Source organism: Daucus carota, chromosome 7 (assembly GCF_001625215.2).
Source record: "Daucus carota subsp. sativus chromosome 7, DH1 v3.0, whole genome shotgun sequence".
NCBI classification, from domain to species: Eukaryota; Viridiplantae; Streptophyta; class Magnoliopsida; order Apiales; family Apiaceae; genus Daucus; species Daucus carota.
Window position 1 is genome coordinate 12,881,914 of NC_030387.2, and position 131,108 is coordinate 13,013,021.

Here is a 131,108-nt window from a genome sequence, read left to right on the forward strand (position 1 = left end):
ATGGCTTCCTGCCTTTCGGGAGCGAAATTCCTCTTCTTTTGCTTAATCGGTTTCCTATCAGGATTCACATTCAACTTATGAGTCATGAATAAGGGATCAATACCCGGCATGTCAGCCGCTGTCCAAGCAAAAACATCATGATTGTTCCTCAAGAATTTTACTAATTCATGCTTCAAATCTTCCTGGAGTAACGCTCCAACATAGGTGATCTTTTCGGGTTCCTTAGTATATAATGGGATTGGAACCAAGTCTTCGGCGGGCTTGCCTCTTCTTTCTTCCTCTTCTCGGACATCGAGATCCTCTATGGGTAGTACTTGCCCCCCAGTTCCTCCGGATCTCAATGCTCCGATGTAACAACTTCGGGCCATTTGCTGATCTCCCAACTCCTCTCCAACTCCGTTCCTGGTTGGGAATTTAATCTTCATGTGGTAGGTGGACGGTATTGCCTTAAAAGCATGTATCCCCGTCCTCCCAAGGATGGCATTATAGGTCGACGAGGCTTTAACAACCAGGAAATTTATCATGCACGTGGCTTGTTTAGGTTCGGTACCCATAGTCACAGGGAGTTGGATCATGCCTTCAATCTTGGTTTCCACATTGTTGAAGCCATATATAGGCATATCCGAGGGTGTTAGTTGAGTATCGGAGTATCCCATCTTTTCATAGGCATCATAGAACAAGATATCCACCGAGGCTCCATTATCGATGAGCACTCTCTTTACGGACGAGTTTCCAATCACTGGTGTAATTACTAAGGGGTCATCATGAGGAAACTTTACCTTCTCGAGGTCGACGTTATCGAATGCCATTGCATAGTCAATTTTTGCCCGCTTCGGGGGTTCTCCAACTATACTCATCACTTCCCTCGCATAAGCTTTCCTTGAATTACTTGAGGTTCCAGCAGCTGTGGGCCCTCCAGAGATCACGTTAATCACAGGCCCTCGAGGCTGGGTTCTTTTATCATCATTGTCTCTTCCACGGCCGTCATTGTCCCGATAATTTTTATCTCCATCCTTGGTGAATTTGGACAACTTGCCTCTTCGGATCAAGAATTCAATTTCATCTTTCAGCTGTCGACAATCATCGGTTTTATGCCCCGTGTCTTTGTGGAATCGACAATACAAATCCTTGTTTCGTTTCTCGGGGTCGGTCCTTATGGGCTTCGGCCATCGGACACTCTCATCTTTTTCGATCTCCATTAGGATTTGACTTCTTGGGGCATTGAGCCTAGCATATTCAGTGAACCTTGGCCCTACCTTCTTTTTAGCAGGCGACTTCTCATCATCATCCTTTTTAGCATATTTATTCTCAGCGTTATACTCGGCATCATTCCCACGTTTCTTAAAGTTGGTGCTCGGCCCTTGGTTGCTGTGGGATTTCCTTAGGCTTTCCTCTGCCTTAATATACTTCCCGGCTCTCTCTTGTAAGTCATTCATATTATCAGGGGCTCTTTTGGCTAGAGACCGGCGAAAATTGTCATCGGTGGTACCTTGCTGGAGCGCAATCATGGCTACCTTCTGATCTAGGTCGGGGACCTTCAAGGCTTCTTTGGTAAAACGATTCATATACTCCCGGAGTGATTCGTTCTTACCTTGATGCAAATTCATTAGAGAGGCAGAGCTCTTAGCATGTGTTTTGCTTCCAACAAATTGCCCTATGAAAGCCCTACTCAAATCGGCAAAACAAGAGATAGAATTAGGGGGAAGGCGACTATACCAATGCTGGGCCATCCCGCTCAAGGTTTGAGGAAAAGCACGGCACTTGATTGCTTCAGTGACGGGTTGGAGTAATAGAGCGTTCATGAAGGTCCGAACATGATTAGCGGGATCACCCGTGCCATCGTAAGCTTTAATGGTTGGGAGCTTGAATTTTCGGGAGATTCTTGCACCCATGATTTCTTGCGTAAAAGGGGGACCGGGGTTATCGGGATCGCCTGCCGGTAACAAGTGAATCTGATTCATGACAGCCTGACGGGGGTTTTCATCCCTTGGTTCCGGAGGTGGTAACCTTGCCTGGTCCCTCTTTAATCGTGCAATTTCCTCCTCATAAGCACGGATTCGATCCTCATAGGCTTGGTTCGTCGCCCCTCGGGGCTCATTATTCTCCTGCCTATGGCGACGTCGACGGTGTCGAGTATGATCGGTATCTCTTCTCCTTCGAGGGGGGGTATCATGCTCTTGCTCCGATTCGGAAGAGTCGTAATCACTTACGTGCACATAGTCGTCGCCCGTGCCTCCACGAGTGGTTGTCGTGATAGTTGAGTAATGCGTGTCGGCGTCGGTAATGGTTGCAATTACTCGAGTTATAGGGGGCAGCGAGCCAAAAGTCAGGGGAGCGGTGGTTTGAGCAATGGTCGTACCGAGCGGGAGGGATGTAGTTACAGGGGTTGATTCAGTCGAGACTCCGGTGGTGGTTCGACTGCGTGGAACATGGATTTCAGAACGTGGTCCGGTTGGGTTCGTCATGGTTGTTGTTTCGTTTCCCACAGACGGCGCCAAATGTTATGGAATAGAAACTGAGGGGTGAGCGATTCGTGCTTTGGACTGGTCTCGGTGCGAGATGCCTACGTATCTTCTGCTAGGAGAAGAATCAAGTCCAAAAACGTAGTTCTAGTTATGAGGGGTAGAGCCCTTTATATAGGCGCTTCGGAGTCAGAAGTCGGATGGAAGTACGATTCCGTGTATCAGACTTCTTATCGAAGTATGCCTCGAGGCAAGAGATAAGATAGAACTCTTATCCTCTCGTTGCTGATATTTATCCGAACTCCGGGATGCTTATCTGTTAGAATCAGATCTATTATAGAACCTGTATTTGTAACTGGACCTACAATTGGGCCTCCATTAATTAATTACGAAATTAATATTCAAGAGCCTCAGGCCCTATTTGACTGGGCTTTAGCATTCCTGGGCTTTTAATATCCAATAATAATTAAATGTTATTTCTGACCCATATCACTAGCTCTTCTAAAAATTGGATTTGATGGGAAGAGTGGTTTCACTAGTTTTTTTTTGATAGCCTATATATGTTTGATGGAGCCACAAGTCTTAATCTTAAAAATTGTTATTAAAACAGCTCTTCATGACCAATCATTAGCATTATTATAATCTTGCAAAGCATCATGGGTTTGATAAAAAGGTTGAAAGTCAATTTCGATGTAGGCTGATACTTTAGCATACTGACCAACTCCTTTTGTAGTTCTTGATGGCACAATTTAACATTATGTACTCTGTAGTTTAGTTGAAGGATTTGACTTGTAATGGGTGAACATGCTTGTAATAGACAGATACCATTCATCGTGTAGTCAAGTAGCTGCATTCACTTTCTCCAAGTTTAAGTAGAATATTATGCATCAAGAAAACGCTAGTAAATATGAATCTGATATATGTTTATCCAAATGCACGATTAGAAACCAAAGATAACATTTTGATCTATTATGAGTAGAAGTCATAGAATGATGTATTGGAATACATAGGTTATAAATTCATCAGTTTAGCTAATATACTGGTCTCTCGGAATTGGAATTTGTTCTCACTTCACCTATTTGATACTAAGATGATGTCTAATAATACTTCAGTTTTCTAAAAATTATACTACTAATTTTCTCATACAATTTTTAGTTTGCCATAACATATCTTCTGTAGGCAGTATCTTGTTAGGATCATAGTGCCAAATGATTTGATATATATTAAAGAAATGTACATATTTCTTCCCTCTAAGATATGTAGCAAGTTGTTTGTAAATTTAGAAAAATAAATTTAATTTATAATGTTTAATCTCTTGCATATCCTTGTAGTGAAAAATTAGATAAACATTTTCTAACAATACTTGGCTCACAAAATTTAGGTAGCGGGGGCAATGTCTTGGATGATGATCTTGCGGGAAGACTGGAAATATATGTTTACGAGCTCCCAAGCAAATATGACAAAAAGATTTTACAGAAGCAAAGATCTTGTGGTAAATTTATTGATAGCAAAAACAACCGTCGAAGAATGAGATTGTTTACCAGGAGGGAGAGATAGAGAAAATGTATTGTATATAAAATTATCTTATCAAATCTTCGCTAATATTTATTAATGTAATTTCACTTTTCTCAATGGTTATGGTGAACCCCAGATCCAACATTTTGGGATTTGGATCACACAACAATGATGGAACAAATTTGAAGCTTGAAAAATACTTTTGGTTGTTTTTTATGTTGTGTCTCTTTTCCATTATATTCACAGTCAATTAGAAGTATTGTAAACTACAGGTCTGCGTATTGATTTTGTAAGTTTTTAAGTAGTGTAGTTTATCGGCATGTAAGAATTATTCAATCTTTCTCTTGTATAAAACACCTTGTTTGTTATGTTGCAAATTCGATATGTTTTTTTACTGCAAATACCCATTTGATCTACTTCTAACACGAGACTGGCCCTTTTAGTTGAACAATTTAATCTATAACCAACTCAAGATAATTAACATCTCATTTGCAGATATTGACATATGTTTATAAAAATTAATACTATTTAATTGCTAGAATGATCTCAAATACATTTTTCTATCACAAAAAACTTTGAATTCAGTTGTTGTATACAAAACTAAGAATATAGTAAAATAAAAAAAAAATAGCATGACACTGATATAGGAATTGAGGAAACTTCGTTGTTGATAGTTGTTTCTTTGTCAAAACTTCCAAATGTTCTGAGGATCTTATCAATAGATTTAGTTGGAAGGCCAATTATTCAAGACTAGGTGCCTGCTCAGATGGGTTGGATTCGAAGACATCATATTTGAACTCATCAGGTTCTTTCAATAGCTCCTTTGACTGGATTGATTCCTAGTATGCGGGGGTCGCTTTGAAATCTGTTGCGCCTTCATTGTATGTAGTTACTCCTATTCCTATAAACAACAAAATTTTGTAAAGTCAATTTTCATATTTATCAAAAGTCGTATGTATTAGGACACATGGGAGTTATATTTATGTAAGAGAAAACTATTTTTAGTCTTTGCTAGGACATTAGCAATGTTACTTCAAGGGTATACAATCTTTTCGAAGGAAATCGGCAAGATTGTCCAAGTTGACTTTTGAAAATGTATAATGTATGGCATACACAATTTAAATAAGAGATTAAGCACATTTTATTTACAATTATAGCTCATGAGAAAAAGAAGCATATCCAAAAACAATCTATTTGCAGAGCTGCTGCTTATTTATGTCAGACAACCCATGATGAGCATGCAATAAGCATATTTTAGTAATAGCTAGAAAAGAACCTGAACTTTGTGATTTTGGAATTGCGGATGATCAAAAGCTGGTTGGTAAGAGAGATGAATACAATCGATCATATTTCCATCTGGGCTCTATTTTTCTCAACAAAATCACCATTCTAACCACATTTAACATCTCATATGCATAAACAAACTTACTCACACATAAATACATGTAAAGAGAGCCAGAGATATATATTTTTTTACACCGGGATGGACTTGATGGGAGACTTGTTCCAAGTTTTCAGGTGATTGTGAACTTGAAGATGGGTCTTGAGTGAAGTCCTAGTAGCTAAAAAATTGTATGGTACAAGAAGTAACAAGATCCAAAGCACCATACAATTAAGCAACTCCATCTTCATTTACAAATCCTTGCTGAAATGCAAGTGAGTGGTAGCAGTGCTATCGAAAGACACAAAGTACAAGTTAATTTAACAAACATGCACTTATTTGGCTTAAACTGCGAAAGCTATTTCACCGGAGCATATATACACGCGTAATTATATGGTAAGTAGAATGGAGAAAAGAAAGAAGAGAGAAGAGCGGTAATTCTTGAGATGGTGCAAAAATACAGCTGCTGACGTTTTTATTTACGTTCAACTGGTGAAATCCTCGGACACAGTACAAAAGTAAATTGTAAAAATTAGATTGTAATATGGAATTGCTATATGTTACGCATTACTTTATAGCAGAATCAATTCAAAAATTCAATTAATGAAATGAAGATCAAGTATCTACTATAAAATTTACATAACATGTATTCTTGTGTTAAAATATATTAAATAATTACAAATAACAAGTAGTTTGCTATCTAGTTTAAACAAAAATCATCCTATTATTGAACATAAACATAAAGCAAGCACATTACACATGTAATTTGCTCTCTAGTATAAACAATGATTTATTCTACTGTAAAATAAATTTGATAAACTAGTAATATATTCTACTGCAGAAGAAAAAATACACTATTCTATAAACAATGAATTTATTCTACTGTAGAACAAATATGATAAACTAATATATACTAATGTAGAAGCAAAAATACTCTATTGTATAAATAATAAACTTATTCCACTGTTGAACAACGAAGTACAAAAACAAGTTTGCATAATAGAATCAAATAATAAATATCTAAATAAAAATAATAAATTTATTATATATTCTAAAATTACATATATTCCACAATATAGTAAGTCATGATTCCATAATAGAACCAAATTCTAAGTAGAATATAAAAAATATACACGATACACACAAATCAGATTTATTCTATTATAGAACACAAAATATACAAAATATGATTTCTTTTGATACCCATTTGCCTTAGCATCTTGTACTGATGATTCCTCTCGACCTGAAACTATGAAAATCGCATATTTATCACATAAACATCTTTAATAAGACATGATTCTGAAAGATCTATCTTGGAACCCTAATTTTACAATGGAAATTACATGAATTACCTTCAAATACCTTCGTTTTTGACCTACAAAGCTTGGATTTGCTCCTCAGCAAGCTTGATTTGTTTCAGCGAAGTTGTCTCTTTGATCTTTAATTTCGAGAACTCCGTGTTGTGTATGTGTATCGCTGTACCGTATATGTGTGTATCAGCGAAGGGATAGTTTTAGTTTTGTTTTAAAAAATTTACAATAATGTCTTTTAATCTCGACCGTGTATTTCTTTTTAGTGAAAATCAATGGTTCAGATTGAGGTGTGTTATGAAACTCTATATAAGAAGCCCTCCCTAGAGTGCCACCCTATATATATATATATATATATATATATATATATAGGCCATTGCTCAAAACAGAACACTGTTAAAAAAAGAACAACACAGAACACTTTGGAATCGAATATAGAATCTCATCTAAAACTTGAATTAAATTCAAATTTTAAGCTGAACAATGTTTTATTATGAATGATAATAGTATCCACCATGTTTAATAATAAATATTTATTAAAAATAACATGATTCTATGTAAAATAATCGTGCAAAAAATATATTCATATGATTCTATTCTGGATTCTGTTCTAGATTCTATAATATTTCATATCAATAATATGGATGAGTTTGGATGTTAGATTTCATATATTAAGTTTAATTAGTGTTTAGCTATGTAGTTATAACCTTAACAAATAATTATTTGTGAAAAATGAAGTGTTATGACAGTGTTCTGTGTTGTTCTTTTTTTGAAGTGTTCTGTGTGGAGTGCAACCCTATATATATATATATATATATATATATATATATATATATATATATATATATATATACGGGTTTCGGGTTGGATTTGGGTTCATGTTCGGTTTGAAACGGGTTTCGGGTTCGGTAAAAACTAAACCCGAAATATTCGAGTTCGATAAAATCCAAACAATATGATTTGGATATCCATAGATTCGGTATAAATTGTCATATCTGACACTTGGTAAATTAACCACCGTACATTACAGCTGTGCAAGAGGGACAAAAAAACGCATTTGCTAGTGAACCGTCAAAGGACAGCTTTACTACTGACTACCATAATTCAAGAAACAAGCTAGTACCTACTAGGGGAACAAATGCTAAAAATAAATTTGGCTAGACGTGTCATTGGTAAAGCATGCTCCAATCAAGGATCTTCGGGTTGTGAGAGACAAATTCACTCGTATTTAAATGGGAAAATAAATTTTTTTGTCACTCAACTTATTGTGCTTTTAGAGACTTACCACCCAACTAAACTTTTTTTCCTTTTAATCACTAATGTTAGGTTTGGATTTTTTTTAGCCACCAACTTAGGTTCGGATTTGATTACATACTATCACTATGTATAAATGATGCTACAAAAAATTGTCATAATGCTAGTAATCAAATCCGAACCTAAGTTGGTGTTTAAAAATAAAACCAAACCTAACATTAGTGAGTAAAAAGGAAAAAAACTTAGTTGGGTGGTAAGTTTCTAAAAACACGATAAGCTGAGTGGCAAAAAAATCTATTTTTCCTATTTAAATTAGATTTGTTAGTGCAAGTCCAACTGTGTCAAGTGAAATTCTAAATATAATATAAAAAATTACTCTCTCCGTCCCTCTGATTTTTATACACTTTTCTTTTCGGGATGTCCCATTCAATTCTATACATTTCAAAACTTTCCCAAAATGGTAAAGTTTTATAATATAAAAACCCTACTCACCCACTATTTTCATCTACTTTTTCAAATCTATCACTTAAATATTAATGGGTCCCACCACTTTACCTACTTTCCTTTCTCTTTCTCATTACTTTACATTACTTTATACACTTTTTTAAATCTCCGTATCCAAAGGAAACGTATATATCCCAGAACAACGGAGGGAGTATGTACTAGTAGTTTAGAACATATTTTGTTAATTTCAACTCCAACAATGTGTTTATTTTCGCTATATGTTTAATATTTTATTATTAAAGGTTCACTTCATCATTAAAACATAATATAAAGTAGAGAGAAAAAGAGAGTGTTAATAAAAAATTATTATAAAATATGAAGATAAGGCAAGGAGAGAGAGTGCCTCAAAAATAATACTTGAAGGAGTTGTCTTAGTGAGATAAGGCATCACTAGGATATTATTGGAGCAACTTTTTTATCAAATGCCTTAAACTTTTAACTTATATACATAATATAAGGTTTCTCTTGAACTTGCTCCAATGCACTGCACCTAAGGCTGTGTTCACTTGGATGGAATGGAATGAGGGGAGAATGGAATGAAAAACTATATAGAATTTTTATGGAGAAAGAAGAAAGTATGAGCTAATAGTGACTAAATATGAATGGGTTCAATTTATTTGTGTTAAAGATTGTAAAGAAATATGATGTAGAGATGGAATGAGCATTCCTTCCAAAACATGTGGGATAGAATTCTAGTTAAAATAGTATGAATGGAATGATTGAAGGAATGAAAATTGTATACATTTTTTTTTATCAACACTCTTTTTAAGTACAAAATTCATTCCATTCTCCCTCCATTCCATTCACTCCAAGTGAACACAACCTTAGAGATACACTTGTACATGGTATTGCAGCTGGATATAGGTCAGAAATGAAGCATCAAAGAGGGGTTCTGACACTTGGTAATGAGAGAGATCATAGTAGCATAAGCATAGTGAGGCAGTGTTCCAGTATTCATAAAGAAGAGCATAACATTGAGAAAATCAGCACCAAGAATCTCCCAAGTAAAGACAAAGAAATTGACATTGAAACCATCAGGTCCTGGGGATCTGTTTTTCTTCATTGACTTTAGGGTAGCTAGAATTTCATCATCAGTAACCAATTAAGTAAGCAGTTAAGCATGTAAAGGATGAATTCTTTTGCTGATTAGGGAGTGAAGTTTCAATACAAGGGTAAGAGGTTTGATTGCTGTGAAACAGGTTTCAAAATAACTAACAGCTTCATGATAAATATCAGCCCGAATCCCGATGAACAAGTCTGTTACCATTCTGATCCGTAAGAGATAAAATTTTACTATGATTCCAGTTGCTTGCAATTTTCTTGTGAAAAAAAGAAAGTGTTGCTATCACCCTTATCAACATTCGCAGGAGTAGAGGAATTTGCAGCTGTGAGTAGAGCATTTGCAGAGGTCTTGGGAGAGGAGTCCTGTTTATTTGAAGCTTCATCATCACCAGAGACCGGGGGCGTTTTCTGAACCCAGATTCTACGTGTGTAGGGGCACTCAGAGATCAATTGTCCAAGAGCTTTACACCCATTACAAACCCAGTGACTTCCTACATAGTCAACTGAGACCTCCAAAACAGATTTCACACCAAATGCATCAATTGCAGTGACAGGGATTTTCGTTAGCAAGTCAATGATATATTTTATGCACATACGTGCATGAGGAACCATCTCCGGCACAAATTGGTTCACCGATGACACTAGCAATATGAGACAACCCATCACGAGTCCAGTAGCAGTCCGGAACGTTCCCAAATTTAACCCAGGCTTATAAAAGAGAGAATTACATTCGACTATAACAGAGAGAATTACATGCAACTTGTGTCCAAGCAATTTGTTGTCAGCGCTTTATATTTGTTGAAACTATATGATTAACCAAGCTTATAACAGAGAGAATTACATGCGACTTGTGTCCAATTCACCGAGTCATATTTAGTATATTATTTTTAAAAAAATATACGATATTTTTATTAAGCAGTGGTAATCATAAACCTAGCCAAATCCTAACTAACTTAACTAGTGTAAAAGATACTGTCACAATTCTTCTAGTCTGCGAGCCTAAAATGAGCAACCTCGTATTATTAGGTGACATAAACAAGTTGAATATATACAGCTTGAGCATGATGCCCCAGGCAGCGCCGGGGGAGCTCGCTCAAGTGAGGCTAGTAAAACTTTATTGTTATTCGCCTAATAGCAAAAGGATATGTGAGTAGAATAAGTAGAAATATATGAATAGAGGCTAGTAAAACTTTACTGTTATTCGCTTAATAGCAAAAGGATATGTGAGTAGAATAAGTAGAAATATATGAATAGGAAAGTATTGACATAATTTTTGTTTACAGATGTGTTGCATAATGAATATGACTCATTGTGCCACATAAAAATATGACCTCAATGAACTTATCAATGTTAAAGAAGCCTTGCAAGTAAACAGTATCAAATTTTATCACAGAGCTGAAGCAGAGAAGCGCTCTGTAACACCTGGAAGCCACATTTTGAAGTATGCTTCACAGTCTGTCTCTACGTGAGTCAATGCACTAAGAGGGGAAACAGTTATCTGAAATGGAAAATGTAAGTCGTGTTAGTGCATATCTTCTTTGTTCTCAGCTACTTCACCAAGTAAATTTCATCACACATACATATCCTTCTTGAAGGGAGGAGTAGTCTGTATCTATTTCTCCCACTTGGACACCTACAATCTAAGAAAGGAGTAAGGAGTGCACTGTTAGGATTTGGGAAGATATATGCAAATAAAAAAGGAATATCAGCAAGGAAGCCATGAAAATATTGCACTTGCAAGCAGCCCATTGCTAACCAAAGTTGATACTTGATACTGTAAATTAAAGGCAGCAATACATATATCCAGCAGATATCAGATTACATATATATCAGGACGGAAAGTAACATATTGCGTAGTCCCCAGTTTACCTCAGCTGGGTTTTTTTGTTCTTACATTTTAGTTACTGTAGTTACAATTCCGTAAATACTCAAATTACACATAGTTATCATCTATTTCTTGCTACTCATGTCAAATTTATAAGAAGGGATGAAAGTAGCCTGGAAGTAATGTGGGTAATTACCCCCATGATTGATCTAAAATTATCATTTTTGTACAATAATTTCCAAATCATGTTAGGTTGACCCCTTTGTTTTGCCAACTAAATGACTTTGGTTCATATCCTCGGCACATATCTCCTACTTAGTTAAATATTCTAAATCTGTCCTTCATAAGACTCTTCATAATTATTCAAAAACATTCAAATAATACATTTCTCATCCTAAAATGCAGATTATAATACCAGCTTTAATATCGAAGAATTAGGCATCACAAATTTGCCGGGACAAGTGATGAATTATTTTTATGATTATTTATGGCCTGACAATTATAAAAAGATATGCTAAAAGGACGTGATGATAACAACCTACATACTTAGAGAAAAGGCAACATATATATTGTTGGGTTAAACCCAACTTAAGATCCAAGACAAATATGGGTTGCAAATTAATTTTGTTCATCTTGATTATTATTTTAGATTATTATTTAGATGGTAAGTATTTCACAAGATTAGATGAATAGGTATCAAGAATGGCAAGACTTGTATAACAAGTATGGTAAGTCTTGGGAGCTAAGTTTGTTATGGCTATATATAGATAGTCATATTATGTTTGAGACGTGTGCTTCAGTTGTTTGGCTTGAGTATCCTAGTTTGACTAATTGTTTTATTGATAACGCCTTTGATTAATAATACAAGTTGGGACAGGGTTTTCCATGTTAGAACTTAGAAGGCTATCTCATATTTCATTCCTAACATATATATAGGAAATGGAAATGAAAATGGAGTTGAGAGAAATATAACTCACTTCTCGCATGTAAAGGAGATTGTTTTGAGATCCTTGTGATACTTTTGTAGCATTCATGTCGATGTTTGATGTATCTGCTTCCATAGTCATTGTTGACAATATTTTTCCAACCTGTGCCTCAGAAGTAATTTTCTTCCAACCCATTTTGATGATACTTTTTCCTTGCTTTGTCAACTTATATCCCTATAGAAGGAGCAAAAGAAAGTTGCGTACAAAAAATTACATAAAATTATTCAAAATCTTTTTTTCTTTCTCAATAATTGTTTTATATCTTATTAGCTACAATAGTGGCGTATGATGTATATCAATTTTATGTGTACATAGATACATATTATATTCATATCTAGTGAATGCAGTTCCTACCTTTAGCCCTTGGTTGGTTCTGGTGTCTGTCAATCTGTGAAGGCCTAGGATTACTTAAATTAAGATAAGACCCTTCAATTATTAGTTTTCGACAAGAATCAAAGCATTTACTGTCTGTCATCCTAAAACAAATGTTTGTGGTATTATCAAGGTAAAGAAAATATATTATACACTTCTGGAATCATGAATTAACTAAGTTAAACTATAATTCTGTGACAGAAATTCCAGAGTAGTCTCTGCTTAAGACGGAAATGTGCAAGTAAATATATACGCAAATTAATCTAACATCAAAAAGATTACAAGAGCTACATTTGTCCTTGAACCACTATAGTGACATATGACATTTCAAAAGTGCTACAGATATTTTAATGTAAATGTTATCTGTTTCTAGTACATACATTCATAGGTTACATGACTTGTAATATTTACAATATAAACAGTAATTCGAAAAATTCAGATTAATTTGAAGTCCGACTAGTTCAAACCGCAAGTTTCTAATATCACTCCAGAGCTTCTCTACTTCTTTTAGCAAACACTTTTACTATGCAATAATGCATGACTACATATTCTTTATAAAGATGTAGCAGATTTGTTGATAAATTCTAATATAGGCTGCAAAGTATAAATTAAAATTGGTAGATCTGAATAAGAAAGTGAATAATATTTAAGCATGACTCTATAAATTTAAATAATATTTCAATTTAAGTTATCACTGATGGCAGCAGGTAATCTCTACTGAAGAGTACGCCATTACATAAACATTATAATGGATTGTATGAGACTGAATTTCAGCTTGAATCTTAATCAAAAGAGTAGATATGGAAACTTCTTATTCATAGCTTCAAGACTAATGTTGTGTTTGGTTGGGGTGAATGAATTTGGAAGGAATGGAATGAAATTTGAACTATGTTAGGAGGATTTGTTTATAACTTTCATTCCTTCCTCCATTCCGTTCCTTACACCCTATACTAGAGATCACACCCTCAATTTGGGAAGCAATGCTCCATTCCCTCCTATTCCTATACTCAATTTCTTTTCAAATCTCATCATAACAATTTTGCACACACTCAATTTTTTTCAGAACTTCCCTTCTCCCTCTATTATCTTCATTTACTTTTAGTCATTCCATTCCAATCTCCCCAACCAAGCACAACATTAATCTTTGCCATTAGTTTAATAGTTTATTTATAGAGTAATATACTAATTTGTGTGAAAGGTAGGCAGACCTTACCTTATGATTCAAAACATCTGTAGGCAGATCTACATTCAGAAAGCACTTCTGAGGATATGTTTTGCTTTTAATTTCGACCAAAATTGCATTTATAATGGGTAAGCAAGCTTCGGCAGAAAGTTTGAAGTCATTAACAGTGCTCTTACCCCCGACCCTAGAAGTCAGCAAGACATAAAAATTTAATGAGAGATCTTGAATCTTGATCCAGACGCAGTTGCAACTTGCATTACATTAAATAAGATATAAATGTGGGAGTCAATGCAATACACATGAACATTGATGAGTGCAGAGTGCTTTATATAAATTTACGTACCAGTCGTATGATATTGAGATAGAAGGTAAACCTTGGAAAAAGGCCTCTCGGGCACCTGCTACTGTTCCAGAATACACACTGTCATTCCAGTGAGAGATTTGATTAGTTGAGCAAGAGCACCACTGGAGCAGGCCAAGGATTAATTACAATATAAACTTTTCTTTCTATGCACAGAAGTATAGCCTAATACTAAGAAAAAGGTAAGTTTTGCGTAACTAAAACGACATCATATATATAAACTACCTAGTTCATAAAAAACTTCACAGATGCAACATACTAATCTATCCAGGTTATAATTCTCTTAATTCCTTGATGACCAAATTCTTTAAACAAATTAAACTATGATAAAATAAGTTACCAATTCAATGAAATAATATTTACCTTTTAATACGAAAAATGAGATTTGATTTTCACTAAGTGTAAAGTTTACATTTTAAAACAAAAAAATTTACAGGTCATGGTAACTTTGAATCGAGGATAATTGTAGTTGTATAGTCTTACATAAAAATTGAAATGACTGTGATGTTTTGAAATGGCACTTATATCTAAATAAAATGAATTTCCCTAGAAAGGATGGAAAATGCTTGAGCGAAATGATACTAAGTAACTAACATGTGGTAACCGCAGTTGCTACCCTTGTTGATGCCACTAATGACCTGTGACAAATATATAAAAAATAGTAAGCAACTCGCAAAAAAAAAGAGAAAAAGAAAAAGAAAAAAGAATGCTGCATGTGAGAATATCTTATGTTACACAACTAGGTTGCATTTTATCAGTAGGACTAATTTAAACAGGAAATTTTGTTGACAATTGGAAAACCAAAGTTCTCAGCTAACAATTAATTCAGAAATAAATTTTTTTAACAGAGGTGTCAGCAAACAAATCGAGATTCAAGCTCGAATACAACTGACAAATGGGCATTTACATATATAAAGGAGCGGATTGTTGTAGAGAAAATTTGAGTTAAAACAGTTACCAGATCAGGCACCACAGGAAAAAGAGCTTTGGAGATTCCCAAAGAAGCACAGTCTGCTGGAGTCCCTGGAAAGCAATCATGGCAGAAAAACAATTGAATGAACAGAAATCAAACAATAAACAACCGTTAATTAAACATTAGAGTAGTAACTACAAATTATATCTATGATCTAAGTACCCTATCACTCTATCTATATGTCTAATAACTACAAGTCTTTTAAGAAGAAAGAAAACTGAAAGATCCTCAACATTGATTATTACATAACAGAACACGAACCAGAAACTGCAAAGGCTGTTGCTCCCTGAATTTCTACTTGCTTGACCTGGAGAGGATGTTGCCAAGTAATACTATGACTAAAAGCTGACCTTTCCCTGTTAGAGAATCAATAAAGAAACAAAAAATATAAAATTACAATCTATATTATAAAACATTTTCTCTCTCTCTCTCTCTCTCTCTACACCATTCCACATAAAAATATATTGATACATGGACGAGATTCCACAGAGAAAATTTATTTAAAAAAAACAGTGAGCACTAACAAAAAAACTTATACTTAATTTTACCAAATAGCTGAGGTCTGATTACAATGCTGTCAGAAACTAGCAATTGAAGTCACACTTAGAATGAAATTGAACTCCATATACATTATGGATCAGAAGAGAAGCTAAACAATACGAGCACCGCATTTAAACTTCATGCTGGTTTAACTTAATTTATATAAGACTACCTGGAAGGATCAATACATTATACATAAATTTAACCGCGAACATGAAACAAAGAAGTCTTATAAGAAATTGAGAAGAAAAAAAATGCTACCAAGCGCAGAACAGTTAGATCATACTTAGAGCCTGTTTGCCTGGGCTTAAAGCCGCCTTAAGTCATTTTTGACTTTAAACTGAAAATCGTATGTTTGTATACTTAGAGTCAGAAATAAGCCAAAAAATGACTTAAAGCTAGAGATTAGTTTGAGATACTTTTTTCGGTGACTTAGTTTTCTTAAACTTTTTTTTATAAAAATTACTCATAAGTCATAAGTTACTCATAAATCACTTTTTATTATTATTATATTTTTAATAACTCATAAGTCATTATTAAGTCAAAACATACATTTTAAGCTCCCAGCATCACATAAGTCAAGTTAAGTCACAGACTCGGTCAAATACGAAGTGTACATTTTAGCTCAATTCTACACATAAGAAATGATAATCACGCGTTTAGGTCCAGAACAAAAGCTGCACAGTAAATTAAATTACGGCATTCGTCAAAGTAATATATGATCCAATTGAGTAACATTATAACACCTCGAAATTTTACTAGAGCAGATAATAAAAAGATAGATATAAGTTGGCGTGCGTACGATTCAGGAGCGCAGACAAAGACTTGATAACGGTTTGTGGAGACGAGGACTTGAACCAGAGCTTGCAGGCCGGCGCCGTCTATTCCGTCGTCGTTTGTCACCATGATCGTCGGCCGATTTTCCATTTTCCGGCGAATATTGTTTTGATTAGGCGGCGAGTTTGCAAAAGTGTGCCGTATACTATTGTGTTGCAAGTTGAAAACAGAATGTTTTTACGACCAACTCTCACTATTTTATGAGTAATTCGGTACAGTAAAAGAAATCAATAGCCTTTATAATATTTTGTTTACTTTTATTTATTTATTTAATACAGCCCACGATCTTTACAATTGTGTTCTTTATCGCCAACCCAGACTCAATTTGCATATAAAAAGCCCATTATTGTGGGCAACAAATCATTCATCAGCTCCTTCCCGCTATGGCGCCATGTGTTTTAAATTTTTTAGAAAATATGATTTTACAATTAATTTTTTAAAAATTTTTTTATTGATAAAATTTTAGATATTAAATTTTATTTATAAAAAAATCTTAAAATAATTATAAAATTATATTTTATAAAAATTTAAAATGTATGTCGAGTTCTCGGACGGAGCAGGAATTTTATGTGCGAAAAACATAAACAAATGATTATCATTATTTATTATTATTATCATAAGTGAAATAATTTAATAAGTCCGTCTAACTATATTATATACTTATTTATAATAAGGGTAAGAAAGATAATTTGGTCGTATGACCTATTATTAGTAAAAATTTATCATGCGTTGGATCATTGATAGGTCCATTATTTTGCACATTTTAACTACCTATTTATTGCTTGCTTTCGTATTTTATTAGTTAATTGTTTTGTTTTCAGGAATTTTTAGGGAAATCGAGAATTCAAGAGAAAAAGTAACAAAAAGGTGCAAGAAGGGAAAAAGAGGAAGAAAAAGAAAAGAAGAAGAAGAAGAAAAAGAAGAAAAAGAAAAGAAAATCAAGACACAAGGACCCTTCTACCCCTAAAACCCTAATCTAGGCCTATATAAACATCCTTTTCTCTCATTAGCCACCCAACTTAGTCTAGCTTAGTTTACCCTAGTTTTTACCTAGTTGTTAGTAGCCTCCTTTATCATCTTCCACATCTAGAATAGCTTGTTCTTTCAAATTGTAATCTCTTGAATATTGTAAACACTTTCATTTATATAAGTTCAAGTTTGGTTTCTTTATCTCTTGCATTCTTACCTTGTTGAAATTTATGGCTATGACCAACTTTCCCTTCAACAAGTGGATAAAGTGGCATTTATGCCAACCACTTGTGGGTTGAAAGAGCCCTTAGTTTATGTTTTAAGCTTACATTTTTAGTATTTAGCTTGAGCTTCTTTTAATTCTCAATATTATTAGTGGATTCAATGATTTAGTTGATATTTTGGTTTGTATTTTGATGGGGTTTTGTTAGAAATATGGTAGATAAGCTAGTTTTGAAATTTTGTTTGATTTGGAGTTAGTTTGGTTTGATTTGGTGTTGTCCTTGTTCTTGGTTTTGGTAGTTTTGGGGGCTTTTTAGTGTAAATTTTAGTTTATGATTTTGAGTTGAGGTTAGTGGGTTTATGTTGGAAATATTATGTTTAGGCTAGATTTAAAATTTGGTGTAGTTTGGAGTTCATTTGGTTTGATTTGAGTCTTGTTTTGATCAAAAATGAGTAGTTTAGGAGCTTTTTAGTGTAGAATTTATCGTTGAATTTGGCACCTTCATTGATTCCGGCGATTAGTTTTGATACGAGCTCATAAAAGCGCGACCGCGCACAACAGTTTTGATTTCTTATACACTAGGGGTGATCAGAAAACCGCCCAAACCGCATAAACCGCCCGCACCGCACCAAACCGCACCACAAAACGCGGTTTTTAATTTTCGTGGTGCGGTTGCGGTTTGAATTTTTCACAAACCGCGCGGTGCGGTGCGGGTTGCGGTTTGACATATTAGTAGTGCGGTTCAAACCGCACCGCGATATTATAATATATATATATTAGTGATTGTCAAATAAAATTATATTATATACATATATATTTTTTATAATTATGTTATATATATTTATTAAATCTCTTCAAATAATAGTTAACTATTATTTTATCAATCTCGCATTACTATTAAACCAAATCTGACGAAATGATTATTTTATTATAATATGTCTCTTTGTAGTTAGTACTCATATTTATTATCATATTTACATTTTTGTTTGTGTTTTTTAGTAGTTGTTTTTAGTTTTGAAATGATAAATATCATATAAATTCATTACAAGAAAAGATTTTAATTATTATATATTTAAATTTTATTTCGAACTTCAACTGAATATATTTATTTTTAAGCATACAAACCGCACAAACCGCACCGCACCACACCGCATTTTTGTGGTGCGGTTTACGTGGTTTTTATGCTAGCGTAGTGCAGTTGCGGTTTGAGTTTTCAACCAAAACGCATGCGCGGTTTTAGCGAAAAACCGCACCGCCCGCACTGCGATCACCCCTATTATACACGCGAGCTGTTCTGTTTTTAAGTACTCTGTTTCGGCCGCGTTTTCTTTTGTTTTTATTATACAACTAGTGAATAAAGCCGCGCTTCGCGGTGGCGTTATGATTTTTTTATAATTTTGATATGAATTAATATTATAATTGTATAAAAATTATTTTGAGTCATGTTCCCGTTAAACATATCATTAATAAAGAAAATATTATAATAATTATAAAAATTTGTTTAAGTTACCCTCTTGTCAAACACAATACTAATAAAAAAGATAGTTTGAACCGCCCTCCCATCAAAAATAATATTAATCAATAAATATTATATTTATGATAAAATTAAATTTAATAATATAGATAAAAATAGTTTGAGCTGCTCTCTTGTCAAACACAATACTAATAACAAAAAGTTATAGCATAGATATTAGCATAGATATAGCATAGACATTATTTTCAGCTGTGGTCCCGTTTTAATAAAAAAATAATATTGTAACTTAGATAAAAAAAAATTATTTTAGCCGCTTTCCCGTCAAACATAATACTAATAGAAAATTTATTACTATTTAGATAAAAATAATTTGGGCCGCCCTCCCATCAAACACAATACTAATCAAGAATCATTTATATTATAATAAAATTATAATTATAATCGGATAAATATATCCAATTTCATAGATTTTAGTTATTATATATATTTTTTTAAGATTCCTATTTCTTAATTGTTTAGAATTATCTCTTTTCTTTTAAGATTCTTATTTCTTAACTACTTAGAATTTCATAGATTTTAAATATTATATTTTTGTTAAAATTCCTATTTTTTAACTACTTAAAATTATATCTCTTTTACGATTACTATATTTTAGCTACTTTACCTATTTTCTTTCAAAAAATAGAAAAATTAAACGGAAAGTTTCTAGAGACGCCACTTAAAGCCGCGTTTCGCGGCGGCGTTATGAATTTTGATATGAATTAATATCATAATAACATAAAAAGTTGTGTCATCTTCCCGTTAAACATATCACTAATAAAAAAATATTATAATTAGTATAGAAATTTGTTTAAGTGGCCATCTTGTCAAACACAATACTAATAGTAAAATTATTTTTAACCGGCCTCCCGTGAAAGACAATATTAATCCATAATTATTATTTTTATAATAAAATTAAATATTATAATTTAGATCAAAATTAGTTTGAGCCGCTCTCTTGTCAAACATAATACTAATAAAAAAATATTATAATTTAGATATTACTTTGAGTCGCCTTACTGTCAAACACAATACTAATAAAAATATTCTAATTATGATAAATTTAAAGATTATAATTGGATAAAAATTATTTTGAACCGTTGTACGGTTTTAAGAAAAAATATTATAACATAGATAAAAATTATATTAGCCACTTTCCCGTCAAACATAATACTAATAGAAAAATTATTATTATTTAGATAAAAATTAGTTTGGGCCGCCTCCCGTACCCGTCAAACACAATACTCATCAAGAATTATTTACATTATTATAAAATCAATATATGATTTCTATTTTATATATCCTATTTTTTTGTTAATTATTTTTATTTTATGATTCCTATTTATTGGTTAAAAATTATTATTCTTTTATGGTTCTAATTTTTTTGCTATTAGTTTTTTTAATGATTAATATCTATACAATCCTTTACAAAGTTTTAAAAAAAATTATAAGACTAAATCGAAAATAAAAATTGTACGTATTACTCTACAAATCCTAAATATAAATTGTATTTTATCTATGATTGTTAGTTTAAATAAATATAATCCTACTCCTTTTAGGATTCATAAATAAGAAAAGAATTATATTACCTTTAGAATTCAAAGAGAGAAAAATTATATTAACTTTTGGAATCCTTGAACCTGATTTTTTAAATATAATCCTATTTCTTTTAGGATTATTAAATAAGAAAAGAATTGTGTCATCTTTAGGATTCGATAAAAATTTTAAATAAAAAAGAAAAGAATTGTATCATCTTTAGAATTCAATAAGAAAAGAGTTGTATCACCTTTAGAATTCTTAAACATGATTTTTTGAATTATAACTATATTTTCTATCCGAAATTTAAGAAAAATTAGAAGACTGAATCGAGCAATTCTAGAGACGCTCGCATCCTCCTTTATATATATATATATATATATATATATATATATATATATATATAGGGTCTTACTCCAGTACAAACTCCTTACTGTACAAACGTACAAACCAGTGATTATAACAATAATATTTAGTGATTAGCATATTTTAATTTAACAAATACATACATACATTCATCACCACCGCCACCACAATCACCTCCAATCACCACCACCACGACCACCCCACCCACCACCACCACGACTGCCCAGCGCCACTCTCTCTCTCTCTCCACCATCCACCACCAACCACCACTGCCCAGCGCCTCTCTCTCTCTCACCACCACCCACCACCTATCACCACCCACCACCACCAACCACCACCACCACTGCTAGCGGCTCTCTCTCTCTGGTTGTTCCCTCACTGATTAGTGCTATACACACACAAACACACACATTCACCACTGCTTTTCTCATCTCCCTCAATCGTGTCTCTATCCCTCAATCGTGTTTCTAGCACTGCCCTTGCGCCGGCGTCGCGGCTGCCGCCGGCCGCGCTGCACCACCACTCGGCTATGCCGCCCCGTAAGTGCTCCCCTCCCCTTATCTCTCCATCAGACCCTCCTGATAGATTTAGTGATTATGTTCAATCATTTAGTGATTGTGTTCAAGTCATTTAGTGATTGTTTGTACGTTTGTACACTAAGGAGTTTGTATTTGAGCACTTGCCTATATATATATATATATATATATGGGTCAGGTTCGAGATAGAACCACATTATACTTAGAACTTAGACCCTGTAAATTACCATTAGATATAAACAGGATGTGTGGTTAAGATTATCACTAGTATTAATCACATGTTATATATTTATGTGACATTTATATGTGTGCATAGTTAATAAATGAGAGTTAATAATCAGATTTATTACTTTCCATGATTAATACGATTCTCAATTAAATTTGATGTATATAAATCAGTATAACAAAATTAAATATATCAAATATTTTTTATTGATACATGGAAATACATAACAAATTTGCGTGATTTAATTCGATACATGTAAATGTATAACAAATTTACGTGATACTGCTGCAGCACTTGTACTAAGATAAAAGAAGATGGTATTATGGTGCAATATTTTTCTTTATAAAAAAATAGAAATACTGCTATAGTACGTCAAATATCAGAGTTATGTTATTTAATAATTATACCGATACTATTGCAGTACTTATATTATTGCTATAGTACGTCAAATACTGCTATAGTACGTCAAATATCATACTTATATTATTTAATAATTATACCGATACTGCAGTACATTCACAGTATAATATCAATCAATATCCCAACCATTTAATTATAGAAGGTAAATTTAAATTTGTCTGCATAAAATTACTGAAGTTAATGCATGCATTAATTACCTACAATCACGTATAAAAGACAATTGTGCATAGCCAATTTTAAATGCAGTATTTGATCTTGACCATTAGTTTAATGAGAATCTAATGACTTTATATGAGTTCTAAGTTCTAACCTTAGAACTGGTTCTGATTTGAACCCCACCCTATATATATATATATATATATATATATATATATATATATATATATATATATATATATATATATATATATATATATATATATATTGATTGATTAAAAAAATTATAAGACTAAATTAATAATAAAAATTGTACGTATTACCTTACAAATCTTAAATATAAATTTTATTTTATATGTGATTGTTAGTTTAAATAAATATAATCCTACTCTTTTTAGGATAACTAAATAAGAAAAGAATTGTATTATCTTTAGATCCAAAAGGAAAAGAATTGTATTAACTTTTGGAATCTTTGAACCTGATTTTTTAAACATAATCCTATTTCTTTTAGGATTACTAAATAAGAAAAGAATTGTGTCATCTTTATAATTCAATAAGAAATATCAAATAAAAAAGAAAAGAATAATCCTATTTCTTTTAGGATTATTAAATAAGAAAAGAATTGTGTCATCTTTAGATTTCCATAAAAATTTTAAATAAAAAAGAAAAGAATTGTATCATCTTTAGAATTCAATAAGAAAAGAATTGTATCATCTTTAGAATTTTTAAACATGATTTTTTGAATTATAACTATATTTTCTATCTGAAATTTAAGAAAAATTAGAAGACTGAATCGAGCAATTCTAGAGACGCCCGCATTCTCCTTTATATATATATATATATATATATATATATATATATATATATATATATATATTGATTTTCCTTTTCTTGTTTTATTAATTCTGTTTTATGAATTATTAATCTGGATTTTCGGTTTTAATTTTATTTTTCAGCTTTAGATAATTAAAAACTCCTCAAAAAAAATTAATTGGGCTAATTTGATTAAGTTAAAAATTAAGTTTCGCGAAAATAATTTAAGTTCTTGTGGATCGAATCTTATATTACTAAAACGGGATCGTGCATTTGCGATTTATTTCAAAATCATATTTTGAGCACATCAATCATCTGCAAGGTAAATAAGCATCATTACATTAGGAAAAATAATTCTATTACATCCTATAAGACAACTGACAACTAAATCTAGTGAAATTTACAAATTTGATTGATTTTGATTGACTCCTACTTCTTAATGGATTTCTGCATATACAATACTCGTATCAAATAAAATGAGTCAAACATGTACTCCCTCCGTCCCCCTCAATTGTTTACATTGGAGGGGGACACGGATACCAAGACAATGTATAAAAAATGAGTAAAGTTATATGAAAAGTAGGTAAAGTGGTGGGACCTATCAATATTTAATAATAGATTTGAGATAGTGGAGGAAAGTAGTGGGTGTAATAGTAGTTTTTATTATTAAATATGAGATAGTAGGAGAAGATAGTGGGTATAATCATGGAAAAAATTTACTATTTATGGTAACATAAAGAAATGAGAGGGACATCCCAAAATAGTAACCGTAAAGAAATTGGACAGACAGAGGGAGTAAAATTTAGTCTTTTTTATATCGTAGAAAATTTCTATTCCGAGAGAGTCTTTGAGATGTATAGAAATTGAAAAGAACATTTAAAAAGAAGAGTGTATATAAATGAATGGACTGACAGAGTACAAGCTGGAAGGAGTATAGACTACATTGAGGATCCTAATTTAACCGACCACGTCACGACAAGAGCATGAGTTTTGATTTATTTTTATCTTTAGATGATTGAACATCATTAGGAGGTCTGTTTGGATAAGCATTCACCTTTCCCTCACTTTTTCATAAATTTGTGTCCACGTGTTTGACGCCGACTTCCATTAACCTGCCTAGCCTAGGTAGTAAGCAATTTGGGTTCGATAGTTTATGACGTCGACTTCCACCGGGAACATATTGTTCAGTTTGATGGAAGATATTTAATTAGTTAAAGCACTTTGAAAGATAAAATTCATCAACTAAAATTCATTAAAAACATTTTGTTATACCAGATATCGATCTCGCTGTTGTTTGCTGGAATCTCGCCCTACGATTAGGAAAGTCAACTTATTTGGGTAAACTTCGCTCTCGATACCGACCTCGCCTATGATAAGGTTCCTGAACGAGAGACTTGTCATCTGTCAGTTCGACCCATTAATAGAGTTCTCGTCTATTGATGATTCTGCAACTAGCTAACCGGAGTGGGAAATTTATTTCATCCTCGTCTCCAATTAGTCATCGCCTGAAGACATATTCTGGAACATGTTACTTTATATCTATCAGCTTGGTTCTTTGATGAAGTCCTCGCCCAAGAATGGTGCTCGTCAAAGTACTGGTATCAATAATCACTAATCACCCAACTAGTGTAATGAAGCTACAACAGTCCTTGCCCAACAGCCTAGTCCTCGCCTGATACCGAAAAGACCAATCAGGCTCAGTTCTCAAGTCCTATAATTAATATATCTTGAGCTCAGGCTTACCTTCAACCTCGCCCTCAGAGAAGACAGAGGCCCACATAGTCGTCTTATGAGGATCCACATGGTTTGGAACAGGTCAGCCCATCTGTATCATGCTCCTCGAAGGAAGCTGGGTTTTGGAAGCCCACATCTGTCTGATCTAGGGCAGTGGCCTATCACTGGAATCAAGGAATGAGAAATCTATTCCGATTAGGTTATTTGTTCCCAAAAACTACGTTTGACTTGATCTCTATAAATAGGGTACGTAGGCACGTTGTTTGGGGAGGTCACAGCCCTTGCAAGAGCGAATACTCCTTCGATCTTGTAAGAAAATTCTAATTCCCAAACGATCTCAGCCAAACCCAAAATCACCATTCCTACTCCATCGTCCATCGTCATCAAACACCATTAATTCCATCAAACCCCCTGAATCTGGTTATCCAGATTCCTTCGTTAACAGCTTCAAAATCATTTTATAAGAGATAATATAATACATCACTTCAAACAAATAATATAATACATGACTTCATACAAATTAATATATTAAATATTATGAAAATTTTAGATTCATCTTTATTGTAATTTTTTTTAGGGTTTGTCTAGTGTGTGCCCAGGCACATGCTAAGCACATAAATTTTTACATTTAAACCATTGTGATTGGTGTGTTTGGTGTATATATGCAGGGGGTCCACCATTATAAGAAGTACTCCCTCCGTCTCAATTTATAGGTCCCTTTTGAAATAAACACACATATTTATTTTTTTTGCCAAAAAATAAACACACATATTAAGAAAAAAAGTTGGTTGGATATAATTTTATCTCATTTAACATTAATTAGTGCATTGATAAGTGAGAATAGAGTTGAGTTTCAAAAAAATCACAATAAATATAAGGATTTAGTGCATTGAGAAATGAGAATAATGTTGAGTTTCAGAAAAGTCACAATTAATATATAGATAAATTTGTATTGAAAGAAGAGATGGACAAGTATTTTTTCCAAAATGGACTTATAAATTGAGACGGAGGGAGTAGGAGACAATCAAAATGATCTAAATATCAAAATTTCCGCACTTATCATGTGATCATGAACACACCATTGAAAAACCGTTTTCTCAGCACACCTTCAAAATTAATCTTTCACCGAATAGATCTGTATCCACCAGATGCCCAAACAGTTTCTTTAAACGCATTTGATGACATAAGCTGCTCAATAATATTTCACTTTATTATATTACACTGAGTATTTTGTTTAATTTTAATATTGACTATTCTCTTTGTCACAATGAATTGTATACGCTATTTTTTGGCACGTTTTTTAATGCTCTTTTAAAAAAATAATTTCACAATATTTTTTTTAAATTTTCTGTTTCTGAATAAAAATTTGATATTTAAAATTTTATTCGAAAAAAGAAAACTTTAAAAAAACATTATGTAATTATATTTTATTGGAGTCTCAAAATGCATGCAAACAGTGAACATATACATTCCACCGGGACGGAGGGAGTACGTTTTATATCTCTTTCCGGTACAACTAACATCTTTATTTGAGGATAAACCAGTCAAAAGAGTCGGAGACGTTAGACGTACGGACGTAGCAAGCAATTAATAAAATATATATACAGATATATATAATAAACAAAGGAGGGAAGATATAAAAACATGATTATTGATTTATTGTGAGTCATAAAGCACTCACGCGAAATATCTATACATACATCTTTTATACGCAAGTACAATACGATTTTTGTACTTCACTTATTGTACCCGATTTCTGCCCGTCCGCATAATCATATTTTCGTGGGCCACTTACTTTATATAATTAACATGGTGCGTGATGATTGTTTATTCATATTTATCTTTTGCTTAAAAAATATTCTTTCCATTATTTTTATATCGTTTTTATTTACGAACGTGTCACTGAATTATATATATTTTGAAAATAATTTTTAGTTATATCTACTAATTTTTTCAACAATAATCTGTACTATTTATTTGTGTTTTAAAAATTAGGGTGTTTAACCTTTTAACATACTTCTAAGTCCTTTAGTTATATAATTGAAATTATTAGTTTTAAAATTTCTTTCTATAAATAAAAATGTATTATTTATTTAATTCAAGAGAATTATATATTTTATATAATTAATAGATTATAAATATGTGTTAAAAAATTGAATAATTTATATTTATATTTCAAAATGACGAGAGTATATATTAAAGCACTGATAAAGCCTCCAAAAGGAGTATTCTTATCTAATCTGGAATATCAGAAGTTTTTTTAATCTAATCTTCCCAGGTCAAAAGATTCTTATTTACATGATCTCATATATATACATTCTGAGATTAAAATATTACTCCCTCTCTCTCCCCTTATTTTTTACGTTATTTTTTGACACGTTTTTTAATACTCATTTAATATATTTTATAATAATTTATAATTTTTTTCTTATGAATAAAAGTTCATTTTTAAACTATTATTTAAAAAATTAAAAAAAGGTTGTGGGAACGTAAACAACAGAGGGAGTATTATTAGAGCAACTCCGACCATTAAGGCGTAGTTTGGTTCGTAGATTTCGTATGAGGTTTGTACATTCCAAACCCATATCTGGGATTTGGTTGTGAAAAACAAAATCTGAAACTCATACCTTAAACCCCAAGGTATGGATTTTTGATACCCAAGTAGGGAGGTGGGTATGAGATGGAGGTACGAGCTACATTTATTTTTTATGTCTCTATCTAAGTAATGAAATATTAATGTTTGACCAAATTAAATCAATGATGCAAAAATATATGACAATAATAATTTTATTAATATTTTTAATTAATATAAATTAAATAAATTATTTTTTTAAAAATTATGTATATATTGATTCCATCACTCAACCAAACACATGATATCAGATATGATATCTCAAACCCATACCAGCTTAACCCGATTCCTCGAACCAAACGACCCACCCCTTGGATAAAAGATGAGTTGGCATACTCGAAATACAAAATTTTAGCCAACAGCTCGAAAAACTCAATTCCAACCATACTCATGTGTTATCTATACTTTTAGCCAACCTCTTATGGATGGCTAAATATTACCATATTGAACTGATATATTCTATTTTGACAATCTAAAATATTAATAACATACTATTTTTAAATTATAGCCAACCAATATAGCAAATAGCATTGAAGCAAAATGTCTTACAGGTTCAGCAAATTTTACATAATGTCTTACATGTCCCATTTAGCCAACGATTATATTCAACACCGTTGGAAATGCTATTGGTGTAGAACATTTTAAGATTAAAATTTTATTATTAGTGTAGATTTGTGGTCCCTTCTCCAGTTCTCCTCCCTGTCGAGCCCTTCTCTTGAAATTTTGTTAAAGTGGTAATTTTATAAGTTACTCCCTGGTTTTTATTATAAGGCACTAAGATTTTTTGCACACAATTTTGAGTGCTTTGATCACCTACTTAAAATTATTTTTTTTAAAATTTTCTTTTCTGAATTAAAATATGTGATATACATTTTAATTCAAAAAATTTTTTTAAAAAAAATAATCTTAAGTAGGTGGTCAAAGCACTTACAATTGTGTGCAAAAAATCTTGGTGCCTTATAATAAGGACCAGAGGGAGTAGATTATTACTCTCACACTTTAGACTTGGTCACGTATTTTTACATTGGTTGATTGTTTTACTCGTGTAACTTCCAAAAGAAAATCTTTAGAAACTGTTTTCAAATTCAGAAGAGTGTACCTAGAGATCCTTCGGAAAATCAAAATGGATAAAATCGAAAAATTCTAATTTCAAAATTAATTATTAAGTAATTTTATAATTTTTTATTTATTAGTCAAAATGGTCAATAATCAAACACACCCGATTCAATCAGTTGTCCTTATTATTTTTTCGAAACAATCAGTTGTCCTTATTATTAAACATCAACTTACAAAATATCAAAACGCAGATCGATACTTATTCAGTTTCGCTCAATTATAATGTTTTAAAATTTTAAGATGAGTATAAACATTATTTTTATAATTTATTTTTAACTATTTTTGTATTATAATTTAAACATTGAATTTTTAATTATAAGAAAAGCAATTTAATATTAATTTATAAAATCATAATTTTACAGAGTATTTTTTTAAGGAATTTTCCAGAGTATTCTCTGCCAAATCCAACAAATTGCAAATCACCACATACCCAACAGGCCTGCAAAAGCCTTTTAGATAGGGACCACCAGTTAATGATACACATACATATATGCACACAGTATCACATTGTAAATAGCAGGAGCACAAATGGCTAGGAAGTGGTGCTAAATTTACAGCTTGTGATGAGATGTAAAATAAAGAAAGAAAGAAATGCACATGCAAATCAAAAGAGAAGTCTTTTGTCACAATTTGTAGGTGGGGACACACAAGTACAAAACTCAGCACAAATATTAGCCTCATTTTCTCATTGCTTTCCTATTTTTTGTTACATGAACTCATCAAGTTCTTAGTAAACTTAACCTCTTCTTTTATCTCCAAGCACTTGCTTTGTTCAACTTGGTATTTTTGGTTTTGGAATCAGCATCTTTCTCATCTACAGCAAAGAGGAAACAATAATTTTGTAAGGTCAAATTTGACCACTTGTTCGTTGAAAAAAGAAGAAGATATGAATGATCTTGATGCAGATGAGTCGGACTATGTTGAAATGGATCCTTCTGGGAGATATGGAAGGGTATGATTCCTTAAATTTCTTGAATTTATGTATTTTTTTCTTGTTTTCATGAGGTATAGGTCTGTGAACTTCAGTTACAAATATTGGGTGTATCTTTTTTCTGCAGTATAATGAAATTCTTGGTAAAGGAGCATCAAAGACAGTGTATGAATCTCTTTAATTAGCAATACCCTTTTCAATCTGTGAAAGATCTGAGCTTTCTAGCTATTTTTGACTTTTATTCTTGATGGGTTTTCATTGCCTGTCATATTGGTACATAAAGTTGCAAATTTTATCCTTTCTTGATTTTTTTTGGCAGTTATAAAGCTTTTGATGAGTATGAGGGAATTGAGGTGGCCTGGAATCAGGTAAAGCTTTTCGATTTTCTACAAAGTCCAGAAGAACTTGAGAGGCTGTATTGTGAAATTCATCTGCTCAAAACTTTGAAGCATAGCAATATCATGAAATTCTACACTTCTTGGGTTGATGCTGCTAATCGAAATATAAATTTTGTGACAGAAATGTTCACTTCTGGTACTCTCAGACAGTAAGTTCATGAATGGTCTATTATATGCATATTTCATCGATAATATCCGTTTTTGGTTCGATGAATTTAGTGGTTTTTATATATTGGTAGGTATAGGCAAAGACACAAAAAAGTAAACATTAGAGCTTTGAAACATTGGTGTAGGCAGATCTTGCAAGGCCTTCTTTACCTCCATAGCCATGACCCTCCTATCATCCACAGGGATCTCAAATGCGACAATATATTTGTCAACGGTAACCAGGGGGAGGTAAAGATTGGTGATCTTGGCCTTGCTGCAATACTTCGTAAATCTCATGCTGCTCGCTGTGTTGGTAAGTTTGCGATTTGGATTTCCACCTTTCAAGGTCTAATGTGCATACCTCTGATAAAAGAATTCTTGAACTTTTAAGGTTGCCGTCATGTGTGATAGTATGAGATGGAATTATGGACTATGCAAGTTCAAGCGTAGCTACATAGACATCCCCACATCATACATATATATTTATATCTAACAATTTCTTTAAATATCATCAGGAACACCAGAATTCATGGCCCCTGAGGTGTATGCAGAGGAATACAATGAATTAGTAGATATTTATGCATTTGGAATGTGCGTTCTGGAAATGGTCACCTTTGATTATCCATACAGTGAATGCTTTCACCCTGCTCAAATATACAAGAAAGTTATATCTGTACGAACTAGAACCTCTTTGTTTTCATTTCTCCATCAAAATTAGAATCTCCCATCTCATTCATGCTAGTTTGTTTCTTTATCTAGGGTAAAAAACCTGATGCTCTTTACAAAGTTAATGATCCTGAGGTACGAGAATTCATTGAGAAGTGCCTAGCCACAGTATCTTGTAGGCTTCCTGCGAGGCAGCTTCTGGAGGACCCTTTTCTTCAGAATGATGATTATGGATCTACATTTACACCATTAGATTGCAGAGAACTTATCGGAATAGGCTCTATGTTAAGACAGCCTTCCTTCGAAGATCAATATAGTAAGAATTCTTTGGTCAATGATTGCTCCAGTTATATTGGCTATGAACCAGGCGTTGACCTGGATTACTTCACGCCTGATTTCCGATCAAATGAAAGTGATACATTGTTAAATCAAGAAGATGAGGATTTCGAAAATGTTGGAATCACTATTAAGGGGAGGAAAGAAGACGATGGCATTTTTCTAAGGCTTAGGATTGCTGATAAAGAAGGTAATCTGGATATCAATCTTTATTTTCATTTTTGGTTGCTTACGTTCTTCAGTAATTTTCTTGGTCCAGATTTTACAATGTCTAATAAGCTTAACGTATCCATCTATCAGGCCGTATTCGAAATATATACTTCCCATTTGATATGGAAACAGATACAGCACTGAGTGTAGCTGCAGAAATGGTTTCAGAACTGGAAATTACAGATCAGGAAGTTACTAAAATAGCAGAGATGATTGATCGCGAAATTATTTCTTTAGTACCAGAGTGGAAAACTAGATTAGGCCAAGAAGAGATTCCTGATCACACGAGTCGTAGCTTTTGTCAAAGTTGTGCTGGCAATGGCCCTTATAAAAGCTATCTTTCCTCGAGCAACTCATCTGCAAAAAATCCCCACTGCTCAAGAGACGGGTGTGCTGCTATGCATGGTCGATTTGAAGAGATTACTTACCAATTTGACACAACCGAACAGTGTGTTACAGATGATGCACCAGTAGTATCAAGTCAATCAGATGACGTGCACTATTCTGATATTTGGGGCCAACCTGATGAGCCTGAGTTATGCTTGCAAGAATCAGATGATGAAAAACAACCAGAAGAATCGTGTCTAAAGGAGGAAATGAAATATGTCAATGATGATAGTGATACACATTCTTATACGGAAAAATCTCAGTCCAGGAATCTTATAATATCTCGCAATTTAGAAGAGGACTATGAGAATGAGATTAGGAAAGAGTTAAGGTGGCTCAAAGCCAAGTATGAAATACAGTTACGAGAACTTAAAGATATGCAATTAAGATCCTTGTCAAGAACTGGAAGTTTTTCTCCTCGTGCAGATAACAGAAAAGAAGAGATCAAAGATAAAGTGTCAAGTTCAGTTTTGTCAGAAAAAAAGAATGAAGATTTACTAAGATCTGTAGATTCTGGGAAGCATTACAGTTTGTGCTTTCCTGTTAACTATGGAAGCACCTGCGCAAGCCAAGGAATTCAAAATTTCGATGCAGCCTTTGGAGCTTACGGTCCGAAGCATGTGGTTACTACCAACGGTTTCTATGCAGAAGAATTGCTTCCACAATCGCTTCATAGAGCTTCTTCTCTTCCAGTTGATGCTGTAGATTACTAACCCTCAATTTCTGACAACAAGAAGCCACTCTGTTCTTTCTCTGCACCTCAAATAACTAACATGATTGAATAAGATAAGAATATAAATTTTTGTTTTTGTACTTTTTGTCATGTCCGACTAGTATACAATTTTAGAAATGGAACATACACAGCAGAACCATGTAATTTTGGTGCCCGTTTGATTTAATCTGAAAGACACATCATTCGGTGGGTGTTGGCCTCATATGTCACTTTCTGGTGTAAAATGACCTGAATATCATGATTCCGAGATATGGTTTCAAATGTCACTTCAAAACGCGACTTCGTCTGATATTTACAAAAATGCAACTTTGTCTTGCGTTTTTATTTTTCATAAAAAAATATAATTAAAACGCAATTTCAAGTTGTGTTTTAAGATGTCAACAGAACTTCAAGTTGTGTTTTAAGATGCAAAAACGTAATTTCGTTTTATCTTTTGCTTAACAAAATATATTTTGTTTCTTTTTCAAATTTCTTGTAAACGCAACTTGAAGATGTGGTTCTTCCTCTCAAAACCCAACTTGAAGTTGTGTCGGTATTCGTGAGTATTCTCAAAACTCAACTTGAAGTTGTGTTGGTATTTACGAGTATTGACGTTATTGTGTCTGTCTGATGAGGGGTTTATGAGAAAAACGTAAATTCATGTTAGGTTTTGATTAAAAATGAAAACAAAACTTTAAGTGGTGTTTTGGAGTGATAATAATGAGCCTTATTTTTATATAATGACATTTGGAGTATTATGTATTAAAACTAGCACTGTAGCCCGTGCGAGGCACGGGCCATTTTCGTTGTTTCGACAATGCAGCTGGTGTGGATGCGTTCTCTGTTGAAACTAATGCATTATGAAAGTTCTCCTGATAATTGTATTAATTCCAAAAACTCATGCAAGGTAATGAATGTGTCAGCAGTGTCCAGCAGGATGGGGAGAAAAGACCGACATCATTTGGGGAGATATACTTGATCCTCTAGGAATTAATGGGACAACCTAAGAATCGTGTGATGGTTCACATATTTAACAAATTTGATATCAGAATCTTGAAATGGTTCAAAACCTTGTAAATAATCGAACTTGAGGAAACCGTAAACTTGGCTGGACTTGGTTCAAATCTTATTTGTACTAGCCTTTGACCCGTGCGAAGCACGGGCGGGTATATAATTCGTAATTTATTATTTATAATTTAAATTTTAACATGATTTTATTAGTATTTTAGAATTAATGAATTGAATTTTAATTAAATTATATTATTCAATTGACTATATTTTCTCCCGATTACTTGAAAATGGACAAACCCTAATATATATATATATATATATATATATATATATATATATATATATATATATCACATTATTTTAGTACATTTAATCCGAATTTAGTACACGTAGATTTAAAAATAAAAAAAATCAGAAAATTCAAATCTTTTTCAAACACAGCCGATCGTATAATACCTTTGAAAGATTCAGTAATCTAATCAATCGAATTTCAACGTAATTTTGTAATCTTAGTTTTTTTTACAACAATAACTTTTAAGATTAGAGTTAGATAGAGTTATGTAATGGTTCGTGTTTATATTGAAATAGAACACGTTAAAGTTAAAAATAATTATATGAAGGTTCTTGTTAAAAGAAAAATATTCAAAATTGTACATTTAAAATTTTATTTATAACATCATTATAATTTTTTAATGAAATATTATATGATAATGGATTGTTATGAGTGTTTTTAGTATTTGAAACTGTTTAACAATACAATACTAATAAACTCCAAATAATAGATTCCACATTTGTAGACTTGTAGTACCAAAAGTAGAGTACCAAACCAAAAAATATAACTAAAACCTTGGATTACAAATTATACCCATGTTGGCTTATTATAGTATAGTATAGATTAGAAGCTTGTTATATTGCTTGCTCATTTGGTTATGGTTTGGGTTCACAAATGAAAATGCAGAGCCAAAAGCTTCGAATCCAGTGTCCGTGAATTCGGCACCAGCAGATGGGCTATTGTCTGCCACTCTTTTCTTGTTTGTCAAATAGATGAAAGTGATCGGTTATGTTGTGCTCTCGAGTGAGAAAAAGTGCTTCTGAGGATCTTTCTCCAAGTTTTTTCTATGCGCCGCAACTTCAATGCAAATGCATATAACATCTGGTTGCTGATTAGTACAGATTTAATGTTTGTGATGACCACTAACACTGGCTATGTATAGTGTTTACACTTACACTATAGGAAGAAGCATCTTTACCTAATTAAAAAAAAAAAAGGAAATCTCGAATTGCAGGCTGCCATTTTTGTTTCTCAGAAAAAATACAGTAAAATGCTGTTGTACAGATTAAAAGTTAGAAGTACTCAATCATCGTACAGGCTCAAGAAGTGACCGTAACCTGCTGTGATCCTTATTTAAAACCGACAACTTTTACAAACACCATTAAGAAGTGCAATAATTTACAAGAGGTTATGAAATGTTGATGTAGGTACATATGAATACTACTGCTAACACAGATTGTACTGCCTGCTTATTGTGTTTTCTTCTAAAATGATATCTCGGTCTAACGTTTATTTATTAGAACATGTATGTCTCAATCTTCTCTGGATTGCTGCCTTATCTGCTCCGACAACCTTGTCAATTGCTTTTCCCCTTTTTATCATTACGAATGCTGGCAATGCCTGCACAACGTACTCCCGATCCACTGCCTACATGAACAACATGCATAAGACGGACTTTAAACAAATACAGAGGGAGAGGGAACAATATTAAGATTGTAATTTCTACTTTTAGAGCATACGCCTCTATTTTTTTTAGATCCTGCAGCAAAGAAGAAAAAGTAACCGTTTATATTTAGTGCCTTTTTTATCTTGTGAATATAATAGCTTCCCTTGTTGGTTGTGTTAAGCCGCAGGACAGAACATTAAAGTTTTAGTAAAGAATTAATTATACTAACGGCACAATCATATTAGTTATTAAATCCACTTTGACATAGGCTTCGCTGACTTCTTTTACAAGATCTCATTCTTAAACTAATATTTGTCATGCAACAATCATGCTAAATAATGAGCACATCAAAATGCATATACATAAGTTTGGTGATTAATATCACTTAAGCACCCATCAAACCCGTCAAAAGTAGCACAAGACTTTTCAGATCACAATTTCCTAAACAGTCATTACCTTGCTCATTTAATAGCAAATGGAACTACACACTGCTACAAGAGGTAGTAAGAAGAAAAGGATTGCAAATAGACCAGAAAAGTGATGACATCCAGTTTTTCAACTCTCTCGCTATGTCCCCATGCATTGATCTGAGGATAATGTCCCCATACTTTGGTGATGTCCAGCATTTTCTAAATATATATATGAGTTTGTTAAAGGTTTATAATTGATTCAAATCAAGGCCTAACAGTTCAAGATTTGCTGCGAATCTCTTAACACACACAAATACAGGACACCTTTTCCAAGAAAATATGGTAAAGGTCACTTGACCACTTGCTTATTAGTTAAATTCGATAAATAATTGACACTCACATTTTCCCGTTTTATGTTACTCGAATGGCACTAAATTCCATCTCATGATGTTAACATAGAATAAGAAAATTTAAAACACTTAAGTTATGGATTTTGATTTTCTGTAATATATCCCTCTGCTGAATAAATTGGAGATTGAGTATTGTGTAAAAATATAGAGGTTAATCTAAGAATTACTAAATGCTGAGTAAGACTCAAACTCAGGACTTGATCAAAGCTACTAAAACTTGAATAAAAATTTTAAGTAGATTGTGACTTTCTGAAACAGATGTATCCACTACTTTTTTTTTGCAACATGATTAAAATAGAAGCGTGCAGAAATCTTATTGGATTCTTATTAGATGTTTCTTCTATGAGAGACAAAATTTACAAAAACCTATTAGAACTCGAGCAAGATAAGAACCATAATATGACTGCTTACAGTTTTAACTTGCATATTGTATCATCAATATATATGATCATTGACACACTCTTAATCTCTCAAACTATCTGTTCTACAGCTTCTCTATCTTTCACTTCCAAAAAAATTAGTACTAATATTGTTATATCTCATCAAACAGAAATGTTATTTTAGCAAGAAATACAATCCAACTCACTGCAGACCTTGAATCCATGGGCAGAAGCACATACTATCAAAAACTATAACTATTTGGGATGACAGGTCAGGAGATTAGGATATTGAAAAAATAGACTTTCTAAATATATAAATCATACTCTCACAGTCTCACTTCCATATAGACTTAAAAGAAAGAGAAAACACAAGTCTTCTCCGGCCCATTATTCTGACACACTACCAATTCATTGGTGCGATGAAAATACAAGTTCAAGCTAAAATGTGTAATTGGAAAGTCAGGAGAAAGTCATCAAGTAAGCAGGAGGTTCAACTTTTCATATTCACTTTATTGTTCCTTTGCTCACCCCTCTCTCCCTATACATACAGCTAGAAAATTCCTCTACTCATTATCAGTTCTGTACCTAACAATAAATAGAGATAAGTCCTCTGTAGTAGTTTACTGCTAATACAAACACGACAAATTACCTAAAAAGCATTCGTTCGATAATTTTTTTCAATGCATCTCCTGGGGTGGTGTATATCCTGATGGACGATAATACCAAGATCAATTGCAATCAAAATCTTTTGGTGGTCCTGTGAGGGCCAAATTGGCCAAGATGTGACTCTTGAAAATAGATTGAGCCTGATATAGCATTTAATGAGACTTGGTCACTACATGGGTTCATGGCGATGTCTTTTATATTAAAGTGATCAAATGAACCCTTTTCCTTTCCTTTTATCCAATTATATTATCACTTATTTTCAGAAGTATAACAAGATAGGTTTTTATGTATAGTTCACTAATATCAGCAATATCATTCTTCAGTAAAAATGTATAATAAAGAATCTAGTATATGTGGAGGAGGAAAGATAAGCGTACAATATAAGTAGATGAGGAATTTAAGCAAGCCCTGGTGGAAGTTCCCCTGATAAGTTGTTGTTGTCAAGTAACCTGCAAATGATTGTGTTTAAACCGAAAGCTAAACGACAAGTGAATTACATGAAAAGATTGACCAACGACTTACAAGTGAACAAGTTGCTACATTCTAACTGAAATGCACACTTCCAATTTAGCAAAGGATAACATATATGCGAGCAAACCCATAATATTATCAAAAAGCATTTAGCATGATCCCACGAGTAAATAAAAAGAAGTCACAACCCACTTTTCCTTTATCATAAGCTCACAGATGAAACTTCCTGAGTGCCCAAGGGGGTCAGAGCTACATGAAAGCTGGAGCTGTTTGATGCCACGGAAAATCTCAACCTAATATAATAATTCCAAAAACTCAGGTAAGGAAATGAATGTGTCCAGCAGATGGGGAAAATAGAGCGACATCATTTCTATGGTTCACATGTTTCTGTGGTTGAGTAGGTAGTCAATAGACCCAATACTATTCAGAAAAATAGGGTGCTTAAAAGCTTCAAAACATATAACATTAACACTTTCTCCAAAATTGACCTAATTGTTTACAGTTGAATTGTCCACCTAATGTTATCCAAATTTCAGAGCCCAGCGCTTTAGGATTGTGTTTTGTATTAGTAGCATTAATACAGAGATTCGTGCAGAACAGTTTACTACAACGGCTGAAACTATGTCAAGATATCAGCAACACTAAAAAAGAAATCAGAATTAGGACATAACTGAATGTATTATGCAGGTTGCGCAGGTGGTAAAACATATTATCAAAAGGCTGAAGTTGAAACATACAGATACACATACAACTCCACATTCATCATACTCATCCTCCTAAAGTATATCTACAAGTATTAGCAATCAGAACCTGAAAAAAGAATGGAATATAGCTGTATTTAGTCCTTGCTGCACAAGTCTCACGCATGTCTTCAGGAATTCCTCTGGCAAGTAACTCGGTGTCACGGTGTGTATACTGCCACACCCCAGGGTGCAGTGGGTTACCTAAGTGTTGGGACCCCTGCTTCCCGACTTATAAGTAATTTTTTTCTCAGCTTATTTATCTTTTAGACACAAAGATGAACTATCTTTACTAAATCTTGCTTCTAAATAAATTTTAACTCATTACAACCCTGCTTATTAGACCTTGAAGCAAATGAAAGAATTCAAATTTTGAGAAACCTAATAGCAATATGCCTAAGCTTAATCTTCAAATTTGAAGCTAGACAATATATTGAACAAGCAGTAATAATGTATTCAAAAGCAAACAAGAGAATGCAATAGAAACATAAAAAGAACAAAGTCGGGTTTGTTCAATAATATGCTACAATCATACGACCAAGAAAAGATAAAACGAAAGTTCAAAGTTGCATGCTCGATCCCGATGCCCCCAATTCCTATCCATCCAATTCTAGACTAAAAAGTTACACATGTTGCCTTAGAATTAGCTGAGATCTCCTGCCAGTTGATGCTCAAGTCGATACAGTATTATATAGCTAATAGACACCATTAATCATTAATCATAAATTCATTTTTTTCTCTTCAATTAGCCAACAAAAAATGGTTTCAGTTTATTAAAATTTCCTCTTACTTGCCAAAATAACGCCATTTCATCATGTATTGAAGTGACAATTGAAACATAACAAAATAAACTATTTCAACAGATAATCCTCCTACAAAATTCAGATGATCCCCTTACAAAATTTATTAACCGAGTAAGAAAGATACCTAATAGTTTTAATAATAAAATCCTCTGCTCGCTTCTGAGCATCCATTGACATTTTCACTGGAGAAGGCAACCAATCCTCATCATCTCACTCATCAATTTTTGTAACTGTTTACCAGCTAGATTATCAGCCTAATTTACAGAAAATAAAAAAGAGTAGACACATTAAAAAAGCATACAAATCAATCAACTGAACAAAAATCAAGCTAGGCTATGATAGCATAAAAACAACTTTAAGCTACACCAAGAAACAACTGAACTTAAATCCAACGACCGGTCTCCATCTGTTAGCTTCCTTTTTTAAGAGGAATTTGAACGCAATCATCATCATCATCATCATCATCATCTATCAATTCAATTAATTTTCAAACATTACATATGTAGACACACAGAATCATATGTGTACGTAAATGAAAAATTAGAAACGAACCGTATGAAGAAACAAGATCAAGAGGCTAAACGCGGCTGTAATCGAACAGAGGCTCGAGTTATTCGTTATGATCTTCCTGTAAGATTAAATTGAAGAGAGATTATGATATATAAATACAAGTATAGATACAAATTTTAAATTTTAAACCCAGAGAAATTCAAATGAAGATTAGGGGCGAGAACTACCATTATTTCAAATACAAATATTTTCCTGCTTCACCCTGAATACCAATTCGATTGGCTTTCAGCAGCTGAATACCCCCCGGAGCCTTCAAAGACACTGCTCACGTGTAATGTACTTGCTAAATAGACCTGATAATCACGCAGCCATGTAGCCTGCCGACGTGCTTCGAAGCGCCACAAAGAGGCTAAAATCGCCGCCAAGGAGGCGGTAGAGCTGAGCAAAAGAGGGGACATAATGAGAGACTGGAAAGGCAGCAAAAAGAGGCCGAAAGGGTGACCGGAGGAACTGGAAAGCAAACAGCCACGAGGAAGTAACTAAGAGGTGAAAAATGCCGGCATCAATAGGGGTAGTATAGTAAAATCAGAGGAGATTAAAACGTGGCATGTTGCCCTATTATATATATATATAAAGATAAAGATAATGACATTGGGGGTCATTTTGATTTAATGTGTTTTTTTTTTTTTTTGAAAAGCAATTTCATTAATATAAGATAACCTCTCCCTAGGAGGAGAGCCAAAAGAAACACCGGCCAAACGCCACCCATATCTCCAGCTTATATCATGACACTGCAGCAACTAGGATCAACCAAAATACCAGAGACTAACAAAACTACTAGTACTAGACATGGACTACAATGGGCTAAACTAAATACTACGCCGAGAACAAAAGTGCAGACAAGAAAAGAAAATCAGGCCTGCATAACTACCGCCCCATCTTCAGCATCAAGGTCGTCCTCATAGACGATATCCTGGAGATCTGGTTCCTGGTTAGCAGGCACCAGAGGCGCGAGCTGAAAGCCAGCCATGTTCAGGAAGTTTGCTGCGAGACCAACAGCCAAAGGACCATCCTCCTCGTTTGCCATGAGCACCTCCAACTGTTCTAGCTCCTCTTCCACCATTTCCGCCTCCAGAAGGTCCGGATCATGAGGTCCCAGACCGATATCCAAGTCCATCAGCTCCGCAGCACGGCCAAGAGGCTCAGAGAAGAGGAAAACCCTAGTGAAAAGCTCAGCACCCAGGAGAGCGAGGTACGTTGCTACTTTGTTCCTACGAGCATAAACAAAGCGAATGGAGCAGTTCCAGGTCTGGCTATTCTTCAGCACCAGAATCTGTTGCACGATACTTGAAATCTCCACCGACGCATTTGCGTTTGGGAATTTAATCGCCCCAAACGCCTCCAAGTTGTCAGTCTAGACAATGACCCGGCGAGAATCACCCAGGTAGGCACGACGCATCCCACTAAAGATTGCCCACAACTAATTGCCTAAAGGAGAGAGCCTTCTGATCGAGCCTGCAGCACATGTGATCATCTCCCCATTGAAACTGCGAAGGATCACTCCAAGCCCAGTTGTGTTACCATTGCCTGCCTGAACAGCCAGAGTAACACCGTGACAATTGACCTTAACCATCCCATGAGAGGGAGCTGACCAAGAGTTCATGATGAGAGAAAACAAAGCACAAGAGAGGAAACTACTATACCAGCTCTTGAACAAACTAAAACACAGAATATATAGGCTGGAACAAAACCCAGAGTAAACCTAATAACCGGGGGGTAAAACAGGGGACTGGACAAACGGCACAAACAGTGTAAAGTTGGCGGCCATGTGCAGATGAAAGATTTGCCAAATCTTGGACAATCTTGAAAATCTTTCAAAGCAGACTTATAGCCTTGAAGCTATAGAAACAGAAAACCTAAACCTTGCCAGCCACTAATCTATCACTTGAGGCCCCCGATTTTGCCAAAAAATCAGCTTCCTGATTTATGGATCGATCAATGTGTTGGGCCCAAATGTTTGAAAAGTCCAGTCCATTACCGGGAGAAATCTAGATTATGAACATTTGAGTCCAGGATGCCTGCTTTAAATTTCATGAAGAGGGACACTAAAATAGAAGAGTCAGAACAGATGATAGCTTTACTATCCTTCCAGTGATAAACAAGAATTCTACAAGCCAGCAAAAAAGCCTCAAATTCCGTCGAGATACTCGAGGTCATTGTAGATGGTCCAGCTAAAATGTATATCATCTTTCTTGAAGAGTCCAGAAAAATACACCCCACACCTGATTTCCCAGCCGAGTATGCTCCATCTGTAAAAACAATTATTTTGAAAAATGTTGAAAGATGTGAGAACAACTCAACTCTTTTAAGAAGCAAGAACTGTCTTGCGCTATGAGCTGGATTCTGGAGCCAAAAGGAAAAGGATGATGGCGGTATAATGTTGGCAGCAACACTCCACTCGAAAGCCCGTAATTTGATCAACTTGGCCATAGATAAATTAGTTGTCTTGATTTTACGGAACACCCTTTCATTTCGAGCAAGCCAAAGGACCCACATCGAGGCAGCCACAGTAGTTGCCCATGCAGGATGTAGTTTATGATCTATCACTCTATCGAACAGCCAAGATAAGGATACCTCCTTGCATTCAAGGAAACTAAGTTGAACACTCCACCATGTAAAGACCTCTTTCCACACCAGTTTCACAGCATGACAATCCCAAAACAAATGTGCAGTAGTTTCAACTTCAGTGTTACAAATCTCGCATATGCCATCACCCTTCTTGATTCTTGCCTGCAATAAACGTTTTGAAGGAACAATGTCATGAGCGACTTTCCAGAGTAAGATCTTCACTTTAGCAGGAACTCTCAGACCCCAAATTTTGCTCCAAAGATTGGAAGAATTTTCAGATGGCACCATCAAATTATAGGCATCTTTTACAGAGTAGACGGCATTGTTGGGGTTCCATAAAACCTGATCAGGCCCTTGACGCGGAACAAAAGACTGCAGGACTCCTATTAACTCTAATTCTGAGACACATTCCCAGCCTCTCAAACATCGACGCCACAGACCATTATTCAGTGAAGAATCATTATTCAAACACCGTCTCATACCCTCCAACGATATACATTGATTAACACATAATGAGAAAAGCCTACTGAAACTCAACTTTAAGGGGCCATCACCTGTCCAATTATCATGCCAGAAAAATATCATAGAGCCATTTCTTACCTTCCACTCCCAACTGGAGTGATCCAACAATGTTCCAAACAGCGGCGAAGCTTGGAGACTCAGTATGTCTTTAACAAAAGGAGACACCTTCTTCCCCTGAATCTCAGCTAATGAAACAGTAACATTATATTTTGAACTAATTAACCTGTGCCACTTTTTGTTGCGCTCTGCTTGAAACCTCCACCACCATTTCCCGAGAAAGGCCAGATTTCTCTCCTTAATTCTATGAAGTCCCAGACCACCTCCAACTTTAGGAGAGCACACCGCCTTCCAATTCAATAAGTGTAAAGTACGCTTCTCAACCTCTGCACCTTTAAACTCACCCCATAGAAATTTTCGCCGGAAACATTCTAATTTACGTAGTACTCCAGCTGGAATCTTGTGAAGTCCTAACCAATATGTTGGAATACTATCCAGGCAAGCTTGGAGGAGGGTTATTCTGCCCGGAAAATTTAGCGAGGCAAGCTTCCACCCCGAAAGTTTATTCTTAATCGACGCCAACAAGGGATCCCAAAAATTTTCTGAAGACGGATTCTTGCCAACCCAGGCCCCTAAATATTTGAAAGGAATTCTACCGGCATTGCATCCCAACAACGACACCCAGGGGCCTAATTTTTCGATAACATTGCACGGATGATAAATAAAACTCTTAGCAAAATTTACTTTAAGACCTGATATAATCTGGAAGAGATTCAACACGCTTTGTACCCCTCTCACTGACTTTTCATTATTCTGAATAATCAGAATTGTATCGTCCGCATACTGTAAGTGTGTGAAAGAATCGCCCCCTCCTGGAATCTCAATGCCATCAATAAGACCCCCCTCCCTGGCTTTTGTTAGTAGGCGACTCAATAATTCTCCTACCATAATAAACAAGTAAGGTGCCAGGGGATCACCCTGACGCAGGCCCTTCTGAGGAGAAAATTCCTTGGATGGTGTTCCGTTAATCAATACAGACATGCGAGTAGATTTCAGGATCGAGCGGATCCAAAATAACCATTTACTACCGAACCCCAAAGACTGCATTACATGGATCAAGCATTCCCAGTTTATAGAATCATAAGCTTTGGCAAAATCTATTTTAATTACTAAACCATCCTGGTTAGAACTTTGCAAATGATGAATCAGTTCATTGAGCATAAGAATTCCTTCTCCAATGTTTCTCCCTTTAACAAACGCTGTTTGTGTATCAGTGATCAAGCCGTCCATTCTGAATTTCACCCTATTAGCTAAAACTTTCAGAAGAATTTTGAAGGTGGAATTAATTAGGCTGATTGGACGGAAATCTGATACGCACTGCGGATTCTGTTTTTTGGGGAGCAAAACAATGAACGAGGAATTGGCACCTTGGGGAATATAGGCTAACCTGTGAAAATCCTCGAAGAACCTCTTCAACTGGGGCCAGATAAAAGGCCATAAACGTTTGATCCAAGCGGCATTAAAACCATCCGGGCCTGGCGCTTTTAGTTGACCACTCTCTGACAGTGCATGCCAAATCTCCTCCATCGAGAATTCACTCTCAATATCCAACCTTGCTTGAGAACTTAGTTTCTTATCGAAAATCATGGAGCAATCAAAAAGCAGCTCCGGGTGCCGCTCAGTGAAGAAGTCAGAAAAGTGTCTGAAGAACTCATATTTGATGGCATGAGGATCAGAGACAAGAGAACCACCCAAGTTCAATGCAAAAATCGAATTTGATTGGTTTCGAGCCTTGATAGCCTGGTGGTAAAAACGGGAGTTAACATCCCCCTCTCTGGTCCATTGAATTCTCGATTTCTGTTTGAGGATTGCTGTCTGTGAATTATAGCAAGACCTTAATTCATTCCATACCACCTGTTTCTGTTTATCTACTTCATTTAGAGAGTCCAGCTTTGAGATCTCATCCTCAAGAGATTTAATTCGGTTCTGAATTCTATCACGCCAATTGGCACTCCAAACTCTCAGTTCCTGCTTTACCAATTTCAGAGATGAAAACACTCCTGTAGACGCACGAGTAGGCGACTTGAACACATTTTCAAGCACTGAATTCATGTCCAGGTGATTCAACCACACATCAAATGCTTTGAAAGATTTTGGACCCCAATTGATATTAGAAGAAGCCAAAGATAAGGCACAATGATCCGAATGTCTGCGCTGCCATTTGGAAGCTGCCCATGGATGATTCCTCAACCATAAGTCGTTTACAAAGATATGATCCAATTTGCTTTTCCTGTTAGCCGGACCAAACCAGGTGAACTCCAATCCCGGAGGAGTAATTTCAATAAGACTATTCCTTGAGATGAACTCGTTAAAGTCGGCAATACCTCTAATACTAAAACTACATTTACCCTTCACACAAATACAATTGAAATCCCCCATTAGACACAGAGGCTCAGAATTGAATTTTGTGATAAGCTCCGATAAATTGTTCCAGCATTCTAACTTTTCTTTGAGATCAAGAGGGCCATACACATTTACTATATTAATGTATTTTGCATCCCTGCAAACCGCCCTAAACCAAATCCAGTGCTTTGACTGAAAACATTCGACTGACAAAAACAAAGCTTTACTCCAACCTATCATCAACCCTCCTGATTGGCCTACGGCCTTTTCTGCAATCCAGCTAAAGTTAACAGATTCCCAAAACTGGGCAACATACTCTCGACCTGGGTCGCAACATTTTGATTCCTGAATTAAGAATATTTGAGCTCTAGATTCCCTAAGTAGGCGACAGCAGTTCCGCCGTGCTACTTCATTACAAAAACCTCTCACATTCCAACTTACTATAACGCAATCTATCATTTAAATAATACTTATGAAGAAGAGAAAATAAACACCTTTTCCGACTTAAGACTGGATTCTGTCCTCAATGAATTTCAAGATTTTTTCCTTTGGGAACAGCGGATGTAAGCCTGTCCGCTCGCCCATTTGCCAGATGGCCTGGATATTTGATTCTCTATCAAACGGTCGAAAACCTCCAGGAAGTTGTCTTTTAGGTGTACTACCCCACTTTCTAGAAATGCGGCGATCAATAGCCCAAGGACGAACATACATGCCAGGAATCCACTTGGAAGGCTTATATTTCTTCTTGTGTGCTTTGAGTTTAAAGTCGAAATAACTCAGTTTTCTCGCCTTTCGTGTTCGCCCACAGTTGCGTTTGATTTTTAGTCCCTTAAGCATGTGAACCATGGATGAGTGCTCATCCACACTTGGAGAGTCTGAGTAGAACTCCTCAGAAGTGTCAGGTGACGGTGGCTGGAAACACTCTGAAATGCTGTCCTCTTCTGATAAATTACCATCCCGAAGCTGCCAATTTTCAACCAATGGAGCGATTTCATGAAATTGGTTCTTTAGCGATGAATCAGTCAGGCTCAAACATTCCTTGCTATGTAAAACCACCTCTGCGTCCTGCCCATAGTCATCAAACATACTGGCTCCTAAGTTCCAGTCCTGAATACGCAATTGACGATATTCTATCTCATCAATGATGGGGTCGCAGAGACGTAATTCAGAGTCTGTTCCAGATGAAGAGTGGTTATTCTGATCCGGAGAAAAACGTTCCTGTACAACCTCAGGTCCCCCCTCCTCTGGATTCTCTAAATCCTCTATATAAGAGCAGTTGGACACCACATCTTGAGATTCACCCTTGCCTTGCCCACTCCACCCGCTTTCCTCTGAGAACAAGTTTGCACCCTCCATATCCATTCGAGGTCTGGCAGACTGCACATTATCCCCCTTAAAAGAATATAAAGGCACTCTTTCTTCTAAGACCGTGATTGTGAAAATCTGTCCCATTGTCTTGACCTCTATAGTTTCAGCAATTTCATGCATTACTAGAGTTGAGATGCATAATTGTGGATTAATGATGTGCTGATTTCGAATACAACTAACCCCTTTACTGAGTAGCATACCCCATTTGGACACTATGAGTTCGAGGATCGGATCGGACTAAGCACACACCGGGAGACCATGTAATCTAATACCAGTTACACGGGGCAAAATCAGATCCTTTATTGCAACATCTCTCTGACTTAAGACTGATAGTTCTAACGCAGAAAGATCCAACTCCTTCTTTGACCCTACATCTTTACAAGACAGCATGAACACTGATGGACCCAGTTTAAGCACCTCCACGTGATAGATACCATTAGCCACCAATATTTCCCATAAAGAATCAGGTGCATAATCATTTGCCAGTTCAATACGCACACTCCGTGCAACCCTCTCCATCCATTCAGGTAAACCTTCAGTCGGAAACTCGACCACCGGGGTATCCAAAGGGCTTTGAGGATCTTTTGTGAAGTTAGATGGCCGGGCCTTCTCATTCGAGCTAGAACCTTGTGGCCCTTTCTTGGTTGAAAGATCATTGCCTAAAGGGGGGGGAGTGGCGAGTACGACGCATTGACTTCACACCCTTTTGCCAATCAAACACAATCTTCCTATCCTTGATATAAACCGGTGACTTTGAGTGGAGTAAGCCATAAGCATCTTCGGGAGAGAAGAATTTGATAAATCCATATTTTCTATTCCGACGATCTCGCTTCGAAGGAATCACTATATCTCTAATACGACACCATTTCTTGAGGCCTTTCCATATTTCTTCACAACTCGCCTCATCACTGAAACCGGTGAAATACAGATCCAATTTTTTAGACGGTTGGGGGCTAAGTGGCTCTGGAATGAAGGAGTTGAAAACGGGTCGAGGACCGCTTGGAGACTTAAGTAGGGTGTCTTTATAAGGGGTTCTGGTGGAATTCCCGTGACCAGGTTTGATCCGGGGATGGCGATGGATTTGTTGGAGAGCATCGGAGATGGCCTTGTCGGAGTTATAAGCCACTCCTTGCATCGTTTGTTCATCAACCAAATCTTTATGAGAAAAAATGAAGTTAATTGACTGTACCTTTTGATTCCGCGGAGAAGACGGTTGCTGGACATTGTCGTGCTGTGTAGCTCGGCGGCGGAGAGACCCGTAGTGGATCTGATTCAAAGCCATACGGACTGCATCATTGTCATGGTCTAGATCACACTTAAGTGTGTTAGGGTGGACTAGGTCCTTGTGAGCCCAGATGAAGTCAATTGTGTTCTTGTGCTGTTTCTCTGCTATTGCTCGCTGCTTACCAAAAGCCAGCTCTTCATTCCTCAATCTGCTCGCCCTCTCCCATTCTCCTGAATTCAGTAGGTCTGTTGTTAGGGAGATGATTGCTTCCTCCTTTCCATTGACAGCCTCTGTGAATAGCTTTTTTGATGTTCGCTCATAGAGGTAGCGAATCCGAGTCCTAGCAATTTTAAGCAACCTAGAGTTGCCTTTCTGAATGGCCTGAAGCATCTCAGTTTCTAAGAGGAAGCCATATTGGGAGATGTTGTCGGCGGTGATCTTGTCGGAAAAATCAACGGTCTGGTTTTTGAAATTTGAAAAATTATCACTCCCTTTCTCTCTCATCGTCTGATTCTAAATATTTTTGAGCCATCAATTTTACTTAATTTAAAAGATTAGTAAATTAATTTAAATTATTATTTTAGTTTGAATCGTGAATTCAATGCGTACATTCTCATTTTTACTTCATTGATTATGAGAAACATCTTCTAACTCAACATATTTATGAATACAAATTAAATTTGCTAATATCCTCCCGCAAATTGATTATTTACCGTGGAAGTGATATAAAATAGTTTAGAAAAGAATATTATAACAGTCCAACAACCTATTAAATGAAGGGATGTGATTGGTGAGAAGTAGTAAAAAATTAATTCAATTTCGTGTAAAATAATAGTCTAGTTTGACATGAGTACTTCATGCATGACAAATATAATTAATGATTATACACATTGATATGAGATTATCATGATAAAGATTTAGTGATGTTAAAACTAGAATATGCTGACTATGAAGTAGATAAGTTGATAATTTAACCTTTTATGCTAAAAACAGAGACATTGTGTTATATTTTTTGCACACCAGAAGATATTATCATTATGCACTAACCGGTAACAAACGGCCTTATTGTCGGACAGACAGAGGTAAGCAATCTAAGGAGATTTTCCGTTTGATATAAAAAATGCAACAAACTAATAAACTAATTAAAGATGATCAATCGTTGATTCTTGCATAAACTCTAAGAAATAGTCAATTTTATATGAGAGATCTTAACACATAATTGGAGGTACCAGAGAGCTTGATAGTAACACCATAAGGAGTTACAAGAGGTGAAACACATCTAAAGGGTTTGAGCTTAAAATCTAGTGGAATGATTATAGATTTACAATGTTATATACTTGATCGCTCAAGAATGGTGAGAGCATATTGTGGTTGAGAAATTTAAAATCCTACTAGTATTAGGGAGATCAGAATATCATTTATTTTTTGAAAAATTACAAGATAAATCATGAAATTTTGATGGGCAAAGGTCTAAGTAAATAAAGATACAAACGTAGAAAATATCTTACGATAAACATATCATCTGCATATAATATAAAGAATCAACTAGACTATCAAAAAATCAGAAGAAACAAGAAATTTGTTAACACTCTAGAACACAAGGGAGAATGTCTGAAATATTTTAATACGGAGTACTATGTTACTATACTATGTGAATTTTTGAGACTAAAGTCTAAAGAAAAGACAACATCATAATCCTGGAAATAGAAAGTTGTGTTGTGTTATATAAAGCACTCTGCACACAAATACATACACACAGTAATTACATATTTATAAAACAAAGACATAAAAGACCCAACAAGAAAACAAATCCTAACTATCTTTCTTTATTCTCCCCATTTACAAATATATATAATTTGCCTTGTGATTTGGGGTATTGTACGGCGATCCTATTTGCCGATTGTCAATTGATCTCCGGTGAGCTCAGGTAAGGATAATTATACAAACTTTACCCTTTTACGTTTAAGAAAGTGTATCTATATATTTTCTTGAATTAAGGGTTATTGTTAAAATTTGAATTCTGGGGTTAGATCTGTGAGTTAAGGAGCTGAGAGTTTATGAAATCTTGAATTGTTAGAATTGATGTTGAGTTTATGAGGAATTGCATGCAAGTTTGATTGTAATTTGAATGTTTTAGTAGTATGTTTGGTGGAAATTATGGATTGTAATTGCATTTTATGTTGAAGTTGTGATAGTGGATTTATGGTGAAATTTGGAAATTCTTGGAGTTTGTGAGTTTTTGTGGGTGGGTTTAGGGAAATATGGAGGAGGGTATGGGATCTGCTGATAGGGGGAGTGATGTGATAAAGAAGAAAAGCTCGTCGGGTTGTTTGATTATTAAGAAGAAAGTGAATGGAGTGTCGGGGTTTGGTGGTTCGAGTTCCAAGAAGTCTCTTGAGTCGAGGAGTGAGAAGAAGAGGTCTAGGTTGGTTCTTACTGATTCGGGGTCGAGTGATGAAGTAGAGCCGGTGAGAAGGAGAGTGAGGGAAGATATTATTTATGAAAGACGGAGAAGTGGGATTGAAGATTGTAGGATGCTTGGATTTGAGAGAAAGAGAGGTGGGATTGATGTGTTTGAGTTTGACGAGTACGATGGTTTTGATGGTAAGAGGATGAGGATGGATTATATGGATGATAGGTTGAAGTTAGTTGGACGTAATGAGGATTACCAAGGTTTCGAGATTGGGTCTAGTAGAAATGTTGGTTTTGATGGGAGAAAAGGTAGCATATCAGGTGGAAAGAGTAAAGGACATAATCACAGTGGTAAGAGTAGGTATGAGGAAGAGGATGATGATGATGAATCGCATGTACCTATTTCTATTTTTAGAGAGAAGCGCCATGAAGCACTCAATGAGTCTATAAGGGTTCAAGGGAAAAACGGTGTATTGAAGGTGATGGTAAATAAAAAGAAGCAGCAGGGTTTTCCTCTTAAAGGTTCTGATAACCCAAGAGCTGAAGAGAGAATGAGTTCTAGGTCAGAAGCTGCTGTCAAGAAGAATAAAGAGATAAGACCTTCATCTTTCTCGGGTTCAAAACGACCAGAAAACCTAGATTCACTTAAGACTGAAAAAACTTATCTGAACTCTAGAAAACCATTGCCAACTTTGAGCAGCAAGGTTGAAGATAAGGATGAAGATTCGGACTCAGGTGGCAGTGAAAAGTCCCTAAAACAGGAAACGCGTGAGCAAGTTCAGAAGTTCAAGAAAGCAATTGAGAGTGAACGTAAAAGAACCACCACGCCAACTAAATTTACAAATCCGCCCAGTGGAGGCAAGGAAAGCAAAGGCAAGCGTGGCTACGGCACTGAGAAGCAGTTATTGCGGGAGAAGATAAGGAGTATGCTTCTTGATCGCGGCTGGAAGATTGATTATAGACCTAGACGAAACAGAGATTACCTCGATGCAGTTTATATTAATCCTGCTGGAACTGCTTATTGGTCTATAATTAAGGCCTATGATGCACTTCAGAAGCAACTGGAAGAAGAGGAAGATAATGTTAAACCTTTTGATGAATCTCCTTCATTTACTCCTTTACCAGAAGAGATAATAAGTAAATTGACAAGGCAAACTCGCAAGAAGATTGAACGGGAATTAAAAAAGAAGAAAAGAGATGCTGTTTGCAGTAGAAATGCCAAGGAGGTTACCATGAGAGAGTCTACCAACTGTACAGACAGTGGAGGCAGATTGCATGAAGCAGATAGTGTGAGTGGGAATGAGTCAAGTGGTAATTTATACCAGGTTAAGGCAAAGAAAGACACAGCTGAAAGACAATCTGCCTCTAACTCTCATATTATACAAGGAAGAAAAAGTAGAAAAATAGGCAGGTGTACGTTGTTGGTTCGTAATTCTGACAAGGGACTTTCAGAAGCTGATGGCTATGTTCCATATACTGGAAAGCGAACCATCTTGTCTTGGTTAGTTGACTCTGGAATTGTTCAAACGAGTGAGAAGGTGCAATATATGAATGGTAAGAAGACAAGAGTGATGCTAGAAGGCTGGATCACGAAAGATGGGATACATTGTGGTTGCTGTAGCAAAATTCTTACCATCTCAAAGTTTGAGATTCATGCAGGAAGCAAACAGCGTCAGCCTTTTCTAAATATATATCTGGAATCTGGAATGTCTCTATTGCAATGCCAAATAGATGCATGGAACAAACAAGAAGAATCAAAACGAGAGGCTTTTCACAGTGTAGATGTTAATGGTGATGATCCAAATGATGATACCTGCGGGCTATGTGGTGATGGTGGGGATCTCATCTGTTGTGATGGTTGTCCATCAACTTTTCATCAGACCTGCTTGGATATTAAGGTATGTACATACCCATATTCATAGTGCATTTCTGTGTTCTCGAATAATGGCACTGCACATACACCTTTACAAGCACCTATGAAGTCCTTCATAATATAAATGTTTGCTATTTTTAAAAGCAAAGTGCAATTTGGTGTGCTTGAATAGGCCTGGATATTAGCCAACATCTATTTTGTTGTTATGTGACTTATGTGTATGATTAAATTTTTAAGACTTCGGACTCATTATTTGTCTTTCTTTAGTATCGGTAATACTTGTTCATTGGGTTGGTGGTGGCAGGGCCCTAGGATTTGTCAATCTGTAGATATGTATTTAAAATCAGATAGGCAGTGGATACTTTAATCAGATTTTGAGCACCAATTGCTGCTGTGTAAGAACATATAAACTTGGACCCTTTCCCAACATGATGAAGATAGGTTGAAATAGTGCAGAGCTTAGTTTCTCAATCATTAACAGGGATGATGCACTTGTCGGAATTCGGATGATGCGATCTGGTCTTGGAAATGAGCCTAATTAACAAGAATGAATTGTAAACATAATGCACTTGTCTAGTTACCGAGCCTGTTATTACCGATTCTAATTTTTGTTTTGAAGAACAATTTTATTATACCTGAGGTACTTGTATCTTTATTTACACTGCAGATGCTCCCAACAGGCGATTGGCATTGTCCAAATTGTACTTGTAAATTTTGTGGGCTCGCTGGTCGGAGTAATGCTAAGGCAGATGATAGAACAGACAGCTCGCTTCTTCTGTGTAGCCTTTGTGAGAAAAAATGTAATCATGTCCATATTTCTTTTGAGACTTAAATCTAAGTGCATATTTATTCTTTCATTGTGGAAACTGTATTTTTTTTTTTTTTTTTTGATCTGGAATCTGCTTAAATTATATTTTTCCTTTCTAGACCATCAATCATGCCGACAGGATGAGTTTAATATAGCTGTTAATTCAGGAGATGCAGCCAACTCGTTTTGTGGGAAAAATTGCCAAGAGGTACCACATATGACCTTTAATAGTCTCTCTCTCTACACACACACACACACACATGTATACATGTATGTATATATATGTTAGGGGGCACTATTTTAGGTTGTCTTACAATCCATATTAATTGCTGTTAAAGAAGACATTATATTTATGTTTTATGCGCCTTGCCAATTACGTATAGGTCAGTAGGTTTGTCCTTGTATGGAGATGCTAGACTTTTCCTGATTCAAGCAAGAGACTGAGATAGATCACCTGGCCTATTTGATACTCCCGATGTCCCATTTAATTCTATACGTTTCTTTTCAACTGCTCGACACGCCTTTCAATGCTCTTATAATATATAGTTCCAAAAGTTATTTTTGAGATTTTTTTTTTGAATAAAAATTTAACATCCAAACTTTAATTCAGAAAAAGAAAATTTTAAAAATAAATTACGCAACTACACTTTACAGGAGCATTAAAGTCCGTGCCGCGTCCCCGTCCCCCAATGTATACTATCCAGGGGGACGGAGGGAGTATATTTTTAGGAACCAGAAAATGTACTGAATTTTAAATATATGAGTTCCAAGTTATCAGTCTGAGCTCTGTGATATCAAATATAGATCCCTTTTGTGTTTTAAGATTAATGGGAAATCGAGTTCCTGCTAAATATGTAATGCCATGGCATGCCCTTTAGCAATGTGTTTCTTAATCCTCATAACTCATAGTGGTCTTTTACTGAAAAATAAAGGGAGGGGGTGTCTGGAATTTGGATGATTGATGGGAATGAGAATGGGAATGGAAATGAAGAGTATGTGAATGGTAAAGATATGATATCCCAATTTCCGAGGAGTATGGAGGATGTGATATGCTCACCAGAGGGAATGAGGTTTTTATTTTAAACAACCAAACTGCTTGTCTAAACATTTACACATGGGATTGAGGTTGCGATTGTCGTTAACCAGGCTCATTAACCATGAAAGAAAACCCTCTTAACCTCATTTTAGGATACGTTGTAAGGGAAGGCTGCATTATAATATTTTCTTCAGTGTTTCTTTACAATCCTGTTACTATACAGTAAGCACTCCGTTTTTTTTTTTGAATTTAATGAAAAACATGGTTGATCTTAATTTGGCTTCAAGTTATTTATTTGTTTTTTCACATTCTTCTGTTTGGAAATATATGCTATCTGGAGCATTTGCTGCTTATATCCGACAAATTAGAACTGATTATGCTATATTCTCCACAGATCTTTTCACATTTACAGAAGCTTCTTGGGGTCAAACATGAGTTAGAATCGGGATTTTCATGGTCTCTAGTTCATCGGATGGATCCGGCCTCAGAAAGATTGCACCTTGGATTTTCTCAACGGGTAGAATGCAATTCCAAGCTTGCAGTTGCACTCTCTGTTATGGATGAGTGTTTTTTGCCCATTGTTGACCGGAGAAGTGGGATCAATTTAATTCATAATGTGCTTTACAACCGAGGGTAAGTTTATGAACAGAAATTTGTTTAAAGAATTGCATTTTATCAGTTAATCAACTTGCTGCTTGTACATAGGATGATCCTCTGTTTCTTATATGCGTGTCTTCTTAAAGAATTGTACCTCATGTGTTAATAGTCGATCATAGCTATTTCTTTTTGTTGTCGTATGTTTCAGTAAAAAAGATTATCTTACAGCTTGCATTATATCTCTGCAGGTCAAACTTTGGTCGTTTGAACTTTAATTCCTTTTATACAGCTATTTTGGAGAAGGGCGATGAAATAATCAGTGCTGCATCTATCAGGTACATGTCTCGAAAATTATAATTGTTGTTAATTTACCCAAAAGAAATATGCATGTCCTTTCATATTGTTTATAATTCTACTTAGATATATATATACGAAATAGTGGTATATAATTGAGGTTAGAGATAAGATTGAAGAGAGAGGGGGGGGGGGGGGGGGGGGGGGGGGCGCTTTTAGAGAGAGTACTAGAGTTGTGGTGGCGGAAAAATATCTACTTTCATAGTTCAACATAATAGCAAAACTACAATTCTCTATAGGCTCAAATACTCAATAGTTGATCCTTAACTCAAATTTGACTCAACAGACTGGTAGAGGGTGCTTCTAGAGAGAGTACTAGAGTTGTGGCTGAAAATTATCTACTTCCATAGTTCAACATAATAGTAAAACTACAATTCTCTATAGGCTTAAATACTCAATAGTTGATCCTTAACTCAAATTTGACTCAACAGGCTGGTAGACTTGGTAATTAAATATAGTTGTTTTATTTGATCTTCAGAATTTGGATACTACAGCAGGCATTGAGTGCTTTCTTGACGCGTATCCCCCTTTGTAATCACAATTATTTATTAGTTTCCAGTTTCTTAAGGAATTATCAGTTTTCATTTAAATGTTTGAAGGAGAGAATGATAACGAAATTAGAGAAGGGCATGACTACCACAATTCTTAATTTTTCTTTCTGTATTGCAAGGCATAAACTCAGAACTTGTGTCTTCAGTTTACTTGGAAGGTCTTTCCTCACTTCGTTCTTCCATATTGCTGTGTTGCTGTACTATCCACATGTCCTTGCAGCATTAAAACTCTTTGGGAGCAAATACTGTAGCTAATATTGATTAGTATTGCCATAGCAAAGAAGCTACCGCTAAACATTTGTATATAAAAAATTTAGAGATCAATATGAGCTGAGATCTCTAAAGTTTAGCCTTCTGAATGTCTTGCAATCAATATTATGAGCTAAGTGTTGATTTATTAGTGCAAGGTCTAGGTTCATGATTTCAGCTCATTTCTTGGGATTTTTTTTACTCCTCGAATAAAGGAACTCATTTCAGTTGTTGCAGACATAGTGAATATTTGTTGTTTAGCTGCACACTCTGCGGAGTATTCTAATGAAACTGTTATGTTTTACATCGTAGGATCCATGGTTTGCAACTAGCCGAAATGCCATTTATTGGAACTCGGCATATCTATAGACGTCAAGGAATGTGTCGCCGACTTTTATCAGCTATCGAATTGGTATGAAGATATTTATTAGCGGTATTTGCTGTTGCATACATGTCTGATGAAGTGCTTTGAAATGGAGACTCATTTTATATATGAAATTGCAGTAGATCTGACTTAAGTTTCTTTATATCTAGTGGGTTTGTTATTACATTATTTGCAAGTGTCCTCACGGTCTCCTCCAGTTCTGTGGTCTGTGATCTTTTTAGTTTGCAGGGCTTCTTTTCGCCTTCTCCTGAGCGTGATAGTAAATTAAAAAATGAGAGACACAGGAATACGACAAAGCTGTAGTCTGTAGAGAACATCGATTATACTGTTCAGTAGTTCACTGTACAACTAGTACATCCTAGAGTTGCATGAAATTGTTTTTCTCCATTTTAGTGCTCATTGCCTTTGGTGGAGTTTGTAAAGCCCCTTTAGCTTAATTATTAGATCTGTCCTAATCGGGGGCCCGCCAACCAAGAACTAGCTCTCTCACAGAGATAATGATTGTAGCTCCTTTGTTGTACTAGTGCAACTCACGAACTTATATAATGCTGATGCCTTGATGTGGCTTGGATTAGGCTTGCAGTCCTTGCACCATAGTTAATTCATGTTAGATGCTTTTCTGCTAGCATGTGTTAGGTCCTTTATAAGTGGAGCCTTTATTGCGTGCTTTATTTTTGGCATTTATTCAAGTATGACTGCCGGTTTGACACTCGCGATAAACTGTTTGTTGTAGGCCATATGACATGTTTCGCGCTATAATTTTTTTTCTTTTCTTTTGGCAGGCCCTCAGCACTCTTAAAGTTGAGAAATTGATTATTCCTGCTATTGCTGAACACATGAATACATGGACTGAAAAATTTAATTTCAGTCCACTTAAGAAATCTCACAATCAGGAAATGAGGTCAATGAATATGTTGGTGTTTCCTCGTACAGATATGTTACAGAAGTCACTGATAAAGCGAGATATCGCAGAGGGAAGCATAATTAACAATTCAGGTGACAATATGTTCTTCAAGTCTTTTCTTATTGAATTTTCTCAAGTACATCTCTGGACTTTCTCTAAATATCATTTAACTCTATTCTAAAAGGTTTAGGCATGGAGTCCGCTAAAGAAAATGAAGATAGTCTTACGTTGTCCGTGTTGGGTGTATCTGAAACCAATTCTTCTCTGAAGCATGATATCAATACAGACCACAGCACTGACTTGCTGCCATTGAGTGAGCGCAGTAGCAAAGCCAGCACATTGCTATCATCTTCAAAAATCCCAATCGTCCCTTTAAATGATGTTACTGCAAAAAGTGGTGCTTTAGTTTCCTTCTGTGAAGTTAAGGATGAACCTGCTGAGGAGATGACTCCTACCATTAATTCAGTATCAGTTGACAGTTTAGCTGATACCACCACTGTCAACTTTAAGTCTACACATCCCTCTAATGAACATCCCAGTTCTTTTTTGGCTCAAAAAGCTGAACTGGGTCAATCTGTAAAGGACCATACTCAATCTTTTGTGGATGGGATCATTATTCATAAAGAGGAAGCCAAAGAAACTTCAGGTGAATTAATTGGTGTTTCTTTATGTGAAATTTCAAAAGGCAAAACTGAAGAGGATCATGTGATTGTATTCCAAAATTCTGTATCTGTTCATGATTCTGTTTCTCGTGGCACAAATGAAAGTACACTCGTTGAATCTAATATGAGTACTCACACCGCAGTTGACTTGGACAATTCTTGTGAAGTCCATATGGATAAGACTTCTGCTAACCTTCCCAAAGATTCTGTTGAGCAATTATGTTCACAGGATAATGTTGAGGACAACGCTTTACCGGAGAATTCTCTCATAAATATTGAAGAGGATCCGACAGCTATCCAGAATTCCGTACATGCACGTGATTGTGAAGGTAGACTTATTAATTCTAATACGAGTAATCACACTGCAGTTGACTTGACCGATACTTGTGAAGTCCACGTAATTAATACTTCTCCCAGAGATGCTGCCAAGCATGCCGGAAAGGATATAGTTGGTAATGAAACATTACGTGAAACTTTTGATAGTAATATCGAAGAGGATGCAACTGCTATCCAGAAGAACTCTGTATCTGTATATGATTCTGTTTCTCTTGGTGCATGTGGAAATACAGACACTGATTTTGACATGACTAATCAGACTGCATATGACTTGGACGACAGTTGTGAAGTTGATGCAAATGATACTTCGTTTAATGCCCTCATGGATTCTGGGGAGCAATTACCTTCAACGGACTTTGTTAAGGATGGCACTTTACCTGAAACTTTTGGCGCCAGTATCGAAGAGGATGCAACTCCTATCCAGAATTCTTTTTCTGTACATGATTCTGCTTCTCTTGGCGGATGTGAAAGCACACATATCGATTCTGAGAAGACTAATCTGACTGCAGTTGACTTGAATCACAATTGTGAAGTTCATCTGAATGAGACTTTTGTTAATTCCCCTAAGGATTCTGCTGAGCAATTATCTTCAAAAGATATTGTTGAGGAAGACACTTCATGTGAAACATTTAGTGGCATTATCAAAGAGGATGCTACTGCTCCCCAGAATTCTGTGTCTGTAAACGTTTTTGTTTCTCTTGGCCCATGTGAGGGTATGCCTGTCGATTTGGACAAGATTAATCCTACTGCAGTTGACTTGGACAATAGTTGTGAAGTTAAAGCGAATGACTCTTGTGTGAATTCCCAGAAGGATTCTGCTGAGCAGTTATCTTTAAAGGATTTAGTTCAGAATGACACTTCAAGTGAAGCTTTTAGCGCCACTATTAAAGAGGATGCAACTGCCTATAAGAATTCTTTGTCTGTACATAATTCTGTTTCACTTGGTGCACGAGAAAGTACACAAATTGACTCTGATATTACTAATATCACTGCAGTGGACTTGGACAATAGTTATGTTGCCAATGTGAATGACACTTCTGTTAATTGCCCCAAGGATGCTGTGGAACAATTATCTGCGAAGGAGAATGTTGAGGATGACAGTTTATGTGAAACTTCTGCCGGCAATCTTGAAAAGGATCCAGCTGTACAGAATTATGTATCTGTACAAATTCCTGTTTCTCATGACACATGTGGAAGTACACCTGTTGATTTTGACATGAGTAAACACCCTGCAGAGTACTTGGACAACACTTGTGAAGTCGACTTGAATGACACTTGTGTCAATTCTCCCAAAGATTGTGTTGAGCAATCAGCTATAGAGAATACTGTCAAGGAAGATGTTACTGCACCCAGAATTATCACCCATAAAAATGGAGGCAATGTGGTGGACGATATTCATGAAGTAGAACAGGAAGCTGCTTATGCTGAACCTTTAATGGATCCTTTCCACAGAAAATTTCAAATGAAAAATACCGCTCAAGCAATCAGTGAAGACCCATCGGAATTGAGTTCTGCGACTGATGTGGTTGGTGATGAGAAGAAGGGGGATTTGAAAAACTATATTATGGGAGATGCCCAAGAAGGAGATGTGAAGATTTCTTCCATTAAGCCTATCGTTGAATCTGGATGTGATACTTCCGTTGCTAATAGCACTTGCCAGGCCCTTAATGAGAACGAGACAGGATTCACTTCAGATGAGCGGACCAAAGATGTGAAATCTGTTTCATCTCCGTTAGACGATATGAAAAGCAATTTACATGTGATGGCTACAGAAGTTTCTCCAAACTCGTTTGATCAAGGTAGCAAGTAAGTTTATAGAACGATTTTGGAGAAATAAGTGGATATACCACTTCTGTTCAATTGTATGGGGCTTTACTCTATAGTAACTATATGTCAAGCTCAAGGGCTTCACTACATAACCACTATATGTCAAGCTCGATTCGCGGGTGCTGGTTTATGCTCTCTTAGATGTTCTGCATCGAAGTTGGCCGAAACTGAATTATCTGCTGTTTTTAGTTAAAAGTTGTCATGAGTGCATCCGAAGCTGTGGCCGAATCTTCAACTGTTTCCAAGTAAAGTTTTCATAGTCTGTAGGTAGTGTTTAAATGTCTACTGCTATGTAAAATGTCTACTGCTATGTGTCATGATAATGATGAAATCTGGGGAATTATTAGAACCTCATGCTATGGTGAAACATTTAAGCTTATGTCATGTGACAATCATTCTGAGTAAGTTTGTAAATTTCAGGTGTTTATATATCCAAACAGTTCTCGCATGCCCTTGTATACTTTCACCTTATATAGGTAAGGGGTCTTGCTCTAATGAGAACTACAGTCAAATCTAATCCTTGCAAGTTTCATCTACATCTCTCGTGCGCTGCTCATTAACTTATCTACATTTTTATCTTATGCCAACATATTCTTCCTGCTTCAATCAACACCTCATCTTCTTCTTGCTTCGATCAACACCTTGTCAACCACCACCATTGGTCACGTTAATCTCCGAACCCGTCTTGATCCCCGAATTTTTACAAACGCTTCCTCGATTCCCACTTCCGTACCTGAAAAAATCTCCGATTCTTTGATCCAAACGGAACAAGGATCGGATCGGGGGTGGTCAGTTCGAGTGTGGCGGGGTCGGAAGAATGCACATCCCTAGACACTGCTGTCTATGTAATAAAAACTCCCAAAAAATAAACGGTAAAGAAATGATTGGGACGGAGGGAGCAAGAAGAAAGATACGATTTTAGAATTTGTACGGTGCTCCGGATCTTTGTGGCCCCGACGCCCCACCCTGTGTGGCGATCTATTTTCGCAGAAGTCAACATGTATGAATGCGGAAAGTTACGCGTACTATTCCATGCAAGTAATTGTGTAGCAAGTAGCTTCAAAATACCAAGTGATTATTCTTGGCAAGAAAAATACTACAAGAAAGTCCTTAAAGTCTAATACTAACATGTATAAATGTACATGCATGTACGTAGCTGCTAATGACTCAAGTCAAGCAGATAGCAATACATGAATTCCACACAGAGAGATGCCACAAGTCGTCTGATCTATAAAGCAGCCATACAAGACGACTGGGATTCAGTAAGCCATATTTTCGAAACCGAAACCGAAAATTGGAGACTAAATGCCGAAATTTCATTATACGGAGAGACTCCGCTGTACATAGCGGTGGGAACGAATCGTTCCCACCGCTTTGTGGAACAGCTTGTGAAGCAGATTATGAGCGGAGAGAATGGCGTAGAGATGCTACGTACTTGTATAAAAGTTGGCAGACCGTACAATGCTCTTCACTTGGCAGGTAAGAGGGGAAACTTAAGGGATGCAAAGGTGTTGGTAGAGTTCGACCAGGAGTTACCGCAAAGTGCAGTTGTTGCTGACGATGGGGGGACTACTCCACTGGAATTGGCTGCTTGGAAAGGGCATCAAGAGACGGTACGGTATCTAATGATGGTGACAAAAGATGTGGTTGGAGTGACGGGGACTAGTCCGTTCAGGGGAACTCCAGGGGCTAATATCCTTACTCAGACCATTGCCACAGGTCTTTATGGTATGTTTCTTGACAGTTTCCAGACAATTATCTAAACCCCGAGTTGAAATTTTTTTTTGTCCAACAATAATATCAGGTAGAAGATAAGAAATAGTGATTCAGGTGAGAACATTTTGTTGATGAGAATAATGAGAACAATTGTTCTGCTGAAAGTGCAGAATAATGAGAACAATTGTTCTGCTGAAAGTGCAGAACAATTGTTTTGGAAAATTTTCACTTCTTGAATGTTGTATTATTCTACTGCAGAACAATAGTGTTCTTAGTGTTCTCCCACTAAAAATTGTTCTCCACGGAGTGTGACCATGATATCTATAATATTTTTATTAGAGGAATCAAATAAGTATTTCTATCAAAGTATGTAAGCGCATATCTGTCAAAAAAAAAGAGTATGTAAGCGCATATTTGATGCTCTTTTAAAATAAAAATTAGAAGTGTGTGCCCTTAAGAAATTTTTTGTGCTTATATATTTTGGCAGCTGGTTCAATACATTTGAATGAAAGTACCATATGTCGAGCGGCTTAAAGGTGCTGGTCATTAAAAATTCTAGGATGGGACAATTTTTCGCTGAATAATATTGTAGCATCCCGTACATATTTCAAAAACTTAAGGTTAAGATGTCCGACGCTTCTTTTCCACTAAACATATACTACTAACATACACATGTCAAGGACTTGGACCCATATATTTTTTTTAAATTTTTTTGCTCCTTAGCATAAGCAGCTTTGCCTCAGGGCAGCTCGGCTAGTATTGCGTTTATCTGCTAGAATTGTGTTAATCTAATTCACATACATGCAAGCAGATGTGGCTTTGAATTTAGTAAAGAATTACCCGGACCTGGTGGCGGAAGAAAATTATACTGGTTGGGAGACAGGTTTTAGTAGATTAGCAGCAAAGGGGAATGCGTTTCCTAGAGGATATCAACTTTCATTTTGGCAACGCATCATTTATTCACGTTAGTCTCTTCCACTCTCTGTTTCATAATTGTGACATAAGAGCTAAGCCAAACTATAGTCAGACATGGTTGATGTCCTTCCAAACTAAACAACCACCAGTTTAGGCCTTTAAATCCTAATTTATATAGTAGCTTTTCTGGTATCTAACTCAAATTTGTGTTTTTAACAAATGAGTGTAATTTATTGACCCAGTAGGCTACAACAAACATTATTCAACACTCCCCTCGATAGTATGATATAAGTAACCAATTCATCTAAACCATTAAGGTCTCAGAGAAAGCCCAAACAGGATCTTATGCTACAACAGACATTATTCAACATATTAAACCGACAAGTCATATGTTCCAACAACTCACTCATCACAGATAATGGATGTTTAAGAGTTATGCACACATAGCATAGATCAGTAAAAGTTATATACAACCAATTCCATTTTTACACATATTTCGGACACACTTGTGAGTTTTGACTGACTGGTTCATTTATTTCACTTTATGCAGTATTATGAACAAGGGTACATTTGGAAAGAACAAGCTAATTACATACGGTGATAATTATAGTTCTTGTTTTGCAAGAAAGTTTAACATTACTGATCATAGAAACATTTTTGCAGGAATAGACGATAAAGAGTGCCTAGTTGCTGATATTGAAAATGAAGGAAGAGGGCTAACAAATAATCTTCTCCAAAGATATTTTTACATAGGTACTTTGGTTTTAATTCATTCTGTCTTGCACTAGGAGATTGAGGTCCCTGTATAATTGGTTTCTAAAATGTGGTTTGTTTCAGGGAGTGTTTCATGCTGGAGTATTGTCTCCCTCTACTTAGGTATGAAATCTACTCTAATTAGCTACGTTCAATCTGTTTAAGTGGTTAAATACGTACATATATATATGTGTGTGTGTGTGTGTGTGTGTGTGTGAGTTTATGTGTTTGAATAGATCTAATTAAAGAGAGATTATAAAAACTGCAGCACCATATGTAAATCATGTCCGTTGTATCAAAGTAACTCATTTGATAACAGAGGAACTTGTAAAACAAATATGCTCAACGCTCATTATGAACTTTGAGGATCCCATAACTTGGAAAGTACTAGGACAAGCCATTTATACAGCAGTACGTCATGGAAGTCATGAACTTATAGAGGAGTGTATAAGAAACTACCCGGAGCTGATTAGGTATGAGGTGGAAGGAGTTAACTTGTTTAAGGCAGCCATCAATCATCGCCAAGAGAAAGTTTTCAACCTTATATATCAAATATCTGCACATTCGTTGGATACAATGGGCAACTTCAATGGTGAAAATGCCCTGCATCTTGCTGCCAAGTTAGCTCCATATCATAGACTCAGGACTGTAACTGGTGTAGCTTTGCAGATGCAGCGCGAGCTCCTCTGGTTCAAGGTAATATCATTATAGAATACTGTATTACTTCTGAATTATTGTCATTTTAAGAAGAGATTAAAAGTAAATCTAAATTTAGAGAAAGACATGCTTATTCATGTGCATAAGAAATAATATAGACTTGATTCGCACTGAATTTGCTGAGTGCATGTATTCATTGAGGATTGTGAATTTGTGATAGACCTCTATGGTCCATAAATTCTGGTTTTAAGTTTTTCACATTTAAGTATATAACTTAGATGCGTAGGCCTAAAAATATAAATATGTACTTGTAGGAAGTTGATAAATTTATGGAACCTGCACAAAGAGAATCACTAAACAATGACAAAAAGACACCAAGAATGTTATTCACTGATGAACACAAGCAGTTGCTTATGGAAGCACAACTATGGACGAAGGATACATCATCATCGTCAACTGTAGTAGCTGCTCTCATTGTTACAATTGCATTTGCTGCCTTGTTCACTGTGCCAGGGGGAAACAAAGATGGTGATGGACAACCGAGATTCATAAAAGATTGCATTTTCCTTCTGTTTGTCCTATCGGATGCTATAGCACTATTCTCTGCATCGACCTCTGTGTTAATGTTCTTATCTACACTTACTCACTCTTCTCAAGAAGATTTTCTTTATGCATTACCCCTCAGGTTGACGCTTGGGCTTATATCACTCTTCATATCACTAGCAACAACAATGATTGCTTTTAGCGCCACCCTTATTCTTGTGCTTCATGATAAAATACAGTGGATTGCTGTTCCGGTTACTTTAGTGGCTAGCATTCCCATCATCTTGTTTCTTTGGCTGCAGTATCCTTTACTTTTCGAACTGGTTTCTACCACATTTGGGAAAAGCATTTTCGGCAAACAAAACAATCTACTGCTTCATTAGAACTTTGACTGTTTTTAGATTGTGTTCCCATGACTTGAATGGTATGAATTTCAAACTAGTTCTTCTTGGCATGGATATGTAAACTTCTGAATTTTTATGTTTGAATTTGATTTGGTTCCTCCATGTTTAAATTGAATGACTATTCCATGTTCTTTTTGTTTTCCTGGAAGAGGCCTTCAGTTTTGCTTTCATTGCTTAAAAGCTACTCCCTTTTCTTACTAATGCTAAATGTTCATATTTTAATAAATTTTGTTTATCTATCTAGCTAGATTACACGCTTTGGTATGAGCAAAACCGCGTTATATATAGACAAATAATGTTGCAACGTCACACGAACTTATAATATTAGTAGGAACAGGAAGGAACATGTATGGTGGCCCAAAAAACAATTAGTATTCTACATGAAAATTATATATTTTTATGTAGTAGGCAACTAACTTGTAATTAAAGAAGTGATCGTTTCTTGTTGACTTGCATTGCTGCCGGAGACGATGATCTATTATTTTCTTGATATTGGTGGTGATGGAAGAAATTAATACGTATGTATATGGCAGAGACATTCAGACTTGCTTTCATTGCTAAGAAGTTACTCTGGTGAAGTAACAAATGAATTCAATAAAGAGGGATGCTATTAGTCGTCAGATTTATAAAGCGGCAATACAAGATGACTGGGATTCAGTGAGTCATATTTTTGAAACTGAAAACTGGAGATTGAATGCTGAAATTTCATTATATGGAGAGACTCCACTGCACATAGCTGTGGGAACGAATAGTTCCCACCGTTTTGTGGAAAAACTAGTGAAAATGATTGTGACCAGTGGTAATGGTGTGGGCATGCTGCGCACCACTATTAAAGTTGGCAGACCTTACAATGCTCTTCACCTAGCAGGTAAGAGGGGAAACTGTAAGGATGCCAAACTTTTGGTAGACTATGACCCCGAATTTCCCCAAACTGTTGTTTCTGACGATGGGGGGACTACTCCACTCGAAATGGCTGCTTGGAAGGGGCACAAAGAGACGGTGCACTATTTATTGTCGGTTACAAGAGATGAGGTTGGATTGTCTGGGACTAGTCCTTTTAGGGGAACTCCTGGAGCTAATATCCTTACTCAAGCCATTGCCACAGGCCTCTATGGTATGTATGTGGGTATAATTTTCAAATTTTCAGCTTATATGTAATGTTGTTGGATCCATCACAGTGCCAGATTCTCATAGTAAAGTGATAGATAAGCTTCAAATTTTGAAAATTAAGCTCCAAATATGCATTACATAAGTGGAACTTAACTGGCAATATGTGAAGCTTATCAATCGATTGAATTCATGTCAGGTAAAGTTTAGGTAGAGTGGGTGGAGAAGAAAACTGTAGAACGAGTTCTGATTCAAACAAGGTCTCAAAGATGCACCGTGCACGACTATAAATGATATGATGTATGTGATAGTTCTAGCCGGTATTAAGCCAGATTGAATGATATCAATATATGAACCTTCTTGTCATACTAGGTTTTGAGATAGCTGGTGAGGTGTTGAGTGTCAAAACTCTTTTGGCTTATGGAGTTAGATTCTTATTGTTTCCTATTAGGAAATTATATTGAGATAAATTTGTACACATGCAGATGTGGCTCTGTACCTAGTAGAGAAATACCCAGATCTGGTGGGGCAAACAAATTATACTGGTTCAGCGACAGCTTTAAGTATACTAGCAACAAAAAGGAATGATTTCCCTAGTGGGTGCCATCTAACATTTTGGCAACACATCATTTATTCACGTTAGTCTGTTCTTCCTTACTCTTTCTGTTAAAATGGTTGATTTTTATTTCTCGTTTTGCAAGAAATACCTGTGAATCCAGACTAAACACTTAACTATACCATTGCAGGATTAGACGATACAGAGGTGAAGGTTGCTGATATTGAAAGTGGAGGAAGAGGACCAGCTAGAACTCTTCTGCGGAGAATTTTTGGAAAAGGTAGCGTTAGGTTCCTCAATTATATTATATTACACTAGCAAAATAAGTTGCCTGTCTTATATCATACAAGATATTCTGATAAAATAAAATCACACTAACTCTAGGCTATGCTTTTTAGCATAAATCTTTAATTAATACACTACAAATGGTACTGACGGATTAATAAGGTCAATATAATTCTAGTCATTCATTTCGGCCTTAGTGGAAAGGGCTGTGGGAAAATCCATGCCCTAGCACATTGTGTCTGTAAAATGACTTTATATATACGAGTATAAGTCTAAGAGATCAATATTATAAAAACTGCAGCACCATATGTGAAGCATATCCGTCAGATCAAAGCGACTCATTTGCAGACTGAGCAACTTGTAAAACAAATATGCTCAACCCTCATTATGAACTTCGAGGACACTACAACCTGGAAAGTACTGGGACATGCAATACATATAGCAGTACGTCATGGAACTCACGAGCTTATAGAAGAGTGTATTAGAAACTACCCTGAGCTGATTAGGTATGAGGTGGAAGGACTTAACCTGTTCAAGGCAGCAATCAATCATCGTCAGGAAAAAGTGTTCAACCTAATGTACCAGATATCAGCACATTCATTAGACACAATGGCTAAAGTCAATGGCGAAAATGCCCTGCATCTTGCCGCCAATTTAGCACCATATCATAGACTCCGGACTGTAACTGGTGTAGCTTTGCAGATGCAGCGCGAACTCCTCTGGTTCAAGGTAATTATATTCATTATAATTTATTGTTTGAATTCTGAAAAAAGTCATCAAACACTATAAATTTCATATTTCACTTTCCCTCATGTTAAAGCGCGTGTAAAGAACTGCTGAGGGATAAGCAAGCCCTGATAACATCTTAGTGACCAACTCCATTGACACCTTAAAGAGTTGAACTTCAAAAATATGAGAGATTCTTTTGAAAACCTTAACGTGTTCTAAAATATTTACATATAAAGGCAAGTTAAAAAATGATATGTATAAGCATGCGCATATGGGGTAGTCTAGGCTTATTCAATTACAGTTACATGTTCTTCAGTAAACAGTTTGTTCATTGCATATTTACATGTGGACATCAGTTTATCATCCGCATTCTCTTAGTAAAGGTTCAAATATTTTGGTTCTTTCAGCTTTTTAGTAAACTTGTATGTATATAAGTCTTACTACATAAATGAAAAATGTATAGGAAGTTGATAAATTTATGGAACCTGCACAAAGAGTATCACTGAACAATGAAAAAAAGACACCAAGAATGTTATTCACCGATGAACACAGGCAGCTACTTACAGATGCGCAACAATGGACTCAAAATACATCATCATCATCAACTGTTGTTGCTGCTCTCCTTGTTACCATAGCATTTGCAGCCTTGTTTACAGTGCCAGGAGGGAACAAAGATAGTGATGGACAAGCCAGATTTTTAACCGATGCTGTCTTTCTTCTATTTGTCATATCAGATGCTATAGCGCTATTCTCTTCAGCCACCTCTGTATTAATGTTCTTATCTACACTTACTCATTCTTCCCAAGAAGATTTTCTTTATGCATTACCCCTCAGATTGACACTCGGACTTATATCACTCTTCATATCAGTAGCAACAACGATGGTTGCATTCAGTGCCACCCTTGTTCTTGTGCTTCGTGATAAAATACAGTGGATTGCTGTTCCAGTTACTTTAATGGCTTGCATCCCCATTCTCTTGTTTCTTTGGCTGCAGTATCCTTTGCTTCTCGAGTTGGTTCGTGCGACATTTGGGAAAAACATTTTTGGCCAACAGAACAATTTGTTGCTTCATTAGATTCTCTTTTGAGGACACTTATTAGTATCTATATTGTACCTTATTTAGATCTAAGAATTGGCTTTCTGTCTGATGATGGCAGTTTCATGGAAATCAGTGCTCCGAAGGCAGACACACCTTCAATCAATTATTTTATACTTCCAATATTTCCATTAGTATAGCAATGTGCTAGCTAATACCAATGAGGCAATGATGGTATATAACTCCTTTACAAAGTAGAACTCCTTGTTCTTGCTTATGATGGTAGGCTTCAATTAGAAGTTGTCTGTCTCTTTATCTGATTGACAGTTTAGAACCAAACTTAATTTCAAAAGAAAGAAAGATAACTGTCAACTAAAGAATGACCATATTCATGTTCAGCTCAGTAGTTTGGTACTAGCTCTGTACATAAAGCTTGTCATTTATCCAGTCTTCTATATTTTAAACGAGTTGAACGTTAGTTCCTGGTTTTTATTAAATTCACGCAGAATTAATGAAGTTATATGATCATATAAAAAGCGAAACCATTATCAAAAATTCAGTTTGGTACTGCGTGGATTGCCAGAGATCACCGTGGATCAGTGGGAGCTCTTGTATGGAAAAGTTCAGCTTAACATTGCAGAAGTAATTGGTGTGAAAGAAGTAATAAGCTGGATGCCTTGGGGCATAGCAGGTAGTTAGAGTAAGACAACTGGCAGATCCTGATGTTTGCCTTCCTAGAAATGAATTGGTTTTGATTGAGAAGCTTCCTTTATCAAACTCAGAAATTGCATCACTTTCATGGTCATCGCTCTTCACATTTTGATTTTTGTGAATTCCAGTTTCTTCTATTTTTGGTTTTACCAGATCCCAACTTATCATGCTTGCTTTTCTTCCAAAACTTTCAGATTTATTTCCTTGATACACCAGCTCTGTTGGTTTGTTCTATAATTGTTTTGCTTTGTTCTTTGTTTTCTACAACATCGTCATGAATTACAACCGAATTCTTTTTACTGCAGGAGCACCTGCAACTAAGACTAGAAAAAAAAAATGCATATGTAGTATATAATGATAAATATATGCATTTATATATTTACATGCATTTGAATTAATTACGTTGTTAATCTCAAAACAACATTTTTAATTATGTCATTGTATATTGATTTGAATGTATGCAAATTTTACTTTACGATCTTAAAAAATAAGGGTACCATTTTCAAAATTCATCCAGGACACCCAAATTTCTAAGGCCAACCCTGATTACAGTTCTCTATTGACTTTTATTCTTAAAATGTACAGTCTAATCAGTTTTTTTTTTGAGTTTCCGTAGTGTGCTAAAGCTTATAGATAAATGTCACATGTGTAAATAAAAGAGTTATATTACCACTTATATGTAAACGACAGATTAGTTGTAGTAGTGCTGACAGTGGATTAAAGAAACGAGGAGAGTCTAAATCTGTAAATTCTTATGAACTCAAAATAAAAGAGTTAAATTACACACACTAGCATAGACATATACAGATAGGAAACAGCACAATACAGTGAGCTAAACGACATTCAATTAAATTATCTTAATAGTATTTTTTTCTTACGATATACCACTATATCTTACTGCCACTCCTCATTTCATTGTGACCACACAAACATAATTCCGATAAGCCAAATTTTGATACTTGTGTTTTTCACTTATCATAACATAAAAAATTGAAGAACAAGTAACTAAGCAATGCTATCAAACCGTGCAACACTGACTTCCAAATACCATATATTTACAACCATTTAAACTATGGAACTAGACCAGTTACTCGAAATGACAAGGTTACACTTATTGGAACCAGTAGCAGAAGGAAGCTGAAGTCATCAGTGGTCAGAGCTAGCAGCACTGGCGGTAAGGACGAAAAGCGGAGTTTCCTGAGCTTAGAAGAAGCTGGCATGGTTGAAATGTCTGGATTGGTTAGCCATGAGAAATTTTTATGTCGACTAACGGTACGTGAATTATAATATCTGCGCTCTATGCAAAGTAATGTTCATTTTGGACCTCATGAGTCATGACTGCTTAATTTTATGTCATGGAGTTTTCTATTTGCTATTTACTTTACGGGTTTGTGATTTTCGTTACACATATTATTTTTAGATATCTTCACTGAATCTGCTGAGAGTTATCGCGGAGCAAGAAGGGTGTTCAATTGAAGAGCTAAATGCAGGGAGGGTGTGTGATTGGTTTTTGAAGGACAAGCTTAAAAGAGAGCAAAATTTGGATTCTGCAGTGCTTCAATGGGATGAATCTAATTTTCAGCTTTAATTTTTTTTGTTTAGTTCTTGTTGATATATCTATGATATGGTACTTGTACTTAATCATTAATGTCTTGAACAACCTCCAGGGATCTTGTTCTTTTGTCATTTAACTTGATTACTTGACAGCAGAGAAGTAATACTCGATTAAGCTACAGGCATTTAGAGAAATTTTTGAGATGACTCATTGTTCTTAGAGTCATATATGATCTGATCTGGCGTGTTGAAGTCGACTCTAATAATATATGTTGTAGTAGAACTCCTCTCAAGTCCTGGTATGTTTTACTGATCAAATCATATGTTATTTGCCTTGTGATCAGAAAAAGTATAAGAAAGCCCTTTGTTTTGTGATCCTGCTTTGTATATGTGTCTGTTGGAGAAACATGGCCAGACTTCGCTTACTCAAGATAAACTTGGAGTCAGTTTAGCAAATTATGGGAGTTCCTCATCATGAAGCTTTGACAGTGATTCATTCACTTTGTATCTTTATCTTCCGGGAGGCCACTGATCAACTTACTTAACAAGCAACTTCCGATTAGCTCAGAAATTTCGGTGTGAATATCATTTCGCTTTTAGCATTTAAATCTGTCCATTGTTTAGGCTTCATTAAGGACCACTTAACACCTTGTTAGTTTCCGCAGAAACCAATATGCCTTCATTAATTTTATCCCAATGCAGTTGGTTGGCTGGGATAGTGATCTGTTTCTATAGAAGATAGGTCTTTAAAATGATTTGTGAGAAAACCCTACTTGAAAACTCACTAAAAAGAATCATTCTTAACGGCTGTGGTCCATGAAAAAGATGCAACTCCTTGTAGCAAGCTGCATTATGCATCCATATCTAACTGACTTTATAACTTTGGTCCTCTTGATTTTATTAGAGAAAGACACTGCTGCTTAAAACTGGTTTTGACCCTCTCTGCACTTTGGTATTTATTTTTCTGGATATTTAGTTTTTGAAGTCACAGCTGGGCCTGATGATTTCAAGACTTGAACACAAGTTCTCCGGTGACTTAATTGCATTTTCATATCACTTATGTTTCTGTTATTGATTAGGACTAAAATCTGAAATGATTTAATATATATGTTGATTAATAATTGTGCAATGGAAAAGATTTAAAACTAGCAAGCTATCAGTTGGTAATAGCAGTGAGCTTAACCCTGCTTAAGAGATGTGATTATAACAAGTGTAACGTGTCGCTATACATAACATTCCTCATTTGTATAATTATGGATAAATTACTCTCTCCGTCCCACCCATTTCCTTACACTTTCCTTTTTAGGGCGTCGCATCCAATTCTTTACATTTCAAAACTTACCAAAAATAGTCCATGGGTCCCACCATTTCTCCACTTTTCTTTTTTTTCACACTATTTTTACTCCACTAACTTCTTTTTATACATTAAAAATCGATGGGTCCCACCCCACTTTTCTTCCTCTTTTCCACTACTTTATACATATTCCTTAACCTCCGTGCCCAACCCATTCGATAAGAAATGGGTGGGACGGAGGGAGTAGGATTCAAGGACCCTCTACTCTGCTTTCACCAAAATACATTTTAATAAAGATAGACGATTGACGAAGACATCTCAGCTGCATTTGTTGATCATGTGCTTGAGTTGATTTCTTATGCATATCACATATCAGTCCTCATTTGTTCCGTGACCAAAGAGTTTGATATTTTTTATTTTTTTGCTAAAAATATGAGTTAGAATTTTTAGATAAAAATTAATTATAAAATTTAGATACTCACGCACACATGCTAATACTACTACTAAAACTCTTAATTATAGATCCCTCGTTACCAAGAAGAGAGAGGTATCCACCGGATCAATTCTTGCAAACACGAATTAATATACACAGTCCGTGAAAAGACATGTGTCTTGTCAAGCAGTGAAGCAGAGTAGCTAGTTTCCGTATAAGTTGAAGTCATTTATTAGGAAAGTTCAGACATTAAGTTCCGCGTCAAGTGGGGATGAATGAGAGGCCAATAGCTGCAGAAGTGGGGACTAATAACTTTTGATGGTAGCAGAGGTAGGACATTCAATCTCAAAGTAGAAAGTGCACATGTGATTTCAGTAAAAACCTTGGTAAATTCTGGAAAGCACTGATAATTTGGAGCAGTAGTAGACCCCAGAATTACATTTGCATTCTGCTATCGACATAAGTTCTGTAGATGGAATTGAAAAATGCAGACATGAATTGATTTAGATGATTGTATCATTTAGAATTTTTATATTTAATTTTACAAGTACTTTTTTTGATATTTTACACAACAAAAACATGTACTGCAATAAGTAAAAGCAGAGAGTACAGATCAGTGTTTGCTTGTACTTGGTCTGTTGTTGTCAAACATATTAGTTTCGAAATAGAGAATTTGTTACCATAGCCTAAAAATACTCTAATGCATTTTGAAATTGAAGGTACTGATGTGCAATAGTTATAACATTACATGCAACAGCAAAGTGATTCCTGATTATTACTTGATATACAAGAGATGTGATTTGTCCGCTGGAGATACCACGCGTGTGTTGAAGGCATTGTTCCCGAGCCTCGAATTAAATCCAGTTAGCTTAGTCTCTGCCTGAAATTCTGCTACGGGTTTGGAAGGGTCCAATCTGTGACGCCCCTGAGATATGGGGATGGCCTTGTTACTTGTTTTGTATGCGTCTCCTACAACTCTGACAGCTTTCTGACTCTTGCAACCTGAAAGAATGTTAGGAAGCCGCTTGTGCAGTTCTTTCTCTGGGGCATTTTTAGCAAACCTAGTCATTCTGTTTTGGTTTTTTGTGTTGGCTGTTCTGAGATCTTCTGAGTCAGACATGATGGAAAATTCAGCTGCACTGGCCGTGACAACGCTCCATTCTATGCTTGCTTCGCTTGGCGCATAGCAATTGGTGGGAGTAAGACAGGTGGAAGCCTCATCTGATGTTTGTATTCCTAAAAGAGAGTTGCTTTTTGTTGAGAAGCTTTCTATTTCAAACAACTCAGAACTCGCATCACTTTCATAGTCATCGCTTAGTACATCTTGATTTTTGAGAATTCCTGTTTTGTCTAATTGTGGACTGACCAGATCCCAACTAAACATGGTTGCTTTTCTTCCAAAACTTAAAGATTTATTCACTTGATTGGTGATTGGTGTTCTTGGAGAACCAAATACCTCAAGTGATTTTCTTTTTGCGTTATCTTCTCCTGGTGACTCCACTGTGGCTGCCGAGCTTCCTTTCTTGGGGTTCAAGCCTGGGAAGATAAAACACTCTTCTCTGCTAGTCTGAAATTCCATCTTATCAAACTTCTTGTTGGGCATCTTTTCTTGATCAGACCATTTTCTGGTTGGGGCCTTGTTCTTTTGATCTGATTCGCCAGCTCTGATAGTCTGTTCAACAAGTGTTTTGCTTTGATTCTTGCTTTCTACAACCCGGTCATCAATCACAACCGAATTCTTTTCACTGCACGAGCACTTGCAACTAAGGCTAGATAAGAAACTTTTGCAAAAGGCTTTTGTCATGTTTTTGCTCTGATGATTTGTTGGCAGGAGCACAGTTTGGCTATTGTAGCTTGATGAAGAGCGAACACTTGGAGTTCTAGGCTGGACCTTTGGTTTCACAGGGTCTATGTTCACCGACATCTCTTTCTCACGCTGGCAAATTTTAGAGCTCGAATCTGTAGTCTTTGGATCTCCATCATCGTCCATGTCCCCTTTGAAGTATTTCTCTGCAGAGAAGACTCCGATTTCTTTATCTTCAATAACTTTTGTGGCAGCAAACATTAGCTCATGTGAGTTCGAGATTATAGAAGTGATGTTTTGATTGGACTCTGAATGACTAAGCGCTAAAATTCCCTCATCATCATGCAAGTAAGAGGAGAAGGAGGCATCACGATGATTGTTGATACTCTCAAATGACAAGGTATGTGCAGAAACTATAGCCATCGAGATTTCTGTAGGTTTTGCAAGAGCATGTAGCAGCTATATGAAGAAAGTTGGCTAGGAATATAATTTCTCTAGTAAAGCTCAAGGAGATTATCTATAAGTAGAGATGAGGAGTACCTGGGGGGGGGGGGGGGGGGGTCCATTTGCTATGCTCTATGTGGTTGCATTTATAACCAACAGGTGAGATGTGATGCATTAGAATAGAAACTCTTTGAGTTTGGCTGCACCAGTAATAAAATTAAGCAAAAGATAGTAAAGGGTATAAACATGTGTTTAAAGCCTAGCAATTTTATCATCTAAAATGAACCAACTCATCAAATGTGCTATGAAATGGTTAGTTTCGACCATAATATGAAGAGTTTCGCTAATGAGCAACAAGTTACCTATAACAAGTGAAACATATCACCAGGCTGAGTACACCACCGAGGGTCACTTCTCAGATACTGCCATAGAGGTCGCGTTCAAAGTGAACAATATGTCAGTTACCTGTATAGACCAAGGTAACTTGTCATCCCCATCCCCATGATATGTGCAAAATTTTCTTCGGGCAAACTGGCAATGGCCACTCATTTCTACTTGTGGCTCACCTTACTACATGCCTAGCCATGCAATAGAACATTAAATGTGAAATTGGGCATTTGTTATGTTGTACACACTTGATGTCCAATATCACCTAAACAAGGTCTATTCAGTTGTTTTACTTCGATGGGGGTGCTTGCTTCCATTTGCGGAAGTTAAAAGAAAGACATGGAAAAATTTGTCTTGTTCTTCATCTTCCCCAACATTATGACCCAGCGACAGCCTTCTTACTGTCAGAAAAATGTAAATGCATAGACACATTATTGACGAAGTCTGTACATCATACACGATTAGCCTGGAATGTGGTCTAGTGAACATATTCACGTTGCTGGTGGGATTTCAAGCTCAAATTATTTGATTACTGATACAAGGGACTAGATTCATCCATCAGAAGATTAACATTCATAGGACACATTTTGATATTTGTAGGACACAATGTTAGAACTCTTTTTGATATGTAATCGACATGGATTACTTTACTAAATTTTAGTCTCTAATCATCAACCCTAATTGTGAGATACTAACTACCAGTTTAGAACTATTTATGGAGTAAAAGTTATGTAACACATGGGCCAAAACTTTTCTAAGCTACCTACAGTAACCTACTGCATTCTTTCTTAGCCCATTCGTCGTGGAGCCAGGTTCTGTTCTCTCTATGTTGATAGCTGATAAGGCGTGACAGGGAATTGACATGGAAGGCAAAAAGGATGGCTCAACGCTTCAAGTTACTTTTTGATTTGCCTCTTGACAAACAACACGTCAAAGTACAGGACACGACTATATGAGTGCACCTTCTGGCCTAATAATCCCATCGATCTCTGCTAGAATGTCTTCAGATTTGCATTTCAAGAAAATTAATTAGCTATAGTACGTTCATGCTCTTGACACTCTCTTGTGAAGACAATTATTCCACTTCCACAGACGACATCATCCATGGATAACATCAAGTACGATTATCTTAACCATCATTAAGCTTTAAGAAACCTCACTGTAATTCCAATACCTTATAAACCCCCCTGAAGGAAAATCTATGAGCGCTATCTGCTGCGAGGAACTCAAGTCCTTCTGGAGAAAATACTGATTGTGCAACATAGCGAGCTGCAGTTCAGGATAAGATGATTCCAGTGTTTTAGCCTTAATTTATTTCTAATTAATTAATATACAGTATTTCTTGTACAGTCTACGGATATCCGTCATGTGCTAAACTCAAAAGCTTGATTGTCATACTCATATGTGAATTAGACAGCTCATCTACTGGATACTAGTAAGACAGTGGATTGAAGGAACAAGAAAAGCACAAGTTCATTATAATGCGTTCTTTGTTTTCACTTCGTTCCTCTGAATTTACTTTAGTGATTTGACTACACCATCTCATTTCTTCATAGTTTGTGTACATCACTTCTCCGGTTCTCCCCGCATTATGACTTACTGTCCAGCCTAAAATATCATCCATCTCCTGTACAATGTTTTCAAACTTGCATGCGAAAAAAGTTAATTTTAAACGCTGGATGGTTTTAAGACGTCGAACCGCCGGACGAGTACACGTCTAGCTCTTTTTAATTGTTGGGCGGAAAATACTCATTTCGGTCGCCTAGCTAAAAGAATCGATAAACGAATAAATAATCATTTTACTCATCTAGTGATAAATTTTTTTAAATATATAAAAATTTATTATAATTCTAACCACTTAATATTTATTCAACGATCAGGAAACAAGATACTTGTTTCAATTACACATTTGTTTCAATGCATCTGCTTTTCTAGAACATTTATTTTAAAGAGATGAATTAAACTTAGAGCTGTAATTCGAGTCGGGCTGCTCGCCCGGCTCGAACTCGTTTAACTAGGCTCGGCTCGGCTTGTTAAATGAGCTGAATTCGGGCAAAGGTTCCGGCTCGTTTAATTAAGCGAGCCGGCTCGATTCGACTCGTGAAAATAAACGAGCCGAGTTCGGATAAAAGTTTAGGCTCAATTAAGTGTAAAATTATACGAGCTAGCTCGATCGACTCATTAAAACCGGCTCGTTTAGCTAAACGAGCCGGCTCGACTCGACTCGTGAAATTAAACGAGTCGAGTTCGGGCTGAGATTTAGGCTCGATTAGTTAAACGAGCCGGTTCGGCTCTGCTCGATTAAACTTGGCTCGAATTATACTCGGCTCGAAACTCAGCCAACTCGCCTCGACTCCATTAGTAACAGGAAGAAAGAGAGCTTCATTGTAAGACGGAAAAAAGTGAGTTGAGGCGAAAAAGTTTACTAACTTCTCAAATTTTACTTCAAATTTAATATAAATCTGTATTTAGTTGAATGGAATGAAATTTATATATTATAAAAAAATATCAGTAATTTGATTTCTTTAATAATTATATTCCTATTATTTGAACTAAAAGTCTAAACACATATTTTATAAAAAAGTATTCATTTCATTCCTATATCATATTTCTATTATTTTCTTCAAAAAATTTTAAACTCTTTCATTTTTCTATTTTTTTGAAAATTAACTCATTCGGTATTTTCTCGTGCTTTCTTCATTTTACATAAAACTTATTTATTATTTTTCATTCTGTTCCGGTCATTTCATCAACCCCAACCTGAAGTGGATCGCACTTCATAATTCAAAAATCCTAGCACAAGCATAAGCACTATTTTAAGTAAAAGACCGCATAATCTTCTTCTTATTTTCGCAATCTTACTGCACACGATAAATTTCACATCATAAATCATATCCCCGTGCTGGGACAGTTTATCGATAATATATGTATTTTCCATGGCAGCTTAGATACACTACATTAACATGACGATCCACACTCCACCTGTTTGACAATATGCCCCACTGAACTTTGTTACATGTCTTAAGTATTATGCCTTGCGTTCATATTTGTTGTCAGCATTAGGAAGTTGTAAACTAAAACAATTTTCTCACATTTTGCTTCCCTTAAAATTTTTAGACCTGCATTGGACTTTATGATGTTTATGTTATTGAAACGAGCTAGAAAACTGGGTCAGTTGTCGTATCTTTATTGTCCGTCATGTGGATTGTCATCCAAGGCATCAAAGGCGTTTGGGTTTGTAAATGAAGGAACCCCATCTTCGTCAGTTGAATATAAGAGGAATGTTGGGAGTGGTAGTGGTAGTAGTAGCTTTCATCCTTTTTCGTTGTTATCGGACAGTTGGGATAATGTGAAGGATTACAAGATTGAGCTTGTTGATAATCAAACTTGGGGGGTTTCTTCTGGTTTGGCAGATGCTTGGAAAGGTGGTGGACAGATAAAGGATTTGAGAAATGATGTGGTTGATGAGTTTGAAACGTATGTACCGTCGAACAATAATGACCAGGATTTTTATGATATTGAGGAGATGAGGATACGAGGAAATCTTTTTTACAAGCTTGATAAGGATTCTAAAGAGTATGAGGAGTACAATCATGAGTTTCTTAAGAAAAAATCTTCTAAGAATAAGGATGCTCAGAACGAAAAAAAGAAGGAAAAACAAAGTCATGATTCCAGTCCTATTGCTGACAAGTCTTCTAAGAATAAAGATGGGCAAAAGGACAGCAAAATGAAGATGAATGTGACTGATTTTTCTGTTCGAAGTGGGAAGCTAGATAACGTCAATGAGAATTATCATCTGACATCTTCCCTCGCTGATATTCACGGGCTTCGTGATGGAAAAAAGTTAAGGACTCCCACGTTTAATCAACTCACGGCCGCTTATCATGAACCATTTTGTTTGGACATATATATATCGAAGGCTTCTGTACGTGCCTGCATTGTGCACCGAGCCACTAGCAAAGTTGTTGCTGTCGCACATTCAATATCCAAGGACATGAAATTTGACTTGGGATCAACGAGGAATGCAACTGCGTGTGCTGCTGTGGGAAAAGTCTTAGCTCAAAGAGCCTTGGCTGATGATATTCACAATGCGGTCTATACACCAAGGAGAGGAGAAAAGTTGGAAGGTAAACTCTTAGTTGTACTTGAGTCGGTTATTAAGAATGGAGTTAATGTTAAGGTCAAAATTAAGCAAAGAAAATTCACGAAATCTGGCATTGCACCTGCTGCTAAAAACTTCAACACTGGTTCAGTATCCCGTCAAATATAGTCTTCATCTGAAATTGGTGTTTAATCATCTTACTGGTTGATTTAGTGTTCCATTATGAAGATACATGCAAGTTTGTTATTTGGAATTCGCTCTATATGTTGGCGCTTAATGGAGTACCTAAGCTTCTGTACCTATTTCAAGGATATTATTACCTCCCCTTATCATCATGAAAAAGATAATTAATTCCGTATCCGGCCAAGAAAACTTGAGAAAGAAGCGAATGACTATATCTTCAGTACTGTTTTCGTTTTCTCCTTTCTTTCAACCAAGCAACCATCCATGATACTTGGCCAGATTTTAACTTGGTGTTCTCGCATAATCTGGTGGTGAACTGAATCTTGATAATTTGTCGCAGTAACTGTAGGACATCATTTGTTCAGGTATAATTTTTACAAGTGAGCATGATTTTTCTTGTAATTGTTGTGGATGTATGTATGTATTTCAGTCAAAAAATTAATGATGAATAAACATTTCTTTTTCCCAATGTGATATAAAATCTGTCAGTAAGAATATTGGATTCAAGCTTATGCAAAATGAAGTTATTGCATTATTTCACAGTCCTCCCCATTAGAACAATTGAAATCTTGACTTTCTCTTTAGAATCATATATGCCTTCATATAATCTTGCCTTCTCCCTGTTTATGTTGGACAAGTTAGTACGTTTATCATTTAGCAAAAAAAGAAAAAAAGTTAGTACGTTTATCTGAAGTCTCCTTACTAGAATATTTAGAAGACGACTTCTATCAGAAACTTGCAAACTGTCATCTTCTGTCAAATGCTGTCATGTAATCTCTTGTAAATATCATCATTTCTGCTTTCTCATCTAAATATTCCTTATAAACTGTGAATCAAATTCTCAGTTTTTATTTTATATTCCTCTTTCTAGTTGATGAGGTAATACTGTCTGTTTGCCTACGGATGGTTACTTTTCTTTATTATCAGGATTTCGGGGGTCAAAAGAACAACACTAATATTTGTTTCACAAGAGGCTCCAGCTCCTTATCTTGTTCATTGACTAAGAGCTCTAGCTCTTGACTAATGAGCTGAAACCCTTCTTTCACTGACAGGTGATTCATTTTATTCTTGTGCTTGACGGTACACAAATCTCACCATGATTTACATAAAATGCACATCAGCTCCTCTGGACTCAAAGCTGCACTTAATTTCTTATATTTAGTGAAAAGAAGAAGAAAGTTAATAACATAAGATGTAGAACTGACAACAGAAGAAGAATTAGGAGGGTTGGGTTGCGGAGATGAGGAAATCATCTTGATGACAGACGATCGGACTAGGAAGGATGTAATCATGCAGAGGAAAACCCATACTGTATCTAGAAAAGAAGTAAAGAAGTCTTGACTAAACTGATTACAGAGCTCAGAACTTAGAGAGATTGCTACAAAGAAATAACTATCTGTATATATTGCAACTACTGTATAAGGCCAGTGATCTAGGAAACCTAGAATTACCAGTTTAACTTTATATTTGTCCAACACCATTTTACCATTTGCAATCTAAACCCTTACAATAAGAGTGATCAGACAGAATCTTAATTACATCATCATTCATCAAATGAGTGATGATAAACTAAAGAGTGCAACACAGAGGGGCAAAAGAGCATTAAGCAGTATTCATATCTTCCCTTCAAATTCTCAAAACAAGTTCACATTATTATACTCCACCACATTGATCTACAAATTCAGAAACTATTAATCAGACACCAAGCACCACAAACTCAGTCATTTGCAGTAGCTAACTGCATTGCCAGCAGCTCTTCCTCGGGTATAGTCTTAATATGACAATCAGAGCGAGGATACGCTGCGCACAGCAAAGCAAATCCCCTTTCGACAACATCATCACTAAGCATTCCTTCACTTTGATCAACTTTTCCGCTGATAAGTTGAGCAGGACAGGTCATGCAAACTCCAAGGTTGCAATCATATGGTACCGTCATGCCTTCATCCAATGCCTTTGTTAATATTGTCTCATCAGGCTCAACTTGAAGCTCAGTAGTCTTGCCCTCATGCTCAATTGTCACCTTGTAAGACTTGATGGTAGTAATGCTCCGGTAGCCGCGGCGAAGGCGTGGCTGTACATGCTGGTTTAGCTGCACTGGAGGAAGAAAGGAGGATTGTTTTTTAGATGATGTGAAAGTGAATGAAGGAGAGGTTGTGAAGTGGAGAGTTGCCATGGGTAATGAGAGTTGGAAAAATGAGGACAGGAGTGTGTTGACACTATTGTTGTTTGAGAGGATAAGGTTCTGTTGTTTAATCTGAAGATAGGCCCATTTCTCATTTAGCAAAAAAAGATAGGCCCATTTCATGAGCGATATTCCCTCTGTTTTTTAATATATGACGTTTGATTTTTTTGACACATATTTTTAAATGTTTTGACCGGATAGTTAAAATATTATTTTTGAAACTTTTTTTTTTCTGATCAAAAATATATAATCAAAATTATAATTCACAAAAAATTCAATCAAAAATAATAATTTTTACTAGTCGGTCAACCCACCTAAGAGTACGTGCCCTTGTCAAAAGTGACATAGAAAAAACAGGGAGAGTAAAACATTATTTAAGCAAAAGATGAAGACTCGTAAAAGTTTATTAACAAAATTTACGAGTCTATACTGACAAAAAAAAAAAAAAAAAAATTTACGAGTCTGTATGCATTTAATTTTGAAATGAAATTCCTTAAATATTGTATCAAATATTTTCTTTAAGACCTGTCAAATGGTAATTGGTTTAACTTATTATCGGTACCCTCTCAAAAAAAATTTAGTATCGAATATCGATACAAAAGAACTGCACACGACTGAATTTCAAGTATTATATATACTAGCCTTTAACCCGTGCGAACCACGGGCGAATATAGAATTCGTAATTTGTTAATTATTATTTAAATTTTACATCGTCTTATTAGTATTTTAGTATTAATGAATTAGATTTTAACCAGATTATATTTACCAACTAATTACATTTTTTGGACGACTATGAATTATACCAATATCGGTTTATTATAATATAGTATATAAATAATATATACATTATATTTAAAAGAATAATAGTGGAGTTTTTTTTATCTTGTATAACATCACAAGTGTTAGTAATTTGAACGGTATAAAACTCTTTAATATTGTAAGAGTAAGAGAAGTCTACATGTCACCCACTTGTAGTTATAAAAAAAAGACCGAACCAAAATTTTGTACGACTATAAATTAAACCTATGTTGCCTTATTATATTAGAGTATATATTATATGTAGATAAACATAAATAGTATGTCATATTTACATGATATGAAATTTATATAATAAAATTCAAATTAATAATTTGTCCATAGTTAAGAAAAGCAATAACTATTTTGAATCTACAATACGGGATCAAAGATAATTTAAATATTAGTGAAATTTGACTGTCTAAGAGCATCTCCAACGGTGTTGGCTATAATCGTTGGCTAAATTGGACCTGTAAGACGTTATGTAAAATTTGTTGAACCTGTAAGACATTTCTCTTCAATGGTATTGGCTATATTGGTTGGCTATAATTTAAAAATAGCATGTTATTAATATTTTAGATTGTTAAAATAGAATATATCAGTTTAATATGGTAATAAATGATGTGCAATCTTCCTACAGATTTCTTACAGACCTGTAGAGGTTCGACAAATTTAGCCATCCATAGGAGGTTGGCTAAATTTATAGACAACAGGTCACTGTGGTTGGAGTGTGAATTTTTAAAGTGGTTGGCTAAATTTTTTATTTTTGGCATGACAACTCATCTTTTAGCCAAGGGGTCTTCATGGTTGGAGATGCTCTAAGAGCATCTCCAACGGTGTTGGCTATAATCATTGGTTAAACTGAACCTGTAAAACATTATGTAAAATTTGCTGAACTTGTAAGACATTGTTCTTCAATGGTATTGGCTATATTGATTGGCTATAATTTAAAAATAAAATGTTATTAATATTTTAGTTTGTTAAAGTAGAATATATCAGTTCAATATGATAATATGGTAATAAATGATGTGCAATCATCCTACAGATTTCTTAGAGCATCTCCAACGGCGTTGGCTATAATCGTTGGCTAAATGGGACCTGTAGGACATTATGTAAAATTTGCTGAACCTGTAAGACATTTTGCTCAATGGTATTGGCTATATTGGTTGGCTATAATTTAAAAATGGTATGTTATTAATATTTTAGATTGTTAAAATAGAATATATCAGTTCAATATGGTAATAAATTATGTGCAATCTTCCTACAAATTTCTTACAGACCTGTAGAGGTTCGACAAATTTAGCCATCCATAGGAGCTTGACTAAAATTATAGATAACAGCTCGGTATGGTTGGAGCATGAGTTTTTTGAGCTATTGGCTAAATTTTTTTATTTATAGTATGCCACGTCACCTTTTAGCTAAAGGCTTCCAATGGTTGGAGATGCTCTTACAGACCTGTAGAGGTTCGACAAATATAGTCATCCATGGGAGGTTGGCTAAAATTATAGACAACAGATTCACGTGGTTGGAGTGTGATTTTTCAAGAAGTTGGCTAAATTTTTTTATATTTAGAATGCCAACTCATTTTTTAGCCAAAAAGTTTGTATGGTTGGAGATGCTCTAAACATGATATAAATAGTTTAAATTTGCTGTTTATATATATTCTCGTTAGATAAAATATTTTTCTTCTAATGAAAACAATTATTTTACCGATCTATTATACTCTATCTAACTTAAAATATCTAGTCTATCAAATATCCTAAATTCAACTGATTAATTGTAATTACCGGTATCGAGGGTGAACCCGATATCTTAATCAACAAACATAAATCTTTTTATGCGATGGTTATGGCCATTGAATATGGTGCAGAGAAAAATCGCACCCGATTCCATAAATAGCATTGGATTTAACACCAAGCTGCTCCTTCCATCCCAAATTAACGGGGGTGTATTCGATTGGGATTTTAATGCATCTATGGATTTTAATGGATTGTATGGGATTCTGATTTTTTGCGGATTCTTCATGAAATGTCGCAGAGTTGATAGGATTTAGGTACAATGCTTCAAAATCCCATTGAATTTGGTGGGATTTCAAAAAACTTAAAATATACTGAAGAATGCCACAAAATCCATCATTTTATGAAATGAAAAAAAATCCATCAGTATTTGAATACCATCAGATTTTAATGGATTTTAAACAATCCCAATTGAATACCATCGGATTTTAAAGCATAATTTAAAATCTCAATTGAATACCACTAGATTTTGTAGCATAGTTTAAAATCCCAATTGAATACCTCAAGATTTTAATGGATTTCAAACAATCCCAATCGAATACCCTCGAATTTCATGAATGCAAAAAAATGCTTTAAAATCCCAATCCAATACACCTCTCTAAATAAGTTTGTTGACTTCGAACACGCATTTTAAGATTCATTGACCGAATAGCCACATTACTTATTTTCTAAATTTTATTTTTGCAAATAAAAATTTAAATATAAAATTTTCGTTTATAAAAAAAAATAAAAAAATAAATTTCAGAATTAGACGGTCAATACACCTTAAGTTACGTGCCCAAAGTCAACTAGCTCATATAATTTGGGATGGAAGGAGTATACCCAATGACGTATGTACAAAGTTTCTTGCGGGGAATTTTATAAAAATAACGACATTCACACATTCTAACATTCACCATTGTGATATGGTCATATGGTGTAGGTTTCCGAATTTTTAATTCACCTTTTGAATTGTACTTTTCTATTTTATAATATAAAATATATTTTCTATCTAACATATATTTTGCTTATATGTTTAAAATTATTATTATATTATTTTCCTAATAACTCAAATTTCATTTTACAAATAAATTAATTGAACTTTTTTATGTTACCATTAATATATTTGAAAGTGTGTCAAATGATTAAACTTAGTACATTAAAAACTGGAAAAGTATTCGACTACATATCTACCCCGTAAAAAGATCGATTTTCCTATAAAGAAGCCGGCAACTTCACGTTATCGCAGCTGCTGTAAGTATATTCTTGCAATAAAAAAGAAAAAAAAGCAGCCGTGGGCATATTTGTATCTGGCGGAATATACAGTCAGGTTCACGATATTTTAATTTACTCGGACCATCAAGTCATTTCAAGGAAAAGATTTTGTAATTAATTTATTCACAAGTACTCAATCAAATCTTTTCTTTCTCTTACTTATATCAAATGGGTATATATTATTACTGACACACGGGTGTATTCACAGATTGCACTGTTTGTTTATTGATAAGGTCAGGTCGCTGGTCGCAGGTGTGTGGATGTTCTGTAGTAATAATCATCCTTAAAAGAGTTAAAAGAGGTTTTTAAGGTTTATGATACAATCCAATTTCTCACCTTCATCTTTATCGATTTTCTTCTTGTGATTTGCAGTAGAAACATGGATTTGGAAAAGATTGGGATTGCTAAGGATGTTACTGAGGTCTCTCTCCCCCCCTCTCCTTCTCCCTCTCTCTCTCTGATCATAATCTTCGTGTGTTTGTCTTTGTATATTATATGTTGTTTGGTGTTGTTCTGATTAAATTTAGGATATGGGTTTTTTGTGAAACAGTTAATTGGCAAAACCCCATTAGTATATCTCAACAATATTGTTGAGGGTTGTGTTGGTCGTGTTGCTGCTAAATTAGAGATGATGGAGCCTTGCTCTAGTGTTAAAGACAGGTAGGTACTACTTCATATATCTTCATGATTATATATATAATTGCTGGTGAGCATTCACATATGTTCTTGTGTTTGAATACAACCATGTTAGCCAACAGACTTTATAATTAGCCAATACTATATGGATTTTTTAATGATTCTTGTACTTGTGAATTGTAAAATATTTTTCTATGTTCACATTGTATGATAATCTTGTTTTTGAAATGTGTGGATCATCTATTTTTATTTACTGATACCGTAGAGTTTGTAGCCTTAAAATGGTTAGTATTAACTATTAAGAGCTTTATGGTTTATGAGTTGGGAGTTTTAGGGTAATTTTTCCATGTTCTTGGTTTGCAGGATTGGTTATAGCATGATTAAAGATGCCGAGGAGAAGGGTCTTATTACACCAGGAGAGGTTAGTTGTTTAGTAAAGGCATAGATTGGTCCTTGTTATGAATTTTGGTATGTAGATATGCTTTTACATTTGTAGAATTCCATGGAGAATTTTGTATCTCTTTGATATATATTGGTCCTCGTAAGAGGCTGACCTAAACAGTCCAGCAAAGAGTTTTTCAGCACAATGAATTTTTCTACAACACGACTAATGTTATTTAATTTAATAGCCTCACGTTTGGATGATTGCAATAGTAACTGTTATCGCAGTTTCTATCATGTAGTTTAGTTTAAGATATAGCATAATATGGATCTGCTTGTTTATCTTTATGCATTTTATTTTTATTGTCCTTAATGAACTTCTTACTTGACAATTGACATACCAAAATACCTATTGTATTTTGTTCACCATCTTTATTTTCTTTGTATAGAGTGTCCTCATCGAACCTACTAGTGGAAATACTGGGATAGGATTAGCCTTCATGGCAGCAGCTAAGGGGTACAAGCTTATAATCACTATGCCCGCTTCAATGAGTCTTGAGAGAAGAATTATTCTCCGTGGTTTTGGTGCTGAGTTAGTCTTGACCGATCCTGCTAAGGGAATGAAAGGTGCTGTTCAAAAGGCTGAAGAGATTTCGGCCAAAACGCCTAATGCTTACATTCTCCAGCAGTTTGAAAACCCTGCAAACCCGAAGGTTTGACATTCTACCTATTTAATTGACTCTGAAGTGGAAGATAGTTATTTGATCCATTTTTTCATATTAAATGCAGATTCATTATGAAACCACTGGACCAGAAATCTGGAAAGGCACTGGTGGGAAAATTGATGCCTTTGTATCTGGAATTGGCACGGGAGGAACAATAACCGGCGCTGGAAAGTTTCTTAAAGAGCAGAACCCCGATATTAAGGTGTCCTTGCCAATCTTTTTTATGGAAATAACATGCAAAATTTTACATCTATGATAACTTGACTTTAGTGTTAAGTTAATGGAACTTTCGATTTTTAAAATATCTTATATCTTTGGTCTCAGCTATATGGCGTAGAACCTGTTGAGAGTCCCATTCTTTCTGGAGGAAAACCTGGTAAGTAATCTTTAGCACATTGACCATCATTGTGAAATATGTGTCTTGTCCATGTTTGTTTGACTAGAGATTTCCTTATAGTCAGGTTCTGTTTAATTGCATGTGCCGTAATATGCCTGGAATAAGTAGCTTTTTGATATGCTGGAAAAGCAAAAGTACAAGTAAACTAGAGTCTAGAAGTGATCAGCCTGTGCACTTGTATATAATTTTTAGAAACTTTACCCATGATTACCACAATATATAGTCTTTCCAAGTATAAAATAATAAAACCTACCAAGATTAACTATATAGTTTCTAGTAACATAATGATAGTATTGGACCAAACATATAGATTTCATTTACCTAGGAAATATACAATGTGAAGTGCTGATTACCTCAGTAGCTACAATGTTGCGAAACAAACAAGGCGTAAATTTGATGTCCTGGTAGTCTGCCCTAAATTGTATTATGTAGACTTGGTAGTATAAGATATTATGGTAGTTCAACTAATTTAGTCCCTTTCATGGTAGTAACACAAGTTATTGTCACAACACACTAGTACAAACTTAATAATAAATTTCACGTATCAACAAATAATGAATTCTCGCTCAAGGTAGACTACTCTTATTTGTTTAGGTTAACATGTAGTGTACCTTTGTCAGAAGAACTATGTTAGTCTACAAATTTTGTATAAGTTAAATGAAAGAATATATATGTTGCCTATAGAAAAACGTTTTTAGCTCATGAAACTGATATATCTACTAGTTCTCGACTGGAATTGCTTATTATGTGGATATTGTAATACTTTGTTATATGTAAATCTAAATTCTCACAAAATCCCAAAGAAAGCAGTATAGATGCCTAACAAGTAATCTTCTTATAGATCAGATGGTTCCAATTCCTATGTTTTGATGCTGTAGTCTGCTATATAAAAAAATTTAACAATTTATGTTTACACCAGATACAATGAAGCTAAAAACTGCTATAGTATACTCGTTATTATGGAGTATGGACTCATTTCTGTTCTCCAATTTTTTTAATTTTGCTTGTTTTAATCAAAACAATATATTTTTCTGATGCTTAAGGTCCACATAAGATCCAAGGAATTGGTGCTGGATTCGTTCCCGGTGTTCTGGATGTTGATCTGATTGATGAAGTTATTCAAGTAAGAGCAAAAGATTGTATTTTCTGAACACATTAAATCAAGTTACTTCAGTTGAATGGCCAAATCATTATGTGTTGGGGACTTGGGGTTCTGTAAGAAAGAAAGGATTAAGATTATCTTTCATTTGTACATCTAGAATACAGTTATAGGCATTCTTAATAAATTGGTGTTGATTTTTAGATATTTTCAACAGGATTGTTCGATTCATATTGATATACAATGATGTTGATTTATTAGATGGTTTCTACAGGAATGTTCTATTCATATTGACATACAATGATCTTTTCTTTTCCAGATCTCAAGTGATGAGGCCATAGAAACTGCAAAGCTTCTTGCTGTGAAAGAAGGATTGCTTGTAAGTATCACCACTTACAACTATTTATATAATCCCGCTGAGCAGTGTTAGGCAGTCTTAAATAATTTTGTTGTGCTAAAATAAATTTTTGACAATTCTTGCCCAGTTAACAAGGACATTTTATTTAAATGCTTTTCCAGGTGGGAATATCATCAGGTGCTGCAGCTGCAGCAGCCGTTAAAATTGCAAAGCGACCAGAAAGTGCAGGAAAACTAATTGTTGTAAGTTCAAATATATCATATGTAGAAGCTGTTTAACTAATATGGGTCATGCCATGTATGTTTATGGGACTACACCAGGCGGGTTTTTTTTTTTTTTTTATCTCATGGAGGATACTGTCATGGTATGCATAAATGGTTGCACTTATTTATATATGATCCAATGTTAGATCGAAGGTTTTTCCTTATGTTAGAAGGTTCTTAATGTGTCAATATTCCTCGCCCCTCCCCAAGTGCAAAAGAAAGCATGTACACCATGCAAAGAAAACATTTGCCGGTCTGTGCATAATAGTCCTTCAGAATCTTAATAAGAAAACTCTTTGCTAATCTAAAATTAGTTACTTGGAGAAATGTACGCCAAATGTCCAAAGTTAGCTGTCACAGATGCCTGTTCTTGTTGACTGGTCTTTAAAGAGTTATGATATAATCAGTCTATCCAGTGAGACTACATATGTAAATAATCATCTAATTTGAGAATTAACATTATTGTTCCTATGCTGAACAGTGTCCTTGCTTGCTTGTTCTATCAGTCAGATTTTTAATTTGCTTTGTTTAAGTGACAAACCATCAATACTTTTGCAGGTTATTTTCCCAAGTTTTGGGGAGCGATATCTCTCATCTGTGCTATTTGAATCAGTCAGGCGAGAGGCGGAGACCATGACCTTTGAGCCCTAAACTGATTGCTGACGTTGAAGGCATTCTTCTTTTTTACTGTAAAATGGAAAAGAGTTTGTTTTACAATTATAATGCCCGTCTTTCTTAAACAAGGTCATATTTTTAAAACACTTGGGATGTTTATTAGATTATTTGTTGTTTCATGGATCATGATGGATTGCGACATTGTCTAACGGAACTGCCTTCCATGAAGTTTTGCCCGAGTAAATTTATCTAGAAATAACAAATTAATACCGACGTTTCTGAAAATGAATGATTTTCTGGAAATTAATAAGGAGTCTGTCCATCTCATACTGAAATAGCTACAGGGGTGAATAGGTGTTATGGTTAATATACGTGATTTTTATAAGTTATCGAATATTAAAAACCGCCGAGACAGCTTGCTGTTAAGATTCAAGCTATTCCATCAGCGAGTTAATAATCAATAAGCAATGCAAAATAGTAATAATCAGCATGTTGAAACCTCTGAACCTTGAAACAAAAGCTCTCCAACACTTACATTATCTCAAGTATACTCTTCTCTAGCTAACTGGTTCCATGTTCCCTTGTTTCACAAGTTAGATACACAGCAACAAACACAACACACTTGTTCACCTTGAACAAGACAATGTATGTGAGGAATACAATGTCGATCACAAATTTTGCAAAGATGTGTGTGTTGTATTTCCGAAACCTTGGTAAGTAATCTTGTCTGTCTTGAAAAAGAAAGCACACACTCGACTATATACATAGCACACCAACAATCAAATTCCAACAAATTTCAAACATTCTTGATTAACCAATCTTGCATTTAATTTGCTTGCATTTTGAACGTTTGAGCACTACATGTTTACCGAGTAAAAGAATATAGACGTCGTTAAAACAATTCAGTAAAAACGTTTAAACTCAATCAGTTTAGTGAAAGTAGGAGTCTTTAAAAGATAAGACCAATTTAAAATACAACTCCTATAATTTAGAAAAATTAATTTCAGAAAACTCTTTTGTCGAAAGATGAGTTCTACTAATTATATATTGCATATAAATATATTAGAGTCCTTACGAAATATTTTCCCATTTAATCTCCTTGAAAATAGCATGTTAATCTTTATCTGAATAACACTTTGTTCGTACTGTTAGCTTGCTAATAAGCCTGTAAATTTGAGAGCAACAACTACCAGCGGTCAAATATTCCCCATAAATCGTAGATAGAACAATAGAAGTTTACTTCTTGCTTAACCAAGAAATTAAGTTTTGTCCCAAAATGCACAAATATCACTTGTACTTTTTCTATGAATGTGACAACCTGAATAATCTGCATCACTAAACCCAACAAGATCAAAAATGATAGGATAGAATAAACAAAGTAATAGTTCCACTTAAATATTTGAATATTCTTTAACAGCTTGTAAAGAGGATATTTTAGTTTGGTTAAAAATCTAGCATAAACACAAACACTATACATAATATCAGGTCAAGAGGCAGTAAGATAGAACAATTAATCATACTTTTATATGCTCAAATATCAATATCTTTACTTTGTTCATCAGCTGTCAGAAAAAAAATATCCCTATTAACCTAATAATACATCAGAATAAAATTAATTACACGAGTACAATATAAAGAATATCGCTATTAAAATCTCACGATAATATTTCGAACTAAAATTACATTTGAAGTTAAATTATAATATAAGTTTATTAACACAAAACTATAATCATAACTTAAACTTTAAGTTAACATATATTTACTTCAAAAAAAAAAGTTAACATATATTTACAATATAATTAAAACAAGAAACTATCGTAATTAAATTATTTTTTGTTATGAAATTATAAATTAATAAAATAAATTGAATATTGAGTGATATTATAATTCACATAAATTATAATTTTGTTGAATGATATACAAAAAATATCCGATTTCCAAATTTTTAATAAAATAAATTTGATTAAATATTTATGAAATTTTATTATTAATATTTAATTCTATTAATTTATTAAAGTTTTCACTCCTATTAATCGTTCTGTGTGGGGTGGGGGGTTTATTTTCAAAGCTGTTCTTCATTCCTCCGTTCGAACACTTCTGAAAGCGCGTATTTTTCTGCAAACCCACAAAGGTATTCTTTATTTTTCTATTGTTGTTACTCTATATGTGTATTTATAAAGTTGATTCAATGGTGTTTGAGTGTTTCTGTATGTATATGTTTGTGAGGTTGCTATTGCTATACATAACCCTGATTCAATTTCTAAGTAAGAAAGCTAGCTTCTTGATCCGGGTATACGATAATTCATATATGTTCAATACAAGAACCAAGACAATCTTGAGTTCTTGTTTCCCCCCCTTTTTTGATCTGTTTTAATTGGTTGTAAGAATATAGACTTGTTGCAAGAAGAAGATCTTTAGCTTGAAACTGAGTTATTAATTGTTACTATTCCACAATGGTGTTAAGATATTGGACTACGGCGTTGGTTGTTATTGAAACAGACAGGATGGCCGTATATACCATTTGTAGAAATTGGGGAACTATGGCCTTCTTTCGGGTCTTTCACGTTTTTTTTCAGATTTATTGTAGTTCTCCTTAAGCTCCCTTCCCTTTGTTTCGGTATCTGCCGGATGCATTTGTTGTTGAGGTTTCCCCTCTGCCCTTGTTAATGGGTATGTGGGTATAAGAATATGTATAATCTAGAACAGTGGGAGAGCCAGAACTTAGCGGTGGAGGGGGCACACTAATTTTTTTTTAACCGTAACGAACAAATGAACCTTATGAGAAGCCCTCATTTTATCTTTCAATTTTTGCAGGAAAAAAATACAAGAAAGAAAATATTAACAAAAATAAAATTATGATATCAAATCTTGGAATTAGAAGGTACAAGAGCTATAATTGTATGTTTTTAATATTATATACATGAAATCTACATAATTTTATATTTTTAATTCTTGTGGGGACACGTGACCCCGGAGGGCACAACGTGCCTCCGCCACTGATCTAGAATGAAAGTATCGTACTTCTGGAAGGCAGTGATTCGTTGTGCATCATAATCTTGGTGGTTTTGTGAAATTCTATATCCTTTCTGTTGCCTGCAATCTGTTTCCTGATTAACTATGGTTCTCTGTTATTTGTTTACTGTGTTATTAAGTTATAGGCTACTGGAGTCAGTTTTTCTATTTAGTAGTATTACTCAAAAAGCGCTATGTTCCGTACATTCGTGCTTGTCCTAACTTCGCAAATACCCATTCGACGTCATTGGAGTCCCAGTCACTTTTTTCTAACATATAGGGAATGCGTTTATAACAGAAAGATAAACTCTGAGTTGGCACATAAACTGTTGCAGTATTTAGTTATCTGCGGGTGCTTTTCAGGTTTAAAGAATCATTTGCTTTCTTAAAGGAGGTTTCCATTTTTGACACTGACATCCGGGTTTGTCTAGTAATTTATGTTTTGAATCCTCGACACAATAGAAAGCTGTATATGCATGTTGTATTGGATTTTTTTCTTTTTTTAAATGGCATATTCTGGAGTTGCGGCGCAATGCGCACTATAGAGATCGAAACCTGTTTATCTGTTTGTATAGTCTCTTGATACACATGTTATATATTTAGTGCAAAAATATCTGTTGTGCGGGAAGCAACTTCAGAAAATGAATTATATATGTCTGTACTGTGAAGTATGCAATATAGGAAGGAAACTATAACAATTCATATAAATTGCATAGGATAACTGAGACTTTGTCCTGAGGCTTTTCTATAGTTTATCTAATACTGCGAGCCATCAGAATGTGAATGTTTAACTTGAATAAAAATGCAATATTCTTCTGTTGTCATTGGTCATCATAATTGTTACACAATGAATTCTTAGCATATGTATTATTTGAATTAAATCTTTTTAAGTTGTAAAAATCATCATATAGTAGAATGTGAATATCCTGTCTTCATTGAATCAGTTACATGGCTGGTAAAGCTGAAGAACCTGTCAATGAGCAAGCAGTTGCCACCATATATGGCAACATGAGGGCTGACATCAACCAAGTTTACTCAAAGATTACAGAACTAGAGATGGAGGTTAGTGAGCATTCATTGGTAATCAATGCCATTAAACCTTTAGATCAGTCTCGTCGGTGTTACCGCATGATTGGTGGTGTACTGGTTGAGAGAACCATTAAAGAAGTCTTGCCAGCCGTGCAACACAATAAAGAGGGCCTTGAGATGGTGATAGCTCGGCTTAATGAGGCCTTGGAAAAGAAAAAGAAGGAATTGGCTGACTTCGAGGCTAAATACAAGATCAGGATCAAAAAGGGAGATGAAGTGAAAGATGATGGCAGCAAGAAGGAAGGATCTGCGCAAGGGGTGCTTGTTGGTCCAGCAGGTGCAGCTGAACAAAATTAGTTTTATCGTAAGTGATATTTTTCTGGTGTTTGTTTCACCTAGTTATACAGACCCTGTAATGTGTATTAGGCTTTTGTTACCTGGATAAAGTTTCTTTAAGGATTTTAGATGTTTTATTCCCTTGTAAGGGTTTATAAATTTGAAAAATGTCTGAAACTTAATTACTTGATGGGCTGATTTGGTTTGGTTTTAAACTTGTTAGATCCATAATTTTATAATATACAGCCTGTCTTTGTATTCATTTCTGAAATCGTCGTTTTCCTCCTTTCAAAGTGTTTTCTTATTGGGCACGGAGCAATAATTAGAAGTTAGATACTCACATAGACATGCGCGGACTAATGCTTGAACTTCTGACTACCAAGTGGGCGGTAAATATGCTAGTCTGAATCCTTGCAAATTCCTTTTCAAAATAGTTGAAGGTTGCGAGTTGAGCTTCTGGAAATCTCTTCTAGGTGAGATATCCTGTTGAGGGTTTAGGGATGGCTAGTGGGGTATGGATCAAATATTGTGACACTGAATAACTTGAAATTTGCAAATAATCAGGGCTGGATTCTTCTTAAATTAGTTTGGTTCAAGAACAGTAAACTAGTTCCTGAAATAGAAGTGAATTAGGTACTTATAATTAAACCTGGTAAAAAAAAACTTAAGATTCTATTAAGAATCTGATTATAACTCATCACTGTCCTAATCTACCTATGTATAACGTGTAGCCTGTAAGCATTATACTGTTATTTCTATTAGGAATCAAACTCACGATATTCTAATTATGAATTCTATCCTAAATCCAACATATAAGTTGACATATATATATTATCTTCCGGTTCACAAAATTTAACAGACCAAAAGATGAAGACCACAATTATTTCTTTGCTGTTGGTTTGCATGATGGTGAGTGCAGACTGTAGTCGCAGTTTGAAAGAAGCAAGCCCTCCAGAGAACCGCCGCCAAGACCGAGAGGATGTCCAGTCTGGGGGTCGGAGAGGGCATCATCATCCGCCATCGCGTCATCATTCGCCACGGCGTCAGCATTCTCCACCTCCACCACTTCATCATTCTTCACCAGCACCGCGACCTCGCTCAGGAGACTTTAATGATCCTGGCAAGTGTGAGATGGCTTTAGCAATAGTAGACAACTGTGTTGCTGAGCTGATCAGTTTTTATTTCGGAACCAACAATACCATTGAACAGCCTTGTTGCAGTAGGATCGAACAACTCTCACAACCCTGTTTTGGGCGGGCGTTTATAGATGACGCATCCTACTATAACAAAGTCACTAAATTCTGTTCTTAAGATCATTCCATACAAACATGGGATGTCTTGATTCACTAGCCTTTTGTATTTCTTTCTGTTAATTGAATTTTTTTTAGTACACCTACGAACTAGAACTAGTCTTTTATATTCGTTTTTGTTGCACAATTACTAGATTGTTTTAGTACACATAACCTACAAATTTATTTTATCACTCGATTTTATGTTTTACTATTTACAATATTTTTATAGCCAAAGTCCCTTTATCTATTGAATAACTATAAGTATAAAACTTGATACAAAATTTGTTCAAAAAATAATGTGACATCGAAAAAATAATCACATGTTTCTAAGGAGAGGTAAAAAAAAACCTAGTTATATCTTGATATGGTAAAGATCATGTCCAAGACTTAAACGTGAAATAAATATCAAAAAGATAAAAGATAAAATATGATGTGGAAAGTTATTTGACAATAAACGTGAAATAAATATTAGAGTTTCGAGATTTTATATGATCTTAGTCAATCTTCTCATGTTCGTTAAAATAATACTTTTTACTTATATCAATTTGAAATAATAATAACGTATTATTTTTAAAATATAATTAATATCATCGAAATAAAATGTCTTACACAAATTTTATGAAATTTATTAGAAGTCTAATTTAGACAATAATTTTTAACGAAGCTATTAGAATAGTATATATAATTATAATAAAGAGCAAAGTATTTTGCAATTTTAATTAAAGGATAGAATTAGTAAGATATAAGAGGACCATTTTTGGGAATTTCTCCCCTGCTCTCCACCTTTTGGCGCCACCCTCAACGATCGTCTTTCCATGTTACAAAAGAAGATGGAAGCTGTGGGCAGAAATGGTGAGGGTGCCGTGTTGCCACCACCTTCCCACCAGCAAAAGGTGTTTGCATTGAGACAGGGAATATGGAACATATTGTGCAAATGGAATGCCCTGCAGATGGCAGTGGAGAACAAATGGGGAGGCACTGATTCTCTTGACAAATCCCACCTACTCGCTTATGATATCGAATCTTGGTTTTCAATATCCAAAGGTATTATTGATTTTCATTGCAAATTCCTTTAATTTTTTGGTATTTTTCTTGCATACTATTCACATGATAAGTTTGATTGTACATGCATGTCAGTTAGTGGTTCTTGACAGTAATTCGGTATTGCTGATGAAAACAATGAGATAATAGCACTGACATGGAAGAAAATTGAGCACCAAGTTGTGCAACTAGCCCTTTCTTAGGAAAAAAGTAAATTCCTTAGGTTGTGTTCAGTTGGAGAGAAATGAAAACAGGGAGGAATGAAATGAAAATTTATGGGAAAAAAATACGGAGAGGGAAAGGATTTAGATGGAAATGGTGAAAGAACACAATCCAGTAGAAATTCTATTGATGAAGACAGTAGAAAGAATGAGTAAAAGGAGAATGTCATTTCTTCAGGATTCGGTGGATTAGAGTTCTAGTTTAAATTGTTATTATAGGGATAAAGGAAGGAATAAAACAATACCACATCCATGCAAACAACTATGCAATTGTCCTTAGATTACTGTGAATCTCTTTTCTGAAAAATATGCAATTTAAATTTATTATGCAATTTAGTTTACAACATCTCTACGAGTTTGTTCTTCCACTCGATGTTTAAAATAGGCTAGTTTCATATTTCATATTATGGTTTTTGTTTTGATATTGAATCATTACAAAAGTCACCATTTTTTGTTGGGTTGGTTTGTGATCGAAAGCACCACTATCGGTTGAAGATTTAGATGGTTTGTTACATGAGAGCTTGTTACTGACTTTCAACACAGAGATTGAAGATGGAAGCATTGAAGAGGTATGGTTTTATTTCTATTATGTGCAAAATGTGTCCGTTTTTCATTCTGCTTTTATTGCCGAAACTCGAATCCCTTACATAATTCGAAGTCTTTCTTTGCATAAGGGTTTGAGCTTTTGAGGCAAAAGCTTGAACTTTTTTGTAGTGTAAATTCTTTCTTCGATAAGGATTTGAGCTTTTACTACGGAAGCTTAAATCCTTGTGTAATTGGAATCCATTCTCTGAATAAGAGCCAAAACTTGGATGTCCTCTCAATTCTTTACATTAAAAACTTTTATAAAAAAGATAAACTTTTATTTTATAAAAATTAACCTCGCCCACTACTTTCATCCCATTTTATTGAATCTAGCTAGAATATGATATCACCGAAAGTGTCCCAATTTTTCTTGTTATTAGCTATACAAGAAGAGTATGTGCTCCTATAACTTAACAATGTCCTCATACTTGATATCATATTCTAGCTAGATTCAATTATGACAATGACAAGGACAGTCTTGGCAGAATGAGTCTTTTGTGAAATAGGCGTATATGCCATATAAATTTCTGTTTTTTTATCTAAATTTTTAAACAAGTTAATACTTGAAGAAGCTACCAGAAATTTTTAATTGCATTCACAAGCTACAAGAGTGCTTTGACATGAATTTGCTGCCGTAATAAAAAGAATTCATTGCTCTCTCATGATTTCATTCTGCATTTATTTTGAGCTTTACTAATGCTATCGTTTCTGACATGCACTACTGCAATTGAAGCAGGTTGCAGAACAGTTAATTGTTCTGCACGAGGAGTTGCAAGGGAATCACTAGCGATATTAACACTAATATTGTGCTCCTGATTCCAGATATCAGTCTCTCCCTCAAAGTCCAGGGCATCAAAGGTATTATAATTGGCCAGAATATTACATGTAATGTTTATCATTTTATACATCTTGTCGCTGGCTTTATCTTTTTGTAAGCAACCTTATCTGGAATAGGATCTCAGTCGTGTATATTCTAAAATGTTATTCTTAAGGTTTTTCTTCCCAAATGCGAGTATAGAAGAGCATTAATCATCAAGATTTCCTGAAAAGGTTTACTGATAAATGCAAGTATAGAAGAACATTGAATATAGATTTTAAGTGTCATTTTGATTGTTTGCTTGAAGGATAATATATCTTAATATTTGCAACAGCCTTAGGATCCCTTTTGGTCCAGGTCTCCATATAAAACTTCTTTTATCTAAAGGCATATGTATATAATATCAACTTGCTATTCATCATTTTTACTTATGCCAAGTACTAATTTGAATCCGTTATGAACTTGTGTGCGCGTGTGTAAACTTTTAATACACCATATATTCCATGATATTTCTTATAACTGTAAAGTGAAGCCTATGTTTGTGTACAAGGATTATAATCCTGGGGTTGCATAGCTATTTGCTTGCATTTTATTAAAAATTTCATCCTTAACTTATCCCATTAACCAAATTTTAGCTCATTTCATGTGAAAAAATAATTCAATAAATTTAAAATTTTTAAGAACAAAGTCCTTATATAAACCAATAAATGATGAAAAGAAAGTCCATGAAATTATTTTAAGGTTTAGATATGGTTATATTCAGAACCAAGTTCTGACTAATCCCAGGAGAATAATTCTCTATTAAAGATTTTACAGAAGAGAAGCTTTTTTTAACATTGTTACAGTTGGACGTTGAGAAAGAAGATCAGGTTATCTGTGAAACATTTTTTGGTCAGGATCCTTTATGTGATGACAGCAGTGAGACAAAACTGTTTGTATTAGTGTATATAATCAAAACGCATCTGACAGGTATTAGAGGTTTCTCGTAAAATCACTCCTAGTAAACCAAGATATCAGTTATAGGGTGCCTCTGGCATTGCTGTATAGCCTGAGTTTGTGTTGTGCAATTTTTCTTATAAATGTTTATTTTTAGAAGCCTGCATAAAAGATTTAAACAAGGCATGTATGTGGTGCTACCAAGTCCAAATTCTGTATTAATTTAAGGGAAGCACAAAATGCACAACTCGATGCCTTATCGGCTGGTCTGCTGGCTGAAGAAGACAAGTTAGGAGCTATATGCTTTGATGAAGTATTCTGCTGGCTGTTTCTTGTGGAGACAAAGGTAGTATAAGTTTTGGTTCACTTCCATGCCTATCATATTTGTTCTGTAGTGTTCTCTTTTTCGATGTAATATTGATCTTGGCGAATCCAGGTTGCGTTTCTGCAATCATACATTTATTGATTCAGGGGAGTATTATTGCAAAACTTAGCAGAGGAAGTATGTTACATGGAGCCTTAACAAAACCCCACCTGATAGTCTAGTACTCACATCATATGTATTGTTCACTCTAACCATCATTCTCCAAATTTATACCAATATTTGAAGATTTTATCTGCATATCTTAACTCTCAATCTCAAAGGATTATATATTCAAGTATGGTCGCTATGAAACACAAATGGAAAGAACGAAATGATTAAAATTTTATTGAAATGATTTTTTTTTTTTGAAATGCAGAAAGATCGAAAAATTGTTTATAATGATTATGGCCTAATCTATAATGAAACACCCCATAAGGAAGGTTGCATAACTCATCCATCTGCCTATTTCAAGATCCATTCTGGTATTAAAATACAACTGTAACTCTAATAACACATATAATTTGTTAAGTGAGCCTTGACTCTGAACCTACACGATTTTATTCTCGGACACAATCTAAAAATCTCATACAATTTGTTAACCGGGTGTTTTTAGACACTTATTTTATCTTGAATTGAATCCTTGTATTGATAAATAAAGAAATTTTTCTTCTCATCCTAGGCAGATTAACACATGTACTTTCAATTTAATCAACAATAGTTAAGGGCTGGAGTCCAACAATGTGGTTTTACAACTCTGTAAGATCAGTTTAATTAATTATCCGTGAGATAAACAAAATTTTCTAATATTTCTTAATCTTGTTAATTTCTTTATTCGTCCTCTTGATAATTACACAATACAGACATGAGTTGAAGCTGTGTTGAAATTCCAACACAGTATTCTGGAAAGAGATGAGTTTCATTTCATATCTCAAATCTCAATCTCTTCAAACGTGAGGACTGAGGTCTGAGGAGACGATTTCGAACAAATTAATCGGGCTAATATTTTCCTCCCTAACAAAAAACAATCGCAGCATGGGAGAAACTGCCCTTTATTTATTTCCATATCCTTGAATTTATTTCATAATTTTAACTCAAGAACACAGCAAAAATGTTCTGCACAAATAATTACTGTACAACAATGATCCTCGGAACAGCCCCATTGTTCCCGTTCCTCAATACCCCCAACTCCTCGCTCTTGGGCACTGTCACGATAAGTTCTCCGTTAACAAACACCGCTGTCACTAATTCCGGCAAGGCCACAGGGGGGAGCCTGTACCTCCAAACATCAACCATGAGTTCATTTACCAGCAATTCTCCCATTTCTCCGTTCCTGATCACAATCTTCGTCACACCCGGATGAATCTCCACTGCATGCGCCCTCACGTTATTCTGGGCTCCAGATAAATCAAAGTCCTCTATTTCCGCAATAAATCTGATTGCATCATCTGTGTCTTCGATGAGGACATCAGCATCAGAACGGAAGGGGAGTTGCAGGACTTTCCCAAAGACGTGAGGGAGGCGACGAAGCTTCCTGGAGCCAGGCTGATCCATCGGAGAATTGTGATCGTTGAGGAACGTGACGTTGCGTTTGGTTGAGAGCGGAAGAACCCTCATGGCTCTGGTATGTATAGGAGGAGAGACAACAAAAATGGAACAGAATAATAATGAGGTTATTACAAGAATGTTAAAAAGACTAGGATGGATATGGAAAGGAATCATATAGTTTAATGCATGGAATCTGATTCTCCTTCTTGGTCAAGATGCTGTACAGGAAACCAAATAGGTTACCTAAATACAGACCTTGTGCATGTATGTGTGCATGGGGTTCAAACCTTTATTCTCAGCAGCAAGCCTCTCCATGAAATAATATCCTGAAGAATTTTAATTAGCGATATAAACAACTACTAAGACGGAAAGAATATTTAAGGAATATTAAAATTTGTCTAAATATAGACATGGGTATATATTCTTTTTTGATTGACAGAAGCATCACTGTTGTCAACCATTCCTTCAGCATCAACATCAGATGGTGTGATCTAAAGCTGTGCACAAAAAACATATTGAAAATACATGATATTTATTGCATAATTTTTCTACTAAAATTGAAGGTTAGTGGTGTTAGTTTTGTATAAACCAACAATGAACCCTGCTAACAACAAATAAAATGGTGCCATTGGATTTCAATATCTTAAGAGGGTTCACAGGTGCATCTCATAGGAAATTTCTAGGGGAAGCCTTTACACGAAGCTTTTCATACGGTTGTTATGCAACAAGATTGCATCAGTATCACCAAATTTCAATGGTGCTTGATTGCAATATCTACCACCGCGTCTAGAAACGGTTTGTTTTAGAATAATAGGCAATACTAAATATTCAAATTCGCTAAAGCGTGTTGCGCATTCAAGGAAGCTTCCCTTTTGAGAATCCGTTGCCTGCGTTTGGATCTTTTATGACTCCGACTATGTCTGTTAGGCACCACGGTGGAGGCTTGGTGATTTACCTCGTCAACTGTACGCGGGATCCCAAAAACAGTATCGAAAGGGTCTAATGTTGCTTCAACTTCACTGTTCACCTGCACAATCAATGATTTTTGTTAAAATGTTTATTGCACCAAGGAATCAAATTATATAATATGCTAAATTAGATGCACAAATACATTATTTAACAATGTTTTCATCTCCAGCTAATTTTCTACGTTGTACATTCTAAAAGAGGAAGAATGATGGAAATTTTGCATCAAAACATTAGTTAATCATTCCTTGCCATTGCTTTTGTATACACGGATGAAAAGATTGTTTGAAAACATAGGAGATGCAACAAGAATTGCTCCAGCAATGGCAGAAAGTGGCATCACTTTCATAACTGTATTTCATGTTTATATTTCAATCTAACAATATTTCTTTATAACTGAGTTGTTACTGAAGTAATATTTAGGAAAGATGCACATACATAGGTGGGCTCCGATTTCACATCATTTTTCTCAGGCTTCAAATCAGTTTTCTCATTATACGAATCATCCCATTTATACTCGGACTGAGGACCTTCCTCAACAAAAAAGTTCCGATAACGCCATCTTAACTTTGGCTGGTCTACGCTTGAATCATCAAAAACATTCTCAGGGTAAAAATGCTTAGAGATACGCTGCATCATTGGCTGATCATCCTGATACTTCCTCACCATTCTGTCACAGTGAAAAATGAATTAAATATATATATACATAAAATACCACACCGGCAGATACATAGTTTAGAGAACTGGGGGTCAAACTTCCAAAGAAAGTGTTTCGTAACAAGTGATTAGTAAACATCTTTTTGTATTGCAATTTTAGTTAGAAATGGAATTTAAAAGGAATTTTGGTAGAGCTAAGTATAAAGTAGTAGAAAGGGATAAAAAGAAATTAAAAAGTAGCACCAACCTTAAAATTAAGTCTTGCCTGATTACTGATATTTTAATGCACATATACTAAATCATTTCATCGGAACTACAGTTACTGTTTACTGCTTACAAAGTTCCACAGATATACGGGCTGGGTACTAAGTTCTGTCACAGATTCCCAAAGTGATAACGTCAAGTATGGGCTGTCATATAGGTCTCTCACAGTCTCACTTATTACATGATGCTTACATACATATCACCCTTAAAATGCAAAGAAAATATGCAAATTCTACAGCACATTATAATCAATTCAGGCAAATGAACATTTTTAAGTATGCATCTTATTGAAGGACATTGAACAAGGTATAAAACATACATATTTGCTAACTCTTGTTGCATTCGACTTCCCTTCTGGTTTAGGATATGGTCTACGCATGAATCAAGTGCTTTCCCAAAATTATACAGTCCAGAGAATATAGCAATTCCTATGAATAAGCAAAGTCAAATTAAGCATGCATACAACTGCTTAGGCAAAAAATCCAGGATCCAAACATTTGCAATAATATGGTATATATTATGCAACAATAATCAATAATAAAGTAGTAAGACTGTGCCTTCACAAAAAGGTTGTTAGACTATTATTTGGGACATCAGAACCCAAACTTAACTGTCCAAAGTCCGAACCTAGACAATATGCTGTAATTTGAAGGCCCGATCTTTTACAAGATGCAAGAAAGGTTGTCATACGACCCTCTCCAATAATAAGTATGTAATATGTTCAAATATTAGTCTCCACTCCAGCATATAGAATCTCAGAGCAAGAGCAATTAATAGAAATCGAACATCAATGCTTCTAGTGAATCCACCTATTTTTGAGATATTTGACTGCTACATTCGGCCATTATTATTCCTACAATCAGTGTCCTAACCAACTGGCAGAAACTATTTATATTATAACTAATGAATTACTTAAGTTCAAACGACACTTTAGACTTTCAAAAGATAGTAATAAGCTAAGGCTACCACAATGTACTACAAGAAAAAAGATGAGCACAATTCGAATCCACCAGAAAAGCACACCCAAGGCCACAATCATCAACTCAAATTGGTGACATTCTTTCACAGACCTGTAGATCAGAGTCTCTAAAGATTACATTCGTAAAAGTTACATTCTTCAAATAAAATAAACAAAGAGTAAAGAGTTCCATTTACACAGCACTCATTCGTCTCTCCCTTCTTTCTTCAATATAATTATTTTTCAGATAACAACACAAAAGAGATTGAATTTATATTCAAGTTATTTTAGTATATTTGACACAAGGAGTATAATATTGGCCTGTAATTTTAGTATATTTGACACAAGGGGTTCCGGTTCTCTCTTTACGCTACAAAACCCATTTAACAAATCCATTTAATAGACTGAGAACTCTTCACATAAACAGAAATGTAGTTATGTGTAGAAGGTAAGCAACTGGTTTTTCATGTTTCCTGCTCGAGATGATGGTAGTAAACATTTAGCTATAGCTAAAAACCCAAAATGAGATGTTTGGAATTGATTTAAATATTGCACACTTCAAGAGGTTTCCAATTTGAGTTTTATGCATAATTTATGTGTACAGATGAAAGTTTTCATGTTAGCGATCTACTGAGGGAATTTCCAAATAAACCGATTGTTAAAAAGTTCCGAACTCCAGCAAGTAGCATATGACTCGTTCACTATTACTTCTGACACAAGCTTGCGGCTCGACTTTTAGCCAGGTGCAAATTAATTCTGACACTGGATCAGGATTTTGTGTCCTGCTACATGAAGCTGTGCTAGTTGACTATTCACTATACACAAGCTTGTTCTATTGATAAACTTGACAGAAGGACTATGCTATTCTGTAACCTAAATGCACAAGAAAAGAATAAATTAAAATATTCTTCTACAAACAAATAAAAAAAAAGTTTCATACAAAAATTCACTTCAATAGCATAACATGTGCCTAGAAAAGTCTACAACACACACACACAGAGGGAGGGAGGGAAGGAGGGGGAGAGCGAGAGAGAGATGTATATATGATACACAGTTCATATAGCGTGCAATTATATTACTAAGAAGCACATAACAGCATCTTAAAGGATCACAAATTTAATCAGAATACAAAGTGTTAAATTTTGATTTCTTACCTCCTACAATGTTTGTGCGAAGTATATGACCAAGCCTTCTTGTGGCTGCAGGGACAATTTTATCAGTAGATTTTACATACTATTAAATTAGACTTTAAAAATAAACTTCACAAATGGGACTATAAAAACAATATGCCAAAAGAGAAATATGTTACAGTCACCGACTCGCATGACTGATTAGGAGATCTGGGAAATAGTATATTCAATATAGATTTACTGGGGAAGATTAGTGCATGTCCAATACTGGTGCTAATATACATATAGCTATTGGCTATTGTTATATTATGAAATCAGAAAGTCATCTTTCATGTAAAAATAGAACTTGTAGTCCAATGCATAATTAAACTGACACCGAACAGATCTTAATTGAGCTTATTTCAACCACACAATTATGTTTTCACCATCACGTTAATAATTTAATCCCCTTCGTTTCTCCAGTTGCATGATTATGTGGCAATTATAGGAACATCTATCCTCAGTTCTACATTTAGCTCCAAGTATAGTATTTTGCTATTTTGCATCGATGTTTAGCCCTGCATTGGACGGGTGTTTTTTCCTCGGGTGCTATTAGTTTTATTAAAGGAATAACATTGCTTTTAGCACCCACCACACCATTGGACATGTTCTTAGCTGTTAAGAGTACATTATATTTTTTTTAAGACCGGGTTTTTAAGGTGGAGAAATCATTTTTTAATCGGGTATCGGACTTTTTATGTCAAAATTTAGGATCCAAATGCCCAAAGTAGCACGTTTTATACTTTGGCCCTGTACAGCACATATATAACACATATATCGTATGTGTTACCCGTACATGCATTTAAACGCCAGTTTGCTAGCCTTCTTGATAGACTTATGCTGCTGTCACAATTATAATATTCGCTTTAGCAGTATAACGCATAAGCTTCATGTGTTACCCTTCCACGATTAATGATTTTACTTTCCCTGGAAAGCTTCTGCATTGGCACATGGCCTACTTAAGAATTAAGAAAAGTGTTGGCCTCCAAACCATTCAGGCAAACAAGCCTAGTTACACAACGCAATTAATATATATAGTGTTATATTTTTTTGCTAAATATTAATAGTGTTGTTTTAGTTACTAATCTCTAAATTAGTTCTATTATAGTCCTTTTCTCTTATAAATCTCTCCTTCAAATGCTATTTGCCCTTCAATTTATGTGCTATTTAAGCTTTTCCCTGGAGTTAGTGGCGGGGAGTAATAATAGGTTTTCTCAGTCATTACAATTTCAAAGGAGTTAGCTGGCATTTACGGAAGGGATACTAAAATATGAACTGCGTCACATATCAGCATATAATCCTCTTTTCAATTTATTTGTGTGATGCAGAAACTATTTTGCATACAGTTTAAAGTCATGAAAGCAAAAATCTACTTGTGTTGCCATTATTTGGACTGTCAATGTTCTAAATGAAACCTAAGATTCAATGTTAGGCAGTATATTTTTTCTGTGTTCATCAATCCTTACTACTTCTATTTGGCTTATAGATTAGCTGATGTAAATTTTATAGGAAATTCTACTTAGTAAATTTCTATAAAAACAGCATCTGACCAAAGCTAGCTTGTTATTTCTTTAATTATAAGTGAAGCTACGAGGTAGATATGCTCGTCAGTCCTTACTCCTTCAATTCTGATATATTAATTAGCTAATGTAAATTTTATAGAAAATTCTACTTATCACATATATTTATCAACAGCATCCGACCAAAGCTAGATTATTTTTTCTCTGATTTTAAGTAAAGCTATGATCCAAAAATAGAGCAAAAGGGGATGCTTGATGTACATAGATGTAGAGGGACCCTGTCAGAATATGAAGTCCTCTACCATGTAAATACAGCAGCTTTATGATTATAATGGCATCAATTACATACGCGTGTTCATATCACAAATCTACAATCTTAAAGATATTTTAGCTAAAAAAAATGAGTGAGAGAAAAGAATTTAGCTTAGAGATAGAAAGGGACTCAGTGAAGTTATACGTAGCATCGGTCCCATCTTTTGTTTTTAAATACTATCTCATATTCTTCTAGAATGCATCCATAATATGAATCAACATCAACAATGGAACCATATAAAATGTTTAATGATGAAAGACAGTGGATTATCGAATGGAAACAGTGTTTTAGAATTTGGAAAAGCAAACGAGTACCTAACCAAACAACACCACCAGAAGCGCCTGCACCAATAGTAAAACCTCTAATAGCATCAGTCTTGCATGCCATGAGCACATTCGCTTCTTCACTTGTTAACTTCACCACCCAACAATGTCACACAAGAAAATATATAACGTGTAAGAGAAGAAAAAAGAACTCTTATCATTCCAGAAAGAATTCATTTTACATTCGTATTATATCTTCAAATTTAAAATTTTGAAAAACCTAACCTATTTTAAGCATGTAAACCGCAGTATCAGAACATTCTTAACACAGTAGTTAATTTGAAGAAAAGAAGTTAAATTTAACATTTTTGTGGAAACCTATAATCAATTTTAATAGTATCATTACCAATGGACAAAAACAAGGTAAAATACACAATCATAACGAGAACTGCAAACTACCCAATTTTTAAAATTCCTCAAATCCTACAAAACATGTTAAAGAAATCATTTTTATCTATAAATAAAAAGATCCCAACATATATAGATGATCATAGACATGTAGACCATAAGATTAGTATCATATATTAAAAAAATAATCCAGCTTGATTTAAAGGGCAGAGTAAATATGCGTAAAGACGTATGTAAGTAACTGTACCTTCTTGGAACGAAGGACCTGTTCAAGTTCAAGTAAAACTTCACCCATTTCAATTGACTTCTCAAAATCCCCAATTTTCAAGCTTCAGCTTTTGAGTGAGTGTTTCCAGTACTAGTTTCTCATTGTATCAATTCGGGTCGGACCTGGGTAACTATTACCCGACCTGGTCAGTGTTGCATTAACCAGAAAGCATTAATCCATGATCTACTTAGGATTAATCGAAAATTGGGATTAATCGAAGGGATTAATCAGAGTGAAAATCAGATTTATTTTAATATTAAAATATTATTTAATAATTACTTATTTTTATATTGATTATTTCTTAATAAATATATCTTTACAATATCATAAATTATATAACTTTTCATATTTAAATGATATGGTATTCTAATTTTAATAAATTATTTCTTCAAAAAAAAAAAAATTTAATAAATTATTATATATATTTCGACTAACAAAAAGTTATAAGGATCAACCAGATTCCAAAAATTGAATCGGTCAGCAACATAGCAGGGGATTAATCGGTTAAATCGGGAATTTTTATAACACGAGAGCCGGTTATTTAATCGAGAAAGTCTTTGTGGGATTTGTGATGTAAATGAGCCGAGTCGAACCGAACTCAATTTTTTTTTATTTTTTATCGCCGAACTCAAACTCTCGTTCAACAAAAAAATTCTTTATGTTATATAATAATATATGTGGAGACAAAGTTGAGAGAGCTAGAGATCTAGACAAGAGAGAAAGAATGAGAAAGCATTTTATTGTTCATCTCAAGCATCTTACAAACTCATACAAATGGCTTTATATAGACCATCAAATGTAAGTTACAAGTAATGTGAAAAGTTAAAAGTCATATACATTATTCAGAGTGAACAAAAGGTCAAAAGTCTTGAGATACACTAAAAGTCATCCACATATTCATAACACTCCCCCTTGGATGACTTGTATCAACATCATACCTCGTTAAAACCTTACTAGGAAAAACTCACTGAGAAAAACCCTAATGAAGGAAAAAGAGTACATGAGTTGTACAAAATAAAAAATATTTCATTTATGTCTCCCCCTCATCAGAATATGACTATAAAAATTAGCAAATATGTCGAAGTATGCGCATCTCAATCCTGTGTATCGCTTTCTCGAAAATAGTGGTGGGAAGTGCATTTATGAACAAATCTGCTGGATCCCACATAAACGAATCTGACAATGATTTATCTCTTTTGTCAAACTTCACGAGTAGAGAAGAACTTCAAGTCTATATGTTTCGTCATGTCACCTTTAACGTATCCTTCCTTACACGTGATGCTGCATGCAATAATTTATTTCATAACAAAAGAAAATCTCCAATTTACTCTCTATAAATATTCAATTTCAGATCCCTCCTTGTCATAATCGAAATAAGCACTTCGCTCCTGCAAAATTAACTAAACACCCTTATGAGATAGGTTAGTGCAAATCGAATAAAATTATATTTATGTAACCTGAGAGTTAACACATGTTTGAATAAGACATGTTTAACTCAAGACATGTATAGTTAATAAAACATGTTTTAGTTTACTTAAGTACGTTACTTCATGACCGAGATTTTCTTTCAACTATTCATAAAAGTAATTGTGTACTATCGTGTATTTATAATCCTTCTGGGATTCAAATATAGCAATATATCATTCATTCAGAAGTAATTCTCCTTTCAATATATACACCAGGAAACATTTCATCACATAAAATAACATAAATCTATTTTAATTATGAGGTGCAACTCATTTCAATGTCAACTAGAAACACATTCTAGTTTCCATCTACTCTGGCTAAAGACTTTATAAGTTGTCACCTATAATTTGATATACAACGATAACATGTATTTTGTGAAATAATTTTGTGTTGGACTGCTGGTCTGAATCTCTTTTTATTTGAAAGGGTAATGTTCTTGTTTGTTATACTGCTTCTGGCAGTTAAGATCCTTCTAGGATAATTATTGTCAAGTGGGTCAAATAAAACTTAAATTGAATTTTCACGTATTCTGAGGTTATTTAGCAATTGAACAATCATATCCAGCACAAAATACTATTTCTCTTCATAACCAATATAAGGTCATCGTACAATTATTTGAGCTTTACATTCAGAAACTCTGAAACTTCATTTGGTTTTCACACAAATAATCATTCATATCCCACTGACTTGACACCTTTAGGTGTGTGAACTGCAGTTTTAAATATTTCTATATTTTTTAAGAGATAATGATTCGTAGGGCGCACTACTTTCACAACTTCATGTGTGAGAGGACTACTAGTCCATATAGTTTTTCTTTATAATTGCCTCAATTAAGTCTTCCTTTTTCTTGGCCAATTTTATCTAAATTCACCAACAGAATTTTCTTCATGATCCACATTATCACTAATAACCTCAAGTTCAATAAATGTCATCGATTCGAATCGACTTCGATTTATGGTTTCATTTTATTATGAACATGACATAGTATATCAAAATCTCAATATTTTTTTAGTACTTTTATGTTTTCTCTAATGTGTCATGTCTATGATCTCCTCTGGAGATCCTTTACAAGTTATAGACTTCTCGAACTGGCCTCTATCATCATAGATATTTTTTATATGTCGTGTATATAATCTCTTCTAGAGTGAAATGTACTTGAGAGAGTAAAATAAAATATACACAGCATGTATATTTAGACAAAAAGTATATAATGAGGCATCCTTTATAATACTCCTCTTTTGATGACTCATAGTAGATACCAGTTATCAATCAAGAGATATATTTCTTATACACACGATAAGAATATGAACGCACCGTGTTCACAACTTCTGGTGTGCTAGCTGCAAGTCCAAAGAAAATCTTTATTCATAAGATATTTTGCCTCATTCACATATTTATAACATTAGCCAACTTATTTTTAATACTCATTATCATCCATATCCTCAAGTGTCAAATATCTTTGACATCGATTTGAGTAATTATTCAATCTTATCATGGACATAACATAATATATATTCAAGTCTCAAACTTTTCAGGTACCATCATTTTTTCTTTCTTTTACAATCTCTTCTGGAGATAATTCAAAAGGTATCTTGCGTTTTATTTAGCCATCATCTATCACCAATCCTATCTTCTTCTTTTTTATTTATTACTTTGAAGGATTTTTAGCAATCAAAAATTGATGAGCCTCTCACGTTTCATGCGTTCTTTAGACACATTAATATGTTTAAAAATCATTAAAATATATAAATGAATTGTCTTATGAACTTCTGGTTCATATATTTTTTTTTATTTTTTTTTCTCATTATCACTTGGTAGAGTACAATATGTTCAATTAAGTTTCCACTTTTCTTCCTTTTTTCTAAATCTTTACATAATAGTAATAAAATGCTTATGATATTAAACTACCATTTATTCGAATCATGCATAATACATAAAAGATTCTAACATGTGCGAAATATATAATGGTAGAGTTAACAGATTTATGTGTAAATGTGTCACAAGATGTCTCATTCAAATCATAGAATCACATAAACCAATCTATCATAAATCATTCTTGTTGAATTAATCAATTCTAACATATATTATGCATAATCAATTCTTGTTGAATTAATCTAACATAAATCACAACAATAAAATTTGCAGGAGTTCTACCAAGATATAATATGAAACACACAAATACAAGCTTATATCTAAATAATATGATCATCATGTAAAAATATAAACTTAAAAGTTTAAATTTTCACGAAGATACGAACATAATTACATGTATTAAACTCAAAGCATTATCATCATACTCCAAAAATAATACAATGTACATTAATAACATCATATTTTCTCGGGCATGAAAAAGACAATATGTAATATCCAAAAATATCTATGAGAAAAGATGCAACTCACAAAAGTTTTAAATAAATCACCACAAACCCCCACACGAGGGTTAACTCGGCAGATAGCAGGATTGGGGGTTGTAGACCACGTCGGATGAGCCCGGGTACTTGCCGGATGAGCAGATGAGCCTGGTGACTATCAGATGAGCCTGATAACTACCAGATGAGCCTGGTGACTGCCAGGTGAGCCTGGTAACTAGTCTTCGTATCCCTCGGAAGGGTTGTCTTCAAAGTTCTTAGATTTTTGCTATTACGTGTTTTGTAAAGATTTTAATGTGTAAATTGCTCAATTTATATTAAAACTTTAATAATCTTAAAATACAACAATAATGACATTTTGAAAATTATTTATGAAAAATCGCCGATTAAACCGAGTAAACACCCGATTAATCGCTAGAAGGTACTCTGCTGATTCGATTTTTTGAATTTGATTAATCAAAACATATTTTTTTAAAACTAATACAATAGGTTTAACAAATTATTGAAAGGCATATGTTCAACCTATTTGTATTTAAAGAGGTACAACTCAACTCAGATAAGAAAGCTCAGTAAATAGCAAGTCATCGGAATCCGTACGAAGAACGTCAAATGATTTATAGGAATTATATGTCAGATAAATTCCAGGATGCTGCTGCACACCACTGAAAGAAGTTCATTAATATGTTCAAGCCTCAGTGCACAAATAATCTTTTGTGGCACGTCCAGGAGTTCAGAAGATATAAAGTTTCTATACTTTATTTTATCAGAAGATTCCATTTAATGAAGAAGTACTTACAAGACGAAGACTCGACGAACAAACCAAATTCTTATTGTTAATTTGACGAAGAATATTTGATTTAACTAGATACAGATGAACCAGACAGTACATCTGTGTATCAGTTATTCAAATTAAATATTTGAAGTCATCCAGAAGTGGTAGTTCGTTCGTTCGACAAATCAAGAAGAAGTTATTAAAGTTTAAAGAAGACGTGAAGCAGTTCTACTGAAGAATGGATGATTAAATATTTAATAGATTATTATTTCACTTCACAAATAATTATATTAATTATGTAATTTATTTATTAAATTAATTCACTCTCGAATTAATTTGATTTATGAATTTATATGATTAACTTAATTAAGTGGATAATTTTCTATTTAATATATATGTCAAATTACATTATTTAACACCTAAACCATCTCAGCAAGACAATTTAGAATTGTCTTGCCAAATGGCTTCATCTTACTGCCAAAAGAGCTCAAGTGGTCACAGCAAGACAATTCTGCTTTGTCTTACTGAAAGCACCTCAACTGCCATGACAATTGATTGTCCTACCGAATTGCACTGCCAAGACAATCACATTGTCTGACCGAGTGTTCTTTGCCAAGACAATATCTTTGTCTTACCGAAGGAGATGACTTCTGCCAAGACAATCCTTGATTGTCTGGCCGAATGATTTCTGCCAAGACAAAGAATTGTCCTACCGAAATTCTTAATGGTGGACAAGACAATCTGATTGTCTTACTGCCGTATAAATGGCTTTGTAAGACATTTAAATTGTCTTTCCTTGCTTATGTATTGTCTTGCCCTTGCTAGATTGTCTTTTCTACTTGTATTTGTCTTGTCTTTCCATTGTCTTACAAGTACAAAGCTTTGCCTATATATATGGCTTAGTTTCTTCATTTCTAAGTGTTCATCACTTTGTAAATCAAAGCATTTGTAAAGCTTTCAAGTTGTTCGTAACTTGCTTGATCGTTATATCCAAAGTTTTCTGTGCTTTGATAACCTGGTTGTTTTAATCACTAAAATCTAGAATATACCCTGTCGAATTTATTCTACGAACTTTAGTGGACATTAAAACTGAACCATATTAATTATATAACGACTTCAAACATTGTTATATTAATTAATTATAATCTGATTAACGAGTTATATTCAATCCGATTCACTTCCGCGATAATTTGGTATCGATTGTATTCAACCCCCCTTCTACAATCGTATCTGGACCTAACAATTGGTATCAGAGCCAGGTTGATACCATTTTTCCGTATCAGATCCTATACACACTCTGTAACGTTTCAAATATTTTTTTATTCGAATTAATTTTATTCCAAAAATTAATTCTGATTTAAAATATTTTTCTTTCAGTAATCCAAATCTCATCCAAACACTATTCACTTTTAATCCTTAAAAATGAGTACACAAAAGATTAGTAGCATTAAAATCCCACCGTTCAGCAAAGAACACTTCGGCCTATGGAAGAGGCACATGTCACTATTCCTCCGCGCTGCGAACATGAAATATATCGGGATATTGAACAAGGGTGTTTCTACTCCGATGAAGCTTATAATAGCACACGAAGAGGATGGTGTGTTAATGCCTCATAAATCTGTTCCGAAAGAACTTTCTGAGTACACTGATGAAGAGAGTGAACAGATGAACCTAGATGACACTCTCTAACTGATCTTAGTTGAATCCCTAGATCCTGTCATGTACAATGCTGTTGTTAATTGTACGAATGCGAAGCAAATCTGGGATACGCTAGAAATCATCAATGAAGGCTCAGAAGAAGTAAGAGAGAACAAGAAAGAAATACTGATGGCTCAGTATGAACAGTTTGGTTCCAATCCCGGAGAAGGGATTTCGGATGTATTTATCAGACTTAATAATCTGATTAACAACTTAAATCGGAATGGAAAATACTACGACAATAAAGAGGTCAACATGAAGTTTCTCTTAACCCTTCCTGAACATCTGGAACACAGAATCACTGCAATCAGGGAAAGCAGAGATCTGAATGAGATATCTCTGGAAAGACTCTACGGAGTTCTGAAAACTTATGAACTGGAACAAGTTCAGACAAAGCAGAGATATGGATAGGGTAAAACACAGAACCACTCAAGAGCTCTAGTTGTTGAATCACCTACACCGGAAGAAAAGAAGGATGTTGTTGTTCCTTCTAAAACCACTCAGGATTTTGTTGTACCTGAGATGGGTCAGACTTCTTCTTCCAGTGGTGATGATGAGTTCTATACAATGGAAGAGCTAGAACTGTCAGAAGATCAATCTCTATCACTGTTTGCCAAGAAGTTTGGAAACATGAGATTCCGGAAGAACCCTTCCTACAAATACAAACCTACTGCTAGTAAGTTTCAGAAGGGAGGTTATTCATCTTCTACAAGCAAAGGAGGATACAAGACTGGGATGGTGGATAGAAGTAAATTTAAATGTTTCAACTGTGGTGAACCTGGACACTTTGCAACTGAGTGCAAGCAGCCCAAGGTTCAAGGAAAGAGAAAGGATTCGTACGATGAGCTGAAACAGAAGTATGATGCCTTAGTGAGAAAGCATCAGGGAACTTCTGGAGGTCAAAACTTCAAAAGCAAATCTTATCTGGCAGAAGGCAAAAGCTGGGATGATACATATAGTGATGAAGAGGAGCAGCTAGGGAATGTTGCTTTCATGGCTAATACTGGATCATCTTCACCTCCTCCTGCTGGAAGCTTTCAGGTAGATCCTACATGCCCTAAACTGTTTATGCAATTAGGACTTGAAAGAGATGATGCTATTAAAAAATTGAAAGCTGCCGATCTTAAAATTGATACGTTAGTCTTAGATATTCATGCTTATAAGATGAATGAGATGAACGTATTGAAACCTAAAATTGAAGAACTGACTATGGATTTAGGATTACAAGTTGCTAAAGTCAGAGTTCTAGAAAAAGGTGAGATTGCTTTAAGACTTCAGCTAGACGAAGAGAAAGTGAAATGTAAAGCCTTTAAGGATGCCTCCACTATAGTTAAAGAGCTTAATGATAAACAAGAGATCAAGAGAACTGTTGGAATAGGCTTTGACTATAACAAATCTGTAGGTAAGGCTAGTAACATCCCTCCCTTTAAGAAGAGTGCTGAGGAGAGAGGAATTCCTTTTGTTTTGAAAGATTCCCCTCACCCTTTGTTTAAATCCTCAGTAGTTGAACCTCTGTTAGAAACTCAAACAGGAAGACCTTAAAATGAAAGAGAGTAATGAGAAGAGAGATGAGATTCTGACAAACCTGAAACCAATCAAAGTGAAAGGCAATGTTAGGTTGCCTAAAGCTGGTTTAGGAGTCAACTCAGAAAGAACTAAGTTCAACAAGCCTAATAACTTTGTGAATAGTAAGAACAGAAACAATAGATGCCATTCTACTGAGAACTTCAAATCTGTTAATAATGTTAGAGTAGAATCTGTTGGTGTTCCTACTATTGTGACTGATATTCCTGTTGCTCCTATATTTGATGCATGCCATAAATTTTGTGGTGTTGATAATTGTATGCTTTGTGCTTTCAATACTATGTCTGCATATTTTAAAAATTTGCATGCTAAAAATGAAAACACGTCACCAAGACAGCACACAAACAAAAAGTATGCTAGGGAAAAGACTGCTAGTCCTCCTCGTGTTAGGAAGGAGACTTATGTTCCAAAGCCTAAAACTAAGGTTTATAAGGCTGTTGTTAAGGAAGTAAGTTCAGTCAAGTCTGAACCAAGTATCAGTCCAAGAGGCTCTGTTGTTACACCTGATAGAAATCAGTTCTTTAAGTTTGCTGGACCCAATCAAGTGTGGGTCCCAAAGAATGTTTAATCAAGTTGTCTTTTGCAGGGTGCCAGTGGAGTTGTTCGAGTTGTTTGGGTGCTTGACAGTGGAGCGTCAAGGCACATGACTGGCAATAGATCCCTGCTGACTGAAGTGAGAGAAGCAACTGGACCTATAGTTACTATTGCTGATAATAGCAAGGGTCATACTGTTGGATATGGCAAGTACAAAGTTGGAAGGATCATCATAGAAGAAATTGCACTAGTTGAAGGACTACAACATAATCTCCTTAGTGTCAGCCAGTTTTGTGACAAGGGTTATTATGTTCACTTTGAAAAGGAAATATGTATAATCAAACATACTAAGGATAAACGTCTTTCACTATGTGGCATCAGGAAAGGCAACATATTCGTAGCTGATTTGTCTACTGGACCAGGAAATGAATATCACTGTTTCTATGCAAAAGCATCTTCTGAAGATAGTCAGTTATGGCATAAGAAACTCTCACACCTCAACTTCAAAACTATAAACTCTCTGGTCAATAGAGATTTGGTGAGAGGTTTGCCTTCCATGGAATTTACATCTGATGATCTCTGTGAAGCTTGTCAGAAAGGAAAAGCGAAGAGAGCATCTCACAAAAGCAAGACCATCAATAGTATCACTGAACCATTGCACCTGTTGCACATGGATTTGTTTGGCCCAGTGAATATTACGTCAATTGATGGAGGAAGATATGCTTTGGTCATTGTGGATGACTTTTCAAAGTTTACTTGGGTTTACTTCCTAGCTTCCAAGGATGAAACTCCCCTGACAGTAATTGATCATATCAAGCAAGTTGAATTGGAAAAGGGTGTTCCTGTAAGAGCTGTAAGATCAGATAATGGAACTGAGTTCAAGAATCAAACCTTAATCAACTTTTACTCTGACAAGGGAATCAACAGACAGTACTCAACACCAAGGACTCCACAACAAAATGGAGTCGTCGAAAGAAAGAATCGTACACTGATTGAAGCTGCTAGAACAATGATTGCTGAAGCAAAGCTTCCACTGTACTTTTGGGCTGAAGCTGTGAGCACTGCCTGCTACACCCAGAACAGAACTTTGATCAATAAGGATCACATGAAAACTCCCTTTCAATTGTATAACAACAAGAAACCATATGTCAAACATCTTCATGTCTTTGGAGCCAAATGCTTTGTTCTTAAAGATGGTGAAGAGAATTTAAGTAAGTTTGAGCCAAAGGCATATGAAGCAATCTTTGTTGGTTATACTAAAATTGCTTATAGAGTTTTTGTGATTGACACTCTGTCAGTGAAAGTTAGTGTCAATGTTACATTTGATGACATTAAACTTCCAAGTCTACAATCTGCTGATCCATATGAGTCTCTGAAGTTTGACAACTATCCAGATTCTGATTCAGATGATGATATGCCACCTGAGGTTGCAACAGGAGATGACAACAATGATGGTAATGATCCAGGCAATGGTGGAGGAAATGGTGGAAACACTGGAGATTCCACTAATGCTAGTGGTGAATCATCAAGTCAACCTGGCAACAACTCAGGGGGAGCTAATGGATCAACTAGTCACACATTTCAACTTAATGATAATACTGCTGAATCATCAAGGACACATCTTCCAAGGGAAAGGATTTGGAGCAGAGATCATCCCTTTGATTTAATTATTGGTGATCCTGATGTTGGTGTCAAGACTAGAAATGCTACGACAAATGAATGCCTATTCTCAGGGTTTCTATCTCAACTAGAACCAAAGAAAATAGAAGAAGCACTTGTTGATCCTGATTGGGTTCTTGCCATGCAAGAACAACTCAATCAATTTGAGAGATAAGAAGTCTGGGCCCTGGTTCCAAGACCAAAAGGAAAACTACCATTGGAGCTAGATGGGTCTTCCGTAACAAGTTAGATGGTGATGGCATTGTTGTAAGAAACAAAGCCAGACTGGTCGCAAAAGGTTATTCACAATAAGAGGGAATTGATTATGATGAAACCTATGCTCCAGTTGCTCGTCTTGAAGCCATCAGAATATTTCTTGCATTTGCTGCACACTCCAACTTCAAGGTTTATCAAATGGATGTGAAAAGTGCATTTCTGAATGGAAAGCTGGAAGAAGAAGTATATCTGGAACAGCCCCTAGCTTTGAAAATCCAGAGTTTGCTGATTTTGTATACTTCCTATTCAAAGATGTCTATGGACTCAAGCAGTCACCAAGGATATGGTATGACACTCTCTCTGAGTTTTTAATTGAAAACAATTTTACTAGAGGTGTCATAGACAAAACTCTCTTTTACCAATTGCATGATAAGGATATGATATTTGTACAAATATATGTTGATGATATAATATTTGGTTCTACTAACGATAACTTGTGCAAGAGATTTGCTAAGTTGATGCAGAGTAACTATGAGATGAGTATGATGGGTGAGCTGTCCTACTTCCTTGGTCTTCAAGTAAGCCAAAAGGAAGATGGAATATTCATTTGCCAATCCAAGTATGTCAGAGATCTTCTTCGAAAGTACAATCTGGAAGACTCTTCACCGGCAAAGACACCCATGGCCACTGCCACAAAGCTTGACCATGATAAATCTGGTAAGAAAGTTGATATCACAAGCTATCGAGGTATGATTGGCTCTTTACTTTATCTTACTGCAAGTAGACCAGATATCATGTTTGCAACATGTTTGTGTGCTAGGTTCCAAGCTGATCCTAAAGAATCACATCTTATAGCCGTCAAAAGAATCTTTAGATATCTTAAGGGTACACCTGAATTAGGTATTTGGTACCCTAAGAATACTGGTTTTGACTTAACCGGCTATACAGATTCTGATTATGCAGGATGCAGGATTGATAGGAAGAGTACGTCTGGAAGCTGTCAATTTCTAGGACGTCGGTTGGTTTCCTGGTACAACAAGAAGCAGCACTCCGTGTCTACCTCTACTGCTGAAGCTGAGTATATAGCTGCTGGAAGCTGCTGTGCTCAGATCTTGTGGATCAAGAATCAACTGAATGATTATGGTGTTGTAGTAAACAAAATTCCCATATTTTGTGATAATACAAGTGCCATAGCCATTTCCAACAATCCGGTTCAACATTCAAGAACCAAGCACATTGATATCAGGTATCATTTCATTCGAGAACATGTCATGAATGGTACAGTGGTGTTACATTTTGTACCCACGACTGAGCAAATTGCTGACATCTTCACTAAACCACTGGATGAATCCACTTTCTATAAGCTGGTTTGTGAGTTAGGGATGTTAAATATGACATAGTTCTCTTGTATATATTTTTCATATGTATTGTATGTTTTTATATATTTTTGTGAATTTTCTGTGTAATTATATCTGTGTTATTAGATTTTATATGACTTTCTGTATATTATCTGATAATATTTTTGAGTAGTTATGCATGCCTGTACATTAATCTGTAATTTTCTAAGTGCTCCTGTACTCCCCTGTAATATTCTCCAAGCAATTAGATAATTATTTGTATTTATTTTGTATTTTTTCAAAATTAATTAAGCATAAATATTTGAGTTTAAGTTAATTCATTTTATTGAATTTAAGTTAAATTCATAAATATTTATAGTTAATTAAAGTTGGAATTTACAAAATATTTGTGTAATTTATAGTATTGTTTTATTATAGATTTTTCGATTTTAAGTGCAAAAAGGTTTTATCTTTAAAATCAATCAAAAATCATAATATATATATATATATATATATATATATATATATATATATATATATATATATATTTCTTAAATCTATTCTTGGTAAGACATTTCGGCTTTGTCTTACTGGGGTGCTTTTAGAACTCGGCAAGACAATTTCATTTTGTCTTGCCACGTTTCTCTGATTTAGACGCACAACAAGACAATTCTCGTTTGTCTTTCTAAGACACTTTTTGTGTATTTCGGTAAGACAATGAAATTGTCTTATTGACTCCTTAATACACTCCCCTTCGTTGCTTCGGTCAGACAATTTCGATTGTCTTACTGGAATTGTCGCCCCGATTGCCTCATATTGTCTTGTGCATATATAATCATCAGTTCGACAAGACAATTTCATTTTGTCTTGCCTCACTTCGTCTTCTCCGATACATACATTCTCGCCTGCGATTTACAAACCTCGATTGCTGTTCAGTTTTTCAAGTTTTCGACTTAAAAACTTGCTATGATCTCGATTTCAAGCCCTTGTTGCTTGCTTGGCTACTCTTTTTCAACTTAATTGAGTCGAAACTCTGCCGTTTTTTTGTGAAAATTCGAACTGAGTTGATCTGGGTTTGAGCTTTTCGAGATCGTATTTGACTGATTCTTGACTATGGTTTGATAATTGTATGCATCTGCTACTGAAACCGAAGATTCGAAGTGCTTATTGCTTGATTTGGGATTTTAGGGTTCTTGGTAATTTAAGGGGATGTTTGGTTTATTAATTGAAATTGGGTTTTTGGACTTAAGGACCTGTTTGGCAAATCTAATTTATTTGGACTTAAGGATTTGTTTGGTGATTATCTAGCTGAGTTTAAATTGTCTAAGTGCCATTTAGGTTAATTAAATTTTAATTCGATAATATTCTAATATTTCGAATTATTAATTAATTAATCACGTATTAATTATTAGTTGAAATTTGCGAGACATTTGAGAATTCACATTTTATTTAAAAAAATCTCGCTTAATTCAATTTTTAATTATTAAAAATGGCCGGAGAATTTGTTATCGCTGAGACCAACTATTGTGCTAGCCTTAACCCTGATGACTGCTCAGATAGATACCGGACTTGGGTCAGATTTCTTTCAAGGCAATGTTTGGCCAGTACAGCACTTACAGCTGATATTCCGATTCAAGTGCAACCACTATTCGACTACTACTCAAATGCTGTCAATTCTACGACCCTGGAAAACTACAAGCTGATAGGGGATCTACCTAACGGAAAGAGGATTGTCATCACTGTTGATGATGTGAACAGAATTCTGGGATTTCCGAGGGAAAATTTTGAGCAAGATCCCTCAGATGATGAAATCAGACAATTCTTTCAGGATATTAATTATCAAGCTCAGATCTTTCTCCCTAAGATGTCTAAGGGAAATCTGAAAGCTGAATGGGATGTGTTCTTCGACACCCTGGCAAAGGTGTTTGCTCCCACTAATCGGAAGAATTTTGGCAATATTTCTTCAATGCTACAAATCTTTGGATTCAGCATAGCTTATAACAGACGGATCAACTTTGGGAAGATATTGTTGAGGGAGATTATAAAAAAGATGGGGTCTGTTACACAACGATCAATTCATCAGAATGAAAAAGTTGAATGCTTCTATCCAAGGTTTCTGTTGTTATTTCTGAATGATAAGTTGAATGAAGCTGATAGGAACATGTACGTCGATTCTCCTGTTGTTCCTATTCAGAGAACTTGTGCTAAAATCCAGACCAGACTGGTAAACAAGAAAAAGCATGACAATGTGCCACTGGTGGTGACTCCTTTCATGTTAGAGCAATTCAGTGCTCCATTTCAGCCTATTCAAGTTCCTGAACCTCTACAACAGCAACAATATCAACCTCAACAACAACAACAGGCCCATCCAGACATTCAAGAAGAACAACTGCAACAACAATCACCTCCACAAAACCTCCAACCACTTCAACTCCTTCAAGACTACCAATCCTCCAGCCATTCCTCACATTACTCTCCCTACAACCCTCCTTACAACTCACCACATCAATCACCTCACCAATCATCATACAACTCTCCTCACCAATCTCACAACCAATCCCCTCCACATTACAACTTCTTCCCAGACCAACAAGCCTCCATCTTTCCCTCTCAATCTGAACCTACACATTCACCTACACATACACATAACTTTACTCAACCACAATCTACCTCTCAGCCACTGCCTGCTGATTCTGCTATCAATCCAGAGCTACAGGACTTCAGGACTGATTTACAGGTAGCTCAGGTACTTTCTAATCTCACTGATACCTTAAATATTGATATTGCAGATTTTGATTGTGATATTAGATTTGATTTCCAGACTCCCAGCATTGAACCTGAAAACATCCAGGTTCATAACCAAGCTGACGTTTCCATTTCGACAACTGAATCTTCATCAAACACGTCAAACAACACTACTTCAACCCCAGTTGTTAGAAAGGTAGCCCGAAAACGGAGTGGGAGTGCAATTTTGAGAAAACCCGCAGCTCTGTCTCATAAGAAGCAAAGGGTGGCAGAACCAGAGACAACTGTAGCTGCATCCATTTCCTCCCAAAAGGATTTGGACACTGAAATGGTAAATATACAGTCTCTAGATTCATTCTCTCCACAGAATGCGTTTATTGAAATTGGTCGTCCGACCGCGGTATCCTGTAAAGAGTCAAGCACACAACTAGCACTCACGCTAGTAAACACTGAACCTTTGTCTTTTGATTCTTCACTTAGAGAGAGCACAGAATTTCAAAACATGTCATATGAAAAATTTTCTGATCACTCTTTCTTTTTGGATCAGGATCTACTTGGCAACCTGCAAGTACATCAGCCTTCACAGGCATCAGAAGGACAATTTGTTCCTTCACTTCCTACAGTTTCATCTCAGGGAACTATGGTTGTATATACTGGTTCTGGTGACGGTGTGAAAACTACGAGTGAAATCAGGCAAACACCGAGTGAAACACATGCACGAGAGGATAGTGACAAATCTTTGAGTGTTCGTGAGGTGAGTGCACACACCAACACTGATCTATTACAGGAACAATTGTCTGCACTGAAAGCTGAAGTTGAAAGGTTGAATGCTGAGAATGCTAGATTCAAAAGTGGAGAGCTGGTGACTCTACAGGAGAAAGTTGCTGATCCTTCCTTTACTTCTCTGAAAAAAGAATTGGACGATCATGTAAAGGGTATTCACTCTCGGATGGACAAATTTGATAAGAACCAGGAGCTCTGTATGACAAAGCTTGACAACTTGGAGCAAACTCTGGCTCAAGTTGTTCAACACTTGAAGATTAATCCGTCTACATCTCAGTCTACTCCAGAGGATCCCTCAACTAAGGGGGAGAAGGATAAGGAAGATGAGGAAGACAAAGATGATCACAGCAATGCTGATGCTGTTAATAGGAGTAATAAGGATGGAGATACTGATAGGAGTGATAAGGGTGGAGATGGAGCAAGTGGAAAAGATTCTTCTGCAGCTGACAAAAGTTTTGACAAGTCTAAAGGCAAAATGCCTGAATCTGAGAACATCTTCACTAATCAGGATTATGACAACATTCCTGAAGATTTTGATGATGATGATGCATTTGATTCTGCTTATTTTGAAGCTGAGGAAGAAGGTCGTTTCGAGGAAAGCTTTCTCTTCAATGAAGATCAGTCTGTGGACCCTGAGCACTTGGAAAAGGTCAGGATGTTTAAAGCTCAACATGAAGCTAGCAAAGCAAGGCTTCAGGAATTACAGAAACTGATGGATGAAAAGAGGACAACTGATGAGTTGGTCAAGCTGGAGAAATAGAAACTATGGGATGCTAAGTGCAAGGAGAAGAGGGAAGATATCTCCAGAAAAGTTGGTGAAAGCTGGGATATTGCTAGGCAAATCTTCTCTGGACCTCAAAGGGAACCTTTCAATGATGGTAAGTTCAAATCTTTCATATATGACCTGAGAGAGGCTAACTCTAATGAGGATATGTTTATGCGTGCTCTTGATCTCGAGTTAGAATACATAACTATTGGTGTCAAGAATCTTCTTAATGAATGGGAGATCATTATTTCTACTCAGAGAAACGGAACATTCAGGGTTTCAATTGGTCTATTCAAGTTTCTATCTCTAACTGAAATCTGGGTGATTCGTAACAAGATCAGACGAAGCTCAAATCTGAATGAACTCCTTCGTGAAAGACTTATGGATTGTGCTATTCATAACAGCCCACAAGTTGTCAGAAATCCTTACTGTGTTAAGTTCATTCATGAGAGCAAGTTTTGGAACCTTCTACCTGGACTACCAACATCTTCTTAAGTATGATGTTAATCAGATGGTTCTTGTTTCAACAATTCTACGTACCAAGGGCTTCGCTACGAAGGCCAAAGCTGATGCTGATACTGAGATTGTGAACTACTGCACAAGAAGAAACATTCAACAATACTTCAGAAAGATGAAGTATATCAACCAATCTCAGCCTGCAGATTTCATCGAAGACCCTGTGGACATAGAAGTTCAATATCATCTTTCATTGGCTCGTGAAAGAAAGAAGCGTGGAGAATCCACTGCAGCTGAAGAGCCTACTCAGAATGAGCCTTCTACTCCAATTATTCATTGTTCAGATGCTGAAGAAGGAGAAGTCACTCGTTCTGAGTGAATAGATTGATTAGGATATTTGTTAGATATGTTCGAGGAACATCCTTTTGTGATCTATTAATGATCATGGTTTAATGTTTAATGCAAAGCCATAAACTTTTTCTATCTACATTCCTTTGTTTAAATCTTTGTCTTATCAGTTAGTTGAGTTATCCTCTAGAAAATTTGCATGTTATGTTAACAAACAAATAGGGGGAGATTGAAAGGCATATGTTCAGCCTATTTGTATTTAAAGAGGTACAACTCAACTCAGATAAGAAAGCTCAGTAAATAGCAAGTCATCGGAATCCGTACGAAGAACGTCAAATGATTTATAGGAATTATATGTCAGATAAATTCCAGGATGCTGCTGCACACCACTGAAAGAAGTTCATTAATATGTTCAAGCCTCAATGCACAAATAATCTTTTGTGGCACGTCCAGGAGTTCAGAAGATATAAAGTTTCTATACTTTATTTTATCAGAAGATTCCATTTAATGAAGAAGTACTTACAAGACGAAGACTCGACGAACAAACCAAATTCTTATTGTTAATTTGACGAAGAATATTTGATTTAACAAGATACAGATGAACCAGACAGTACATCTGTGTATCAGTTATTCAAATTAAATATTTGAAGTCATCCAGAAGTGGTAGTTCGTTCGTTCGACAAATCAAGAAGAAGTTATTAAAGTTTAAAGAAGACGTGAAGCAGTTCTACTGAAGAATGGATGATTAAATATTTAATAGATTATTATTTCACTTCACAAATAATTATATTAATTATGTAATTTATTTATTAAATTAATTCACTCTCGAATTAATTTAATTTATGAATTTATATGATTAACTTAATTAAGTGGATAATTTTCTATTTAATATATATGTCAAATTACATTGTACTTTGTCAAGTGGCTTCATCTTACTGCCAGAAGAGGTCAAGTGGTCACAGCAAGATAATTCTGCTTTGTCTTACCGAAAGCACCTCAACTGCCATGACAATTGATTGTCCTACCGAATTGCACTGCCAAGACAATCACATTGTCTGACCGAGTGTTCTTTGCCAAGACAATATCTTTGTCTTACCGAAGGAGATGACTTCTGTCAAGACAATCCTTGATTGTCTGGCCGAATGATTTCTGCCAAGACAAAGAATTGTCCTACCGAAATTCTTAATGGTGGACAAGACAATCTGATTGTCTTACTGCCGTATAAATGGCTTTGTAAGACATTTAAATTGTCTTTCCTTGCTTATGTATTGTCTTGCCCTTGCTAGATTGTCTTTTCTACTTGTATTTGTCTTGTCTTTCCATTATCTTACAAGTACAAAGCTTTGTCTATATATATGGCTCAGTTTCTTCATTTCTAAGTGTTCATCACTTTGTAAATCAAAGAATTTGTAAAGCTTTTAAGTTGTTCGTAACTTGCTTGATCGTTATATCCACAGTTTTCTGTGCTTTGATAACCCGGTTGTTTTAATCACTAAAATCTAGAATATACCCTGTTGAATTTATTCTACGAACTTTAGTGGACATTAAAACTGAACCATATTAATTATATAACGACTTCAAACATTGTTATATTAATTAATTATAATCTGATTAACAAGTTATATTCAATCAGATTCACTTCCGCGATAATTTAGTATCGATTGTATTCAACCCCCCCCCCCTTGTCTACAATCGTATCTGGACCTAACAATTATATATTACTATTGTATTATATTTTATATCTGATTAACGGCCCAATTAATCATTTCTAATTAATCTCCAATTATATAATTAATTGCTAAACGGTGACTCCATCGATTAGTTCCGAAATCTGCATTTTACAACACAAACTGCAATATATAAAATCTAAACAAGTGTATATTTTTGCACTATGAAGTTATTCAACTATAATGATGAGAATGGACCTATATTGCTAGGCTAAATTAGTGTACAAAAGAATCATATGATATTGAAAGAACTAGTTAATCGAAACTATGTCGCAAAACTGGTTAACATCAAATAATTACATTTCATCATATGTTTTAATACAACCTTGGCAAGTACAATTCAATGTTCTTACACGGATTTAATGATATGTACCATATATAATTATTTACTTTACAAGCTCAATAATTCTTCAAAATTCAAAAATACAAGGAACATTAGTTACCCTTCGACCCATCTCTAGTAGTCCGGTTATTTCCAGAATAACTGTTGCACGGTCCACCAATCACAAGAGCAAATTTAGCTCCACCAATGCCAAAGAACAAGGCGAAAGCTATAATGCCATATGTAAACAATTTTCTAATGACCCAGAAGAATAGATGTGATAAATAAAAGAATTAACATAGATACTAATATGTGAAATTGAGATTTAATATTTACTACATTGCATACCTGGAATATAGTGAAGAAGACTCGAAGCACATCTTTCATGGAGCATCTTCTTCATTGTTTAATGAATCAGTCTTCCTATTCAAGAAATTAATATTAAAATTTATATATGTGTGTGTGTGTGTGTGTGTTTAAATAGTATATTTAAACATCATACTTTAGACCAAACCTTCTATGTGGCCCTAGATCCCACATATTATGTTAAGCATGGGTTAATAGTTTTTAATACATAATTGTCAAAAATTCATGAGCCTTGTTACATATTGATAAAACAATTTATAGCGTTTATTAAAATATAACATTGATTAATGAGTTATTTTATCGATAAAAAATATATAATATTGAATAATTACTATATAATATATTATTTAATATATATATATATATATATATATATATATATTTAAAAAAATACAAACCTTTATGACCAAAAAAAAGCTTCGTAGGCTGTTGTAAACATGATCAAATCAAAAATGTTACTCAAATTCTTTGTTTTACATAATAATTTTTTTAAACATATATTTAGTGTTGTTTGACCATATATTTCAGTTCATCTTATTGTCAATGTGACTACATATTAAATTATACTTTGATATGAAATTTCATTGTTTGACTTTTTTTAATAAATTAATATATCTTGAATTAGTTTGAATAACAATTTCCTAGTAAGAGAAAATTGGTTATTAATTTTATGTTATTAGAAATCAGTTTTGATGTGGGTAAAAGTACGATATCAGAAACATGTTAAATGTTATAATCAATATGTTTAATATGACAAATATCTTAAGTTTGAGCATGTTACACAATGTCACTACCAATAGTGTTATAGAAAGACTTTGGGCTTTTAAAAACATAGTTGCTCTTGACAGGCCATGAGCTACCATTTGTAAATTTGCATAATTATGAATGAGAATAGGTTTTTCAAGACAACTAAAATAAAGAGCTCACTACATCTGGAATGATCTTGAAGGAGTGATCTCGGCGAGTTTTATAACTCTATTACATAATTAGGAGAGTTAGTGCATATAATAATTTTTTAGTAAACTGAATTAATATCTAATGACATTGGGCTCGACCAAGAATGTCATTAGAAGACACGTTCTAATTATCCAGGATATCTGCTATAACCTATATATATTTTTATTCTCCCAAAAGGTTAATTTGATCTCTTGAAAAAATTAGGATTTTAGGGGCAGCCACACAATGAGGCATCCGAGAACTAAGCTTATGAGAATTTCAAGTCTTGAAGGAGAAATCAAGCTTGGTAGATTTAAGGCCACACTTTTTACACATGGTTTGAATCGCTTACCTCATCACGATTAATGAAAATTTAGTTTTACGCTTACCTTGTTAATATCATAAAACACAGTTTCTCGATTCAATGGTCAAACAATTGACATCAAGAGCCCCGTTTTAAGGTTGGACGTCTTGTGATATGATCTTCATGTTGTGTTATATAAATGTGTGAATGTATATAGTGGTAGGCGTGTTTGATTGTTCTTATAGGTTCTCTACATTGTATTTTTGACTTTACTACATAAAATCACTCTACAATACTATTTGAATTTCCTACAATTTGAGGTTTCGGTAACTTTGAAGTGTGCGGTAGCTCTCTTGTAGACAACTCAAGTTTTCTATAGTAGTTATTGGTAGGCTACTTCACTTGTCGATAAGTGATAGAACCAAGCTATCTATACCATAGTAGGGGTCCCCATAGGTTTCCAAAACCCGACCTAACCGACCCTAACCCAACCCAAAAAAATAAACCTGAAAATTAATTGGGCTAAAAATTATAAAAGCCGAATTAAATGGGTTGGGTTAGGGTTTTATTAATTTTTAACCGATCCAACCCAACTTGACATTTAATTATGCACTGTATCACTGTCTTGATACAATTTACATATGTCACTTATATTATTTATTATCTATTTTTAAAACTCTAGAATCTATTATCTATTTTAAAACGCGTCTTTATTTTACAAAGTCTCATCTTTTCTAAGGACTTCACAAAATCATCAACTCGTTTGACCACGCCGTTAATTGTCTTCAAGAGATCTTCATATGTCACAGGAGTTTCCTCCCAGATTAGGGATTTTCGTTATCATTTGGATTGTTCGACATTTTTCCTCTTTATCATGATGGCCTCCTTCCAGCGTCAAAAAGTGTTGATAGAGGAATGGTACAACACCATCAACTAAATATACAAAAAAATAGGAGGAGAATATGATAGAATATATTTTTATATATATTCTATATGATTTTATTCCCTTATTTGCACGAGGACGTTCACATCTGTTTACGGACTTTTGTAGTTGAATTTTGCTTCTTGGGTTGTCTCTAAATTAAAGAGTCCAAGGACTTCGCGTGTGCTGTAAGAACGTCCAAATTCGTCATCCGAAACTCAAGATATGACCCAAACAGTTTAGAATCGGGTATAACCCAAAAAATTCGAATTTCCATAGAATTCAAATCCAAAATAACTATTTATCTTCAAATTATTCTCAACTTGAAATTTTTTATTATCTACAATAGAACATGAAAATATATTAAATAAATATCCAAATCAGTGCAATAAATAATTGAATATAAGAATAAAATCATATACAATATACATAAAAATATATTCTATCAGAATAGCTGTTCAAAAGAGATTCACGGCTACCATTCCTTAGAATACAGGTTGTGTTTAACAAACGGCAAGAGCTGTGTTTACGGGATTCTGGTGAATAGAGCGATACAGCTCTCTACAGAAACACTCTAAATCAACCAGAGATGTGTATCTCTCAAGTGTAGGGTGCTCTCGACCTCACAAGAACGATTTACTCCCCTATAAAATGTCTACGTACCTATTTATATATAGGGGACCAAGCTCAATGTAAATCTATTTCATCAAATCTCTATGACTTCTCCTCTAAGTCATATTTTCTCATGGTTGTATCCTTAAAGAACATGCCTCCAGTAGATAACTCCCATCCAAACACCAACTCCATAGTGTTTGAGGAGCTTATAGAGTCCTCGCGAAGCTAAGACTGTGAACCTCAGCATCCTTAATGTACCCCTCCAGTCTTCAAGTTTATCATCAATTTCTCATCGTTATCCTCAAATCAATGGTAAATACGTGTTAGAATAACTCTAGGAGCGTGCTCCTTATAAAGATTAGGAAGTTGTCTATGTCTTCTAATAAGACTCTGCCGGCAGCTTTCTTGCCCTGCAAGAAGTTGTTTGCTGCGAACCTCTTACTTTCGGTAGAAGTTTTGGACCTCAAAACTGACCATGTGAAGCTCCATAAACAACCCTATTCATTCATCCTGGGAGCTTCTGAAGTGACATCCTCATGATTGAATCTAAACAGGTTCTGAAGCCACCAAGAACCTCCATGTAGCTTTATAAAAAAATATGTATCTCTAAGCTATTATTATAAAGCATCTATAACCATTCTAGTAGCTTCCCAAATAGTTCCAACATCACAGTCCCCATACAGGTTCCTTGTCAACTAAGAACCTCTTCTTAGAACCTATTTTCTTAGTACAAAATAGCTTCATTATGAACCCTGTTCGCAAAAATCTACACGCAAGCGCACGTGATCACAAGTAATATATTTGTTCGTTCCCACAGAGACTGGTGAATTAAGAATACGCACCTATGCAACAATGTATGAGTAATTTTCACTGCCAAGACAATTAACAAGGATGGGTTCTTTTATACTAATAACTAAATTTACTAATCAAATTCAGAATAGGAAAACACATGGGATTCTAACTTCATTATCGAATTCATCTAGAATTGAAATTACTGATTAACATGCGACTGTTGATCCTAATCAGACAACACGAAAGTAATACATGCCAACTCTCGTTGCACACATATCATACCAATCAAAATCCACAATTAAGACAGAAATCTCATGGACACCAACAAAGCTCAGACCCTATATCTCTATAGCGGTAGTGTAAGCAGAGAGGTTTAATAGCAGGTCGTCTATCTTGATTACACAGGGTGATAAAAATAGTTCAAGTCTACCAAAAATTATGCTTCATTCACATAATCCTATGTT

The 131,108-nt window shown here is 35.0% G+C and overlaps 15 protein-coding genes and 1 long non-coding RNA gene across 18 annotated transcripts; 10 read left to right on the plus strand and 6 right to left on the minus strand.

The window, feature by feature from the left end:
• Nucleotides 1-10,710: 10,710 nt before the first annotated feature.
• Nucleotides 10,711-16,770, minus strand: LOC108193871 (uncharacterized). Its single transcript, XM_017360708.2, has 9 exons — nt 16,531-16,770; nt 15,450-15,544; nt 15,174-15,238; nt 14,810-14,853; nt 14,198-14,275; nt 13,885-14,038; nt 12,291-12,473; nt 11,069-11,128; nt 10,711-10,986 (listed from the first exon to the last, which is right to left on the minus strand). The coding sequence occupies exons 1-9, from the start codon at nt 16,653-16,655 to the stop codon at nt 10,876-10,878; spliced, it is 915 nt and encodes a 304-aa protein (XP_017216197.1). The 5' UTR covers nt 16,656-16,770; the 3' UTR covers nt 10,711-10,875.
• A 12,674-nt stretch (nt 16,771-29,444) lies between these two features.
• Nucleotides 29,445-32,693, plus strand: LOC108196577 (probable serine/threonine-protein kinase WNK9). Its single transcript, XM_017363917.2, has 7 exons — nt 29,445-29,757; nt 29,864-29,901; nt 30,056-30,283; nt 30,374-30,594; nt 30,797-30,954; nt 31,041-31,473; nt 31,584-32,693. The coding sequence occupies exons 1-7, from the start codon at nt 29,692-29,694 to the stop codon at nt 32,591-32,593; spliced, it is 2,154 nt and encodes a 717-aa protein (XP_017219406.1). The 5' UTR covers nt 29,445-29,691; the 3' UTR covers nt 32,594-32,693.
• A 2,153-nt stretch (nt 32,694-34,846) lies between these two features.
• On the minus strand, nt 34,847-40,243 carry LOC135147694 (uncharacterized). The gene is made up of 7 exons (XR_010285434.1): nt 39,939-40,243; nt 39,754-39,829; nt 39,584-39,669; nt 39,326-39,455; nt 37,710-37,951; nt 37,565-37,636; nt 34,847-35,302 (listed from the first exon to the last, which is right to left on the minus strand). It is a non-coding gene; the product is annotated as an uncharacterized LOC135147694 (long non-coding RNA).
• A 9,356-nt stretch (nt 40,244-49,599) lies between these two features.
• Nucleotides 49,600-60,296, plus strand: LOC108195880 (uncharacterized). The gene is made up of 8 exons (XM_017362885.2): nt 49,600-52,164; nt 52,807-52,939; nt 53,067-53,155; nt 54,378-54,616; nt 54,829-54,915; nt 56,047-56,146; nt 56,902-57,115; nt 57,208-60,296. The coding sequence occupies exons 1-8, from the start codon at nt 50,116-50,118 to the stop codon at nt 59,829-59,831; spliced, it is 5,535 nt and encodes a 1,844-aa protein (XP_017218374.1). The 5' UTR covers nt 49,600-50,115; the 3' UTR covers nt 59,832-60,296.
• A 133-nt stretch (nt 60,297-60,429) lies between these two features.
• On the plus strand, nt 60,430-63,408 carry LOC135147823 (uncharacterized). The gene is made up of 4 exons (XM_064081473.1): nt 60,430-61,576; nt 62,376-62,528; nt 63,143-63,232; nt 63,317-63,408. The coding sequence occupies exons 1-4, from the start codon at nt 61,039-61,041 to the stop codon at nt 63,394-63,396; spliced, it is 861 nt and encodes a 286-aa protein (XP_063937543.1). The 5' UTR covers nt 60,430-61,038; the 3' UTR covers nt 63,397-63,408.
• Nucleotides 63,409-63,510: 102 nt separating this feature from the next.
• LOC135148079 (ankyrin repeat-containing protein NPR4-like) lies at nt 63,511-65,105 on the plus strand. Its single transcript, XM_064082338.1, has 2 exons — nt 63,511-63,928; nt 64,204-65,105. Exons 1-2 carry the CDS (start codon nt 63,587-63,589, stop codon nt 64,813-64,815), a joined length of 954 nt encoding a protein of 317 aa, XP_063938408.1. The 5' UTR covers nt 63,511-63,586; the 3' UTR covers nt 64,816-65,105.
• Nucleotides 65,106-65,270: 165 nt separating this feature from the next.
• Nucleotides 65,271-69,497, plus strand: LOC108194613 (ankyrin repeat-containing protein At5g02620). Of its 3 annotated transcripts, none has more exons than XM_064082337.1 (5): nt 65,271-65,950; nt 66,429-66,581; nt 66,690-66,779; nt 67,086-67,513; nt 69,056-69,497. In XM_064082337.1, exons 1-5 carry the CDS (start codon nt 65,422-65,424, stop codon nt 69,059-69,061), a joined length of 1,206 nt encoding a protein of 401 aa, XP_063938407.1. In that variant the 5' UTR covers nt 65,271-65,421; the 3' UTR covers nt 69,062-69,497. The 3 variants fall into 3 exon arrangements, with proteins under 3 accessions (XP_063938407.1, XP_063938405.1, XP_063938406.1); XM_064082335.1 differs by lacking the exon at nt 69,056-69,497 and adding an exon at nt 67,977-68,732; XM_064082336.1 differs by lacking the exons at nt 66,429-66,581; nt 69,056-69,497 and adding an exon at nt 67,977-68,732.
• A 768-nt stretch (nt 69,498-70,265) lies between these two features.
• LOC108194614 (uncharacterized) lies at nt 70,266-71,101 on the plus strand (the record flags this gene model as incomplete). The annotated part of the gene is made up of 2 exons (XM_017361570.2): nt 70,266-70,532; nt 70,681-71,101. Coding segments are annotated over 2 exons (435 nt in total), but the record flags the coding sequence as incomplete, so codon positions are not given.
• A 2,166-nt stretch (nt 71,102-73,267) lies between these two features.
• Nucleotides 73,268-74,884, minus strand: LOC108194152 (protein PHYTOCHROME KINASE SUBSTRATE 1). Its single transcript, XM_017361058.2, has one exon. It carries the CDS (start codon nt 74,766-74,768, stop codon nt 73,317-73,319), a length of 1,452 nt encoding a protein of 483 aa, XP_017216547.1. The 5' UTR covers nt 74,769-74,884; the 3' UTR covers nt 73,268-73,316.
• A 2,966-nt stretch (nt 74,885-77,850) lies between these two features.
• Nucleotides 77,851-81,655, plus strand: LOC108193741 (uncharacterized). The gene has a single exon (XM_017360549.2). The coding sequence runs from the start codon at nt 78,310-78,312 to the stop codon at nt 79,444-79,446; it is 1,137 nt and encodes a 378-aa protein (XP_017216038.1). The 5' UTR covers nt 77,851-78,309; the 3' UTR covers nt 79,447-81,655.
• Nucleotides 81,052-81,634, minus strand: LOC108193742 (ferredoxin C 1, chloroplastic). Its single transcript, XM_017360550.2, has one exon. The coding sequence runs from the start codon at nt 81,632-81,634 to the stop codon at nt 81,179-81,181; it is 456 nt and encodes a 151-aa protein (XP_017216039.1). The 3' UTR covers nt 81,052-81,178.
• Nucleotides 81,656-85,600: 3,945 nt separating the features above from the next.
• On the plus strand, nt 85,601-90,190 carry LOC108193138 (cysteine synthase). The gene is made up of 11 exons (XM_017359660.2): nt 85,601-85,740; nt 85,861-85,909; nt 86,039-86,148; nt 86,488-86,545; nt 86,955-87,218; nt 87,295-87,432; nt 87,555-87,606; nt 88,671-88,750; nt 89,046-89,105; nt 89,246-89,326; nt 89,906-90,190. The coding sequence occupies exons 2-11, from the start codon at nt 85,868-85,870 to the stop codon at nt 89,996-89,998; spliced, it is 978 nt and encodes a 325-aa protein (XP_017215149.1). The 5' UTR covers nt 85,601-85,740; nt 85,861-85,867; the 3' UTR covers nt 89,999-90,190.
• A 1,809-nt stretch (nt 90,191-91,999) lies between these two features.
• Nucleotides 92,000-94,601, plus strand: LOC108194077 (prefoldin subunit 2). Its single transcript, XM_017360978.2, has 2 exons — nt 92,000-92,093; nt 93,919-94,601. The coding sequence occupies exon 2, from the start codon at nt 93,923-93,925 to the stop codon at nt 94,358-94,360; it is 438 nt and encodes a 145-aa protein (XP_017216467.1). The 5' UTR covers nt 92,000-92,093; nt 93,919-93,922; the 3' UTR covers nt 94,361-94,601.
• A 1,826-nt stretch (nt 94,602-96,427) lies between these two features.
• Nucleotides 96,428-99,757, plus strand: LOC108194615 (uncharacterized). Its single transcript, XM_017361571.2, has 3 exons — nt 96,428-96,675; nt 97,371-97,462; nt 98,215-99,757. Exons 1-3 carry the CDS (start codon nt 96,447-96,449, stop codon nt 98,263-98,265), a joined length of 372 nt encoding a protein of 123 aa, XP_017217060.1. The 5' UTR covers nt 96,428-96,446; the 3' UTR covers nt 98,266-99,757.
• Nucleotides 99,758-100,720: 963 nt separating this feature from the next.
• On the minus strand, nt 100,721-101,209 carry LOC108194616 (uncharacterized). Its single transcript, XM_017361572.1, has one exon. The coding sequence runs from the start codon at nt 101,207-101,209 to the stop codon at nt 100,721-100,723; it is 489 nt and encodes a 162-aa protein (XP_017217061.1).
• Nucleotides 101,210-101,745: 536 nt separating this feature from the next.
• On the minus strand, nt 101,746-108,065 carry LOC108195344 (uncharacterized). The gene is made up of 6 exons (XM_017362306.2): nt 107,906-108,065; nt 107,302-107,401; nt 105,140-105,184; nt 103,347-103,455; nt 102,545-102,776; nt 101,746-102,167 (listed from the first exon to the last, which is right to left on the minus strand). The coding sequence occupies exons 1-6, from the start codon at nt 107,951-107,953 to the stop codon at nt 101,961-101,963; spliced, it is 741 nt and encodes a 246-aa protein (XP_017217795.1). The 5' UTR covers nt 107,954-108,065; the 3' UTR covers nt 101,746-101,960.
• Between the last annotated feature and the right edge of the window lie 23,043 nt (nt 108,066-131,108).

Excerpts from the sequence above, each read along its gene's own strand:
- LOC108194615 (XM_017361571.2), top strand. The coding sequence starts at position 96,447 with ATGTTACAAAAGAAGATGGAAGCTGTGGGCAGAAATGGTGAGGGTGCC. Across the intron at positions 96,676-97,370 it reads TTGGTTTTCAATATCCAAAG|CACCACTATCGGTTGAAGAT; the intron begins GTATTATTGATT and ends TGTGATCGAAAG. Across the intron at positions 97,463-98,214 it reads AAGATGGAAGCATTGAAGAG|GTTGCAGAACAGTTAATTGT; the intron begins GTATGGTTTTAT and ends CAATTGAAGCAG.
- LOC135147823 (XM_064081473.1), top strand. The coding sequence starts at position 61,039 with ATGAATTCCACACAGAGAGATGCCACAAGTCGTCTGATCTATAAAGCA. Across the intron at positions 62,529-63,142 it reads GCAACGCATCATTTATTCAC|GAATAGACGATAAAGAGTGC; the intron begins GTTAGTCTCTTC and ends ACATTTTTGCAG. Across the intron at positions 63,233-63,316 it reads CCAAAGATATTTTTACATAG|GGAGTGTTTCATGCTGGAGT; the intron begins GTACTTTGGTTT and ends GGTTTGTTTCAG.
- LOC108196577 (XM_017363917.2), top strand. The coding sequence starts at position 29,692 with ATGAATGATCTTGATGCAGATGAGTCGGACTATGTTGAAATGGATCCT. Across the intron at positions 29,758-29,863 it reads CTTCTGGGAGATATGGAAGG|TATAATGAAATTCTTGGTAA; the intron begins GTATGATTCCTT and ends TTTTTTCTGCAG. Across the intron at positions 30,595-30,796 it reads TCATGCTGCTCGCTGTGTTG|GAACACCAGAATTCATGGCC; the intron begins GTAAGTTTGCGA and ends AAATATCATCAG.
- LOC108194152 (XM_017361058.2), bottom strand. The coding sequence starts at position 74,768 with ATGGCTATAGTTTCTGCACATACCTTGTCATTTGAGAGTATCAACAAT.
- LOC135148079 (XM_064082338.1), top strand. The coding sequence starts at position 63,587 with ATGAACTTTGAGGATCCCATAACTTGGAAAGTACTAGGACAAGCCATT. Across the intron at positions 63,929-64,203 it reads GCGAGCTCCTCTGGTTCAAG|GAAGTTGATAAATTTATGGA; the intron begins GTAATATCATTA and ends ATGTACTTGTAG.
- LOC108195344 (XM_017362306.2), bottom strand. The coding sequence starts at position 107,953 with ATGGGTGAAGTTTTACTTGAACTTGAACAGGTCCTTCGTTCCAAGAAG. Across the intron at positions 105,185-107,301 it reads TGGTGGTGTTGTTTGGTTAG|CCACAAGAAGGCTTGGTCAT; the intron begins GTACTCGTTTGC and ends TTGTCCCTGCAG. Across the intron at positions 102,777-103,346 it reads CAACAAGAGTTAGCAAATAT|AATGGTGAGGAAGTATCAGG; the intron begins GTATGTTTTATA and ends TCACTGTGACAG.
- LOC108194616 (XM_017361572.1), bottom strand. The coding sequence starts at position 101,209 with ATGAGGGTTCTTCCGCTCTCAACCAAACGCAACGTCACGTTCCTCAAC.
- LOC108193138 (XM_017359660.2), top strand. The coding sequence starts at position 85,868 with ATGGATTTGGAAAAGATTGGGATTGCTAAGGATGTTACTGAG. Across the intron at positions 87,433-87,554 it reads AGCAGAACCCCGATATTAAG|CTATATGGCGTAGAACCTGT; the intron begins GTGTCCTTGCCA and ends CTTTGGTCTCAG. Across the intron at positions 87,607-88,670 it reads TCTTTCTGGAGGAAAACCTG|GTCCACATAAGATCCAAGGA; the intron begins GTAAGTAATCTT and ends CTGATGCTTAAG.
- LOC108193871 (XM_017360708.2), bottom strand. The coding sequence starts at position 16,655 with ATGGAAAATCGGCCGACGATCATGGTGACAAACGACGACGGAATAGAC. Across the intron at positions 14,854-15,173 it reads TTCCTGTGGTGCCTGATCTG|GTCATTAGTGGCATCAACAA; the intron begins GTAACTGTTTTA and ends TATTTGTCACAG. Across the intron at positions 11,129-12,290 it reads ATCTCCTTTACATGCGAGAA|ATTGTAGGTGTCCAAGTGGG; the intron begins GTGAGTTATATT and ends CTCCTTTCTTAG.
- LOC108194077 (XM_017360978.2), top strand. The coding sequence starts at position 93,923 with ATGGCTGGTAAAGCTGAAGAACCTGTCAATGAGCAAGCAGTTGCCACC.
- LOC108193741 (XM_017360549.2), top strand. The coding sequence starts at position 78,310 with ATGATGTTTATGTTATTGAAACGAGCTAGAAAACTGGGTCAGTTGTCG.
- LOC108194613 (XM_064082335.1), top strand. The coding sequence starts at position 65,422 with ATGAATTCAATAAAGAGGGATGCTATTAGTCGTCAGATTTATAAAGCG. Across the intron at positions 66,582-66,689 it reads GCAACACATCATTTATTCAC|GATTAGACGATACAGAGGTG; the intron begins GTTAGTCTGTTC and ends ATACCATTGCAG. Across the intron at positions 66,780-67,085 it reads GCGGAGAATTTTTGGAAAAG|CACCATATGTGAAGCATATC; the intron begins GTAGCGTTAGGT and ends TAAAAACTGCAG.
- LOC108195880 (XM_017362885.2), top strand. The coding sequence starts at position 50,116 with ATGGAGGAGGGTATGGGATCTGCTGATAGGGGGAGTGATGTGATAAAG. Across the intron at positions 52,165-52,806 it reads AGACCTGCTTGGATATTAAG|ATGCTCCCAACAGGCGATTG; the intron begins GTATGTACATAC and ends TTTACACTGCAG. Across the intron at positions 56,147-56,901 it reads TTTTATCAGCTATCGAATTG|GCCCTCAGCACTCTTAAAGT; the intron begins GTATGAAGATAT and ends TTCTTTTGGCAG.
- LOC108193742 (XM_017360550.2), bottom strand. The coding sequence starts at position 81,634 with ATGGCAACTCTCCACTTCACAACCTCTCCTTCATTCACTTTCACATCA.